Genomic DNA, 144179 nt, shown 5'->3' on the forward strand with positions numbered 1-144179 from the left:
TTTTGGTTTTATAGGCTTCACTTTGTAAGTCACAGAAAAGACGAAGAGATCGACGTCAGATAGTCGCTTTATGGACTGGACATATTATTTCTTCCTGCGTCAACTGTGCCCGTTAGCAGCGGCTAGAGAGCAGAGGCCACAGACCAGATGAGTGAGCCGCGGCGATAGCGAGGGATGCGCTGGGTGGGCGTCGCCGCTATCTGGAGGCGCGACGCCCGCCGGAGCGCAGCTGCCGGCCAGTTCCGCAGCAGGCAGACATGGGGCCGCCCACGGCGCCCGTGTTCGCCGCTCTGGTCGCTCTGGTACTCGCATCGGCTGCACCACCGTCTACTACACAGCGCACCACTGTAGGTGAGATCACCAAAACAACAACGTGTGGAGTATCCACCTTCTAACGCCTACAGTGCAATCCAAAGTAGTTTCCGAAACTGATTCGCTGATTGCGAATTCGTTGACAGCAGCTGTATAAGGTACAGATTGACTACCCAATAGTGGTACGAAAATTTGTGCCCGAATTTAAAGCTTATAGCGAGCCGTCACCTTAAACAATATATTTTTTTAGTTTTTTATCAGGAAAAATATCATTACCAATCTGACATGACAAAAATTACATGCAAATTACAACTGCACTCTTACATTATTTTTGTTGGGTACTTTTTTATTTATTTAGTTTGTTTCATTAAGGAATAGGAGGTCATAACAAGTGGTATTATTAGCCTATCGCGTAAGTTCCAAGCGTTTTTGCTTTGCATGATTTTTTTTTTATTCCGATGCCTATGGGATTATTTACTGACTGTCATTTTTTATTTGTAGTTCACTATTGCTATTTGAGTTTACATATTGTCTTTTTGACATTTTGGGATAGCAGAGTGACGCTAGGAAATGGAGTACGAAGTGGAGAAACTGGAACTTTTCCAAAAATTTTTCTTTTTGATTTCATTGGGAGGGGCAGGGGGGGGGGTAACAGAAGCGGAGGCAGTCAGAAACATTTGCGCCGTGTGTTGGGATAACGCTACTGCATGCCGGCCTGGTGTGGCCGAGCGGTTCTAGGCGCTTCAGTCTGGAACCGTGCGACCTCTACGGCCGCAGGCTCGAATCCTGCCTCGGGCATGGATGTGTGTGATGTCCTTAGGTTAGTTAGGTTTAAGTAGTTCTAAGTTCTAGGGGATTGATGACCTCAGATGTTAAGTCCCATACTGCTCAGAGCCATCTGAACATTTGAACGCTACTGGACAGAGCACTGTAAAAGAATATTTTGTATTTTTAAGGAGGGTTAGTTTGACATTAGTGACTCTCCACGTTCAGGAAGACCTTCAGCGTCTGATGAAGATCGTTTCAACACATTAATCCACAGTGATCCTCGTCAGTGTCCTCGAGGAGTGGCAAACGTAATGAACTGTAATGGTGCCATTATTGTGCGACATGTGAAAGCAATGGGGAAGGTTCAAAAATCTGGTGTATGGGGAACACATTCGCTGATCCAAGATCACAAATATCAGTGGTTTGCCACATGTGTGTTCCTGCTTGCATCTCAAAATAATGTTCAAATGTGTGTGAGATCTTATGGGTCTTAACTGCAATGGTCATCAGTCCCTAAGCTTACACACTACTTAACCTAAATTATCCTAACGACAAATACACACACCCATGCCCGGATGAGGAATCGCACTTCCGCCTTGCATGTCATCAGTTGCCTTGTGAACAACACCGATCATTCCTTTCCTGTATCGTAACTGGTGACGACAAATGGTGTCTTTTATACTAACATAAGGGAAAAATGCAGCAACTCCACGGAAAAAAACCTGCCCGCATTCACAAAAGATTATCTTATGCATCTGGTGGAACAGTGATGTTGTGATGTACTACTAAATGCATCCTCGAGATGTAATCGTCACTGCTGACATTTATTACACTACTGGCCATTAAAATTGTTGCACCACGAAGATGACGTGCTACAGACGCGAAATTTAGCCGTCATGAAGAAGAGGCTATGATACGTAAATGATTAGCTTTTCAGAGCATTCACACAAGGCTGGCGCCAGTGGCGACACCTAGAAAGTGCTGACATGAGGAAAGTTTCCAACCGATTTCTCATACACATACAGCAGTTGACCGGCGTTGCCTGGAGAACGTTGTTGTGATGCTTCGTGTAAGGAGGAGAAATGCGTACCATCACGTTACCGACTTTGATAAATGTCGGATTGTAGCCTATCGCGATTGCGGTATATCGCATCACGACATTGCTGCTCACGTTGCTCGAGATCCAACGACTGTTAGCAGAATATGGAATCGGTGGGTTCAGGAGGGTAATACGGAACGCCGTGCTGGATCCCAATGGCCTCGTATCACTAGCTGTCGAGATGACAAGCATCTTATCCGCATGGCTGTAACGGATCGTGCAGACACGTCTCGATCCCTGGGTGAACAGATGGGGACCTTTACAAGACAACAACCATCTGCACGAACGGTTCGACGACCTTTGCAGTAGCATGGACTATCAGCTCGGAGACCATGGCTGCGGTTACCCTTGACGCTGCATCACAGACAGGAGTGCCTGAGATGGTGTACTCAACGACGAACCTGGGTGTACGAATGGAAAACGTCATTTTTTCAGATGAATCCAGGTTCTGTTTACAGCATCATGATGGTCGCATCCGTGTTTAGCGACATCGCGGTGAAGGCACATTGGAAGCGTGTATTCGTTATCGCCATACTGGCGTATCACTCTGCGTGATGGTATGGGGTGCCATTGGTTACACGTCTCGGTCACCTCTTGTTCGCACTGACGGCACTTTGAACAGTGGACGTTACATTTCAGATGTGTAACGACCCGTGGCTCTACCCTTCGTTCGATCCCTGCTCCACCCTATATTTCAGCAGAATAATGTACGACCGCATGTTGCAGGTCCACTACGGGCCTTTCTGGATACAGAAAATGTTCGACTGCTGCACTGGCCAGCACATTCTCCAGATCTCTCGCCAATTGAAAACGTCTAGTCAATGGTGGCCGAGCAACTGGCTCGTCGCAATACGACAATCTCTACTCTTGATGAACTGTGGTATCGCGTTGAAGCTGCATGGGCAGCTGTACCTGCACACGCCATCCAAGCTTTGTTTGACTCAATGCCCATGCGTATCAAGGCCGTTATTACGGCGAGAGGTCGGGTACTGATTTCTCAGGATCTATGCACCCAAACTGGGTGAATATGTAATCACATGTCAGTTCTAGTATAATACATTTGTCCAATGAATACCCGTTTATCATCTGCAGTTCTTCTTGTTGTAGCAATTTCAATGGCCAGTAGTGTATCAACAACTGAGACGTCTTGTAGATGCAGTCCAATAACAACGACCCGGAAGATTGCATGAAGCGATGGTAGTCCACGATAACGCCTGCCCTCATTCTACTAGGGAAAAAAAAAAAACGAAAACGCTATGCAGGAGTAGGGTTGGGAAGTCATTCTGCACCCTGCCTATTAACCTGATCTTCCGCTCTCGGATTTTCACCTTTTCCACTTTCAATCCAAGAATGTAAAATGAACTTCCTTTCCTGGTGAAAATGCGCTCCAAAAATAGCTAGAGGAATTGTTCCCCTCAAAACCATGTGACTTTTTTAGTCGCGGAACCGAAAAGTTATCCTAGCGTTGGCAGATTTGTAAGAAGCTGAATGTATTATTGATGCCTGAAGTCTGTTATATGTATCTGTTGTGTGTATTAAACTTGTCGAAAAACGCTACGAACTTATGCACCAACCCACTGTACAAATAGGGTGTAACAAATAATGGATATAAACTATTTCTACAAACAAGAACGGACTGCATCGCTCTCCGTGGGCTCATTCCTCGCCGATCCCCTTGTACCTTGTGTTGGAGCCGGGCACGTCTATGCGTGTGATGGCGGATCCTCTATACTGTCCTGGTACTTCCTTGTTCGGAAGCTTCAAATGGCCCTAAGCACATGGGACTTAACATCTGAGGTCATCAGTCCCCTAGACTTAGAACTACTTAAACCTAACTAACTTAAGGACATCACACACATCCAGGATTCGAATCTGCGACCGTAGCAGCCGCGCGATTCCGGACTGAAGCGCCTAGAACCTCTCGGCCACAGCGGCCAGCTGTTCGGAAGCGTCTAATGAAATAAATAAAGTACATTCTCTTACCAGCTGCACGTCTACAGTAAAAAGGATCAATCAAGGCACCGACTAAAAATTTTCGCAATATGTAAGATATCTCGCACTCTGCAAAAAGAATGAGTGCAGTTCTTCTATTAACAATCAAAAGGTCAGCGTACTCTTACTGCTCCCCCCCCCCTCCCCCCAAAAAAGGTAAAGTAGAGCCAAACCCCGAATCCAAGTCAGTGCGCTGGTCTTCCTTTGGGGGAAGTATGTCGTGTCCGGCACAAGTAGAATCCGTGGATCAGTTGCTTGCGTCCCCACTGGAAAGAAGAAGGTGACTCTTTTTCCAATCAGACACCACACTGCCGCATAAGGCCCGCATGGCAGACGATGTTCATCTGCGTCCATAACATTGCACTAGGGGCACAGTGGCGTATCCGTCATGTGAATTCTTAGTAACCTGCAAGGAGTCCAATTATGACCTTATATCACAGTGTTCGCGTCTCCGTATCAAGGTGTACGTAGTGCACTATACGCCATACAGCAGGCCATGTCACTGCTGCCTGCCGCCGCTCTACGGCATTCCTCGGCCATCATCGAGACGATACGCGATATACAGGGTGGTCCATTGATAGTGATCGAGCCAAATATCTCACGAAATAAGCATCAAACGAAAAAACTACAAAGAACGAAACACGTCTAGCTTGAAGGGGGAAACCAGATGGCGCTATGGTTGGCCTGCTAGATGGCACTGCCATAGATCAAACGCATATCAACTGCGATTTTTTAAATAGGGACCCCCATTTTTATTACATATTCGTGTAGTACGTAAAGAAATATGAATGTTTTAGTTGGACCACTTTTTTTCGCTTTGTGATGTATGGCGCTGTAGGTACGTGGTATCACGTAACATTCCGCCAGTGCGGACGGTATTTGCTTCGTGATACATTACCGATGTTAAAACGGACCATTTACCAATTGCGAAAAGGTCGAAGTCGTGTTGATTTATGGCTACTGTGGTCAAAATGCCCAAAGGGAGTGTGCAATGTATGCTTCTCGGTATCCTGGACGACATAATCAAAGTGTCCGGACCGTTCACCAGTTACGTTATTTAAGGAAACAGGAAGTATTCAGCCACATGTGAAACGTCAACCAGGACCTGCAACAAATGATGATGCCCAAGTAGGTGTTTTAGCTGCTGGCGCAGCTAATCCGCACATCAGTAGCAGACAAATTGCGCGAGAATCGGGAATCTCAAAAACGTCGGTGTTGAGAATGCTACATCAACATCTATTGCACCTGTACCATACTTCTATGCACTAGGAATTGCATGGCGACGACTTGGAATGTCTTGTACAGATCTGTCACTGGGCACAAGAGAAATTACGGGACGATGACAGACTTTTTGTACGCGTTCTATATAGCGACGAGGCGTCATTCACCAACAGCGGTAACGTAAACCGGCATAATATGCACTATTTGGCCACGGAAAATCCACGATGGCAACAACAAGTAGAGCATCAGCGACCTTGGCGACTTAATATATGGTGCGGCATTATGGGAGGAAAGATAATTAGCCCCCATTTTATCGATGGCAATCTAAATGGTGCAATGTATGTTGATATCCTACGTAATGTTCTACCGATGTTACTTCAAGATGTTTCACTGCATGACAGAATGGCGATGTACTTCCAACATGATGGATGTCCGGCACATAGCTCGCGTGCGGTTGAAGCGGTATTGAATAGCTTATTTCATGAAAGGTGGATTGGTCGTCGAAGCGCCATACCGTGGCCCACACGTTCACCGGATCTGACATCCCCGAATTTCTTTCTGTGGGGAAAGTTGAAGGATATTTGCTATCGTGATCCACCGACAACGCCTGACAACATGCGTCAGCGCATTGTCAATGCATGTGCGAACATTACGGAAGACGAACTACTCGCTGTTGAGAAGAATTTCGTTACACGTATTGCCAAATGCATTGAGGTTGACGGACATCATTTTGAGCATTTATTGCATTAATGTGGTATTTACAGGTAATCACGCTGTAACAGCGTGCGTTCTCAGAAATGATAAATTCACAAAGGTACATGTATCACGTTGGAACAACCGAAATAAAATGTTCAAACGTACCTACGTTCTGCATTTTAATTTAAAAGACCTACCTGTTACCCACGGTTCGTCTAAAATTGTGAACCATATGTTTGTGAATATTACAGCGCCATCTATCACAAAGCGAAAAAGGTGGTCCAACTAAAACATTCACGAATATGTAATAAGAAAAGAAAACTAAGGGTGTGTTACATGACGATCAATTTGGTTTTACGAAAGGTAAAGGCACCAGAGAGGCAGTTCTGACGTTGAGGTTGATAACGGAAGCAAGACAAAAGAAAAATCAACACATTATCATAGGATCCGTTGACCAGGAAAGAGCGTTCGACAGTTCAAAATAATGCAAGGTGTCCGAAATCCTCGAAAAACAGGGGTAAGCTATAGGAACGTACAAGAGCCAAGAGGGAGTAATAAGTTCTCGGATTAAAAAGGGTATAAGACAGCGATGTAGTCTTTCGCCCCTACTGTTCAATCTGTACAACGAGGAAGCATGATGGAAATAAAAGGAAGATTCAGGAGTGGGATTAAATTTCAAGGAGAATCATTGATACGATTCGCTGAAGACATTGCTATCCTGAGTGCAAGTGAAGTAGAAGTACGTGATCTGCTGAATGGAATGAACAGTCTAATGAGTGCAGAATATGGATTGAGAGTAAATCGAAGAAGTACGGAAGTAGTGAGAAAGCAGAAATGAGAACAGCAATAAACGTTACATCAGGATTAATGGTTACGAAGTAGATGAAATAGAAATGCTGCTATCTAGGTAGCAAAGTAACAAATGGCGGACGGAGCAAGGAGGACACTAAAAGCAGAATAGCACTGGCAAAAACGATATTCCTGGCCAAGAGAATTCTACTACTACCAAACATAGGTGTTAATTGGGGAAGCATTTGAGATGTGGTGCTACAGACTAATGTTGAAAATTAGGTGGACTGTTAAGGAATGAGGGTGTTCTGCGCAGAAACGGAGAGGAAAGGAACATGTGGAAAAAACTGAAAATAAGTGACAGGATGATAGGACCTGTTAAGGCATCAGGGATTGACTTCCATTGTACTAGAAGGAGCTCTAGAGGGTAAAAAGTATAGAGCAAGACTGAGATTGGAATACATCTAGCAAATAGTTGTGGACACAGGTTGCAAGTGCTACTATGACATGAAGAGGTTGGAACGGGAGAGGAATTAGTGGAGGGCAGCATCAAACCAGTCAGAAGAATGATGACTCAAGAAAAGAAAATGTTCCAGAAATTTGCGTGAAGATGGGATTTTTAAGAGCGTCATGTCTCGGCTCCTACTGACCAAGGGTCTGAGATAGCCCTTGGCCTAGCAGCAATATGTGCACCTATTGGAGGAACGTGCATACTGTAGCTATCCTCTAGTACAGGGTAAAAATTTAAATATTACACACTTCTCACAGACCAGAGCAAATCAGCCTTTTTTTTCATTAGTTGTGGTCTACAGTGGATCTCAGGCAATTTATAAAGGTAAAATTTGCAGGTGGGCGGTTCCTGAGAAAATCTAGAGAAACCATGGCGTTTTTGTATGAAAGGTATCAAATATGGGGACTGCCACTTCAGTCTACACACTCGTATATAAAGAAGAGGATTTGTTTGTTTGTAGTTCACTCAAATTTACAGTTTTATTGCGATATCGATGTACATTTTACTTCTCCTCACTGTTCATAATTCCGAAATCGATTGCAATCCATCGAGTTGTTCCAAATCGATTGCCTTAGGAGGAAACTACATTGTTCGTCGAAACATAACAACGAATATTGGTGCTGATGTGGTATTACAGATACTTTCTTCAACTATACAAAACTTTTCATATTGATATTTTACTTATATTTACTTTATTAGCTGTCGCCATTCAAAAATTTCCGTTTTTTACTATCATTTTCGAAATTATCTCCAGCTTTGCTAACGTTTACTGGTAATCAAAACCATTTCTTATTCACAGAGCCATAATAGGTTTCCTGGTGTATGGCTTCCAATAACTGACCCTGTAAAGCGTGATACGAGAAGAGTGCTGAGTTTAATATTGAGATATCCGTAGAAAAGACGTTTGTAGCAGCTGATGTAGTTCTATCGAAGCACGTGGTCAAAATATCTCGCTTCTGAAATCGTTTATAATTTGTAATTTTATTCCAAAACTTGTCTTCCTCTACAGTTTTTATCCTCTAACATCTCTCTCTAGTACCACGGAAGTTATCCCCTGATTCTTTAACTGCCATTCTTTTTCTTCTTCCTGCCAGTGTTTTTCATGGGTTGCTTACACAGTCCATTCTGCGGAGAACGTCCTCACTTCTTACCTGATCAGTCTATCTAGTTTTCATCGTTCTGCTGGCATGCTATTTCTCAAAGCCTTCGATTCTCTTCTATTCTCGTTTTACCATAGTGCATGTTTCACTACCGTACAATGCCGTGCTCCAAATTCACATTCAAAGCAAATTCTCCCGTTTATTGACGATGTTGAATTTATATGTGAAATAACGAAAAGAGTCGAATAAATATGGTTTCATTCTTTTATAGAAAAAAGCTGTTTTTGTGTCAAGCTCTCTCTCTCTCTCTCTCTCTCTCTTACATACAAGTATCTTCCACAAGACTAGTCACTTTCAACAACGTATTGTGTGTGTGTGTGTGTGTTTATTTATCATTCCATAAAGTTCCAACTGTTAGAAACACACAACCACGACGATAGTAAAAAAGCGGTAATAGTTCCAACGGATTTTCAGTTTGAGAACGTTCAGAGTTACTGTCTAAATAAATTCTGGTGCACGTAGCAATACAAGCAAGAAAGCACTGAGAGTTTTTCGTTCGACAGCTAGCTGCCACTAAATATGTACGTATTGGTACACGGGAGCAAGTCGTTTCCATAGAACTGTACTAGAAGAAGACCAATAGAGGATTTTTGTGTGTTGTGGTTCTATAAGCGTTTACGTGCACTGCTTTAGACCACCATGCATTCTCTATTTACATGTTAATGTATTAACTGACATTAACGATAGCTACAGGTCACAAGATCAACTGCTTTCACATCACGAGACAGATGCGGTTTTTCTCACTGACAAGATGTGGAAGATGGAAACTCGATGGGTTTGGATCGTTCCAGAAGAAAATGAGCTTCGTATTTAATCGCACTTTCCGGTTTGGAGTGGACATTTGACCCCTTATAATAGTTTGGTGACTCGATGCAGCCTCCGATGTCACAGTTTAGATGTCTCCAGAAATACTAATGCTGCCCACACAAGAGGATGCTAGTCTTCCACCAGAATCGGTTCGCTGTGACGAGGAAAGCGACGTTCTTCGCTTTGATGTAGTGAGTGAGTTAGGACCAGCATCAAAATGGTTCAAATGGCTCTGAGTACTATGGGACTTAACTTCTGAGGTCATCAGTCCCCTAGAACTTAGAACTACTTAAATCTAACTAACCTAAGGACATCACACACATTCATGCCCGAGGCAGGATTCGAACCTGCGACAGTAGCGGTTCCAGACTGTAGAGCCTAGAACCGCTCGGCCACTCCGGCCGGCGGACCAGCATCAGTTAGCACGAGGAGAGAAGGGAACACACCGCAGGAAGTTCACGGTGTTATGCACAAACAGTCACCGCTACATATCTTTGCGCAGTGAGATTATTCTGAATGATGTTATGTGTTTAGGTGATGGATTTGTGTCTACAGATCGCTGAGGTGTTGCTCACACACTGGAAAACGATTTTTTAGCGTAAGGAACGGTCTTCATGTTCATAGGATGCCGGAAGGAAGCGTCTCTGACAACAGGACACGCTTCCCGAGTTGTGCGCAAAACGCTCGATGTTGCATGGTGTATCAGATCAACTATGAGGGGTAGTAGAAAAGACGCAGTTCGCTAATAACAAAAAAAGCGGAACCTTGATTAGTTTCCGACAGTGTGAAGTGCTTCGCCTCACGGGGCACGGCACTATTCCCCAGCTTATTTTAACGGCATATTCAAACCGCCAGCTTACAATGCACATGGAGGGCTATGCGATAGTTAGTAAACACAATATTTATCGAGCGTAAAGTATGATGCCATTCCGACCTTTCAGTCGGATGTTATGAAATAAAAGAGACAGTGGCGCAACGTTTCCACACACAATTTCGTTTACTATAGTGCGCCTTTATAAAGGCTATAATTTCCGGAAAAGGCCGCATTTTTATTGTGTGTGTGTTTGCCTGTATTTACGCTACATACCGACAAGCTCCTTGACGGGGCTTCGTAATTAAATCCATGTTTCCATAGAGAATTATATAGTTTTGGCGGCACTTCCAACCTTGTTACGAAACAATACATGTTTTCCTACCACCTTTTCGTTTACTATAATGCTATGTCATAAGCGTTTTAGGGACGCGTCATAATGTTGGCAAAAGACTGTATTTTAGCCAAGTGTTGATATTTGCCCTAAATACTGATGTATATTTCAGGGTGCTTGGACGGATGTAAGAATTGTTGAGGGGTGCTTCATGACACTTGTTAGCTAACTTCCAGTAACGCTAAAAGTTTGGCGCCATGTACACATGGTTGTGACCTCACTGTGCACTCCTCATGTGACATAGGTAGTGGTCGCAGCAGCCTGGCGCTCACTGCATCTACATCTACATCTACATCCATACTCCGCAAGCCACCTGACGGTGTGTGGCGGAGGGTACCTTCAGTACCTATATCGGTTCTCCCTTCTATTCCAGTCTCGTATTGTTCGTGGAAAGAAGGATTGTCGGTATGCCTCTGTGAGGGCTTTAATCTCTCTGATTTTATCCTCATGGTCTCTTCGCGAGATATACGTAGGAGGGAGCAATATACTGCTTGACTCTTCGGTGAAGGTATGTTCTCGAAACTTTGACAAAAGCCCGTACCGAGTTACTGAGCGTCTCTCCTGCAGAGTCTTCCACTGGAGTTTATCTATCCTCTCCGTAACGCTTTCGCGATTACTAAATGATCCTGTAACGAAGCGCGCTGCTCTCCGTTGGATCTTCTCTATGTCTTGCATCAACCCTATCTGGTACGGATCCCACACTGCTGAGCAGTATTCAAGCAGTGGGCGAACAAGCGTACTGTAACCTACTTCCTTTGTTTTCGGATTGCATTTCCTTAGGGTTTTTCCAATGAATCTCAGCCTGGCATCTGCTTTACCGACGATCAACATTATATGATCATTCCATTTTAAATCACTCCTAATGCGTACTCCAAGATAATTTATGGTATTAACTGCTTCCAGTTGCTGACCTGCTATTTTGTAGCTAAATGATAAAGGATCTATCTTTCTGTGTATTCGCAGCACATTACACTTGTCTACATTGAGATTCAATTGCCATTCCCTGCACAATGCGTCAATTCGCTGCAGATCCTCCTGCATTTCAGTACAACTTTCCATTGTTACAACCTCTCGATACACCACAGCATCATCTGCAAAAAGCCTCAGTGAACTTCCGATGTCATCCACCAGGTCATTTATGTATATTGTGAATAGCAACGGTCCTATGACACTCCCCTGCGGCACTCCTGAAATCACTCTTACTTCGGAAGACTTCTCTCCATTGAGAATAACATGCTGCGTCCTGTTATCTAGGAACTCCTCAATCCAATCACACAATTGGTCTGATAGTCCATATGCTCTTACTTTGTTCATTAAACAAATGCGATGTGCATGCTAGCTGTCACCCCAGCGCAAGGGTTATCGCACACCGATGTCCGTGTGGGAGGGGACAACGCCAGAGAGGAGCCACTTGTCCACCCAGCACAGCCATGTGTCCTCATCTTCTTGTGCGAATCATATTAATTAAATATGAGGACAAGGGAGTATTGTCAAATCGGTATTGAATTTTCAAGTGTGTTATTGTTTATCGAAATTACCGTGTTTCAGGAATTCTGTATTTCGACCATCCATGGACGTGCTGGAGTTCCACAAACCGGATGCCCTGGAACAAAACCGTTGTCAGCAGCTCAAGAGAAATCTTGTTCTGACTGGTCTGCGCGTGCAGAATCCTGCTGGTATCTTTGCTCCTTCCATCAGCGGTTTCTGAGGACCGGAAAATATTATATCACTTCAGACAACCCTCTACATCACAGCAAAACTACCACCTCTTAGTTACCGCCAGCAACAAGTTAAAACATGCAAGAAGACAGACTGAAGAACGCAGCGCGAGGGCTACGGAGGACGGGAGGAGGATAGGAGGACCCTCCAGGGTAGCCGAGAGCGCTAACGCGCTGCTTCCTGGACTCGGGTAGGCGCGCCGGCCCCGGATCGAATCCATCCGGCGGATTAACGACGAGGGCCAATGTGCCGGCCAGCCTGGATGTGGTTTTTAGGCGGTTTTCCACATCCGCTAGGTGAATACCGGGCTGGCCTCGTGATCCCCCTCAGTTACATGGCTCGCAGACATCTGAACACTTTCTCATTATTCCATGGATGACACTCGACGCAGGCAGTTGGGGTACAATAATTCCGTCCTGGGGGGTATGGGGTGGCGGCAGAAAGGGCATCCGGCCACCCCTTAACCATTAACATGCCAAATCCGATTAACGATTGCTGGCCCTGCGTAACTGCGGGACAAGGCTCAAGCGATAGAAAATAGAAATAGGAGGAGGATGGGAGGCTGCGTCTCGCAACGCACTGGAATTGTGAACTTAGTTGGTTGGTCTTCTGACACCTAGCTGAACACTTGCAGCTGCCTCCAGCGCTCTCTACCTGCAGAATTGTGAATTTGCTTGGTTGGTCCTCTGACAGATAGGTGAACACTTGTAGCTGCCTCCAGCGCCGTGTACTGGGCAAATTGGGAACTTACTTCACTGGCCCTCTGACAATTAGGTGAACACTTGCAGCTGCCTCCAGCCTCCTCTACCTGTCGAATTGTGAATTTACTTGGCTGGTCCTCTGACACCTAGGTGAACAGGTGCAGCTGCCTCCTCTTTCCCCGCTGACGATTTTTATTAGAGCGAATTTTCGATTTCAGGTATTAGCACTGAGTGTAATGAACTGAAAGTTGTGAGGAGGGGGGGGGGGGGGGGGGCTGGTGTTTCATGATAATGAGGAGGACTGGTGATGGTTTCTGGAGATTAGTTAGAGTAGTAGGTGTTTTAGGAGGTCTTCTTGATCCGTTTTCTGTCTCTTGCTTGCCAGTTCAGTTATAAGATCTGAAATTTTAGAGCTTTTCCCAGTGGACGAGGCTGTTTTGTAAGCTACTTCTTCACGAGCCCCCTGGGACAGTGGAATACGACGATGTCGCCTCAAATGATTGTCCAGACAACCAGGGCTGCACAGTGCCTGGTTGAATAGGTGGGCGGTGTTTGCGAAGTTTTTATCTCGAGATTTGCGGTACGAGGACGAGGTTTTTTATAACAGGTATTGGGGAAGGCCTAACGGCGAGCTCGCGCACCATAAGTGCCTGTATGGATAGGCAGCTGCAGGCGTCACTTACCTAGCAGGTGGGGCCTAGCTCACCGGCCGTCGCCGCTGAATCGGGTCTGGCGCCTCACTCGCGTTTGCTGTAGCTTTGCGCAGAGTCTGCAAGCGCATTTAGGGAGAATGTTTGAGTGAACTCCGTTGTCAAATTAATGTGGACTAGGCAATACAGCAACTCAGCTTTCCCGTCAATATTTCGATATCAGGGTTGTGGACATCTTCATTTTATACCGAGTCCAACGAACGAGAGGCCATAAAAGTTTCTGGCAGATGTAGACATGATGGTATCATCAGTGAAGTAACAGTCGTTTAACGCGTAATACTAAATGGGACGAACGAGAATACGCACAGGAGATCATATTTCAGTGCTTAGAACTTTCAGGAGGCTACAGGTATAAGGGTCGAATATAGGCATCAGCAGTGAGAAGCATCAAAGAGTAGCCTTGACAAGTCTAATGTTTTTACTACATGAGAGTGATTTTACTTAGCCAAGAACCACTTTCGGACAGTGCTGACACGTCAAGAACGTTTGAAAGGACACCGCTCTTGACCATTCAGTTCTTCATTCATGGCGACTAGTTAGTTATTTCGCTATTGTCCGGAGGGCCAATCTTTCTGAGACATATGTTGGAGGAATATGAAGGGCAGGAAGGGAGGAGGAGAGGTATAAAGGGGGGTTATAATGATTCTGAGATGCTTAGTTTGTATCAGTTGAACACATATGCAACTGTCGAGATCTTTTGGGATCGGCCTTTGTGGTGGATGTGTCATTACAATGATTTTTCTCAATTTATAGTGAGTGTACTGCATTATGATCAGTTTAGTACGAATGTTTTTTTTCTTATAAGAAGATGTGTAATTAGAGTAGAGAAGAGTTTTCCATCAATTGTGGTAGCATGTATTGGCCTTCCTACACCTCAATGATAGTTTTCTGCCCTATCCTTTATTACCATGTATGTATGTGCTTGTGTATGTAAGTTCCTCAGCAGCTATACACTTGGATATCGCTAGGAGACAACTCTTCCTACACTCGGTGATAGTTTATTCTCCGATCCCTTCTTACCATGTATCTGTGTACAAGTTCCTCAGCAGCTGTTTTACTTGTAGGTCGGTAGGAGGCAACTCTTATTACACTTCAATAACAGATTGCTTGTCCTATCCCTTGTTACTATGTAACTGTGCACAAGTTACTGAGCAGGTATACACTTGTAGATCGGTAGGAGGTATTGCTTCCAGCAGCGACTGCAGGACTGTTCCCTACCAGTTTCGAGTGGTATTATGGACTAGGTCACATAACAAGGTGAACACTTAGACACACGCGATCGGAAAGGGGAACAAAACTCTTTCCAACCGTCCTCAGTCGAGCCCCACACACCATGGCTACACCTCTGGTTCATTAAGTGTGGGGTAGTGGAAGAGGGAAAACATTAGACTAGTCAAAGCTACTCTTTGATGCTTCTCACTGCTGATGCCTATATTCGACCCTTATACCTGTAGCCTCCGGAAACATTTAAGCACTGTAATATGGTCTCCTGTGCGTATTCTCGTTCGTCCGATTTAGTATTACGCTTTAAACGACTGTTATTTCTAGGACAATTTCTCTGAACCGTGTTATATCGCTTAAGCTATTTTGTTAGACTCGCCAAAGCTTCTACACTGTGGATGGGCCGGCTATTTCAAAATAAACAAACAGCTCTATGAGTTGGGAAATTCACCCTTCGTCCATCCTACTGTATCACCATTATCTGCTTTATTCCCCCTGTGCTAATTAATTATCTCATCTTTCCAACCATCATGTTTGAAGTTATGGACAAGTCCTCAGCTATATGCTTACAGGTAATACATTTCGTAAACTCCTCTCTATCCAACACCCACATCTTGTCAACTGAACACATTTCCCAGCAATTTAGTTAGTTAAATTAATGCATAAATAAATAAGCTACATATTGCTCAAATGTACGTCCATTTCATGTCACGAAATCTGTTTCTTCAAGAGAGCGTTTTGCTATTGTCCCTCCAATTTTAAGCAGTTGTGTTCATTTGAATTTTAAGCAGCTCTGCTGTAGGGTAATTGTCAGTTCGGTTTCCATGTCAAAATTTAGGAAATTCTTGTAGCAGGATAATAAACATATAAATAAGTGAACACAATTCCCAAGACAGTACCTTCACCTCCAGCAACAGATTACAGTCTGACTCTTTCTCCAAGTTGGGGAGGGTTAGTGGGGAGGGGAAATGGGAAAACAGGGGAAGGGCAGTGGGGGAGGGGGAGGAGTGGTGATGTTGACTTCAAAAATGTGATGTTGTCACATCCACTCCCAGCGAGAGATAGTGGGGGGGGGGCACGATAAATAGCCACCACCTTGAGTAATTTTGGCAATGCTGCAGACTGTGTTGACTCTCTCTTTGTTTCTTTACTTAAGTATCCCACACAGCACAGCAATATTCTACCAGTGGACTAACAAGTGTAGCGTAGGTAGTCTCTTTAGTAGACCTGTGGCATCTTCGAAGTGTTTTACTACTAAAACGTAATCTTTGGTTTGCCTTCCCCACAACATTTCCTTAGGGATCATTCGAGTTTAAATCATTCGTAATGATAGTTCCTAGATATTTAGTCGAAATGGAAGCCTTTAAATTTGTGTGGCTTTTCGAGTAACCGCAACTTAACGCATTTCTCTTTCTACTCATGTTGATGACTTCACACTTCTTCTTTTTGAGAGGCGATTTCAACTTTCCACGCCATACAAATAACGCGTCCATGTCATTTTGCAATTGATTTTGACCTTCTGCTGACTTAAGTACACTGTAAATAACAGCTTCATCTGCAGAAAATCGGAGGTCTACTCAGATTGTCTCCTAAGTCGTTTCATTAGATTAGGGATACCATAGGGCCTACAACGCTTCATTGCAGAACGCTCTATGTCAGTTTCGTTTTACTCAATGAATTTCCGTCAGTTACTGCGTACTGTACCCTTCTGACAGCTAATCACGAATCTAGTTGTTCAGCTGAAGTGTTACTCCATAGACATTAAATTTCTTTAGCTTCTGTGAGGTACAGTGTCAGAAGCCATCTGGAAACCAATAAATACTGAATCAATTTCAAACAGCACTCATTACTTCGCGAGAGCTATGAACTAGTTGCTTTTCACAAGAATGATAATTTTCTGTATCTGTAATGACTATGTGTCAACAGACCGTTATTTTCCAGGTAAGACATAAAATACTAGAGTGATATTAGGTATTACAATAATTTGTAACGAATTACAATGTTTTATGTAGCGAAAATGTCATTGTAAGGTATACCTTGTTTGAGTTCAGTTGTTCTCACCCGAATAGCCCTGCGTATTACTGCATCATCTTTGTACACACGGTCAGGGGCCCAGACCTGGTTCAAATCCACCCGATATATTAACGGTGAGGCCGTTGGTGTCGACGAGCCTAGATGTTGGTTTTAATCGGTTCCCAGATCCCACTAGGTGAATACAAGCCGGTACCCACGTCCCACCTCACATATACACTACGTAAACTTTTAGGATACTTCCTCACACATGCACATAAATTTACGCTAGATCCAGACCGTTGGGATACATTGATTCCCTCCTGGGAGGTGAAGAGATCTCAGTAACCTTAGATGTTTAGTCTCTTAAAACCCATAATCAGAAGCAGCACCAATAATCAATGGTGTATGTAACGATATGTATCATCTTTTGAGATGTGTAATTCCATTGAGCATTCGTTCCATTATGTGACAATTTATAGGTTTAACTTTCATTTGATTATTTATGATACTGTATAAAGCAGATTGTATTGTATGCAATCTTATTGATTTGAACTTTCAAGCTGTAAAATGAGCTTAATACGGTGTCGGTGAAGATAGTGAGGCCACATCGATACCACAGACATTAATGATGCCACGCTGCCATCCTCAACGACGAATGGGAGAGGCTGAAGAAGACACACCCACTCTCTCAGTACAGAAGCATCCTCACACAGAGGTCAACATGGAAATCCTCGGTGCAGGTAGTGACCTCAGCTGAAGCAGCCAATATTACTGGGTAGGACTAAAAAGTATTTCAAGTAACATATGGAAACATACTTTTGCAAATGTTGAACATTGTACTTAAAGAGAAGAATTAGTGATTCGATGCATCAAGGGACGCTTTAATAGTCAATGACACTTGCTAATATGAAAAAACTTCTGTGGTAAAGAATTGTATCAAGGTAAGTTAATCTTCTTATGCACTAATGTAATAAAGTGGACTAATCAATATATGTTAAAAAGTAAGTGTACAATGTACGTGACGCTAAAACTCAGAGACCAGTCTCGATATGATCAACGGAATAATATGATGTGGTAGCACTCGATCCCCTACCCATGTTTGCGTTTTTAAATGAAGGGTGTACTTTCGATGATACAAGGGCTGGGAAGTTTCGGCCTATGAAATTTCTAGAACATTCCACAACAATCCAGAATGTTTCGGAACGCCCCACAATGACCCGGAACGTTGTGGAACGCTCGGGAATAGTCTGGAACATTTGGGAAGATTCCAGAATGTTCGGGAACAACCCAGATCGTTTGTTTGGCGACATCGCGGTGAACGCGTGTATTCGTGATAGCCATACTGGCGTATCACCCGGCGAGATGGTATGGGGTGCCATTGGTTACACGTCTCGGTCACCTCTTGTACGTATTGACGGCACTTTGAACAGTGGGCGTCACATTTCAGATGTGTTACGACCCGTGGCTCTACCCTTCATTCGATCCCTGCGAAACCCTCCCTTTCAGCAGGATAATGCACGACAACATGCTGCAGATCCTGTACGGGCCTTTCTGGATACAGAAAATGTTCGACTGCTGCCCTGGCCAGCACATTCTCCAGATCATTCTCCAACTGAAAACGTCTGGTCAATGGTGGCCGAGCAACTGGCTCATCACTATACGCCAGTCACTACTCTTGTACCTACTGTTGTACCTGTACACGCCAACCAAGCTCTGTTTGAATCAATGCCCAGGCGTATTAAGGCCTTTATTACGGCCACAGGTGGTTGTTCTGGATACTGATTTCTCAGGATCTATGCACCCAAATTGCGTGAAAATGTAATCACATGTCAGTTCTAGTATAATATATTTGTCCAATGAATACCCGTTTATCATCTGCATTTGTTATTGGTGTAGCAATTTTAATGGCCAGTAGAGTAAAACCTGAAGAGCATCTGGACAGAATGAACTTCTAAAGCAAACTAAAATTATCTCCTTGGACGAATGCACAACACCACATAAAAAAATCACTCGAAGCCATGGACAGAACATTACAAGACTTGCGAGGAAACTCTGAAGCAATGGGAGGAGCTCTACTCATATTCTCAGGAGATTTTCGGCAAACACTTCCAGTTATCCCCAAGTCGACACCAGCAGACGAGATCCAAACCTGCTTAAAAAAATCACATCTCTGGACACACATACAAATACTGCGACTGCCAAAACATATGAGAGCTGAACCGTCGAAAGACGACAAAACAGCACATTTTGCTCAACAACTTCTACAAAAGGTGAAGACACAAATCCTACAGACCAGACGACTGAAAATGAAAATGTAACCAAACATCGTTCACAACCATACCGATCCGGAATGTCCGCTTGAAATGCCAACTTTGGCAACTAAAAAGAATACTGTCGAAACTATCAACACTAATATTCAAAATAAAATTCCCGGTGAAGAGAGAATATTCAAATCGATCGACACGATGGTAAACGTTGGAGAAATTGTGAACATCGACCTCACAGACTCCTGCTTCTCTCACGGTCAACTATAAGTAGTTTTCTCTCAAGTAGGAAATTCGAAAAAATTGTACATGTATACTGGGGATGACAAAATGAATAATGTTGTTTATAAACAAGTACTGTTAATAGTTATAATACATTTCCAATAATTTGATTGTACTTCTTAAACTTTAACAAGTATCGTAAATAGAATATGCTTTCACAGGAAATTTTTACGTCTTATAATTTAAAGTTTATCCTTTCGTCCCAATTACCACATGGTCTCCTACCAACTCCCTGAGCGAAGCTGGGTAACCCAGCTAGTATTATATATGTTGTAGTCCCAGTAAAATATCTCCCAGAGCAATAAGAGAATCCAGAGGTATGACTGGACGATTACAGTTTCGTTTGGACATTACAGTTAACACTTTCTGGTACGTTAAAAATTACATGTACTCCTACACATTCAGTTTTCGACATATAACGTACCTGACATCGCAGGTTTCATCATTGTTATTGTCTGACGTCGACTTTGATTTTTATGGCTACTTTTCACAATGACCAAGACAAGGTACACGTTATTTTACTCTTCCTTGCAATACTTTTTTGTTAGCTTTCTAGGTATAGAAGTTCTTTTTGTCATCAGTCATCTGACTGGTTTGATGCGACCCGCCCCACGAATTCCTCTCCTGTGTAACCCCTTCACCTCAGAGTAGCACTTGCAACCTACGTCCTCAATTATTTGAGGGATGTATTCCAATATCTGTCTTTCTCTACAGTTTCTGCCCTCTATAGCTCCCTCTAGTACTATGGAAGTCATTCCCTCATGTCTTAACAGATGGTCTATCATCCTGTCCCTTCTCTTCCTTTAATCGATCAATTGAAATATTTTCTTCTGTTACCCATCGTTTCTTCGCAGTTACCTTCTCTGTGCCTACGTTTTCCTTCCCAACTTCTGTAATGGCTATTTTTAGAGAGAGTCCATTCCTCATCAACTGTACTGCCTACTGAGTTCTTATTTATCGGTGTATCTATAGCCTTAGTGAACTTCAACCGTATCTCGTCATTCCTTAGCACTTCCGTATGCCACTTCCTTGCGTATGATTCTTCCTGACTAATGTCTTAAACTTCAGCCTACTCTTCATCACTACTATATTGTGATCTGAGTCTACATTTGCTGCTGGGTACGCCTTACAATACAGTATGTGATTTCGGAATATCTGTCTGACCATGACGTAATCTTATTGAAATCTTCCGTATCACCCGACCTTATTCAAGAATACCTCCTCCGCTTGTGATTCTTGACCAGAGTATTCGCTATTACTAGCTGAAACTTGTTCCAGAACTCAATTTTTCTTTCTTCTCTCTCATTTCTTGTCCCAAGCCCATATTATCCTGTAACCTTTTCTTCTATTCCTTCCTCTACAACTGCATTCCAGTCTCCCATGACTACTAGATTTTCATCCCCCTTTACATACTGTATCATTCTGACAATGTCCTCATACACTTTCTCTATCTCGTCATTTTCAACTTGCGACGTCGGTTCTGATAAGAACAACCTTATCACTGAACTGTTCACAGTAACACCCTCTCTGCCCTACCTTCCTATTCATAACGAATCCTACTCCAGTTACATCATTTTCTGCTGCTCCTCATCTGACCAAAAATCCTTATCTTCTTTCCACTTCACTGACCCCTACTATATCTAGATTGAGCTTCTGCATTTCCCTTTTCAGATTTTCTAGTAAGTTATCCTTTCGTTGGTTATTCACTCTTTTTTTCATGGTAACCTACTCCTTTTCAGTCCCTTCCCGAGAGATCCGAATGGGAGACTATTCCGGAATTTTTTTCCAATGGAAGGATCAGCATGACACTTCTTCAATCACAGGTCACATGTCTTGTGGATATACGTTACGCGTCTATAATGCAGTGGTTTCCATTGCCTTCTGCATCCTCATGCCGTTGATCATTGCTGATTCTTCCGCCTTTAGGGGCAGTTTCCCACCCCTAGGACAAGAGAGTGCCCCGTACCTCTGTCCACTCCTCCGCCCTCTTTGACAAGGCTGTTGGAAGAATGAGGGCGACTTCTTACGCCGGATGTCTTCGGCCGCCAATGCTGATTTTTAATCAAAATTCAAGCAGTGGCGAGATTCGAACCCAAGACTAAAGACGTTTTACATTATGAATCAAAGATTCTGCCCCTAAACCACGAGTGCATTGCAAAAGAAGCCCTGATATTGTATTATGCCTCATAATCGACCGCTCATTGTACCATCTTCAGTGTCGTTAATAACTGCGAATATTACGATGAATGCAGGTGGCATTGTTCGTGCTTTCTGAAACATACTGTAAGAAGGTAGTCTCCTTTGTTCTGCGTGCTGCTATATTATACACCGTATTTTGGGTTATATTAACTGTAGTATAAATATACATTTTGTCAAGAACTAGCCTAGGCTAGCTAAAAACATAGTTTCATCTGCATCACCCACGTATTACGCGTTTCTCTATAAGTGAATGCTTACCTTAGATGTCATGCTTACACATTTACAACTTTACCATATGTTTCTGTAACCATGGCGGCCAATTAATACCTGTGTAATTGCTTACTGTGTGTCTTCACACTCCCTACGACTTGTGTACGCATTAATCCAATTTTAATTTTCAAATGCCTGTGAATTCCTAAGCGACCAAACTGCTGAGGTCATCGGTCCCCACACTTACACACTTCTTAAACTAACTTATGCTAATAACAACACACATACCCATGCCCGAGGGAGGACTCGAACCTCCGGTGGGCGGGGCCGCCAATTTTAATTTTTATTTCGAACTCAGATACCCGATTACAGTCAAACATTAAGACGAAAAATTTCTGTAATCTGGAGCTAAATAGGTTCTGAATTTTTCCGGGTACAAGTAAATCTTAGCATGACCTGACAGCTGGAAACTTTGATACAGTTTCTATACCAAATTACAGGAAGGGTTAATTGAAATGTGGTATTTGTTATTTTGAGAGTAAATTGTTAATTAAAAGTTGGTAAAATTTGCAGAACACTTTGAAAAATCTTCTAGTAGTGTCTCCCTGTTGACAGTATTACCGGATTATACTATGGTTGGACCTCTGGTAGAAATAATTTCTAGAGTGTTTGCTAAATACGTAATTGTTAAGACACTGCTCGCTATAAGCGGAAAATCTTAGTTAGAGTTAAGTTCTGCCACTAATACTTACTTCTCTCCAAGTGTTTAGTGCACTTGTCTCTTACTCGTCGATATATTCATTTCATTCCAGTGAATTTTAACCATTCATCTATTGTTGCAATTGCTGCGCATGAACACGTAGCACATCTACAGTCTGTCGCACCGTGACCCCTTGGCAAACATAAAACAAACTGAAGGCATCCCTATCATTTTCTGCCCTAGCGACAAGCGATCGCTACGTTCTGGATTTATCGATAGTATACATGTAAGATTCTCTTGAATGTCTCTACACATGTCAGACTAAAGTAAAAGGTGACATGAGTTCATCTACGTCTACATAATTACTCTGAAATTCACAATTAAGTGCCTGGCAGAGGGTTTGTCGAACTACTTCCAAGTTATTTCCCTACTCTTCCACTCTCAAAGATTTTTCGGCGGGACCTCTGATTTTTATTATTTTTTCGTGATGATCATTTCTCCCCATATAGGTAGGCGCCAATGCCAACAGAATGTTTTCGCAATCGTGGAGGAAGTTGGTGATTGAAATTTCACGGAACGATCCTGCCCCAACAAAAAACTCTTGTTTTATGACTAACACTCCAAATCACACATCGTGTCCGTAGCACTCTCTTCCCTGTTTCGTGATTCGATGTTCTCCGCGGACCTATCTGATGAGGATCCCACACCGCACAGCAATATTCCAGAAGAGTATGGACAAGAGTGGTATAAGCAGTTTATCACACAGACTTATTGAATTTTCTGCGTGTTCTATCATTAAATCGCAATTGTTGGTTTGCTTTCCCTACACTATTATCTGTGTGATCATTCCAACTTAAGTTGTTCGATATCGTAATCCGTAAGTATTTTGTAAAATTTGCAGCCTTTTAGATTTGTGTGGTTCCTCGTGTAACCGAAATTTAGCGAACTTTAGTATTCATGTGGATGACTTTACACTTTTCACTATTTAGAGTCAGTTGCCACTTTTCGCAACATACAGATATCTTGTATAAATGATTTTGCAATTGGTTTTGAACATTTCATGACCTTAAAAGAGCATCATCAACAAACATTTTAAAATAGTTGCTCAGACTGCCTCCTTCTGGAAATTATAAAAAATCTGTTAGACGTCTGCTGTCAGTACAACTCGTTGCTTCGCGAGAATAAAGTGCTAGTTGTGTTTTACAAGAATGAAATTTTCGGATCCGTGTTGACTGTTTGTCAATAATTCGTTTTCTTCGAGGTAAGGCTCGTGAAAGAGACCATGTGCTACCTCATAATGCGATGAGATAGTACTCTGGACAAGTGGAAGAAATAGTTTTCGCATCACATTACTTTACACATAATTAAGAGAGGTCTATCATTGTCATAGTCAATCTGAGAGAACTGCTAAATAACAAAACACTAGGAGTGTGCTATTCTCTGGTTGTGATAAAACTGCCAGCTTAGTCGTTATCCGTTTACAGTACATATGAATGATCTAGCAGATAAGGTCGGAAACTCGATGACGCTGTTTTGCAGACGATGCTTATGTCTAACTCCCGAAGACAGCAGCGAAATGGAGATAGATCTGTGCAGAATCGATGATTAGCGCAGGAACCTTCAACATCAGTAAATTTAACATACTGCGAGTTAATAGACTAAGAAGTTACGCTACTAGTGAAAACTCACTGAAGACAGTAACAATCGTAAAACACCTAGGAGCAATTGTATGGAGGGAGCCACAATTAATTGTAGGAAAAGCAGACGCCAGGCTGATATTGGCTGGCTGAATCTGAAGGAAACATAATTCATAAAACTAAACTTATGTTTGGCAATAATACCACGTCTAGAAAATCAGAGACGTGAATGTACCTAAATCATTACTCGCCTTTTTTGTTTCAGGAACTACGGAGCGACCATGGAACAGAGGAAAGACATTCATGAATCAGCTAGCACGGCTGCTAGACGCCAGAGTGAAAGACTATGGAATCTTCCGGATGCCTCTTCACGACTACACCCAAGAGCTGAAGTGAGACCTCATTTATCAGCATTGCTATAGTCTACAAGTCATTGTCATTTTCGTGTACGTATAAGTTAATTGTGATATTGCCATGAACTTATTTTGTAATCTGGTTATCAGGTATTGAACGAAAATATTGTCATCTAGTAGGCATAAAAATAGCAAAGCGACAAAAATGCGTGCTCTTTAAAATAACTCATCAAAAGGGCCTGTGTCCAAGCAATTATTTTACAAATACGATACTGGGCTTCATTTTAACACTGCCACGTAACAAAAGAATGACAAATGGAATCATGGAGGGCAGCGGAAATCTTCAGGTGCTATTTAAAATATTATCACTCGTTAGCCGATATGAACAAAGGTCTACATGTGCGCCAAATGAAGGAAAGGTAATGTGTGCTTCCCCATGCCTCACAAACTGCCATTGCAGCTGCACAAATCCCTGGCAGTCTTAATCTGCAACAAGTAAGTCAAAGGTCCCTCGTTGTAAATGAACGTTTTCCAGATAGCATGTAGTTTCACAATGTCAGCTAACCAAATACTCGATGCTCATTACTTAAAGAAGAGGCTCTCTGTTGAAAGATCTGTAGTGCATGTCATCAGATTGACCTCTCATCTAGTTGAGTTGCACTTCCACAAATCTGCATGTCTGTAGGTGTTATTATCATGTTTCATCCACGTAATGGCCTGCAGCCGTCGTAATTAAAATAATTATATCTGTTGATGTGAAGCAAGAGTTTATCGTTACTGACACAAAAATTCTGTATATTCTTCATAGCATTGAATGTAGGAACATGTTACATTGTTAACCCTAGCACTGCTAAGCTCGGATCCGTCACATGGATGTCTCGGGGAGGGGAGGTGGGGACAAAAATTGCTCTCACATTCTTTTCACTTTCTAAGATTTTGTTTTTTTGGTTTTTTTATTATTATTTAATGACCTAGGAATTTCTTTACTAGGTTGCAACACACTTACCATAATTATGAGGAACATTATAACATATACCAACACAATAAATGATGTAATGAATATGAGAAGTATTATTACATTTTAATCACGAAACTCTTTAATATACATCAGACTTATATTAAAAAAATCAGGAAAAAACGAACAATAGCACACCACAAATAAGAAAACAGAAGACCAAAGTCAGAAATTACAATTGAGTTTTTCCTTCCTACTCATTTTCTCTTTCAATTTCAGAACCTTTGCATGTGATTGTTTTTTCCGAATGAGTGGAACACACACACTTGGAACACCTGCAACAAACTGTAGATACTTTTGTCATCTTGTCTTTTTCCTTTTTAGAGTTTTTACTCCTCAAACAGATGAGACATCTTATCCTTGACTAAAATTCAACAGCTTGAAGACTTGCAGTAATTTTGGGCAGCGTTTTCCTAGAACACTTTCCATTGCAGAGATGGTAGGCTTTTGTAAACCCATGATATTTTCTGCTCTCTCTTCCACAGCTGGCCTAACGAGCTGTTGACCTAATTCTACCAGCTACAGCCTTCTTACAGTATGCTTCTTTTTATTCCGGTTTGGGTTGTTTATCTTAAAAATTGTTGCAGTATTGAGATAAGCAATATCTATCAAGGTGAAAAAGAAAGATAATGTCCACCTTCTCGTCCATCGTTTTACTGAGTGGTGTCGCGTCATTTGATCATTCCTGTCTATGGCTCCTTTGGTTTCACTGTATTAGAGATTGATGTTTGTCCTTTTTTTCTTTGTCGATTCATCCACCTTGTTATGATTGTGTTGAGTGAAGAAGTAAGAGAATCTTAATAGGCTTCAGTATGGAGATGCACGAAACTAAGGCAACTGGTGCGTTCCTTGTTTTCGGATTTGTGGTTCAAATGGATCAAATGGCTCTGAGCACTATGGGACCGAACAGCTATGGTGATCAGTCCCCTAGAACTTAGAACTACTTAAACCTAACTAACCTACATCTACATCTACATCTACATTTATACTCCGCAAGCCACCCAACGGTGTGTGGCGGAGGGCATTTTACGTGCCACTGTCATTACCTCCCTTTCCTGTTCCAGTCGCGTATGGTTCGCGGGAAGAACGACTGTCTGAAAGCCTCCGTGCGCGCTCTAATCTCTCTAATTTTACATTCCTAATCTCCTCGGGAGGTATAAGTAGGGTGAAGCAATATATTCGATACCTCATCCAGAAACGCACCCTCTCTAAACCTGGCGAGCAAGCTACACCGCGATACAGAGCGCCTCTCTTGCAGAGTCTGCCACTTGAGTTTGTTAAACATCACCGTAACGCTATCACGATTACCAAATAATCCTGTGACGAAACGCGCCGCTCTTCTTTGGATCTTCTCTATCTCCTCCGTCAACCCGATCTGGTACGGATCCCACACTGACGCGCAATACTCAAGTATAGGTCGAACGAGTGTTTCGTAAGCCACCTCCTTTGTTGATGGACTACATTATCTAAGGACTCTCCCAATGAATCTCAACCTGGTACCCGCCTTACCAACAATTAATTTTATATGATCATTCCACTTCAAATCGTTCCGCACGCATACTCCCAGATATTTTACACAAGTAACTGCTACCAGTGTTTGTTCCGCTATCATATAATCATACAATAAAGGATCCTTCTTTCTATGTATTCGCAATACATTACATTTGTCTATGTTAAGGGTCAGTTGCCACTCCCTGCACCAAGTGCCTATCCGCTGCAGATCTTCCTGCATTTCGCTACAATTTCTAATGCTGCAATTTCTCTGTATACTACAGCATCATCCGCGAAAAGCCGCATGGAACTTCCGACACTATCTACTGGGTCATTTATATATATTGTGAAAAGCAATGGTCCCATAACACTCCCCTGTGGCACGCCAGAGGTTACCTTAACGTCTGTAGACGTCTCTCCATTGATAACAACACGCTGTGTTCTGTTTGCTAAAAACTCTTCAATCCAGCCACACAGCTGGTCTGATATTCCGTAGGCTCTTACTTTGTTTATCAGGCGACAGTGCGGAACTGTATCGAATGCCTTCCGGAAGTCAAGAAAAATAGCATTTACCTGGGAGCCTGTATCTAATATTTTCTGGGTCTCATGAACAAATAAAGCGAGTTGGGTCTCACACGATCGCTGTTTCCGGAATCCATGTTGATTCCTACATAGTAGATTCTGAGTTTCCAAAAACGACATGACACTCGAGCAAAAAACATGTTCTAAAATTCTACAACATATCGACGTCAGAGATATAGGTCTATAGTTTTGCACATCTGCTCGACGACCCTTCTTGAAGACTGGGACTACCTGTGCTCTTTTCCAATCATTTGGAACCTTCCGTTCCTCTAGAGACTTGCGGTACACGGCTGTTAGAAGGGGGGCAAGTTCTTTCGCGTACTCTGTGTAGAATCGAATTGGTATCCCGTCAGGTCCAGTGGACTTTCCCCTGTTGAGTGATTCCAGTTGCTTTTCTATTCCTTGGACACTTATTTCGATGTCAGGATATCACACTACACCCAGTCATCACGAGGCAGAGAAAATCCCTGACCCCGCCGTTAATCCAACCCGGGAACCCGGGCGTGTGAAGCGAGAACGCTACCGCACGACCACAAGCTGGGGACTCGGATTTGTGAATAAGAACTTGGAGGAATATAGCTCTCGATCCTGCGGCTTCTTTAGCTGTTCTGGTAAGTGTTTTCTGTTACTCTTTAATGTTCCAGCCAGAGTTAACTTATCATTGTGATGCTCCTCGGCTAGGTCTACGGATGTATAATAACGATCTGTTTTATATTTCTGCCACTTCCTGTCAGCGGATTCACTAGGTGTCTAACAACTGCCTTTGCACTCCGTACCTCGGCAGGTCGTTGATCCATCCCTGCATAGACCTCCATTTTTAGAACATACCGTTTGTGTGCATCTGATAACATCCTAATCAACATGCCATACTTCCCAATCTCGTCTATCCTAAACACCTTAAAGGGACATCTCCCTCGAAATAGGGTGAGCATTTCATCGATCGTTAGATCTGCACTTGGTATGTAGTACTTCACAAACATTTCGTCAATTTTGTCGAAAACTTCAGGAAGGGGGCAAAATTTATCCTGTTTACGTCTTTCGGTTCTTGTTTCTTGATTATAAAATCTAATCAGGGACAGAAATTCTCCACATCGAATACGACTCATTGTAGCTATGTAGATATTCTTTCCCAGTACTTTCCCCCATAAGTCCTCAAGAGGCAGTCTAGCGTCATTATTTGTGCCCATGAGTATCAAAATACCAATGAAGGCGTACATTTCTTCTACAGTTGTAACTTTTAAGTTCTTATTACGAGCTTCTTGGTTTGTACAGTCCACGATAATCTTCATTATTTCAGGAGTTATAAAATGTTTGAAAGATTCTGACACACTAGAGGTCAGGCCTTCATGAGTCAAACCTTCACGAAAATTCACTAAATTTTGTACTGATCTGCGTATTTGCCTTGGAGGCGCAGTAGTACATTCCTTACCGCTTTTTGCTGTAAGAATGATGCTGGAAGCTGCTGCATGCTGATCATCAGGGGATGAACTCCGCGGACTTGACTCATTTTCAATTGCTCTGTCACTAACGTATGTCGCAGTGCGAGTAATGTACAACTGGTGGAACAAGAGAGGAGATTTATTTCAAAACAACAGTGGCAACACAATACAGCGGTACCAAGAGCCAAAAACTGCATTTCTTTCTGCCATATTGAGAAATATTATAATAAGAAAAGTGGTCTCACCGATGTCTAAATGGGGTGGGGGAGGGGGAGGCAAAAACTGCTCCCACTTAAATTAAATATGATAATAATATTATAATAATTGACAAAATCCATGACAGCACATACTCTAGATATTTTTCTACAACTACCTAAATTCTTGCTTCTTCACTCCTACAAATAGATGTGTTAAACAAATAAAACAAATACTGCGGGCAGTTTTTGCCCCCCCCCCCTTCCCACCTCCCTTATTGGTGCTTGAGTTAAGTTACATGAAAATATCTTTACCTGTAGTTGACGTGCAACAGATACACACCATAAGTAGAAACAGCTCAAACTATATTCGTTTCACCACGAACGTAAATTGTCTTTGGTGAGAATTATACCCATAAACAAATTATCGTTTCTTCCTCCGTATCCGTGCAGCCTTCAGTCCCCACATTACCAACACAATGAGAACTGTTATGATTACCATATAAACAAACTCCTTCGACAATCATATCTCGGCGTTGTCAGTTTATAGTTCCTTTAACTGCTTGTGATATGCAAATGATTAGCTTTTCAGAGCATTCACACAAGATTGGCGCCGCTGGCGACACCTACAACGTGCTGACATGAGGAAAGTTTCCAACCGATTTCTCATACACAAACAGCAGTTGACCGGCATTGCCTGGTGAAACGTTGTTGTGATGCCTCGTGTAAGGAGGATAAATGCGTACCATCACGTTTCCGACTTTGATAAAGGTCGGATTGTACCCTATCGGGATTGCGGTTTATCGTATCGCGACATTGCTGCTCTCGTTGGTCGAGATACAATGACTGTTAGCAGAATATGGAATCGATGGGTTCCGGAGAATAATACGGAACGCCGTGATGGATCCCAACGACCTCGTGTCACCAGCAGTCGAGATGACAAGGTCGTGCAGCCACGTCTCGATTCCTGAGTCAACAGATCGGGACGTTTGCAAGACGACAACCAGCTGCACGAACAGTTCGACAACGTTTGCAGCAGCATGGACTATCAGCTCGGAGACCATGGCTGCGGTTACCCTTGACGCTGCATCACAGACAGGAGCGCCTGCGATGGTGTACTCAAGGACAAACCTGGATGCACGAATGGGAAAACGTCATTTTTTCGGATGAATCCAGGTTCTGTTTACAGCATCATGATGGTCGCATCCGTGTTTGGCGACATCGCGGTGAACGCACATTGGAAGCGTGTATTCGTCATCGCCACACTGACGTATCACCCGCCGTGATGATATGGGGTGCCATTGGTTACACGTCTCGGTCACCTCTTGTTCGCATTGACGGCACTTTGAACAGTGGACGTTACATTTCAGATGTGTTACGGCCCTTGACTCTACCCTTCATTCGATCCCTGCGAAACCCTACATTTCAGCAGGATAATGCTCGACCGGATGCTGCAGGTCCCGTACGGGCCTTTCTGGATACAGAAAATGTTCGACTGCTGCCCTGGCCAGCATATTCTCCAGATCTCTCACCAATCGAACACGTCTGGTCAATGGTGGCCTAGCAACTGGCTCGTCACAATACGCCAGTCACTACTCTTGATGAATTGTGGTATCGTGTTCAAGCTGCATGGGCAGCTGTACCTGTACACACCATCCAAGCTCTGTTTGACTCAATGCCCAGGCATATCAAGGCCGTTATTATGGCCAGAGGTGGTTGTTCCGGGTACTGATTTCTCAGGATCTATGCACCCAAATCGCGTGAAAATGTAATCACATGTCGGTTCTACTATACTACATTTGTCCAATGAATACCTGTTTATCATCTGCATTTCTTCTTGGTGTAGCAATTTTATTGGCCAGTAGTGTAGTACATGCAGGGGGTCGCTTTTTAAATGAATCCACTTCAAATATAAATTCGGTGCCTTACAGCAAATAACAGACTGAAGCATTAAATAAAGAAACAAAAAATCGGAAAAGTACCGAACTGAACAGTAAACGATTCGTACAGGAAATGGCAGTTATACCTGTGGTTACTGTCAATGCTCAGCTGACTCGCATCCGACATACCAAATCGGAAGCTCACCAGACACATCCGTACTACGATCCAGGAAGAACAACGGGGAGCCGACACAGCGGCGGTCCATCTCTAGGAGCGGTCGGTCGCTGAAGTATATAACACGCTCCTTCCCATGATATGCGCTCCACACGTTCAAAGGTTTGCAGCCGGCCGTAACCGAGGTAATACTGGTTCGCATCCCAGGAACCACATGAGTGTGTCTTCCATGTATCGCTGCTACACTCAGAGCCTTTGACTGTTAACTGCCGAACTTGTACCGGCCACCAACTGCTGGCACACTACTCGCCTCGCCGCCAGGCTCGAACTTGGCCACCTCACGCCGAGCGAAACGTTTCAGCTTCCCGGTCATACAGTCACTGCCCTCACCTCCAACATTCTCGCGAACCACGGTCTCCTAAGGCAAAGATGTGATGTTCTACAAGAAAACATGGCGCGATCTATTGATCCTACAACGATTCACCAATTATCTCCTGACCTATTAACAAGCGATCGTTAGAATACTCAGGATCTGTTGATAGTTTACGTGTAAGATTCTTTTGAATGTCTCTGCACAGGCCAAACTAGCAGCATGATGAGGGCGACATGCTCAAATGGATTGCAAATGCGCGTCTTGTGTTTGAGTCCATTACCTTAGCGAGACATACCCGTGAAAAAAGCCGGTAGTAAGTATACAGATGACCGTGGTGGCTACGGAGTCCGTCCATCTCGTCCAGTCCACCTATCTGGAAACTTGAAGTCAAGTTTCAAGTGTTCCAATTCTTATATCTTGTCCAGGTAAATATCACTGTTGACGGTTGGATAGCTGGAAAAGAGTGCACCAACGATGCAATTTCTTACGGAAATCTGATCACACGTTTACCTTAAGACGCCGCTCTCCATTTCACAGCCAAATCGCCATAAAGGAACATTACGAAAGCACAGTTTCCGGGACACTTGAAAAATTGACTCTTCAGCGAAAGAAATATTTTCCGAAAGGTAATTGTTTGCGTAAACCTTGGTTAGCACTGCATACTGTTCGCGCTGATTTTTGCCCTTCGATTTAAGTACCTGAAGCAGCTGCACCTTGTAGACATAAAGACGTAACCTCTTATGCAAGATTTTGTGACACTCCTTGCCGAAGTCCGTCGTTCGTTGTTCCTGCTGGCGTCTGAAACTGATGACCGTCCCGCTCCTGTTAATGGAGAAGACTGCTGTTCCTATAAATGACGTGTTCTAAACTCGAATACATACTCTGGAGGGTGGTGCACTACAACACTTAAAAAAAGTATCATTGTGGCAGGAAATCGAGCTTTGGCTCTACTAACCAGATTACAAACTAAGATTTCTCATACGTCGCGCCTATTTTTCGTCGAATCTGCATAACGTGGGAAAAAGGTACGGAAAGTGTGTGTTACCTTTCAACGTGATGTAAATACACTACTGGCTATTAAAGTTTCTACACAAAGAAGAAATACAGATGATAAACGGATATTCATTGGACAAACATATTATACTACAACTGACATGTGATTACATTTTCACGAAATTTGGTTCCATAGATCCTGAGAAATCAGTACTCAGAACAACCACCTCTGGCCGGAATAACAACGGCCTTGATACGCCTGGGCACTGAGTCAAACAAACTGATTTCTCAGGATCTATGGAACCAAATTTCGTGAAAATGTAATCACATGTCAGTTCTAGTATAATATGTTTGTGGTTATCAGTCACTGGGGTTTTATAGATGCTGTATCTAAACTACTACATGCAGCAATCCCCCGTACATAGACTTGCACGCATCCCCAAAATATAATGTTACGCATCTCATGGAACAGCGACTGTGGGGTGTACTACAAATTGCTTCGCCGAGGGTAACCATCACTGCTGGCATTTATTGTCAACAATTGAGTCGTCTTGTAGACGCAGTTCAAGAAAACCGACCAGCAAGAGTACGTAAAGTGATGCTACTCCCTGATAACGCCCGCCCGCATTCTGCTAGGCTGACAAAAACCACTAGAGGAGTTGGGAAGTCATTCTGCTCACATCTTATTCATCTGATCTTGCACACTCAGATTTCCAACTTTTCCACACTCCATCTAACAGCCTTCTAGGGGATTTCGCATGAAAATGCGCTGCGAACATAGCTAGACGAGTTCTTCGCCTGAAGACCACGTAACTTCTACAGTCGCGAAATCGAAAATTTTCCCTAGAGTTGGCGGACATGTTATTAATGGCCAAAGTCTCTGTTATGTGTTCACTGTTTTTTGTGAACTTCTGGATAAATGCTACTAACTTATGCACCAATCCATTATATTGCTGAATTCTGTCTTTCTCTCAAAATGTTTCGTCGATAAATTGAATTCTTCTGGAACCCACGCATTCTTGGCAGTTAGCTCTTCGTACCAGTTACTTCCTTGCATCGAAAGCTCAGTGATTTCCCTTTTTTAGAGATGTCCTTTCTTTTTCAATTGAACTACTTACTCTCGTATTGTTATAGCTTCTTCTACAACCTTAATGAAATTCAAACGTACATCATCGTTCTCAGTACTTCAGTATCCTACTTCTCTCCACATTAATTTTGCCGGATGATTCTCTTAAACTTTAGAGTAATCGTTATTACTAAACCGTGATCTGAGTCAATATTTGCTACTAGGTACGTTTTACAATCCAGTCCCTGGTTTCGGGATCTTTGTCTGATCATGACATAATCGAGTTGGGATCGTCTCTAGTCTCCACACCTTTCTTGCGATTTTTTCTCACTGCATTCGCTATTACCAGATGAAATTTGTTGCAGAGATATACTAGTCTTTCTCGTCTCTCATTCCTAATAACAAGAGCGTATTCTCTCACAACTCTGTTTTATACATCTTCTACGAAACTTCCAAACTTCGATAGTTAGATTTCCAGATCCCTTTACGTGCTGAATCTACATCTACAGCCACATCATACTCAGGAAGCCACCTAATGGTGTGTGCCAGAGGGTACATTCTGTACCACTAACTGAGCCCTCCAATCCTATTCAACAGACGAACAGCGCGTGGGAAGAATTATTGTTGACAAGCGTCTGTGTTAGCTCTTATTTCTCGAATTCTCTCCTTATGGTCATTACGCGAGATGTGTGTGGGGGAAAATAATATGTTGTTCGACTCTTTCCGGAAAGTGCTCTCTCAAAACGTCAATAGCAAATCTCTCCGTGACGCACAGAGCCTCTCTTGTGACGTCAGCCAATGGAGTTTGTTGAGCATCTCTGTAATACTTTCATGCCGGCTAAACGATCCAGTGGCGAAACGCGCCGCTCTTCGTTGGATCTTCTCTATCTCTTCTGTCCTCTCTGGTCGCAATCTCAGATAAATGAACAATATTCAAGGATCGGTCGAACAAACGCCTTATAAGCCATTTACTTCATGGATGAGATACATTTCCTTAGGATTCTTCCTATGATAAAGTCTGGCATCCGCTTTCCTACTGTTGGTTTTATGTCATCATTCAACTTAAGGTCACTCAGGATAGTTACTCTTAGATATTTTACGGCAGATACTGATTCCAGGGGTTTGTCATCAACAGTGTAGCTATAGAGTAGTGGATTTCTTTACCTATGTATGCGCAATATGTTACATTTGTCAACGTTCAGAATAGAATCATTAGAATAGAATTTTGATGTTCACAAAAAGTGGAATGTAAGCTGTAATGAAGCCTTTAATCTATAGCAAATACATTTTATTGGGCTACGTTGTATTTTAAGAGAAGTAAATATTTCGTTTGCACATTGTTTTTGCAAAACTCTCAGGATTAAAAAAACATTTCGATATTTCATGACTCATATTTTATCTTTTCAGTCGAACGGTCTACGGTATTAAGCTCGAAGGCAAAATGATGTTCCGCTATGGCTTCATAATGAGTCTTGATAGGATTGCATTTGAGCCAAGAGAATATCAACTCAACGAAATGCATGGCACCATCTACATCAGGGGGTCATTCAAGCTACAAAACTTAACCATCTTCTACGATCTGTCAGCTCGCCTGAAAGACCAAGGACCTATCATCGGTACAGCCAAACACGTATTCGAAACTTGTGGCATCGAGGTCAGGGTAAGTCAGTAACGACATAGTGATGACGCTTCTTTCTGATTATATTATTAAAACACACACATTTCATTCGTGTGCCAACAAACAACACTGACTGTCGTATGGTTTTTAAGCGCTAATTTAAATGTGAGATGGAAGACGGTAGCTGTGTGTACTCACGCTTTGTATTATACTATTATTGGCGATAAAGATTGTTATTTCTCCAGAAAAGAGGGTTTAAAGCTTAATTCGTCAGAGTTAGTATGAAGTGGATACCGAAAGTAATTACATTATCTATTTAAATCAACGTTATTAATTTTATCTATACAGTGTGTTTCAGAAAGAGCATCAAATATTTTAGGAGTTTATATTACAGACTAATTCGAATAGAACAATCCTTATTATATGTGTGCAATTTTTATTGCTTACAAAGATACAGCTAGCACGTAATGGGGCCCCTTAGGGATATGACAGCAAGGGAGGGGAAGAAAACCAAAGTGCACTCCGTGTGCATACCGGCGGGAGTCATTCCAGATGTGGAAAGGGTCCTTCCGGATGCCATGAAGGGTACAGGGTGCACCCATCTGCAGGTGGTCGCTCATGTCGGCACCAATGATGTGTGTCGCTATGGATCGGAGGAAATCCTCTCTGGCTTCCGGCGGCTATCTGATTTGGTGAAGACTGCCAGTCTCGCTAGCGGGATGAAAGCAGAGCTCACCATCTGCAGCATCGTCGACAGGACTGACTGCGGACCTTTGGTACAGAGCCGAGTGGAGGGTCTGAATCAGAGGCTGAGACGGTTCTGCGACCGTGTGGGCTGCAGATTCCTCGACTTGCGCCAATAGGGTGGTGGGGTTTCGGGTTCCGCTGGATAGGTCAGGAGTCCACTACACGCAACAAGCGGCTACACGGGTAGCAGGAGTTGTGTGGCGTGGGCTGGGCGGTTTTTTACGTTAGATGGCCTCCGGCAAGTACAGAAAGGGCAACAGCCTCAACGGGTGCGGGGCAAAATCAGGACATGCGGGGACCAAGCAGCAATCGGTATTGTAATTGTAAACTGTCGAAGCTGCGTTGGTAAAGTACCGGAACTTCAAGCGCTGATAGAAAGCACCGAAGCTGAAATCGTTATAGGTACAGAAAGCTGGCTGAAGCCAGAGATAAATTCTGCCGAAATTTTTACAAAGGTACAGACGGTGTTTAGAAGGGATAGATTGCATGCAACCGGTGGTGGAGTGTTCGTCGCTGTTAGTAGTAGCTTATCCTGTAGTGAAGTAGAAATGGATAGTTCCTGTGAATTATTATGGGTGGAGGTTACACTCAACAACCGAGCTAGGTTAATAATTGGCTCCTTTTACCGACCCCCCGACTCAGCAGCATTAGTGGCAGAACAACTGAGAGAAAATTTGGAATACATTTCACATAAATTTTCTCAGCATGTTATAGTCTTAGGTGGAGATTTCAATTTACCAGATATAGACTGGGACACTCAGATGTTTAGGACGGGTGGTAGGGACAGAGCATCGAGTGACATTATACTGAGTGCACTATCCGAAAATTACCTCGAGCAATTAAACAGATAACCGACTCGTGGAGATAACATCTTGGACCTACTGATAACAAACAGACCCGAACCTTTCGACTCTGTAAGTGCAGAACAGGGAATCAGTGATCATAAGGCCGTTGCAGCATCCCTGAATATGGAAGTTAATAGGAATATAAAAAAAGGGAGGAAGGTTTATCTGTTTAGCAAGAGTAATAGAAGGCAGATTTCAGACTACCTAACACATCAAAACGAAAATTTCTGTTCCAACACTTACAATGTTGAGTGTTTATGGAAAAAGTTCAAGGCCATCGTAAAACGCGTTTTAGGCAGGTACGTGAGGGACGGGACGGGAAATACCCACCGTGGTACAACAACAAAGTTAGGAAACTACTGCGAAAGCAAAGAGAGCTTCACTCCAAGTTTAAACGCAGCCAAAACCTCTCAGACAAACAGAAGCTAAATGATGTCAAAGTTAGCGTAAGGAGGGCTATGCGTGAAGCGTTCAGTGAATTCGAAAGTAAAAACTAGATACCGACTTGACAGAAAATTCTAGGAAGTTCTGGTCTTACGTTAAATCAGTAAGTGGCTCGAAACAGCATGTCCAGACACTCCGGGCTGATGATGGCATTGAAACAGAGGATGACAAGCGTAAAGCTGAACCTATTTGAATGTGATACTCTGCAATTGGGATATTGTATACCGATCCTCTATAAGTAGCAAAAGCGTCTCCATTACAAAACCCTTGCACAAATACCGCATCGGCATACTCCGCATTTGAAAATACCCGTTTCATGCATTAACGTTACATTAGAATTAGTTAACAAATCACAGTAACAATAACAAAATGGTTCAAATGGCTCCGAGCACTATGGGACGTAACTTCTGAAGTCATCAGTCCCCTAGAACGTAGAACTACTTAAACCTAACTAACCTAAGGACATCACACACATCCATGCTTGAGGCAGGATTCGAACCTACGACCGTGGCGGTCGCGCGGCTCCAGACTGTAGCACCTAGAACCGCTCGGTCACCCGTGCAGCCTAGCAGTAACAATTGAAAAAACACCATAATATGAAATTCAAACAAATATGACAAAAGCTGAACAAACCTATTGTAGCTGGAGTACCAGTATGTAAAATGAAAACTCATTTGTGTAACTACATCTTCATTTACATTTATACTCCGCAAGCCACCCAACGGTGTGCTTCACAGAGGAAGACCGCACTGCAGTTCCTTCTCTAAACCCTCGCACAAACGAAAAAATGGCTGAAATCGAAATAAGTGTCCAAGGAATAGAAAAGCAACTGGATCACTCAACAGAGGAAAGTCCACTGGATCTGACGGGATACCAATTCGATTCTACACAGAGTACGCGAAAGAACTTGCCCCCCTTCTAACAGCCGTGTACCGCAAGTCTCTAGAGGAACGGAAGGTTCCAAATGATTGGAAAAGAGCACAGGTAGTCCCAGTCTTCAAGAAGGGTCGTCGAGCAGATGCGCAAAACTGTAGACCTATATCTCTGACGTCGATCTGTTGTACAATTTTAGAACATGTTTTTTGCTCGAGTATCATGTCGTTTTTGGAAACTCAGAATCTACTATGTAGGAATCAACATGGATTCCGGAAACAGCTATCGTGTGAGACCCAACTCGCTTTATTTGTTCATGAGACCCAGAAAATATTAGATACAGGCTCCCAGGTAGATGCTATTTTTCTTGACTTCCGGAAGGCATTCGACACAGTTCCGCACTGTCGCCTGATAAACAAAGTAAGAGCCTACGGAATATCAGACCAGCTGTGTGGCTGGATTGAAGAGTTTTTAGCAAACAGAACACAGCACGTTGTTATCAACGGATAGACGTCTACAGACGTTAAAGTAACTTCTGGCGTGCCACAGGGGAGTGTTATGGGACCATTGCTTTTCACAATATATATATAAATGACCTCGTAGATAGTGTCGGAAGTTCCATGCGTCTTTTCGCGGATGATGCTGTAGTATACAGAGAAGTTGCAGCATTAGAAAATAGTAGCGAAATGCAGGAAGATCTGCAGCGGATAGGCACTCGGTGCAGGGAGTGGCAACTGACCCTTAACATAGACAAATGTAATGTATTCCGAATACATAGAAAGAAGGATCCTTTATTGTATGATTATATGATAGCGGAACAAACACTGGTAGCAGTTACTTGTGTAAAATATCTGGGAGTATGCGTGCGGAACGATTTGAAGTGGAATGATCATGTAAAATTAACTGTTGGTAAGGCGGGTACCAGGTTGAGATTCATTGGGAGAGTCCTTAGAAAATGTAGTCCATCAACAAAGGAGGTGGCTTACAAAACACTCGGTCGACCTATGCTTGAGTATTGCGCATCAGTGTGGGATCCGTACCAGATCGGTTTGACGGAGGAGATAGAGAAGATTCAAAGAAGAGCGGCGCGTTTCGTCACAGGGATATTTGGTAACCGTGATAGCGTTACGGAGATGTTTAACAAACTCAAGTGGCAGACTCTGCAAGAGAGGCGCTCTGCATCGCGGTGTAGCTTGCTCGCCAGGTTTCGATAGGGTGCGTTTCTGGATGAGGTATCGAATATATTGCTTCCCCCTACTTATAACTCCCGAGGAGATCACGAATGTAAAATTAGAGAGATTAGAGCGCGCACGGAGTCTTTCAGGCAGTCGTTCTTCCCGCGAACCATACGCGACTGGAACAGGAAAGGGAGGTAATTACAGTGGCACGTAAAGTGCTCTCCGCCACACACCGTTGGGTGGCTTGCGGAGTATAAATGTAAATGTAGAGGTAGATGTAGTTACACGAATGAGTTTTCATTTTACATACTGGTACTCCAGCTACTATAGGTTTGTTCAGCTTTTGTCATATTTGTTTGAATTTCATATTATGGTGTTTTTTCAATTGTTATTGCTAGGCGGCCGTGGTGACCGAGCGGTTCTAGGTGCTACAGTCTGGAACCGCGCGACCGCCACGGTCGTAGGTTCGAATCCTGCCTCAGGCATGGATGTGTGTGATGTCCTTAGGTTAGTTAGGTTTAAGTAGTTCTACGTTCTAGGGGACTGATGACTTCAGAAGTTACGTCCCATAGTGCTCGGAGCCATTTGAACCATTTTGTTATTGTTACTGTGATTTGTTAACTAATTCTAATGTAACGTTAATGCATGATATGGGTATTTTCTAATGCGGAGTATGCCGATGCGGTATTTGTGCAAGGGTTTTGTAATGGAGACGCTTTTGCTACTTATAGAAGATCTGTATACAATATCCCAATTGCAGAGTATCACATTCAAATAGGTTTACTCTTGTTTTCCTCAAACTGTACGAGACTGGTGCAGTGACCATCAGTCATATTCTGAACGTTCAGATGGAACGCTCGTGGAAGAAGCAGAAGACGTATTATTCCATCAACAGGCATACTCATAACTTTTACTCTTATCAACTGTTCCACGTACAACCACATGACAGACGTTAAGTACGCACAGTATCTCTTCTTCCAGTATCTATTTGGTTCAACACCTTCGAATTGGGATTGAAGGAAGACAATTTGACTTTTTCCTTTGGTTAATGACAACCACCGAGTAATATCACTAATACTGTTTAATAACGAAGCCAACTTGCATTCGAGAGAGTTGTAACTCACATTGGTGGTCCAACGAAAACTCACGTGCTTTTATCGGGATACAGTTTCAAGAACGCTTCTCTGTGAACGTGTGGCGTGATATGATATTAGTAGGTTTGGCACACAGTATTGTTTGATGTTATCGTATCGTTTTGCATGGTTCCGTTATCTAGAATGTCTTGAAATTGAGCTTCCAGCATTATTGGAAGAGATTCCTTTTGCTACAATGGTGGATATTTTCTTCCAGCGTTACCGGGGCCACTGCACATTACAGAGAGAAAATTAATGAAACCGACAAAGTGCACGGATTCCTGACTGAAAATGGAGGAAAAAATTCTATTAACATGTTCCCGGAAATGGACGGTATGTGTGCAACGACAACAGATGGTGCTGGAACACAGTACAGAACTGCACGCGTCCACATCACAACGTATGTTCAGAGTGGCCTCTAAGGGATTGCAGGTGATAGGGATAGTAGCGATGGTCAAATAGGATACATACAATTATACTTCGGCTTACACCATGTAGGCGTGCCTGGAGTTTGTATTTGGGTTTGTCTCAATGTCGTGTAGAACCCAGTCCTTGAAATCTGATGTACGCACAGTCCGCCGCGTCCCTACACGTTCGTCTGTCTGAAAGGATACTCGACCGTACAAACGCCCAAAAATTACTTGGAATATTTTGTGATGTGGTTGGTGTCAGTGAGGGAACTTGTTTTGGTATAGCTGTACTACCTATCTACCGTTTCCATCTGTTTGGCCGTACACAAACACCATTTCGGTTTGTTCCCGACATGAATACCAGACCATTTTGCTGCTTACAGTACCCTGCTTCAATCACACAGCCTGCAACATACAAGTAACACACGGCACGTGGTCAGAGGAACTGTCATTCGTCATCGTCATCTACTGCGGCAACGATGCATTTCAGGACGTATGTCAATAGGACATTTTTTCCTCCATTTGCACTCAGAAATCTGCCTCTACAGTTTATATTTATTAATGGTCAACCTATATTATCGTGAGATGATATATCATCAAAAACTAACATTATCCGGAACGTGAGTTGGCAGAAACGGACACGTTTCTTTCCCACCAAGATCCTCGGATGTTATTCATTTAGATTTCTACCTGTGAGGAAGGCTGAAAGACAAAATCTACAAAGAAAAGGTAAACACCGCACAGCGACTAATCATTTGGATTGTGATTAGTGCTGCCCATATAAAACACCGCCTAGACAACATCTGGAAAGCTAAGATGGTTTTATCAACACGACTGAAAAATATGTTGAATTAGGAGAGAGGATTTTAGGAAAATCGTCTCTCAATTTAACCTTGCAAGAAACAATAAATTGCAAATTCCTATCCTATCTCGTTTTGCCACAAAGCCCTCCGAATCACACAGGCATCGTTGTGGTGTCCCCAATCTGGCGTTTGGCTAATTATGGCAGAGATTAGCTGACAGAATCTCAATGGCAGGCCCCGGAATAATATTCTCGTTATGATTGTCACCACTCTCATTATCGAAACGGTCATCATTGCCATAAGTATTCCGAGCTTCATTCGGTCCACTCCCGTCACACACCTGTACTTCCCTGCTTTCCTATTCCGATCATCGCCACCATGATGGTGCCAGTTGTTTCGGTACGGCTGGTGTTGGTCGTCAATGATGATTATAGCAGACTTTCATTCTATTTGTGCACCGTCCGCTATTGTTAGCACGGGATGTGCGCTGTAATGCGTTTGTGTGACCTGCCCTCCGTTCGATGGGCATTCATCTGCGATATACTACATACAGTTCATGCAGTACGATTATACACTACTGGCCATTAAATTTGATACACCACGAAGATGACGTGCTACAGACGTGAAAATTAACCGACAGGAGGAAGATGATGTGATATGCAAATGATTAGCTTTTCAGATCATTCACACAAGGTAGGCGCCGGTGGGGACACCTATAACGTGCTGACATGTGGAATGTTTCCAACCGATTTCTCATAAACAGCAGCTGAGCGGTGTTGCCTGGTGAAACGTTGTTGTGATGCCTTCTGTAAGGAGGAGAAATGCGTACCATCACTTTTCCGACTTTGATAAAGGTCGGTTGTAGCCTAACGCGATTGCGGTATATCGCATCACGACATTGCTGCTCACGTCGCACGAGAGCCAATGCCTGTTAGCAGAATATGGAATGGTGGGTTCAGGAGGGTAATACGGAACGCCGTGCTCGATCCCAACGGCCTCGTATCACTAGAAGCGGAGATGACAGGCATCTTATCCGCATGGCTGTGACGGATCGTGCAACCACGTCTCGATCCCTAAGTCAACAGATGGGGATGTTTGCAAGACAACAACCATCTGCACGAACAGTTCGACGACGTTTGCAGCGGCTTGGACTGTCAGCTCGAAGACCATGGCTGCGGTTACCCTTGACGCTGCATCACAGACAGGAGCGCCAGCGATGTTGTACTCAACGACGAACCTGGGTGCACGAATGGCAGAACGTAATTTTTTCGGATGAATCCAGGTTTTGTTTACAGCATCGTGATGGTCGCATCCGTGTTTGACGACATCGCGGTGAACGCACACTGGAAGCGTGTATTCGTCATCGCCATACTGGCGTATCACCCGATGTGATGGTATGGGATGCCATTGGTTACACGTCTCGGTCACCTCTTGTTCGCATTGACAGCACTTTGAACAGTGGACGTTACATTTCAGATGTGTTACGACCCGTGGCTCTACCCATCATTCGATCCCTGCGAATCCCTACATTTCAGCAAGTATAATGCATAACCGCATGTTGCAGGTTCTGTACGGGTCTTTCTGGATACAGAAAATGTTCGACTGCTGCCATGGCCATCACTTTCTCCAGGTCTCTCACCAACTGAAAACGTCTGGTCAATGGTGGCCGAGCAACTGGCTCGTCACAATACGCCAGTAACTACTCTTGATGAACTGTGGTATCGCCTTGAAGCTGCAGGGGCAGCTCTAACTGTACACACCATCCAAGCTCTGTTTGACTCAATGCCCAGGCATATCAAGGTCGTTTTTACGGCCAGAGGTGGTGGTTCTGGGTACTGATTTCTCAGGATCTATGCACCCAAATTGCGTGAAAATGTAATCACATGTCAGTTCTAGTATAATATATTTGTCCAATGAAAACCCGTTTATCATCTGCATTTCTTCATGGTGTAGCAATTTTAATGGCCAGTAGTGTAAATGTTTACGTCGTCATGGCACCTAATGGCTGGAAGTATGTGCCGAATTTGCATCAGCAGCTTCGCAATACATATTCGGATAAATTATGCTGGTGTATTCTGATTGCATAAGGACTGTTTGTGCAGAACCATGCGTTTAAACAGGCACGCTGGACTCGAAAAACTGGACTGATTTTGGTTTGATAACATTGTATTCCCACCAATAAGCGAGCAACTGACTTCATTCGTAGCAGAGGTTCTCCCTTTAGATATCCAGTGACAAATACAGTTTTTTGTGAGATGGTCCATATGGGAGGCAAAGAAAAGTGAAATGAGACCACCAACGACCGGTGTTGAATTCGGTACATATTATATCTTAATCGTCTCACTGAGAGGAAATGCTTATAATGAAAGTTGCGCGCCCCCCTTTCGGAGAACGCCAACAAGAATTCCCACGTTTTCCTCGCTCGCACGCATTACCAATCTCAAGCCTGAGGTCAAATTCGTCCTCAAGCCCCGAGTCACTTTCATCATTAGTTCGACTAGTATTTTTGTAATAAATATCCATTTCTTCATTACTACTGAACCTATGCTCAAACTTATATATGAGCTCTTGTAAATCTGCCGTAACCTCTTTTGCTGATCTCGTACTGCCCTTGTTGAGATTTCAACAAGGACCGCACTTCCTTCCATTTCCTGCTGCGGGCGAGGTTCGTTCACTACTCGCAGATGCATTAAAATCATTCATGCTACCCGCAAGCTTAGCGACATACAGCTTAACTTTCAAATTTTCCTCCTCACAATCTAGTTTTGGCTGTTAAAAACGCTTTTCAAGTGAACGATATGAAGCACTGTTGCCTCTGATCTTTGCACTCGCGAACGTATTGCCCTCTGCCATAGAGCTCTCAACCAAGGCTAACATCCCCTTGTGCACATGCTCACACGTGTCCCTAAGTGGCTGGAAATCCTGTTCGAGATGGTCGCTTCTTGTTCACGTGTACCTGAGTAGCCTCTGTTATGTAAAGCCGCTGCTCTATACGCTCAAACCTTGTTCGTAATCATTAGTTCCTCAAATCTTGACATAAACTGTGCCCTATCTGGTAAACAGTGTTCCTGGTTCGTTACAATGCTGTTATCAGTTGCTGCAAGAATTTTGCTTCCACTCTGAGAACTCTGTGTATCCTCGTTCCTCAAAACCTAGCGGTTGAAACTTCCAAACGTAGCACCACTAAAAATCCAGAACATTGAACAATTCGTTCGATTCGAGATCTGTCTAAGAAACAGAAACATTGCTTCTTACAATCTCCATACTTTCTGATTCTCTATTCGCCACTTTCTGTGATGGCGCACTATTCTCGGCTTTGTTCCATCTATAATTACCTTTATAAAGGCTGTACGTATCCATATTTTACTAAATAATATGTCTACAAAGGAATAATTCTGCATGCACCACAAGAACACTGCTTGACATAAGCAAGGTCCACACACAAAACTAACACAAATATTGCAGTACCTTACACACAGATTACAACAAACTTAAGCGATCAAGCACATATACATTAATTTCTCAACATACAAATTATAATGAAAATTAATTATGATACACATACATGAAATTATCTACATGCAAATTGCCACAAAGTCATAAGATTGTGCTACTGGATCCTAAATAAACAAAAATACATTCACATACAAAATAAAAAAACGAGAGAAACAATGCCGAAACCACAGAAACCTTGTTTCCACACAGGTCATTGCTTAAAACCATGTAGAAGTTATCCTAGCACTAAGGACAAATATTAAGTAATTAATACATTTATGCAGCCTTTGAAAACCTAACTCCTTTCCAGAAAATTCTCTGGGAAGAGCATAATCCTGCAGGGTCGCCATATAAAAATTTGCCCTGATATGTGTAGATGGCTGCAGTATTAAATAAGGTTGTGGCTGCAGCTTGAATAGTCTTGGTTCTGGTTTGGGAGTTAATGCCACGCATTTAATAACATAAGACCCAACCAATCGAGTCTTGAGCTAATGTAAATATTTCAGAATTGATGAGAAACAATGGCCTGTATTCAGTAATTGTTTAAGGAAGTGCTATGAGTTGCACCCTGGGTCTGATGTGGACATATCTCAAGTTTCCTGTTTGATAAATCTTAAACCTTGGTTCTCAGTCCGCTACTAAATTCGTAGTTTCTGGAGCCTAAACATCAAATCATGGATTAACCATACAAGCACAAAATACCCGAATTCAGTTGATGAGGTTTGCACAAAGGCCTTCAAATATGAGCAAACCTGGGTAGTAAAGAGACGCCAGTCCGTCGATTTTAATACACGGAATGAATACAGAAATTTACCGTTGAAATATACGAACGAAGATCAAAACATGAGCTACTAATCACATTTAATTTAAATGCACACTGTAAGAAGAAGATTATGGAAGCTACAGGACAAAAGGCTCTTAATCCAGAGGACGAGCACGTGGTGGTAACGAAAGGAAAGCAAGTATTGAACAGATAGGAATTTCAGGACGAACGGATTAAAACTGCATTGAATTTATCGGAAAAAGATAACAAGATGTGAAAGCTGAAGGATCCTGAGCCTGGGCGCTAACATAGTGGTATTGAACAAACAAGTGCAAACAAGTGCCGAAAAATAAAAAGAATGGAATAAAACGGATTGAAAAATCAGTGGCAAAATCAAAGCGGTATCGTATAATGCACACGCACTCGCAATTAATAAAATTAGGAATTGACTAAACTCAGTCGTTACCCATTCAACACACTTCCATTAGTTGAATCAAGGAACAGCCTATGAAATCACTTCAACTTTTAAGTATTCGACACTCGCGATGTAAAATTAAAACTCGTCACAAGCGAATAGACGATAAAGTTGTAAGAGAAAAGAGTTACGGTTTCAGCTAGACTTAAAACTTACACAAATTCAAATTCAGTATCTTCTGTAAAATTTTCCGTAGATAAAATAGTCCCCCAGTCGGATCTCCGGGTGGGGACTGCAAAAGATACAGACAACGTGAAGGAAAAGAATCTCAGTTTTAACATCGCCACTTGGAATGTGAGAACACTGCTTCAGTGTAGCAAGCTAGAAAATGTAAAACTTGAAATGGAACGAATGGAAATCGATATCCTAGGCATATCGGAGATGAGATGGCCCAGACCAGGTGATTTCTGGTCTGGAGAATACAGAGTCATTCACACCGGCACTGACCAAGGTAGACCCGGAATGGGAGGAGTTGGAATAATTCTGAGGAAAAACTACGGCTCATGTGTCAAGGGATATGTGCAATATAGCTCTCGAATAATACTAGTCAAACTTGAAACTAAACCAAAGGACACTGTGATAATACAAATATACATGCCGACATCCAAAGGAGAAGATGGAGTCATTGACGAAATATACGAAGAAATAAGTAATGCAATGAGAAATGTTAAGGGAGATGGAAACATGATTGCCATGGTGGACTGGAACGCGATTGTGGGTGAAGAACCAGAGGAAGGAACAGCTGGCAAATATGGACTTGGAAGAAGAAATAAAGAGGAGATCCACTTATCGAGTTCTGCTCGAGGAACCAATTAGTTGTTGCAAACACACCTTTCGAACATCACAAACGAAGAAGACACACATGGAAGGCTCCTTGAGACCTGAAGAGACAACAGATTGATTACATGCAAGTGAAAGCACGTTTTAGGAACCAGATAAAAGATTGCAGGACCTATCCATCTGCAGACATAGGCAGTGATCATAACCTGGTCCTGATGAAAAGTTCACTGAGATTCAAACGTTTGAGGGCGAAGCCAGTAAAACTTAAATGGGAACCAGAAAAACTGAAAACAAACGGACTGGCACAAGCGCTATAGTCATGAAACAGACAACCTAGTTAAGAATTTTCAACATGGTGGAGTAAATGAAGACTGGGATCAAATTAAATCTGGTATGTACAAAGCAGCAGAAAAGATAGTTGGAAGAACTGAACGCAAAAACAAGAGAAAATGGATTACCGCAGATATTATTGAGCTTAAAGAAAACAGGAGATTATACAAAAAGGCAACTGATGAACAAGGAAGAGCTGAATACAAAAGACTAAGCAATTTAGTTAACAGATTTTATAGGAAAGCAAAATAAAATTTTCTTGGAGAAATATGCAGCGAAGTGGAAGACAATATGCAAAACGGAAGAACTGATTTAGCCTACAGAACAGCAAATCAATTTTTAACAAACGTAAAACAACACTCTCAGGCACAATAGAAAATAAAGATGGGAAAATGCTGTTTGGTGAAGACATGGTGAAGAGATGGAGTTGCATGCCGGAACACCTCTTCCGGAGGAAGTAATAGGAAGAGAAGAGCAAGTAGACGAAGATGACACGGGAGATAAGATTCTACAAGAAGAATTTGACAGAGCTCTAAAAGAACTACGGGACAACAAAGTAACGGATATTGATGACATTCCTGCAGAACTAAGAAAGAATGCTGGTGACAGCATGAAAATGATGCTGCTTAAACTTGTTAGGTCCATCTATAACACAGGAGAGATACCGACAGACTTCCAGAAATGTATCATTGTTCCTATACCAAAGAAGGCAGCAGCTACAAAATGCGAACAGTACCGAACTCTAAGCCTAATATCACATGCATCAAAAATTCTCATTAAGATAGTTCTGAAGAGAACTGAAGAGAAGGTGGAGGATATGCTGAGTGAAGATCAGTTTGGTTTCAGAAGGGGATTGGGAACAAGAGAGGCGATTCTGGCACTGAGACTCGTTATCGAAAAGCAATTACAGAAAAATAAACCAACTTATATTGCCTTTGTAGACATTGAAAATGCATTTGATAACGTTATCTGGCAAGATATGCTGAGGAAAAGTGGAATAAAGTACAAGGACATCCGTGTGATGGTTTCTGTAAGAATGAGGTGGCAGTGATTAGGAACTGTCACCATGAACAAGAAGCAAATATTAGAAAAGTGGTAAGGCAGGGATGTGCTCTCTCTCCTCTTATATTCAATGCTTACATCCAGGAAGCTATAGACCAAGTTCGAGAAACTACTGAGGTGGGGATCAAAATTGTCCGCCGCTCGTGGTCTCGCGGTAGCGTTCTCGCTTCCCGAGCACGGGGTCCCGGGTTCGATTCCCGGCGGGGTCAGGGATTTTCACCTGCCTCGAGATGACTGGGTGTTTGTGTTGTCCTCATCATTTCATCATCATCCAGGAAAGTGGCGAAATTGGACTGAGCAAAGATTGGATAGTTGTACGGGCGCTGATAACCACGCAGTTGAGCGCCCCACAAACCAAACATCATCATCATCATCGGGATCAAAATTAATGGGCAGAAGATAGACATGCTACGTTATGCAGATGATATTGCTATAGTCACAGAGACAAAAGAAGATCTAGAGGAAGTCCTCAGAACAATGGAAAAAATTCTATGCAATCAGTATGGAATGAGAATAAACAAGAAAAAGACTAAAGTGGTGGTATGCAGTACAGGAACATAATATGAACTTCTGAGAATAAGAATTGGAAGAGAGGAGCTCGAAGCGATAGAGGAATTTACTTACCTGGGGAGCGAAATCACAAGACATCGTAGAAGCCGGAAAGAAATTGTGACCAGAATACAAAAAGCCAAAATTGCATTAAATCGGAGAAGGAACTTACTCACCAGCAATAACATCAGTCTGAAAATAAGGAAACGTATCATGAAGGGTTTCGTTTGGAGTGTGGCCCTATACGGATGTGAAATTTCGGCAATTGGAAGAGAAGAGAGAAGACGGCTAGAGGCCCTGGAGATGTGGTGCTATAGAAGGATGATGAAGATCAGCTGGAGAGACAAAGTAACGAATGAAGAGGTGCTTAGGAGAGTACAGGAAACCAGATCTTTGTGGAGGCACATCCAAACAAAAAGAGACAAACTTGTAGGGCACATCCTACGACACAACAACATCATTGGAACAATAGCAGAATGAGCTATTGAGGGAAGGAATCGGCGGGGGCTACCAAGGATATCATACATGCAACAGATCATGAATGACGTTCGATGTAACACATACGTGGAAATGAAGAGGAAGGCAGACAGAAGAGAGGAATGGCGCTCTGCTGCAAACCATTCTCAGGGTTGAACACTAAAAGATAGAGGATAGGCTCTTATAAGCAACTAAACTTACCAAACTCCCAGCAAACTGAGAAGAGCAGCCCTAAAGATACTGGGGTTTATCCCTACAACGGAAGTGACCACACAGATGGTCCGACCAAGGCAAACAGATAATCTTATTTAATCACCAACTATCTATTAAAGTCGGCCAAACTGTCACAGTCGCAGATTACTCACTCAGTTATGCGCACATAGTTTGTAGCTGCACACACACACACACATCCATTCGTTTTATAGTTCCAGGACGAAGAAGAAAGGATGGGTGCAGTGGAATATGGGACTGAGGCATTGTAAACATGAGTGCACACACACATCCATTCGTTTTATAGTTCCAGGACGAAGAAGTAAGGATCGGTGCAGTGGAATATGGGACTGAGGCATTGTAAACATGAGTGCGGAACTGAGAGATGTTGCAGAACATAATAGAATATGCAGAAGTGCTTCTGAATTAGACCAGACAAGTTTAGTATAACACATGAAGAAATATATAACTTGTGGCTGATATGAATGCATTCAGCTGGTGATTCTCCTTATACCGAAAGAAATTTACTAACTTCACTGTAAATTTATGAGGTTACTTTGAATAAAATCTCATGAAAATGAAAATTGTCACGTAGAAACCCTTTTCTTTTTTAATAGCAGGTATTAGTTAAACATTTCAAATATTAAACGGAAATGAATTTGTAATTGGAATAAAACAGTTCTCTACTCCGTTCATTATTACTTTAGGATTGACACCTCGGCAGGAACACATGGAAGCGCGGAGATCAATTGCCACCTCCAGCACGGAACGCACTCGTAATCATACGTTTTATTCAGCTCGCTCAAACTCGCCAACTATTCATTGCACAAAGGCAGTGTTGACAAATCTGTGTCCTCGAAGAGCTGCTCTGTTTCATGATTTAAGTATTATTTACGGGAACAAATTATGAAGACAGTATACTAAACGTTTACGAAAATACAATTCCTCACAGTTTTATCGAATTTTCGATAAGCGGGAAACGATTTTGTTATTGAAGATCAGTGAACACATAAATCATAGTTTCACTTGAATCACACAGGGACTCTGTCATCGATTCCAAAGACGATACAATTTCTTTAAATATGACGCATAATTTTCCACCTCTTCTGTAAAAGAATAAGCGGTTGTCCGTTTGCTTTCATTACAAGGACAGATCGGAATCTTTGTGAGTAACCTGTTATTCTCTGATCAGCAACACATCTACATTTTTCCCTCTCAAGCCCAAAAAAATGTCCATAGTCGTAGTTCAGGTTGTACAGAATTGTAAACAACTATGTGTGACAGCTCTGAAAAAGGAACTGGTCTGTTTTGAAAGTGAGCATTCATTTGCTGAGTGTGAGGTATTCCTTTCTACGATCTTCGTGATCCGGTTATCCATAAAATACCTCTTTCCACGAGAAAATCCAGCTTCTTCTTCCCTTGCTAATGTTCACAATAGGTTTTCGTTTACACTCAGAGGTGCTATTGTTCCTTTGCTCACCTCCCTACCCACGAGGAGGAGGACTCCGTTACGTTTTTATCTTTCTCGAAGTAGGCACGTACTGTGTAAACCATTCCTAACGACCACTCTCGGATAGCCATCCCCTAGCCTAGAGAGCGCTGTCGGGTGTTTCCCCTCATAACATTTGACGAATTTAATTGTGACATTATTAAATATCACACAATATACAGCAAACAACAGTAACAACAAATAGAATAAATAGCTTCTGCAAAGGTAAGGTACGAAAACAGACAGTATCACAGCGCTCAAATAAGATTACTAATACCAGGCAACGTTAAATTGAGCCCTAGCGCAAGAGGGAAGGGTTCTAGCGGTGGCTTTGAAGGTCTGGCAACGGCAGGTGCTTGCTTGGACAACAGGTGTCACGGCACTGTGTGACTGACAAGGGAATGGTCCAGTCCAACAAGTCGAAACCCACCATGAAGTTTTTCACGCGGGAAGAATACACCGAAAGAAATGCACTGTCAAAATTTTAGGTGTTAAGGGTCACTGTAAGTATTTTTCTTTTAATCTTAGAGCTACTCTCTTTTGCCACACGACGAACACCTTATAACAGCGGTTTGTACAGCACTAGCGCGCGAATCAGTGGATAAGCAGACGCAGCCGAGACAAGAGGACGTACAGGTAGTGCCGCTTATCACGAACTCCAAAGTGGACACACGTGAATTTTAAGCACTTAAACCATACCGAAAATATCTCATATCATTTTTTTAAGTAATTTGCAGTCCATATCGACAGCTAAACTGCTGTAGATGCAATTCTCGTGCAAATGACTAGCAGAGGAAAGAAAATAAAGGCAGTGCATAATGTTACATAAAAGACGACATCCAACAGTGTGGATTTTAATTTCTTGACGTTAAATACACTCCTGGAAATGGAAAAAAGAACACATTGACACCGGTGTATCAGACCCACCATACTTGCTCCGGACACTGCGAGAGGGCTGTACAAGCAATGATCACACGCACGGCACAGCGGACACACCAGGAACCGCGGTGTTGGCCGTCGAATGGCGCTAGCTGCGCAGCATTTGTGCACCGCCGCCGTCAGTGTCAGCCAGTTTGCCGTGGCATACGGAGCTCCATCGCAGTCTTTAACACTGGTAGCGTGCCGCGACAGCGTGGACGTGAACCGTATGTGCAGTTGACGGACTTTGAGCGAGGGCGTATAGTGGGCATGCGGGAGGACGGGTGGACGTACCGCCGAATTGCTCAACACGTGGGGCGTGAGGTCTCCACAGTACATCGACGTTGTCGCCAGTGGTCGGCGGAAGGTGCACGTACCCGTCGACCTGGGACCGGACCGCAGCGACGCACGGATGCACGCCAAGACCGTAGGATCCTACGCAGTGCCGTAGGGGACCGCACCGCCACTTCCCAGCAAATTAGGGACACTGTTGCTCCTGGGGTATCGGCGAGGACCATTCGCAACCGTCTCCATGAAGCTGGGCTACGGTCCCGCACACCGTTAGGCCGTCTTCCGCTCACGCCCCAACATCGTGCAGCCCGCCTCCAGTGGTGTCGCGACAGGCGTGAATGGAGGGACGAATGGAGACGTGTCGTCTTCAGCGATGAGAGTCGCTTCTGCCTTGGTGCCAATGATGGTCGTATGCGTGTTTGGCGCCGTGCAGGTGAGCGCCACAATCAGGACTGCATACGACCGAGGCACACAGGGCCAACACCCGGCATCATGGTGTGGGGAGCGATCTCCTACACTGGCCGTACACAACTGGTGATCGTCGAGGGGACACTGAATAGTGCACGGGACATCCAAACCGTCATCGAACCCATCGTTCTACCATTCCTAGACCGGCAAGAGAACTTGCTGTTCCAACAGGACAATGCACGTCCGCATGTATCCCGTGCCACCCAACGTGCTCTAGAAGGTGTAAGTCAACTACCCTGGCCAGCAAGATCTCCGGATCTGTCCCCCATTGAGCATGTTTGGGACTGGATGAAGCGTCGTCTCACGCGGTCTGTACGTCCAGCACGAACGCTGGTCCAACTGAGGCGCCAGGTGGAAATGGCATGGCAAGCCGTTCCACAGGACTACATCCAGCATCTCTACGATCGTCTCCATGGGAGAATAGCAGCCTGCATTGCTGCGAAAGGTGGATATACACTGTACTAGTGCCGACATTGTGCATGCTCTGTTGCCTGTGTCTATGTGCCTATGGTTCTGTCAGTGTGATCATGTGATGTATCTGACCCCAGGAATGTGCCAATAAAGTTTCCCCTTCCTGGGACAATGAATTCACGGTGTTCTTATTTCAATTTCCAGGGGTGTATTTTATAACATTTACTGTAGAACATTTTTTATGATAATTCCGGAATAATGTACAATTTACTGACAGTTAAATAGTTCCTTTTTCCCTGTATTCGTTACGAAAACACGGATGTCTATTGGAAGAAGAAAACAAGCATACTCCTTACGCTAGGCACAGCCGATTTTAAACAAATTAATGCATTCAGGTGATTCACAGAAGTTACTAGTTTTATTTACACAGAACTGGAATGGAGTAAGAAACGGTCGTGGGGACTGATCTGCATATCGTACTGCACACCAAGCATACTTAGTCAAATTCATAAAATGTGGTCATACAAACTGACAGTGCAGAAATCACTGGAGTTTAACAGCACTGTCCTGCTGATAAATCTGAAATGTGAAAGAGCTGTCGGAAATTTTACTGTCCAAACATTTTCCGTAAAATACTTTACAGTTTTCAAAATTTTTTATTGAGAGGCTGAATCACACTATTAGTTTCGGGTGCAATCCGAATTATATTAACAGTCGTTATTTCTGGGCCAAGAGTCATATAAAAGCAATGAATTATTTTGTGCAAATGGTAAGAAGGGTTTCGATTGTAACATTGAAAATTACTCCCACCCACTTTTCCACACTGTGCCACGTCGATTACAAAACTTTTGCAAGTTAACAGTCCTTCTTCTCAATTTTTTTGTTCTATTAACTATTATGTTCCTGAAGACAGAGTTAAAACTGCGAAAACAGTAATCCACCGACAAGAATCTCTAGCATTGTTGTACACGAATGTGCATTCACCGACTGCACAAGCGACTGTCTTTTTCACTCGGAATGGTAAAGTATTGTTTCCATGAAACCTGACTGATTGGCTTTATACACACTTTTTATAGGATGACAAATAGCTTTGCCTTCGCGTCAGCTGCGAATTTCTCTATATTGTTACCTAGTAATGACATCTTCTCTACACGTTTACTTGAGGTAAACTTAGCAATTTTGCGACTACCTTTTCCGTATAATTTCCGAAATCAGTGTAACCAGGGCATAGAAGCCTGGAAATCAATGATATTCATCTCCCTTTTATTTCACTCGCGCCCAGTCTTGTGGATCTCTCCCTCGGTAATGGTGCACTGATTCTCGCGAGCAGCTCTCAATCTTCCGAATAGTTTTCTTTCCACATTTTTGCGAGTCTCATTTAGTGCAAATTTCGTACTTAGTGGAAACCTTTCTTCCATGTATACAATTCTTCTTTAGAATTTACTAAACAAAACCCGCTTTGCATACTGCTCAAGTTTAGGCATTTTCTCTCTCCTTCGTTGAGCCAAATTATTTACAGCCTTTCCTATGTCACTGAAAGCTCCAACTGTACCTCTTTACTTTGGGCTTGGAAGGAACTCTGTTTTTGTTGAGGACTTTAATTATCACCACAATCACAGTTGGAACAGCTGTTCACGGAACCGTCCGAATTATTTCCTGTTTCTTCTAATGTTTATGTAATTTCTGACGAAATGTCGACATCATTGGAATTAATGTCCAAAAGATTGACTGATAAATAAAACATATGTAGGTCTTAAGGAGACGTAAGTGATTCTGAGTGCATATCACATTCTTCATATTTCCTCTTTGCATAGCTGAAAACATTAACTGAATTCCACATTTCAGACTAACTCTGGAACCTGACATATGCTATTACTAAGCTCATATCAAGAAATTAATTCTGTTTTATCTCCATTGTTAACATGTAACTGTTCTGCAAAGGTAATTGGTAATTATTACGAATATTAAACGAGATGTAGATTCGAGCGAATACTAACTACAAACAACTGCCTCAGAGAAACTGTCATTGGAAACTGAAATTCGCTTTACAAATTACGATAGCATTGTGCCATCTTAACTACTTATCGATGTGCTGTGAACCAAGGAGATGTGCCCGCCGTGTTGCAAATGCACTGTCTGCTACAGTTACGGCAGGGTGTATATTTCGCCTCCACCTGGTGAGAAACTAATTTGGCAAATTATAACATTTTTAAGTACTTGCATTGTGTCTTAGCAGCTAAAATTTTGAGATTGTGTTTTTCCCTTCGTATTATTCCTGCACAAAAAATTTCAGGGCAGTTTTTGACATTTCAGATTCGACAGTTTGTTTGTGAGTGGAAACTCACACGCATTACTTCATCCGCACCATTTCTTGGAAGAGTTTTGAACATAATGCCAGTAGTATTTGTATCCACAGCCTTTTCCTGCACGTAAACTGCAACAACCCACTAATAAAAAAAATAAAAACAAAAACCAGTAAACAATAGGCCCACTTATAGGAAATTCTGAATCATTCTGATGATGATAGTTAAATGTATTAGCAGCAGGTCAGGAACATGATCCGTATTTACCCTATGTCTGCCATACATGTGTACGTTTTGTATGTGCTGTCTTCGGTGTCGAGCGTTCTGGATCCGCTGTCTTGGTACTGTGTCCTTGTCGCAGGTATGGAAACCACCGTCGGAGCGACCACGCTACGCTCTCAACGTGAAGGCTGTCCAGTCTGCGAGGTACACGGAGTACTTACCAGACACACCTGTTACCAGGGCAATGGCCAGAGTGGTGAGTACTGAATTCCTATCAAATCTCGGAAACTACGAAGGTTGCCCAAAAAGTACTGCACCGCACTTTTTTCCCAGCCGAAAATAATTCTACTAATGCGAAACATTACGTTTGTGTTATTTGGAGTCTTTTGAGTGAGCACGCCAAGTTTCCGTCACTTCCGATTGATTGCAGGACAGTTTCAAAATGGCGTCTGTAGGTGATGTACGTTACAAGCAACGTGCTGTCATGGAATTTCTCACTGAAGAAAAAGGAACTATGGGGAACACTCATAAACGCTTGTGCGAAGTCAGTGGATCATCTGCTGCCGACATAAGTACAGCTAGTCGCTGGGCACGGGAGATGAGGTCATCAGAAGGCGGTTCGGCTGAAGTGTACGATTTGCAGCGGTCGGGGAGGCAATCGACAGATGTCACACCTGACATATTGCAACGAGCTTCCCCTTGTTTGGGCCATTAAAGTATGTCATTCGTGGAAGACATTTTAAGGATGATGAGGAGGTGATTTACACAGTGAAGCACTTCCTCCGCCACAAGGACAAGGACTGATACCGACAGGGCATACACGCCCTTGTATCGCGCTGGAGGAAGGCTGCAGAACGGGATCGAGATTACGTGGAAAAATAGGATGTGTACATAAAACACCATTCGTTCGAGTGTGTAATTCTCATGTTCAATAAAGGATTGTTGAAGAAAAAAGTGCATTGCATTACTTTCTGGGCAACCATAGTAATTATCCTGACCGTAAAACTATATAAGCACCTATCTAGTTTCTCATTTCCTGCCTTACTTCCTTTTTACGCGGTGTCAGGACTACATCACAAGATTCTTAGTTAGTTGTGTGCTCCATATATCACATTCACTATTAAGGTTATGATGTGGAGCGTGCCAGCTGAACAAACGCAGAACACATATTTAAAAGGTGTGAAATATTTGGTGGCTATATGCTGTACATTTACGTACTTTCCTCTATCAGTGACTAACTATTTCCGTTCTTGAATTCCTCTACATCACAGAAGGAGTTTCTGATTATAAATGACATTTGAAAACCCTTCTAGTGTCTGTCAGACATTTTATTCCCATTGATAGCCAAATACTTCTGGAAGTGAATATTTTACCTATTTCTGGGCCAGAATCACTTAAGCATGATGCATAACATTTCTCCTTCTAGCGTTCTGCTTACAAATATTTCAGTTACTGCAAAACTTAGATGGATATTTCCGTTACTGCAAAGCTTACATCATTAACATAAGGCAATAATAGTAGTGCGCCTATGACAGAACAACGTGGGATTTCAACTGCAATTTCTCCCCGTGCAGATGATGTGGCTTACTTTTTTCTATTTCTCGAAAAGCCTAGAGTAGCTCGATTCACTTCGTTTTATAAATTAGTATGAAACTATGGATGTGCTGAACTGTTATTTCCATTAACACTTAACTTCCCTAAACGGATATTATGATTGACACAGTCACAATGTTAATGTTCCAGTTTCTATCAGTTATCATGAACTGTCACCTCAGTGTGGCTGATGAGACTACTAAATCTTTCTCGAAACTCACTGACAAATTAAAGTTCTTTACTGTACCGGGATTCGAATCTAAAGTCTGAATATCGTAGGTAATGCTCTTACCTTCCGATCTCTCCAGGGAGAATACTCGCCTCCATAGCATCAATTTTCCCTGTACCTCTTTACCATTTTTCGAATTTTGTGCCACTGTAGAGTACTGTCCTCAAAAAAATGTTCCCGAGTTTGAGACCAAGTTTGGCAAAGGGATTTTTTCAGTCTGTCATGTAGTATTAAAGTACATCAAACTGCGTATTAGAAGATTAATTAAAATCAGTTTCAGTTACTCAGCGAATGAGCTGTGTGCTTGAATTTTTTTGTAATCACAGTGGTTTGATGTTTCTTTCTATGAACTTCTATTCCGTACCAGTTTCTCCATATGAGAGTAGCCTTTATACTCAACGTTCCCCGTTATTTGTTAGAAGTATCCGAGTCTCTGTTTTCAACTACATGCCCTCTAAGTCTCCCTCTCGTACCACGGAGGCTGTTCCCTGATTTTAAATATCCTTTCTGTGCTCCTTCTAATCGGCAGTTTCCAAATACTCCTTTGCGGAGAACCTCCTCAATTCTTGCCTTATCAGTTTAACTAGTTTTTAACGTGCTTCTTAGCACTATATATCAATAGCTTCGATTCGCTTCTTCTCCGGTCTTCCCACAGTCCGCAGTTCACTTTCATACGAAGCTGTGCTCCAGACGTACATTGTCAGAAATTTCTTCCTCAATATTTGGTCCATGTATGATGTTAGTAAACTTCTTTTAGCAAGCATTTCCCTATTTGTCTGTGCTAGTCTGTTTCTTATATTCTCCTTGCCTCGTCCATTATGAATTATTTTCCTTCCAAGGGATCAGTATTCCTATTCTTCTTCTACTACTAATCTGACGTCTACTGTCTAGCTTAATTTTCATACTTCTCGTTACATTCTTCATTCTTAAGATTACTCTCAGCCCGTAGTCTGTCTACTTATCACTTCTGCATTGTTCTTAATCCTTTTAGATCCACTGGCTACAATTGTGCACATTAAATTTTACTGTCTTTTAGTTGGAACAGAAATACTGTATTTTCCCCCAGAGGAAACTTCATGTACACATTGTTGAATGCTCAACCTTTTTATAAAATAAAACTTCTCCCAATTATTGGGCTTCGGTACAAAAATACCAACAAGTCAACATAGCAGTGCACAGCAGCTTGTGACCGCAGAATACACGGAACATGTACGATGTAAGGTCCGCCAGGTATGCAAAACATCGTTTCTTCCAAGTACCCAAACATGTTTCAGCATCACTGTGCCATCATCAGTGGGTTTACGTTTTATTCAATCAGTAATGTGAACATTTTTACTGAATGATTACAAAAGTATGTGGATATTTAGTTCAAACAATAATTCGTTTCTTCACTTACCACTTCCGGCCTGAGATGCCGTGGTCCATACATAAGACTCTCTCCCCTGACGTTTCGCCTTCGAGTGCGGAAGGCATCCTCCGAGGACAATCAGCGAACTGCCTGCATTCCATGATCAATAATTCGCTTCTTTTTGTTTTTACCTTTACTCTTGGTGTGCATGATTTTTCAGGACCATTTGTGTATTATTTATTACAGGTAGCTTGTCATCTGCAGCCAATCGAAAATCATGCACACCAAGTGTAAAGGTATTAACAAAAAGAAGCGAATTATTGTTTGAACTAAATATCCACAAAAGTTTGTGATCATTTAGTAAAAATGTTCACATTACAGGTCAAATAAAACGGAAACCTACTGATGAGGGAACAGTGGTGCTGAAACATGTTTGGATATTTGGAAGAAACGGTGTTTTTCATAACTGGCGGACCTTACATCCTATATTTTTAACTGCAAACACGGTAAACACAAGGAGCTGCAAGGCTAAATGGTGAATATACACGGAAATGGTTGGTTTTTTGTATTCCACTGAATAAAAAAATTTTATTATTGTTGTTATACTGCTTGGTACTTATTGAATGATCAGTTTATTTATTACAACAGTGAATATTTCAAGATAAGTTATATTAGTCCATATTTTGAAGACAGGTATATAGTTTTGTATAACTCTTGCATCTAAAATCATTTTAGATCACCTGCAATCAACACAAAGAAAAATTTTCCTTCCTTCCCCCCACCCCCGAAGTAATTCAGGTGCTTAACGGTTAAAGCTTCAATCAAGAAAAGTAACATATTCAAAAGGGAATATTAAGGATAAGTATAAATGAAGTATACATATCCTTTTTTTTTTGCACAATGTATCCACGGTGAAACAGGAGACTGAAAAGTCATAGATAATCAGAGGGTAGTCTAGTTCTGGAGAACAATACTGACTCACATCGATCACTCCCAAACGTCACGTATGAAAGAATTGCTGGAAATATGAGTTATGAGCAAAAGTATTAGATTATTCAAGTCTGTGGCCTGTCTGCACCAGAAATTCCCGCCATTATCTCAGTCGCCAACGACTGACTAGTTGCATCACAATCTGACACAGAAGGCTTTATGAAATTCTTTCAAGCAGTCTGCATTGATCACATACACTACTGGCCATTAAAATGGCTACACCAATAAGAAATGCATTTGATAAACGGGTATTCATTGGACAAATATATTATACTAGAACTGACATGTGATTACATTTTCACGCAATTTGGGTGCATAGATCCTGAGAAATCAGTACCCGGAACAACCACCTCTGGCCGTAATAACGGCCTTGATACCCCTGGGCATTGAGTCAAACAGAGTTTGGATGGCGTGTACACGTACAGCTGTCCCTGCAGCTTTAACACGATACCACAGTTCATCAAGAGTAGTGACTAGCGTAGTGTGACGAGCCAGTTGCTCGGCCACCATTGACCAGACGTTTTCAATTGGCGAGAGATCTGGAGAGTGTGCTGGGCAGGGCAGCAGTCGAACATCTTCTGTATCCAGAAAGGCCCGTGCAGGACCTGCAACATGCGGTCGTGCATTATCCTACTGAAATGTAGGGTTTCGCAGGGATCGAATGAAGGGTAGAGCCACGGGTCGTAACACATCTGAAATGTAACGCAAACTGTTCAAAGTACCGTCAACGCGAACAAGAGGTGACCGAGACGTGTGACCAGTGGCACTCCATACCATCACGCCGGCTGATACGCCAGTATGGCGATGACGAATGCACGCTTCCAATGTGCGTTCACCGCGATGTCGCCAAACACGGATGCGACCATCATGATGCTGTAAACAGAACCTGGATTCATCCGAAAAACTGACGTTTTGCCATTCGTGTACCCAGGTTCGTCGTTGAGTACTCCATCGCAGGCGCTCCTGTCTGTGATGCAGCGTCAAGGGTAACCGCAGCCACAGTCTCCGAGCCGATAGTCCATGCTGCTGCAGACGTCGTCGAACTGTTCGTGCAGATGGTTGTTGTCTTGCAAACGTCCCCTTCTGTTGACTCAGGGATCGAGGCGTGGCTGCACGATCCGTTACAGCCATGCGGATAAGATGCCTGTCATGTCGACTGCTAGTGATACGAGCACGGCGTTCCGTATTACCCTCCTGAACCCACCGATTCAATATTCTGCTAACAGTCATTGGATCTCGACCAACGCGAGCAGCAATGTCGCGATACGATAAACCGCAATCGCGATAGGCTACAATCCGGTCTTTATCAAAGTCGGAAACGTGATGGTACGCATTTCTCCTCCTTACACGAGACATCACAACAACGTTTCACCAGGCAACGCCGGTCAACTGCTGTTTGTGTATGAGAAATCGGTTGGAAACTTTTCTCATGTCAGCACGTTGTAGGTGTCACCACCGGTCTTTAACCTGGTGTGAATCTTCTGAAAAGCTAATCATTTGCATATCACAGCATCTTCTTCCTGTCTGTTAAATTTCGCGTCTGTAGCACTTCATCTTGATAGTGTAGCAAGTTTAATGGCCAATAGTGTAAATCGACAGCAGACGCCATTGGCTGATGGACCTGGTCTTGAGGGTAATCCACCGACCCAATTATCTACGTGTGCTTAAGTGACTCACGGTTGACCACAATATCGCACAAAAACGTAATTTTCGCGCGAGGGAATTAGATCGATATAATAGTATATTTTAATTCAGTATGAAACGTAATCTGTAAGAATAGCGTCTATAAGATGTCTACAATGCAGAAATTGGGAAAATGAACTGTTGATACTACCGTAAACTTATGAATATTACTTCATACTCATATTCAGAAGACTGGATTAGTTTTGCAAGTGAACTTCGTTTGAGTTTGTTATGAATAATATACGTGAATTATTGATGGTGGGTGGCAGGGGAGGGGGGGGGGGGAGGGGAGTGGGTGGTGGAGAGTTGAGATAGGCTTGCTATTATTATTATAGCACAAGGGAAGCAGTCTAGCAGATTCCACAGATCGATATTAGAGCTGCCACCTATAGTGCCAATATATGAAAGACAGGATCAGTATGTTTCTGCTAAGGTCAGCTTTCTCCCCCCAAACTCTCACGAATTACATTTTCTCCTAGCTTCATACATTGAACCGTAATTACGTATCTTAGGAACTTTGTTAATAAGATATATAATTAAGTGCCATCAACCATTATGTATAAGCCAAGGTGAACAGGCTCAAACGGATCTTACTTTAACTATTCCGTTGCAGAGGAACAATGTGTTGCACACGTGGACTAGCGGTAGCGGCACGGTAGCTCATCGTGGGCGTTCAGAAAAAAATTGAGTGTATCGGTCGGCGACAAACTTGAAACGCTGTCATGGGGCGCCAGCCTCGAATAAACGAAACGAACAATGACGAGATAATCCAAAAGAGGGTAGCGTTATTGATTAGTAATCAAAAGGTTCTTAGTCACGTGTTTGAACCCCGCTACTGCTTAAATTTTAAATAAAAACCATCAGCATTGGCGGCCGAATACTTGCGGCGGAAAGAGTCACCCTCATTCTGCTAATGCAGTGGTCAAAAATAGCGGAGGAGCGGACAGAGGTTTAGCATGCTCACCTACCATTGGAATGGGAAGCTGCCCACACGTGGAAGAATCAGAAATGATCAACGGCCTGGGGATGCAGAAGAAAATGAAACCATTGTATTAAAGACACATAACTTGTATCCTCTGGATATGAGGCCTTTAACTGGAAAAGTTTCAAGATAATCTCTCCATTGGCAATAGATTCCGCAATAGTCCCCCATTCGGATCTCCGGGAGGAGAAAGTGACCATGAGACAAAGACTGAATAACCGACGAAAGGATAACTTTCTCTAGTTGGGGGGTGGAATTTCAGAAGTTTGAACGTGGAGCTAGAAAATCTGAAAACGGAAACGCCAATGGTATGCAAGGTGAAATGGTAAGAATAAAAGGTTTTCTGGTCAGATGAGTGTAGGGTAATATCAACAGCAGCAGAAAATCGCACAACGAGAGTGGGATTCGTTATGAATAATAATGTAGATCAGAGAGTGAGTTACTGTGAACAATTCATTGATAGGATTGTTCTCTTCAGAATCGACAGCAAACCAACACCGAGTACGATAGTTCAGGTACACATCCCGACATCGCAAACTGATGATGAAGAGACAGAGAAAGTAAGGCCTATGTGAGAATACTGAATAGGCACTTTAGTCCATAAAGAGAAATGAAAATCTAATAATCGTGCGCGATCGGAATTCGGTTGTAGGGAAAGGAGTAGCAGAACTGGTAGTAGAAATGAGAGACGAGAAGTAATAATTGAGTTCTGTAATACACTTCAGCTAGTGGTAGCGTATGCTCTGTTCAAGAATCACAAGAGGAGGAAGTATACTCGCAAAATGCCGGGAGATAAGGGAAGATTTCAGTTAGATTACTTCTTGGTCAGGCAGAGATTCCGAAATCAGATACTGGATTGTAAGGTGTACCAAGGAGCAGATATAAACTCACATGACAATTTAGTAGTGACAAAGAAGGGGCTGAAATTTAAGGAACTAGACTGGAACAATCAATACCCAAGGAAGTGGGACACAGAAGTACTAAGGAATTAAGAGATACGCTTGTAGTTTTCTGAAGCTATAGATACCGCAACAATGCTTAGCAGGCAGTTCAGTTGAGGAGAAATGGACATCTCTAAATACGACAGTCACAGAATTTGGAAAGAAAAACATGAGTGCAAAGAAGGTAATTGCGAAGAAGCTACAGGGTGTTTCAAAAATGACCGGTATATTTGAAACGGCAATAAAAACTAAACGAGCAGCGATAGAAATACACCGTTTGTTGCAATATGCTTGGGACAACAGTACATTTTCAGGCAGACAAACTTTCGAAATTACAGTAGTTACAATTTTCAACAACAGATGGCGCTGCGGTCTGGGAAACTCTATAGTACGATATTTTCCACATATCCACCATGCGTAGCAATAATATGGCGTAGTCTCTGAATAAAATTACCCGAAACCTTTGACAACGTGTCTGGCGGAATGGCTTCACATGCAGATGAGATGTACTGCTTCAGCTGTTCAATTGTTTCTGGATTCTGGCGGTACACCTGGTCTTTCAAGTGTCCCCACAGAAAGAAGTCACAGGGGTTCATGTCTGGCGAATAGGGAGGCAAATCCACGCTGCCTCCTGTATGTTTCGGATAGCCCAAAGCAATCACACGATCATCGAAATATTCATTCAGGAAATTAAAGACGTCGGCCGTGCGATGTGGCCGGGCACCATCTTGCATAAACCACGAGGTGTTCGCTGTGTCGTCTAAGGCAGTTTGTACCGCCACAAATTCACGAAGAATGTCCAGATAGCGTGATGCAGTAATCGTTTCGGATCTGAAAAATGGGCCAATGATTCCTTTGGAAGAAATGGCGGCCCAGACCAGTACTTTTTGAGGATGCAGGGACGATGGGACTGCAACATAGGGCTTTTCGGTTCCCCATATGCGCCAGTTCTGTTTATTGACGAAGCCGTCCAGGTAAAAATAAGCTTCGTCAATAAACCAAATGCTGCCCACATGCATATCGCCGTCATCAATCCTGTGCACTATATCGTTAGCGAATGTCTCTCGTGCAGCAATGGTAGCGGCGCTGAGGGGTTGCCGCATTTGAATTTTGTATGGATAGAGGTGTAAACTCTAGCGCATGAGACGATACGTGGACGTTGGCGTCATTTGGACCGCAGCTGCAACACGGCGAACGGAAACCCGAGGCCGCTGTTGGATCACCTGCTGCACTAGCTGCGCGTTGCCCTCTGTGGTTGCTGTACGTGGTCGCCCTACCTTTCCAGCACGTTCATCCGTCACGTTCCCAGTCCGTTGAAATTTTTCAAACAGATCCTTTATTGTATCGCTTTTCGGTCCTTTGGTTACATTAAACCTCCGTTGAAAACTTCGTCTTGTTGCTACAACACTGTGTTCTAGGCGGTGGAATTCCAACACCAGAAAAATCCTCTGTTCTAAGGAATAAACCATGTTGTCTACAGCACACTTGCACGTTGTGAACAGCACACGCTTACAGCAGAAAGACGACGTACGGAATGGGGCACCCACAGACTGCGTTGTCTTCTATATCTTTCACATCACTTGCAGCGCCATCTGTTGTTGAAAATTGTAACTACTGTAATTTCGAAAGTTTGTCCGCCTGAAAATGTACTGTTGTCCCAAGCATATTGCAACAAACGGTGTATTTCTAACGCTGCTCCTTTAGTTTTTATTGCCGTTTCAAATATACCGGTCATTTTTGAAACACCCTGTATGTGTAACTAAAGAAATTCTTCAGTTGATCGATGAAAGAAGGAAGTAGAAAAACGTTAAGAAAAATTCAGTAATACAGTCGCTGAGGAATTTAATAAATAGGAAGTGCAAGAAAGCTATGGCAAAATTGCTGCATGAAATGTGAAGAAACCGAAAAAGATTGTCCAAAGGACTAACTGAGTCTTTAGAAAAGACAAACCAACTTCCAGTGAAATTAAAAGCAGGGGGTGCAATGGTAATACCACTGTTAAATTCAAAGGAGAGAGCGGATAATTTGTAAAGAGTACACAGAAGTCTCCTATAGGGGGAAGCCTTGCTTGTGACAGAAGAAGAAACGGGAATCGATGTAGAAGAGATAGGGGTTGCAGTAATAGAATCATGATTTCAAAGACCTTTGAAAGACTTAAGATCAAATAAGGTAGAGGGAATAGATAACATTCTATCAGAATTTCTGAAATAATTGAGGCAAGTACCAAAGAAATGAATATTCATGTTTCTGTGTAGATGTATGAGTCTGGCGATATACCATCTGAGTTTTGGAAAAAAATCATCTACACAACTGCGAAAATTTCAAGAGCCATCACGAACTGTGTCGTAACGTTATCAAACGCTATCTAGAGTTTCTTTTCACGTTCCCGCTTTTATATAACAACTACGTTTAGGAATAATTCGGCAGTTTATTTTATACGTGTAAGATACGAAGTGCAAAAATCTGAATACAAATGGTTGAGTGTAACCAAGACGTATAACGAAGCGCTTTTACGGTCTGTACAATTAGCTACAGAGGAGGCTAATATTTTTGACACTACTTTACTTTTGTTTGGGATATTTGTCGCTATATTTCGTTAAAAATTCTCGCATTTTTACTTCTCTTATTTTTATAGTTACTTATTTATTTATTTGTTTCAGTCGAGGCTGACGAGCTCAACATACCTGTGGAATGACATTGAAAACTGGAATGACGGTGTATTCAACGTCCTCCTGGGAGAAATATTGCATCACATAACATATCCATTCTAGAACATGACTTTAAATTTTTAATAAAAACACGTAAAAATACCTCCATAATTTTATTTTTCAAATACACGTAAATTAACAGTATGTTAGTACGTTGAACAATAGATATACGATATCACTTCGAGTACTGTGAAATTATCTCTTAATATGATGAAATAAATGTGAGCTGTACAAAAAAATTTCCGGGGAATTATTTCTCTTCTGTCCCGATAATTCAAGAGATAAGTAACAGCACCGATTCGATGGTACGTACCACTATATTCTTAGTGCCGGAAAATACGGAATGAGATAACTCGTCAAGATTCTGTCTGTCTTAGTTGCCCAAACGTCCTTGGCTGTATACTCCATCATTCTGACAGATGACAGCTAAGTAACTACGTCACATAGAGTTTCGTCGTTTGCTTCTCTCAATCTTTTCAATCTACTTATTGTGAAAAGTAAAAGAATTCCGTTCGGCCTAACAGCAGTCTGAAGAGAAAAAATTTTGTAATTTTTTGTCACCATGTAACCTAATCATGTCGCTGCGGTAGCCAGATAGCTCATTGTCCCGGAAGATGCGACGGTCATCAGTACACATGCCCTTACTGAAAAGTGATGGTGGATCGATTAGTAATGTGTCTCACGGCATTACATATTAAATTTTGACTACATTCCTCCGCCTTTTTTCTCATTTACGATATAAATTTTAAGATAAACTATTTTGTTCATAGAATCACAGATAGTCATTTCCCAGCCGAGTATCAGAGCCCAGTGTACCTGTGCAATGAAATTCCGTTTAATATTCTTAACGCTGTGGCTCTACGACGCACAGCTTTCTATTGACTTGCGGAGTACCAGGAACTGCACAAGATTAGAAAAAGACGTTGTGCCAGACATGTATGGAGCTAAAAGAAAGTTATAAGCTGCAGTCAAACCAGAACGAGACAGTAGGGAAAAAATAAGTAAACTGCTTATTATTTCAAAAGTAATGGAAAAAAGTGTTAATACATTTACCCCACTGTGAGACAAGACGCTCAATGTCTTCATGGAAAAATGTTTGCGATTGACTGCTGAACCACGATTGTACCCAGATGCGCTAATCTTCATCGGAAGCAAATCGACGGCTACGAATGTATTTCTTCAGGGCTCCAAAAAGATGGAAATCACATGGGGAGAGATTGGAACTGAATAGAGAATGTGTAAAGGCTTTCTAGCGAAAATTATGAATCGTAACCGATACAACGTTGACAACATGTGGACAGAACACTTAGAAGGTACAACAACTCTACTAAACTGCAAGTACTAACCGCATGTACTAAGCTTGTTCTTCCTCTTCTGGAATATTGTTGTGTAATATGAGATTCTTACAGGATAATATTGATGGAGCACGTCCAAAAAATTCGAAGAAAGTCATGTGGTATTAACAACAAAAAGGGGGAGAGAGTGTCTGAGGGTGGCAGCAAACATTTTTCACTCTGGCGAGATCTTTTCACGAAATTTAATTGAACAACTTTCACCTCCCAATGCCCTAATATGAAACCCAACCCCAGGCTTAAACAATGCTTAAACTAACTTAAGCTAAGGACAACACACACACCCATGTCCGGGGGAGGACTCGAACCGCGGACGGGGGGGCGGGGGGGGGAGTTAAAATAAGGGATATCAGAGCTTGCACGTAAGTATTTAGTGTTGATGTTTCTCGCGTGATAATCAAAGAAAGGACGATGAAAAAAAGTCTAGTCTGAAAGTGGGTCTATGAACCGCGTCTCTAATATTTCCACGTGAATTGTAGAGTAGTGGTGCATGCGCCGATATTATGTGCGTCCTATGCCTGTAGGATGCTGTATAGTGTATTATTTAATAAAAATAATAATCAAACTTCCTGGCAAATTAACACTGTGTGCCGGACCGAGACTTGAACTCGGGATCTTTGCCTTTCGCGGGCAAGTGCTCTATCATCTGAGCTACCCAAGCACGACTCACGCCCCGTCCTCACAGCTTTACTTCTGCCAGTACCTCGTCTCCTACCTTCCAAACTTCACAGAAGCTCTCCTGAGAACCTTGCAGAACTAGCACTCCTGAAAGAAAGGATATTGCGGAGACATGGCTTAGCCACAGCCTGGGGGATATTTCCAGAATGAGATTTCCACTCCGCAGCGGAGTGTGCCCTTATATGAAACTTCCTGGCAGATTAAATCTGTGTGCCGGACCGAGAGTCGAACTCGGGACCTTTGCCTTTCACGGGAAAGTGCTCTACCATCTGAGCTACCCGAGTACGACTCATTCTGGAAACATCCTCCAGGCTGTGGCTAAGCCATGTCTCCACAATATCGTTTCTTTCAGGAATGCTAGTTCTGTAAGGTTCGCAGGAGAGCTTCTGTGAAGTTTGGAAGGTAGGACACGAGGTACTGGCAGAAGTAAAGCTGTGATGCGGGGGCGTCAGTCGTGCATGGGTACCTCAGATGGTAGAGCACTTGCCCGCGAAAGGTAAAGTTCCCGAGTTCGAGTCTCGGTCCGGCACATAGTTTTAATCTGCCGTGAAGTTTCATATCAGCGCACCCTCCGCTGCAGAGTAAAAATCTCATTCTGGAAAAATAATAATGTTGTTCTTTCATTTATAGCTACTATTACCGCTGCTGTAGCATGTGCCTCCAGTCCTTCATATTTTGCGAGTATGTGTGTTATTACAGAGCGTTCCACGCGTTTGTCTTATGAGTTAATAGTTTCCTCCGACGGGAACAATGTTAAAGTGAAACAGGGTTGGCCGTTGATGAGCAGAGAACAGTTAACCAGCATTCGATTCGACTGGCTCGCGTTCTGGAATGCTTTGCTGCGCGTCTATTAGTGAGATTCACGTTAAGTTTAAGACACGAACTGGGGCGACAAAAGTCATAGGATGCCTCCTAATGTCCTGTCGGACCTCCTTTTGTGCCACGTAGTGCAGCCACTCGACTTGACATGGACCCATCAAGCAGTTGGAATTCACCACTCACCAGCAGATATTGAGCCATATTGCCTTAACATCCATCCATAATAGCGAAGTGTTGCCCGTACAGAATTCTGCGCATGAAGTGACTTCTCGATTATCTCTCATAATTGTTCGACTGAGTTAATGTCGTGCAATCTGGTTGGCCCAATCATTCGCTCGAACTGTCCAGAATGTTCTTCAAACCAGTCACGAATAACTAAAGTCCGGTGACAAGGCCCACTGTCGTCCATAAAAAATTCCATCGTTGTCTGAGAACATGAAGGCAATTAAAGGCTCCAAATGGTCTCCAAGTAGTCGAACATAACCATTTCCAGTCAATGATCGATTCATTTGGACCGGAGGACCCAGTCCATTACATGTAAACACAGCCGTCACCAAAATAGAGGCAACACGTGCTTGCACTGTGGCTTGTTGACAACTTGGGTCCATGGTTTCGTGGGGTCTGCATCACATTCGAATCCGAACATCAATTATTACCACGAGAAATCGGGACTCAACTGACCACGCCAAGGTTTTCCTGTCGTCTGGGGTCCAACCGCTGTGGTCACGGGCCCAGGAGAGGCGCTGCAGGCGATGTCGTGCTGTTTTCAAAGGCGCTCGCGTCAGTCATCATCTTCCATAACCTATTGACGACAAATTTCGCCGCACTCTAATAACAGATAAGTTCGTCGCAATTCCCACACTGATATCTGCGGTTATTTCACACGGTTGTCTGTTAGCGGTGACAACTCGGCGCCAGCACCGCTTCTCACGGTCTTTAAGTGAAGACCATCAGCCGCTGTGTTGTCCATGGTGAGAGGTAATGCCTGAAATTTGGTGTTATCGGCACGCTCTTGATACTTTGGATTTACCTAATGATTTCCTAAATGGGATGTCCCATGCGTCTACCTGCAAATACCACTCCGCGTTCAAAGTCTGTAAGGTACCCGTCGTGCGGCCTTAATCACTTCGGAAATCTTTTCACATGGACCACCTGAGTACTAATGACAGCTCCGCCAATGCACTGCCCTTTAATACATTGTGTGCGCGGTACTACTGGCATCTGTATATACGCATATCGCAACACCATTAGTTTCATCGCCTCAGTGTAGATTACAGTTAACTTGGCTGGAGAACAGTAATTTGTGTTAAGTCAGAATTAATTTTCTTTTTTTTCTACTGACAAGGAATACTGCAACAGAAATGTGTTCTGTTATAATTTTTATGAAAAGTTGTCAACAACTAAGGCGATTGTTTAAACGATTTCAAATGATGACACCATCCTTATCTGCATCCATGCCCTAATCACCGATAAACCTTAAGAACAACAATGATAGTGATAATAAACGTTCAGTTAGAAGATTCCTTCAGTAACTTTTGGAGGATTAAAACTCCCACATAAAGATGTCCTCTCTGCTTTTATTTGCACTGAACTCTTCAGCGACAAGCATTGATGCTTCTCTCGTATATTTTATAACCTTCCATCAGGCTATCATTTCGGTCTTTTCTTATTACGATGAATCATATCAGTATATTATACTGAATACAAACTATGAACATCAGAGTAAATAATACCACATATTTCACAATCATTTTACACTTTGTTTACTTGCTGCAAATTTAACAGTTTTGTCAACTCTTTTTCTCATCAAACTTAGCCTCTTTGAAATTCGATTGCTCCTTTTAAACTGAAGTCAACAAAGTAACTAACTGCTGAACAGGGATACAAATGCCTCTTCTGTTAGTACAGAGAATTCCTGGCAATATTAAAAAAGTTTTCCCAGCCGTTTCCCGTAACAGCGTGGACTAATGAGATAATTCATCTTGCAAGGTTACTGAGAGCCTCTTACTGTCAATGGTGCGTAGCACCTTCTTTGTATTCATGTTTCATTGAAATGTCGGAATCCCTTTAATACTTGGTTGAGGTTCGCAATCAAACATCGTCGGAATTTAGTTCTGACAAGGCTGCTTAACGCTTTAAACACTTGGCCAGTTTATGTCACTAATCTATTGCCACACCGCAATATTACACACATTAACAGACAAGTCAGGAAGTTCCTAGCTATGGTCGTTGATAAAGCCTTAACAAGTGTTTGATTAAAAGAGAAACTCCTGATTTCTACGGTGACTATGGCAGTCCACCACCTCAAAATAAACACGAAAATGTGGAAGAAGGATTCGCAATCGCACCGTATGATATCAGCCATCTGGAGTGCTTTTGAGAGAGGGCAGTGGGTATGAAAAAAATATTACTGATAGTTTATCGTGCGATACGACTGATTCGGTGACATTGGCGACAGGAGGTCAAACCAAAAATTGGAAGCACCTACCGCACTCTGAAGAAAGAATGAATAAAAATAAACTTCCATAGGAAACATTGGGTGCCTGTATTTATAGTTCATTCTTCATCTTATTGTTTGGATGCAGAATGCCTTTCCCGTTTCTTGGCAACTTACATATGTGTGCAGTTCGCAGGGAAAATGCGAACAAATCAACGTGTTTCGTGAGTGCGATAACAATGAAAATTCGTATATCTTAGTACGGTGTGTATAGGCTAAGAAAAGCGTTAACAACGAAGTACTACGGAAACAAGGACTGTGTTCGAACAAAATTATAATAATGTACAAAAAAGAACTATCATGAACTTTAACGAATTATCTAGAATCACCTCACACTTACAGAAACTGACCGAACGAAATGCGAGGAACTTTCAAAATGGGCGAAAAAAAAATACGAATAATGTCGTTTACATGTTAACAGTCGGTGGTTATTGTGACCACGGTGGATTTTCTCAGAACCGTTTTTTGTCTGTCCTCGCTTTTCTAGCACCTGTCACTCTCCGTTGTTGCACAGAAATTCTTAATTTATGAGAGCATATAAGACGTTAACGGTCATTAGATGAAAACTTTAAGCCGCATATTGCATTAGCTTTATAATAAGCAGCCTAATGAACGTATGCGACTGAAGTGGCGGCATATCAATTGACATGACTTTTGGGAACAAACTGTAAGCGTACGAAAGAAACAGGGGGAATTCGAAATACTATATGTTGACTGGTGGTTTTAAGAATATATCGACATGAAAAACGAAAAAGAATACCATTAAACTGTTTGATACAAAGATTGACAGTGCACTCCTGTCGTCATAATTGAAGCATGCACTATGACCAGATTCACTTGAATCTGAATCCCATAAAACAGTGCACGTGGTAATAGCTGACGCTTCTCGAATGCTGGATTTTCAGAATGTCTGTAATACTTACGTTTAGAATCTCATTTACAGTTCACTGAGAGTGTCCGTGACTAAAATAAAATACGATGAATCATGCAACTATTAAGTCAGTTTTCTCTTTTTGTGTTTTCTTTTATGTAAAGATTGCAGACAAAGGAATATTACTCTAGATCATGTAAGATTTTGTTTTGAAAAATTGCCTTTTTATATTTTCTTTCAAGGAGTCTACGAGTTAGTACCGGGTACAGTGGTGTCACCTGCTTTTCTGACATTCAGAGCTAGATGGTCGTTCGTCTTTGACAACTGTGGGCGGAAAATCCGAAACGTAGCTCATGATCCTTCTGTGGTAGCTCGTAATACTATTGCATAGTACTAACGTTAGTAATTATTATTGCGAGGTTATAGTTACTACCCTGCTGACCACATTTCGGGTAGAGTAGATAAACTTGTACGAAGCAGGCCAGCTGTTGTAACAAAACAGGAGTGTCATGAGTTCCGCCTGTCAGTGCATGAAGTAAGAAAACTTGGTGAAGACTGGAGAGTAATAGACGTGAAATCTCTACCTAAATGTCACATAAGTCTCTCTCTCTCTCCCTCTCTCCCTCTCTCTCTCTCTCTTTCTCTCTCTCTCTCTCGCGCATGTTGCAACTGGCCACCAGGTGCAAGTCGATTTATGGGACGCTATTTAGTCGACTTTCTCGTCGATGATTATGAAATTATGATAAGGACAATATAACAGCCAGCGCCCGAGCAGAGAAAGTCTGCGATCTGGCTGCGAATGGAACCCAAACTCCTTCAGTCACAATGCCCCCGCAGCTGATGTAAGTGAAATGAAACCAATTCTCATATACAACTACGAAACTATAGGAAACACTCTATTCTACAGGCCCCAGAAACATGTATAAGAGCAGAAGTCTTTTCCAAAACGCAGATGGACAATTAAGAAACTCATTCCTTAACCATGATTTGAAATACTTCCCAGCCAACCAATCTCAGACGATAAGCAGAAAGATGTTGATGGTTTACTGTAAATTATTTTCGCAGAAAACTGGTGACATCTTGAGGACATCGTATACACCTATCACTGACGATGTACCTATATTGTTCAACACAGGGGTAGAGTAAATTGCTTGTGATTGTTTAGAAGAAGATTCTAGTTATATCTTTAAGTGTAACAGTTACCTCAAGGAGTAGGTAACTGCACTGTTACATCGTTGTGGTCTGTCATGATGATTTTGAATATTTTAAATAATTGTGAAGCAATAAAAAACAATCGGAACTTTCGGTAAAACGGTGAAAAGAAATAACAGTCTTACAGCTGCCAATTTACACTTTTTTCTAGGATATCAAATGCTAAGTTGCTACAAATACGTAATATGATACAGTATTGCGAGCATTATACAATAAGATGTAAGTTATTTTGAAAAAAAAAGATATCTGCTTTTGGAAATCATTCAAAACGGAGTATGTCCAAACGGTTCATGCAAATGAGCACATGTTCATATTTAAGTGTACTTTTTAATGAAATATTTTCATTGTAGATTTTATTTGCAGATATGAACTGCCTTTTGGCACAAAAGTGAAGGCGTTTGTGTTGCAACATATTATTTTCGTTTCTCTCTGCATGTCTCCTCAACTGCGGTTGGGGAGTGGTAGTGCAGCAGTCTCTCGGCAACAAATTTTCAACGGGAGCGAGATCTGCTGAAAGTGACGGCCATGGTTATAGCCGAATATCTTTTGTACCGAGGTATATGAGGGCAGTATGGGCAACAACAACGGCTGGTTATCAAGTCGTACTCAGATGACAGGCACAGATACGTTACTTCATACTGTTTTAACTCTGTGCCGTAATTCGTCAGTCGTAGTAGCTGATGAGTGGTGTCGTTCCTGTATCCCTGCAAATCGTATCCAGATGCTTCCGGTGGGTGAAGCAGTGGAGAAAGTGCTTGTCCGGACAACAGTCTAAGGCACTCTCATCTGGGTACGTCAGGACACCACTGAAATTATGCATTCCTGCTTTATCTTGTTGAAAGTTAGCGTCACGAGGACGTCAAAGATAGGGGACAGCGCCGAAGTTCACACCTATGAAACGTAGTAGCTGCTGTTTCAATTTGCAGCTGTGTGAAACAGCTCTGCCTGTGTTTTGTTCTGAGCGCCACTCCATACCACCACGCCACATGCTACTGCCATATGACGATGTCGAATACAATCTGGCAACGTACATTCGTCTTTGAGACTTGATACATAAGAAAGCCGTGATATCCTGTGCTGAACCGCGACAAGGAGCCACTCAAGTGATGTCAATTTAGCACTACTATTGGCGCTCCCCTATTGTTGCTTCAATGGAAGCGACAATAACAGTAGCTTTGCTGACACCCCTTATCGCTCTGTACTGTGTGGCACTGACCATGTGAATATTTGTTTTCTGTAAACGAAATAACTTCGTGAGTCGAGGTATGTGAAATGAATGCAAGGTACTGTATGTCCGAACAAATATCTCGGCCCTCTCGGGCACTAGTCGCACAGGGCCACTGAAATCCTGAGTGACGTCCTGTATGATTCTACTGAATCCATCGATTCCATTAAATAAATTAGAAGCATTAGGGGTAGCTAATGACTGGTTTCGATCATAACTAACACATAGGGTACAAAGAGAAGAGATAACACATACCTCAAATAGATCTAAACATTTGGTAAAACAGTTATCAGAACCAAAATACATTATTATAGGGGTTCCGCAAGGTAGCATATTAGGACCAATACTGTTCCTGATATACACCAATGACTTTCCCAGTAGAGTTACTCATGGTGAAAAAATTCTCTTCGCTGATGACAGCAGTATTATAGTTACTGAAAAAACAAGAGAACTCCTTGCCAAGAAAGCAAATGAAACTCCCAAGGAAGTTTATGATTGGTCAAAAGGTAATAAAGTGACATTGAACATAAAGAAAACTAGTGCCATGAATTTCAGTTTGAAGAGGAAAAATGACAATGTTAAATTAAATGCAGATAACACCTATATAGACTGTGTAACAAACGCTAAATTTCTAGGAATGAGTATTGATTCTCAGTTGAAGTGGTGTGAACACACTACGGTACTTGCAAATAGAATGTCATCAACATGTTATGCCCTTATAATCCTATCATCAGTGTGTAACATGCAGTGTCTTTTAGTTACATATTATTCATATGTACACTCAGTTCTTAGCTATGGCATTCTTTTTTGAGGAACAAATGCACTAAACATGAACAGTTTTCAAACTCCAGAAAAGAGCCATAAGAATAATAGCCAAACATACTAGTCGAGCTCATTGTAATGATATGTTCAGAACACTGGGGATTTTAACTGCTCCATGTGAATACATTTACCAGTCATTTATACACATTAAAAATAAAGTTGGTAATTCCTGCACAAACAGCTGCTTCCATGGCCATTCAACAAGAGATAGACTCAACTTACATTTACCAAGAAAAAATAAACATAAAACTCAAAACAGCATTTTGTACCAAGGAATAAAACTGTACAATAAATTTCCAAAAGAATTAAAGAAATTGCAAAATTACACTTATTTAAAAAGGCAGTTAAAAAGTACCTGTTACGCAATGCATTTTATACCTTGAAGGATTACTTAGCTAAAACAGAGTAGTGGTTTGATAAAAAATGTTATACAAATAAATAATAATAATAATGATTATAAAATATCCAACATTCCACATAACATCTTCACTTTATATTTTTTCCTTCTTCTTTTCCTCTCTAGAAGTAATTACCACCAAGCTATGCATAGCACAATAATAACACCTCTTCTTCTTTCTGAGCTCAACTTCTCACTCATTATGGAGGGATGCTGACTCAGTTTTTCAGGATACCAAATGGGAAGTTGTAGTACAGAAAATGGCCCAGAGATGGCCAGTGTGTGTGTGTGTGTGTGTGTGTGTGTGTGTGTGTGTGTGTGTAATGAGTAAAGTGTTACGAAACAATGTGTGTATAGTGTGTGCCGTGACTGATAGTGAGATATGTGTGAACAATGTGGAATTGCATTATTTAATAAGTTATTTGTAAAAAAAGTACTGTATACCAGGAGTAAATCTAATGATTGTCTCTAACTAGAAGTCTGTAAATATATGTGTATACCAATTAGTTTATTTTAAATTGGTCTAAATTTGTAAATACTTTGTCATGTCCTATATCCTTGTGAAAAGAGATCTACGGATGCATAAAACTACTACTACTACTACTACTACAACTACATATTCGCACGACATTCGAGGAACACGAACCAATAACTGTGGTCTCGATAAGCCATCATCCAACCACATACGAATTCTGTCTTAAGGTGATAGATGTTTTTCGTTTTTACACGAGGCATAATGACCGCACAAGAAACAAACATTCAAATATAATTTCTGAGTGAGACAGCTGCTGTTTAATCTCTAATTAAACAGGCTGTCATGGGTATAAGTGCAGATATTTTTATATGTGGTACCTTAATGTGTATATATATATCGATGTATTGGTTGTTCTTCTCTGTGTCGAACAGTCTTTCTGCAAATACGTCACATAATTTACAACCCAATATTTTCAGCATGGTTGCAACTGCACCACCATGTGGATTACGCCTGTCAATATAGACGAACCTTTAGCGGCCACGAGTCAACATTTCAACACCTGTTGTCCAGGGGAAAGTAAGCATTAATGGTTTGCTTTTGCCACTTGTACTTGGAGGCGTTACCCAACCCAAAACATACGACTTGTAACAGCCATAATTAATAGTCAGAAAATGACATAATACTCACGTAATATTGTTTGGTACACTATCCTGTGTCACCAGTGGAAATTTCTGCACTTATGGCTGTTGCGCTCTGTATATATATTGTAGAAGATGTCACAGTAACACGCTTTGTGCGATTCTGTTTAAAATGACAATCATTTGCATTTCCAGGTTATTAGGTCACATCATGGCAATTCCGCGTTTGTGCAAATCATTTTCATGACCAAAAGTATAGTTCATATTGTGACTATTTTTCTTAAGCTTTGTGCTGGAGATACTGATTATAGTCATGAGAGCGCAATTTATTTTTCCAATAAAACAATACTAATCGCCGTTATTTAGGTTTCATTTTTAGGCCTAAAATACAACACTACTCGCCGTTATTTATGTTTTATTTTTAGGCCTACAAATAAAACTTAAATAACGGCGATTGGTATTGTTTTATTTATTATTTAGGTTTTATTTTTAGGAGTAAAAATAAAACCTAAACAGCGGCGATTGGTATTGTTTTATTGGATATTCACCAGCCATATTCCCATACTCCAGACAGAAGATCGAGTCACACTCAATTTATTTTTATTTTCCTATTAATGTTTGATTTTTTTTCCTTTTTTAAAATACGTTCAGTGTTCTTTTCTCATCCCAGCTTGTGTTCTGTTTTTAGTGACACCGTCGCAGACGGAACGTTAAACACAAATTTTTCATCCTTTCTTTCTTCATGTGAGTCTGCAGGTAACTATCCGGTCCCTTCGAAGTAACGTCCACCACGTTGGGCATGAGACAGCAGGTAGGTATCCTCGTAGACGATGGCAGCTCAAGGAATTCGCGCATTCTCCTCACCCTGTTTACAGGCGGTACAACTCGACCTCGATATTACTGCACTTCGCCTTCCATGCGGAAACGCGAAGAGACGATTCAGTAAACAAGTACAGTGGTAAGGAACACGGATCACACTGTGAATAATTTATGAAGTGATTCAGCTTCTACTCATGAAATATCATGACAAAAGCTCATGATAAGCCGGCAGAAGCGCCCTGTCTCCCAGCTGAAATAACATTTTGGTTGACTGATAGCTGCATGCGGTCATAGTTGGACAGCTGCACAACATGAGCAGCCACTGGTACTGGCAAGCATTCACATCACAAATTCGGTACGATATAAGAAGAAGAATGTCACTTTGGGACATCAGGGGAAACCTACTATTGAGAACTGGTCTTGTATGGTGTCAGCTTACACAATCTATACACAGCATTAGTTTTGATATTAATGAATATATTATTTTTTTAGTGTTACTCATGCACTCATTCAAATTAAACGCGGTTGTTTATTAATTGCAACCTGTATCTTATATAATAAATGACCTATTTTTAGCAAGCATGAATTGGTACATCTACCGCTTTTACGTAAATTTAATACATATTATTAAATGTACAAATTGTGATATACTTTAGAAAGGTAGAAAACGTATCTCTTTTAGAGCCTCTAATATACATTATGATCTTTAATATAGATATTTATACAGAATTTCTTGAAACATTTTTCTGCCAGTTGACTGTTAATTGTTCATTTATTTTACGCAGTCATGATTTCGGCTTTGTAGCCATTCTCAATGCATGATGAAATGTTTAAAAATGTCTGACCTGTCATGACATGTCATCGTCGAAAAAACGTGTATCTGGTCCTATAAACCAGTTTTGTATTACAGGATATGAATACATATTCAAAGTACATAATATGGCTGACATTGTGCACAATGAGAAACGGTTAACATACAGAGTGGCGCATTTAACAGGAAATGTATTCCTGTTACCTGCATTCATCAGGGAAAAACATATCGAGGTTTCCCTCTCACGTCCGTACATGAAGCGAAAGTCATTTTCTTCCTACGCTTCCTGCGCTTCCTTGAGAACGAATTACAACTGAGTACTTACTGTAGACTTTCGGAAATGCGTTATTTAAAGAGTAAAGAATGGATCTCAACAACATTGCTTTTCTTTTTACAAAATTTATACGTATAATTTGTATGTATACTTGATTCACTCTCGTAGATTGTATGGGATGCATAGATTTCTTTTTCTTTTTTTTATCGAATTTTTATATTGTTCTCAAACTGCAACGCTTTTTAAAGTTTGCGCGTTAATTAAGAGTATAGAAGCGTGCACTTCTGACCACAAAGTGATTTTGTTAGCTAGAGTCCAATGTTTTTGCCAGTCATGCATTTTGCTTCCTTGCGGCTCTATTTCCATAGAAACTTTCAACGTCTAGCACAGATTTCTTTGTGTCTAATGGAGGCGTGAGATACCAGTTTTCATAGATATGGATTTAAATTTTTTTAGTATAAACAAACATTTTCTTATAAATTTGCATCCCATATTTCAGTTCCTTAGGAGTTCAACTTCGAAAAACAGTGAAACACATATATTTTTATTTTTGACGGAAATTTCAATTACTAATTTTCGTATACTTAGCTTTAAAAATGCTTTATAGTTCTTTAATAACGATTTACTTTCAAAAACACTTTCGCCCGCTTTTTACCCCCATCAGTGGCTGAATTTCAGAAAATGCTGAAACACGTGTGATTTATTTCTGATGGAGAAACCAAATACAAATTTTCGTAGTTTTAGCTTGCCTTAGTAGTGAGATATTTTCAAAAATCATTTTATCCCGTATTTTAGCCCCTTAGGTGTGGAATTTAGAATTATCTCTTCTTGATTGATGCATACAGTATAACATCCATTCCATCTCCAAATTTCAAGTTTCTATTCTTAGCGGTTTGGACTTCGTGTGATGCGTTAATGAATCAGTCTGGCCCTATTTCACCACCATAGGTGTTGAATGTCCACAAACAGTGAAACAATTTTTTTTCGTTTCTAACCAAGAAGTACCATACAGATTTTCAAAGATATAGATTTAAAAATGCGTTCACAACGAAATATCGTGATAAGACGCTTTACCCTTTATTTGACCCCTTTAGGTACCGAATTTCCAAAAACAATGAAATATGTATTTTTAATTCTTAGCAGAGAAGCGAAATTGAAGTTTTCTTAGATTTAATTTTAAGGATACTTTCATAATGAAATATTTTCATCAAACGTAAATACCAGTTTTTATAGATGTGGCTATAAAAGTACTTTGGTAGATCTTTAATAATTATTTTAAAAAATAAATTGAAAAAAACTTTCTCCCACTATTTCTCACCCATAAGGGTTAAATTTCCAAAAATACTCAAACACGTACTTCTTTATTTTAATCCAAAACCCAAACACAAACATCGAAAGGTCTAGCTTCAAAATTGCCTTTATAGCGACATATTTTCAAAAATAACCATTCGATTCCTATTTCATCCCCTTAGGAACGTTATTTCGAAAAATGAAGTCTACAGTATAAGATCAAGTTTTTATCCTCTGTGGTTGGGGCTGGGAGATTATTCAGTCTGTCTGACATTGCCTTATACATATATACAAAAAATGAAATCGGTTGCGAGAATTACATGTATAGGCCCACTTGCACAAATGGTGTTACAGCCATGAGAGGCAAAACCAAGGTAGCTGTGTCACATATGTTGCAGGTAACCACAAGAGTCAGCTGCAGTCATTGTATTTTGCATAGGCAAGAACTAGAAACAAAAAAAAATGCCTACTGATTTAAAACATGTAATGGATGAAGCGGTCAGACTGAGAAATCACGTAAAATCTCGACCACTGGAATCTAACAATTTAAAGTACTTCTACTACATGCAGAAGTGATATCGCTATCCACAGGCAAGGCGCTATTGAAGCTTTATCAATTTCGTAATGGTTTATTGGTCTTCGTTAATGCGAAAAGTAATTCAGTGCTTTTTTTTTTAATTTTTGAGGAATTCTTTATCGCAGGTAAGCCTCGCATATTAGGCACACATTTTTACAAAGTGTAAAGAAGTTGAATTTTCATTGCAAGGAAAGAATTTTTAATTCAAGAGACAAAATTGCACCACTGAGAGAACATTGTAATTTTGGATTCCTTCATTTCAAGTAAACAATTTTAATTACAGTGCCACTTCACATGAATATTTGACTGAAAACAATTTTTAAACAGATGAAGGAGTTTCTAAGCTATTTATAGAGCACTTATATGACTTGGAGAGAACTCTTCTGTAATATTTATAGTAATAAGATGAGTACGTGTAATTCCTGGGTTCGAAACCTATATTTCGTAACAGTTGAGCCAGCAGACAAGTGCAAGGGACTATGACATACTAACTGACGTTATAAGTGACTATGATTTAAAACAAGACCATACAGATCAGCCGTTATGTACTATCTGAATGAATTTTTCAAAACAACAAGCTATTATTGTTATTCCATACGATTGCTTTACATCGGTTTACCACTACGTATGTACTTGAAGCCGGGTTTCATTATTATCCCACAACGAAACCGAAGTTCAGGTACAGGCCTGACGCTGCACCAGATATTACAATTCGACTTTGTATTATATAAACAAGATTTGAGATTTAAGGAACCAAAACCAGCGAAGCCATTAACAACTTTACACCACTGTTCTGTTATGTATTAAGGGAGAAAATAAATAACTACTAAATAATATTGAATTAAATAATTTATTCTTATTTTTGAAAGATTTTATTATGATGTGTGTTATGAGTTGTGATTTAAAGCTGAGGTAATCGGAAAACGAAATGTGGGAATTTTTTATAATTTTATTAATTTTATTAAGCTTTAAAATAAACAAAGTGTTCTATCAAAGTAATAGGATTTTCGAAGACTTTCGTCAGAGGGAAAGTTTGGAAATACCAGGCCCAATCCAACGTGATCCTCAAGGCACTGGTCAAGTTCCCTGGGGTGAATAAGTACTGCGCCGGATCTGTATTGGCCATGGGTGGCATACTTAAGGAGCGGGCCTAGTGCCGTTTTTTCACTGACAACATTCCGTGATCGATCGCGACAGTAAGTCAAAATACTATGCCTAAATCATATGTGACGAATCTAAGATCATACCTACGAACAGTTCTATGACTTTATTACTGTTACAACAAGCTATAAAAATATACACATTTCTGTCTAAGACAGTCTGTCCTTAGGTGTACAGTTCCGTTTCATGGTAGTATACAATGTGTGGATGCAACCTCATCTATGTGAGATCGTAGTTTTCTTATTATTTTCTTTTCTTTTTCCATTTTCGCAAGTGTTCTTTGTACAAAGAGACATATCGAACTATTGAAGGTATGTTAGTAAAAGAAGATTCCTCATGCAATCAACTTGTCTTCAGGTAAAAGTAAAGAAGAGATAGGGACAGTTTTTCGAACACGTCCAATATTAGGTCCCATAATTTAATCTGAAGCATGTTTGGCCTATTTAGCAGCTACTGTTGAAAGTAATTAAAAAATACAACTACGAGAGATCTCTTGAAACTCTCCTTCGGGACTCGTAGATCTTTTATCAATGTCTAAAATGTTCCCTTAGGTTATGGATAAGTAGTGTTCAGGCCTATTGCTAAACCGATCAGATTATTTTATAAGAGTACTAGGAAACACACAATATTTTAAGAACATGGACGATCCCAGATCTTAGTTCAGGATTGGAAATATTGCGACTGATTACCGTTAAAGATTTATCTTTTTCAATTTTTTTTTATTCTTTAAAAATCAATATAGTTACCGCTTTCAGTACCTCTTTTCCTTTGTGAGACCCTAAAATAATAACAATCTGACTCTTATGGCTTGCCGTGCAGGTACATTTTAATTTCAGCCCCACCGCAGATGTGATGAACATCTAGTTGCATTACAGTATTACTGCATTTTTAATTGGATGTATATCCTCTTTCAGAACTTCAGAACATGCTCTAGAGTCAAGACTAGGAAACTAGCCATGCTTTAGGGCCATAGGATCTTAGCATCAATTTGTGTGTTAAAAAAACACGGTTTTCTGGCCATGAAACAAATCTGTGCAGATGCATTAAATGAGTGTCAGCAGTGAAGAATCGCAATATATTCTCACCCGCAAGTATTTTCAAATGCTCACACTTCATTAACCAATGGAGGGACATATGGTGTATGTCATTCTTGATTTCAAACTCCATACGTTTCTCTATGCCAACGGCCTTTCCGCAGTGGTAACACCGGTTCCAGTCAGATTACTGAAGTTAAGTGCTGTCGGGGTGAGAATCCGGTCTGCCGAGCGTGTGTGGAAAGCGGGGTACACTCAGCACTTGTGAGGCAAACTGAAGAGCTACTTGATTGAGAAGTAGCAGCTCCGGTCTCGTAAACTGACATACGGCTGGCAGGGCAGTGTGCTGACCACACGCCCTCCATAACCGCATCCAGTAACCACTGTGGGCTTAGGATGACACGGCGGCCGGTCGGTGCCTTTGGGCCTTCATGGCCTGTTCGGGCGGCGTTTAGTTTTATTTACATACGTTTCTCCATAGATCAGTTACAAAACGTATCCAGATGCCACAGAAGAAGCTATATTCACCCAGCATGTTGCATATCAATGGGCATCGTAATGACGACAAAGGCCATGTTTGTAGTAGGGTAATGGGTTCAAAAACTTTATGTCATAGTAACCTCAAAAAATATTAACTTTTTGAAAAGTACTAATACGTCGGTCTGATGTACAGTTTGTTTGTTATGATATAACACCCTTCTAGGTGTATTATTGCCTCATTTTGTAAATCTGAGCCGTCCGGCTCGCTTTTCCCAAATTCCTTTGCGATGGTATTGCTGCGCCATCTAACGTCTTGGATAAATCGATTGTTCTCTCGAAATTTTTCCCTCTGAGGGTTTCTTCTGCAGCGAGTGGGAGACTATTTGGGCTCGTGCACGTTGCATGAATTCTGGCTTCGGGAGGAGCCCTTCGCGAGGGTCCGTGAGTGAGTCGGACTGTGATGACAGGTGCCGGGGCAGTCGACTGTGGTGCGTCTAAGGTGGACTGTTACTTGTATAGAAGCATGGTCCGGCTTGCCATTGCTAGAGTGTTCTCGAGTGGCTCTATTTGCATCCTGTAGAGCAGATCGGGTTTCTGTGGGGCGAGCTCCTGTGAAGTCTGCAATGAATCGGTGACATTGTGGCAGACTACTTTGAGAGTCATGCCCGTTATTTTTATTCTAGTATCCTGTCGCCACCGCATTAACTCTAACTGGTCTAGAGAGCTAAGCAATATGCCGGTGGTTTCCTTCTGCCGAGTCCTCCAGAACCCAGTGATACTTTTTATACTACTTATACTGTTCCCGCATCTTGGTTATATCTGTAAGCCGAGTTACGTTTATTGCCATGTCAACATCTGAACAGTGCTGTGACCTCAAGTTGGCCGTGGTCTGTTACCATCCAAATCAACAGCTTTTGCACGTAACAAGTTTGTAAGTGGCATGCCCTATGTTTTAGTTACGTTGGTTGCTTGTGGTAACAAATCGGTTTCAGGTATTTCCGCTCAAATGCTCTTCTTTTTTAATGCATTTTAAAGGCCACTTTGACAGATGTTTCGTCAAAAAACGAGGAAGAAGCTATTTCACAGTTGGGCTTGTACCTGTGTGTTATCATTTGGAGCGAGGCTTAAGTTAAGTAATCTGGATTTTAATCTGTCGTGTTGTAACTTAGTCAATGTTTTTCTTGGAACTACCACTATTTCTAATGAGATGTGTCAGCTCCTGTAGATAGATGCTGTTCGAAAAGGATATGTGACTAAGACTTACCTTCTCTAGTATTTGTGTACTTAATCTTAAATTTTAAAGTGTTAACTAGCTAAAGTTATGTAATTACCTTTACTCCTTTTAAAATCTGTTCACTACACTGAACTTTCCTACAAATCTTTTTACAAGTTTTAATAATTTATGTGGTAAATGCAAGTTCATTCTTCTGAGATTAAATTAAGTGGAAATTCGCGAATGCGCAGCTAAGGTTTCGCAAGTTTTAGCTTGTACAGTTGTTACATAAGCTCTGTAGGTTTATGAGAGTTTTAGAATCTTCTTTCTTTGAGCTATAGTTAATACGAAAAATTTATTGTTTCAGTTTGGTTTCATGTGAATTACTATCACCCTGTCAAACTGTTATTTCTTGCAGCACGATGTCATCATCAGTTTTAATATGAAATACATAGCATGTATTATTCATTCTGTGAAAATTCAAACAGGGGTTTTCGGTTTTGATATTAAATTCGAAATTTCTATGTAATAAATTATTTTAAAGAAAATGTGTAATGTAGTTTCGGCCCATCTCCTTGGCACTCCCTTTCCACTCGTACCGACGCAAAAGCACTTAAAACGCTAACATGCCGAATAAAGAGACGTTTTGACTATTTTTCAGCGATCTTCCTTAGGACACAGGTCTCCTCAACACAGAAATTACTGAATTTGAACCCCTAAAGATTTATCACTGAACTAATTCCGCAGTCCCTTAGGATCATGACGCAGTTCAAAAGCAAAATCTGCACATTCTAAATCGGAGATCAGTACCATCTTTTCCACAACCTACCTCACTATTATGCGAAGAAACACACTGCATAGTATCCCACAGCAGTCTCCATTCTGGAATAGCGTCAAAAAACTTACCTTCTGCACCTGTAAATTATTTACACAGAATAGGATATTTACTATTAATGAACCAAAATAGCTGTGTTTCATTGAAGTATTTGATTATTCGTAGACTGACTTAGCACTGATGAGACAAAGATTTTACTAATAAGTGTGGGCTAGATGTCGGCGCGCCACCATGTTGCTACCTTGTGTTTCAGACTAAAAGAATGTCTCAGGAAGAGCAAAATAATTGAAAGGAGTGCTGAGTATAGCCCTGATATTTCACTCAAATTGTGCAGACTGCTAACAAAAACCACGTGGCTTCTCAGTGCATGTAACATGAATTAAAATTCTGGTAAAAGCAATTAAACCATATATTCTGCACGTACGTCTTTCCGAAAGATAACCAACTGTTCAGCAGTGGATGATAAGGTTGAATGCATAACACAACGTATTGAGTAGATGTCACTGGCTCCCATAAATCGGGTCCCAGCTTACAAAAACGAGTTACCAGTAAGCTTTTCTGATGCTACGTGCATGAATACCATTTTACGTTACAACTCACTGCCAAATTCTGTATGTGGAATCATTATAAAGTAAACGTGCGAATATTTGAATGACAGGACTGAAATGAACATTAGGTTGCTGGTAACTACCACGTCAAACCAGCTGGTAAGATCTCATCCAGCATTGCAGAACTCTGAAACACCTATCGTCCACTTCAGAACCCCTAGTAATGCAATCCCCATTCGCATCTACACGGTCTTGCGGCTCACACAACCGGCACCATTCCTAATTGGTTGAATGACCGAGGTTCGTACCAAAGATGCAAGCGCACTTCAGTAGTACTACGAAGAGATAACTCAAAGAGTATACACGACTGATCGAATGCTGAATATTGAAAGGATTATTTCGTGATTTTACAAAGTAAAAAGAAAGAAAAAAGCAATGGGCAACAATGAAAGTGAAATTTAACATGCGACTTTCAGTGTAATTTTTGGAAACAGTGTGCATTTCCACACACACCTGCTATCTTCTAACTACTGAATCGAGAAATTAAACGATTTGAAACGGATTGGTTGATGGAGACCTTACGTCAGTCATAGGTATAGGCAACATTAGCTCAAAAGCTATAGATGCTACTCTTGACGTCTACTCGACTCACCAGCTACAACTTTCTTGGGGGGCCCATCAAGAGCACTGCAGAAATCACGAAGTGTCTATAAGATAAGCTGCGCCGCTGGACGCTACGCAGATACGAGTGTGAAGGCAGCCGAGAACCGCCGCACAAGGTCAGATAAGAGTCTGCGAAGTCGTCCAGGCTGGTCGACGTCTGGGAGCTTCTTGGCAGTTTGTGAGTCAGCAACAAAGACTGAACTTTGGGCGTAGAGCGGCAGGGAACTTTCTAGTCGTCCTCTTATCAATAACGAAGAGAACAACGTTTCTCGAAAGCTCTTGCTGGGCTTCGTCACCCTGGCGGCACTGTTCATAGGAGTGATATCTTCTCTGTGTCACATCGCGCTTGGAACTCTGTCTCACGTACTAAAGGACACGAAACTATGCTTACTGCCAGTGAACATTTAGTAATGTAACACCAAAAGCTGCATAATATCGGTCCGTAAATTTTCATCTAATATTATGAGAAATTATCACTTACGTCGGTATATAATGTCAAATTTAAGCAATAAGGTAAAATTCATTGATGCCATACTTGTAAATTTCATATGTTCTATTGATAGAAAATTTGTGATATTTTATGACAATGTTCCATGATTATATGGGCGTGGAGATTTTCTAAATAATACGCCCTCACTTTGTCAATAACTACGTAATCACACAAACAGACGAGTTTTGGATTCCTATCTTACATTGTGACAACTGTATCGTTCCTAAGGTTAGAAGAATCAGCATGCATTTGATCTGCATGTATTTGTAGTTTGGGGTACAGGAACCAATTACATTAACGACGCTCCAAAGAATCAAAAGTAAAGTCGTAATGGCTATTTATTTTGTAGAAAGCAACTGAAGTGCATCATTCCGCCATTCGTATCTTTGAGCGAATGCTCGAGGGAAAATCATGAGAAGACAGTTGATTTTGAATAACGTTTTACGATATGATGTAGAGAATGTTAATACTTCGAGAGCCGTGAAGAAAATGGAAAACGGGAAGAAAGTCAAGCTACATCAACTTTGGAGAACTTAAAAAAAAAGACAAGTCTTCTGAGGTGACATTTTGGTCGAATATTGTACCAGAAGTATGCAGTCATTGTAATATCTTCAGCCGCTCTTTCCGTTGGACCTCCTTTACAGACAGATGCCTCACAAAGCTAATGTAATGGGAAGAAGTCTACAGGTACCCTGCTGCCTGAAACGTTTACATTTCCGCCGCACATTATTCTAACAGCTAAGCTGAAAGCTGCCAGTTACCCACTATGAATATAAGAAGTTCGTAAGATCAGACCCCATACTATCGGTTTCCAGATAAACATTCATTTATGCACTCATTTATATAGAGGAAGAAACAATAACCCTGTTAATAATAATATACAAGAACCGCTTGCATTATTTCGCATACGCCAATAGTCGACCAGCCTCTACTGGATAATGGTACTGTACCATTAGGAACAGTTTTTTTTTTTTCACCGTAGAGCATTCCCGTGGACTAGGGGTAGCGTCTTTGCCCAGTAATCGAAACATCCTGGGTGCTGGATTCGAAACAACCACTGCTTAAATTTTGACTAAAAATCATCAGCAATGGGGACTGAAGACTTCCGGCATATCACCTTCGCTCTGCTAGCGGCCGCTTCAAGAGGGCCGAGAAGTGGACAGAATTTCAAGGCGCTCCCTAGCCCTTGGAATCGAAACTGCGCCAAAACGGCGGAAAAATCAGCAATGGCTACCGGAATGAGGAAGCAGAAGGCAACCGAAACCACTGCATTAAAGATACATAATGTGTATTCACAGAACACATGAACTGTAGTGGAAGAACTGTCGTGATGATTCTCCATCCAACTGCGGATTCGGCGGTTAGAATAGGCCTGAGATATTCCTGTCTGTCGTAAGAGGCCACTATAGGGAGTCTCCAAACTTTTGGCTGACTGAGTTTTGGTCCCCCTTTTAGGGTTTGAATTCACACTTTTAGAATTCTACAGACGTGCAAGCCATTTAGGGAACGACACGTTACGTGGTGCACCAGATATCCACAGTCAGATGAGATCTTCTCCTCTTATTGTCATGGCTCTGCAACACGACAGACAATTTAGCTATTACAGCGAAGACACCTTCCGAGATAAGCCATCTTTTTCCATTGCCCACTGTCCTCTTTCGCACCCAGGACAATATTGGATTTCTCTGTGCCGAATATCCAGCATGTTAGTCAGTCCGCCGTGGTGGGACCGTCATGTACCCATTTGGTGGTAGCCCCATGACAACACAGGGGTTGCACTGCTGATACCTGAGCTGCAAACTCCCTACGTACGCCAAGGAGTAGTTGCCCATCTTCTAGGGACATCATGACTCCCGGCAACGGCCATCGCGCCAGGTGGCCTTTCCTGTGGCTGGATGGCGCCCATGAGGAGAGCCCCTGATCGGAGTGGCTGGCATCAGGGCGGATGACCCACAATGAAGAAAACCAAATCATCTCTTGCTGGTGACCGCATGGCGACAGCGGTCTCTAAGAAGGGTAGGTATACTATGACGCAGAGAAGTATGACCCTAAATCTTTCGCATTCCTCGATACACCATGGGAGGAACGTAGGGCTACGGAAAAGAGAGACCTTATTCGCAAGATATTTACTCTGCAGCAGACCAGAGGGGCACTTCTTTCTAGGTACGAAGCCTCTATTATTCGTTGAACTCTTGGAGAATAAGTTTGGGAAAGTGACAGCGCTGTCCAAAATGCACAGTGGGTCAATCCTGCTTCAGACAGCATCTCTAGCCCAATTCCGTGCGACACTCTCCTGTGACAAACTGAATGATATTCCCATTTCTATCACTTCCCATAAAAGACTCAACGGGTCCACGGAATTATTTTTTATCACGACCTCCTCTTCCAGACCGACGACGACCCGCGCACCAATTAAGACGGATGTGGCGTTCACTTCGTCCGGCGCGTCTGCAGGGGACCAAAAGAAAATAGGGTTGCTACCGGAGCCTTCATCTTGGCCTTTGAGGTGATTCTTTACCTGAAAAGGTCGTGGTGAAGGTATACCGATGTGACGTAAAACCATACGTCCCTGTCCTTACGTGGTGCTTCAAGTGCTGGAAACTTGGGCACATATCTTCCCACTGCAATTCCAGCGCACTTGTAGAGATTTCGGACGTCAGTTGCATCCAGCTACTCCATAAAAACCTCTTCCCACTTGTGACAACTGTGGAGAGCACCACTCCCCTTGCTCGCTGGGGCTGTACAGTAGTCCCAAAGGAGCGTAAAATTACGGAGTACAGGATCCTGGACCGAACGACTTAACAAGAGGCTAAACGGAAAGATGAACAGTGAAACCTACAATTATGAATAAAGGGATGTAAGGCAACGGATTAGAGCCCATGGACCACCATGTTCCTGTTACTACCTTATTGACATAAATACCTGTGAAACAGGTAGGCCTTAGGCAATGACAATTTCAGTTAATTACAACACAAATTGAGAGCAGATATCAATAATATGGCAATAGAAACGGGTAGACCTTGATTAATATTTGTTTGAGCTAATACAAATTATCAAATAGCTCTTAATTTAATTAAAAGGGAACAGCTAGACCTTCAATAATAAAAGCTTAAATTAAGTAAAATTACTAAACAGAAAACGGGCTGGCCTTCTTTAATAATAGCTTCAGTCAAATTAAATCATGAAATAGAAAACAGGCAGGCCTTATTTAATGACAGTTTCATATAAATACAATTACCCAAGAGAAAACAGTCAGGCATTCTTCAATAACACCTTCAGTTAAACAAAATTACCAAATGGGAAACAGGCAGCCCTGCAACAGTAACAGTTTCACTTATGTAAAATTGTCAAATAGAAAACATGCATGCCTTCTTTAATAATAGCTTCTGGTAAGTAAAATTACGAAACAGAAAACAAAACTTAACTGAAGTTCACGAAACGCAGCTGAAGCTTGCCGGTTCCAAACGGTGCCCAGGATTCAGCGCAGCTGAACTGGCTTCAACTCTCTCATCCCATACACCTGCGCACCGGCACGAGCAAAAGGCTATCTTGTCTCTAGGCGACCACCTAAAAGAGAAGCTGCGGCTCGCAAGGTCGAAAATTAATCCGGTTTTATGAATAAAATTGCACCCGAGCAATAAATAGAGCGTTAAATCTTAAACAAGCAAGAGCGTAACGGGCAATGATAAATTACAAATGGACAAACTACTACGCACCTCGCCGACCAGAGGCTACTCTTGCCCATTGGTCACATGACGTCTCTAAGCGCAGGAGTGCACGGAAGATAATTTACGCGAATGCCCAAACTCTAAAGACCAATTACAATTCAACAAGGACACTGAGCTACTAGAATCCAACAGCGCGCACAAGCATTCTTGTCCTAGAAGGGAACAGATAAAAGGGAGGGAAGAGCCAGAGGGAGCTTCAATACGTGTGCACCATGACGCACGCCTCCGACGGAATCAATCCTACCCACCCATCTTCACCTGGCACCATTTGCGGGCCTAGGACCTCGTGCTACGGGCAACTCGGGTACCAAGTGATCGCGGGCGCCGTATCGAAAACAACCTTTCCCAGAAAGGAGGAGCCCTATTAATTCGTGAAGTGGGCGGAGGAGTTTCCAAGTCCTCCTCACGCCTCCGCTCCTCATCGGCATATGAAAAGCATTCAGTCGAATCAACCAGTGCTTCCCGAAAGTTAGCGGGCGGGAAAAAAAGGCGAAGTGCGACCTATCCTCGGGACTAATGCCCTCCTTACTGTTGGATACAGCATACATTCAAGAGCCAAGGTGGCTAGGCGCGCTCGCTCGACATACTGGCTCAGCGGTTCAAGCTCGTTCCGCATGCTCGGCGAGAGCTTCGTATTGACAGTCTGTGCCCTTTTTTTGTGGGTCATCAGTCTTCTGAGTGGTTCGATGCGGCCCGTCAACATCTTCATCTCAGAGTAGCCCTTGCAACCTACGTCTTCAATTATTTGCGGGATGTATTCCAAGCTCTGTCTTCCTATGCAGTTTTTGCCCTCTACAGGCCCCTCTACTACCACGGAAGCCATTCTCTCATGTCTTAACAGATGTCCTATCGTCCTGTCCCTTCTCGTTATCAGTGTTTTCCACATATTCCTTTTCTCTCCGATTCTGAGCAAAACCTCTTCATTCCTTATCTTATCAGTCCACCTAATTTTCAACATTCGTCTGTAGCACCACATCTCAAATTCATCGATTCTCTTCTGCTCTGGTTTTCCCAAAGTCCATGTTTCACTACCGTACAATGCTGCACTTCAGACGTACGTTCTCAGAAATTTCTTCCTCGAATTAAGGCCTTTATTTGATACTGGTAGACTTCTCTTGGCTAGGGATGCCCTTTTTGCCAGTGCTAATCTGCTTTTGATGTCCTCCTTGCTCCGTCCGTCATTAGTCATTTTACTGCCTAGGTAGATAAAGTCCTTAACTTCATCTACTTCGTGACCATCAATCCTGTTATTAAGTTTCTCGCAGTTCTCATTTCTACTTCTTCTCATTACTTTCGTCTTTCTTCGATTTACTCTCGGTTCATAATATGTACTAATTAGATTGTCCATTACGTTCAGCAGATCATGTAATTATCCTTCACTTTCACTCAGGATAGCAATGTCATCAGCGAATCGTATCATTGATATCATTTCACCTTGAAGTTTAATTCCACTCCTGAAACTTTCTTTTATTCCCATCAATGTTTCTTCGATGTACAGCTGTCCTATTGAGCCCTCCCGTTCAAGAATTCAGACATAAAATCACTCAGATTACCTTTCGCCACGGGATTAGAATAATGCTAATATCACATGGTGAGGCGTCCCCACGGCATCCACATGAAATTCAAATCGCACCAACACCACCAAAACTGCTGAAAACGGCGCTCTGAAATATCGCTGACTAGGCATATAACTGGGTTGCGTAGTCCAGTGAAATCATTATCTGGAGGGCTACTGAAAACTTGGGCCCCAAACGCCTGGTCAAAGAACTAATTTGAAGTTAAAATCTTCTGGGTTATTAGGCCGCGTCATGTTTCTTCTAAAGAACCCAGAAGATTTAAACTTCAGTGACAACGGCCACGAAAGCCTGCAGACTTACATAAAAAACAAATTTGTTGGGACAGCTGCTGGACTTGCTCCAGCTTCCTGACTTTAAAATCTTAAGGACTTTACTAGGACCTGCAAATCCCTCGCTCGACCACTCAAATTCCCCAACTTGGTAACTTTAGGTTGACTAAATTGCAAGGAGGTAATGTCCCCCAAACGATTCCCCAAACGTGCTACGTGGGCCTGAATTCTATCAATTTGTCTAACAGTAGGTTGACTGTCCTGCAGAAAGCACAGGTTCTGCTGCATTTCATCCTTCTCCGCGGAAATATTATCGAGAAAACACCTACCACCCCAATGGTCATCGCCGAAACGCAAAGCTGAGTGCCCAACACAGCGCGCAACTTGCCCGCCAGCTCTGAAACACTACCCTCGGTGTTAAGCTCCATAATTCTAAGCTCATACTGCAAGTGCTCTTTCTGTAGATGCAGCCCTGTGGATACATAGAAAGCTAGCTCCCTACGAACAACAGAAGAAATTAATACAATGCTCGATGGACAGTGCAGACCGTAACAGATCCTGAAACATCCCCTTAGAAAAATTAAGAGTGACTGTGCTGGTAAAACTTTTCGTTATTTGATTTTCAAACAGCTGAGCAAAACTGAACGTACTCAGCCATTTCTCTCTTTACTTATTCTGATCAACACTAAACTGACACACAATATTTTTAGCACAACGCAATCTGATTTCTAATAATCCCCACAAAAGAATGGCCCTGACTAACAATAACCTATACCTTACATGAATCACTTACCTCACAAAAGTCTTCGTTATTCAAACTACTGCAATACAGCGAGCGCCAGTACTGCCAGTTAAATAAAAGATTCTAACTACTGAAGGCACTAATTACTGGCAGGCATAGTTAGCAAATGAAAGAGTTTGATGGAGAACAAACACTGTATTTACCTTAATAGTGTTCAACACTCAGAATATATATATATATATATATATATATAAAAATCAGTTCATCCAGTCTTACACATTTCCTGACGGACACACGTCCAGATCGTCCGCTCTCAAAACTCTGCCATCTCTCTCCCCACATCCACCACTGCTGGCGGCTCACCCCCAACTGCACAACGCTGCACACTGTTCACATCCAACTGCCCAACAATAGCGAATATTCCAACAATGCCAACCAGCCACAGATTGCACACAGCACAGTCAGTGATTTTCTTACAGAGCGCTACGTGGCGTTACCAACATAAAAACCTAAACAGCCTACTAATAATCCTTACGCACTAAGAAATGATCACAGAAAATGACAAATGACCAGAAAAATGGTAGACAATTCTAAACCCCGCCCCTGCCAACAAAACGCAATCACACTCAGTGAATACCAGTTGAAACCTCCAGTTATGGATAAATGGGTGTAAAGCGACCTGTTTGACTGTGGAAAAAGGGGCTGATGACCATGTTGTTTGGTCGCCATTCGGATCTCCCAGAGGGGTTACAAATGGGGAGATGACCATGAGGATAGGATGGTATAAGCGTCGATGGGATAACATTCTACGAGTTTGAGCATCGAATATCGGGAATGTGGACATAGCAGAAAACCTAGGAGGTTTGAAAAAATCAATTCAAGGCTCAATTTAGATCATATATTGACGGCCAGTAATATGAAATGGAAAGAAGATAAGCATTTCTGATCAGGTGAACAAAGAGTAATATCAATTTCAGTAGAAAATCAGTAAAATTCAGATGCTAATAGCGAATACTCTGTTGAATAATGCTTCGAAAAGACCTGGAAACACCGGAAGATACCGCCTAGATTGCATTGTAGTCAGGCAGAGCATTCGAAACCAGATGCCCAGGAGCAGATGTAGAGTCAGATCATGATCTACTAATGATGAGAAACAGACTGAAGTTTGAGAGAATCGTACGGAAGAACCGAGGTGGGATGAAACGCGTTTGAATTTCGCTAGAGATGTGGACATTGCGAAAAGAAATACCACAGTACGCAGTTCATCTGAAGAGGAGTGAACGTCTTTCAAAATGGCAGTCACACATGTAGGACGGTCAGACATAAGTAGAAGAAATCTGGTAACAGAACATACATTACAACTGATTGACGAAAGGAGGTAGTACAAAAATATTTAGGGAAAGACAGGAATACATCAATATAAGTCACTTATAAATGAAATAAACAGGAAGTGCAGGCAACCAAGGCTACAAAGCTACAGGAAAAAGGTGAAGAAATCGAAAACGAAATGATCGTCGGAGTGACTAGCTCGTCATATAGTCCGACCAACAATCGGTAAAATTAAAAGCAAGGGTGGTAACATTAAGAGTGCAATGGGAATGACGGGTATTATACAATATGTGCAAGAATCAAGGCGGTACAATAAGGCTGGAAGTTCAAGAACGATTTGCACCGAGTAAAAAGGGTGTAAGTCAGGGATGCAGTCGTTCGCACCTACTGTTGAGTTTATTCATCGAAGGAGCAATGATGGAATTAAGAGAAAGGCTCGTGAGTGGGGTTAAAGTTCAGGCTGAAGGGATACCAATGATAAGATTCATCCGATGAAACTGCTGTTTTCAGTAAATTGAAGAAGAAGTGCAGGAATGGAATGAACATAGTAATTAGTACAGAAAGAAGTTTGACCGCAAACCGGAAAAAGACAGAAATAATGAAAAGTAGGAAATACGAGAATAACGAGAAACTTAACATCCAAATCGGCGGCCACAAAGCAGACGCTGTTAAGGAATTCTGCTATCTTGGAAGCCAAATAACCCATGACGGACGAAATTAGGAGCACAGGAAAAGCAGATACGCACAGACAAAGAGAGCACTCCTAGCCAAGAGAAGTTCACTGGTATTAAACATAAGACTTAATTTGACTAAGAAATTTTTGAGAATGTATGTCTGGAGCATAGCATTGTAAGATAGTGAATCATGGACAATTCCGACGGCCGGAACAGAATATAATCGAAGCGTCTGAGATGTACTGCCACACAAGATTGTTGAAAGGCCGGTCGACTGACAGGGCGAATCGGCATAATCGGCGAAGAAAGGAACATATGGGAAACATTGACAACAAGAAGGGACAGTACGATAACACATCTGTTAAAACATAAAATCTCTTTGGTACGAGAGATAAGCATTGAGGGTAAAAATTGTAGCGGAAGACAGAGATTGGAAGACATTCAGCAAAATAATCGAGCGCGTAAGGTGCCAATCCTAATCTGATACGAAGAAGCTGGCACGGGAGCGGAGTTCGTTGCAGGCAGCTAATAACCCAATACAAAACGAACGAAAAAAAAAGTTCCTGGCTACTGATTTCTTACAAAAAGTTACGGGCATCATCCTGACAATATGTAACGAAGTATGGAGTGCTCTTGAAGAAGCGTATGTGCTCACATAAAAACACACTTTCGACTACCGGTGTTTCATTTCTACGACAGCTGTTGGCGTTAAAGGAGTTTCAGAAGCACCATCGCACGTTTGAGCTTCAGTTACCACTACTTCAAGTAACTTACTACGGCCATTGTGTGAGTATGTTAAAGAGGAGCACAAGACATTGTAATATCGGTTACCAGTAGAATAGCACTGACTGAAACGAATTATTTCAAATGCCAGGCGCTATTATTATTATCTCTTTTTTATTTCCCAGAAGATTGGCCAAGTCCGCTGAAGACCTACGATCTACTTAGGGAGACCCGCCGCAACTTTGCAGTGGGGAAGGGTATCCTCATTTAGAAAAGTTTGGAAGGGTATTTACAGTTACTGATTTTGGTGTCAAGGAATACCTCCTGAAAACAAGATAGGAGCTGTTTAATTGTTCCTGTGACAACAATGTCCCAGTTAATATTGTAACAGCCCGCGGTGAGTGCGTGCAAGTGGTTCATGTGCGTCAAAGTGTGAAGCAGACAAGTTGTCCTATTTGAACTGAAGTGTACTTGCTTGGGGAAGCGATCGGTGAAATCGCGCAGTGCAAAATGTCATGCGATATTAGCTTCAGTTGATGCAATTGGTGTACTTGTTCCGAAACGTCGTAGTCCACAGACTGGACCAATTGGAGCCAATCTTTGCTTCTTGCGAGTGCTAATTTACACCACCAGCTCGCTTGCTCAGTCACTATATTTCGATTTCCGTCTGTCTTCTGATAATGAAATGTACTAACAAACTTAAACAGAAGCCATATGTCAATATTTTCAGTTTCTATAAAAGTTGAAAACATTTAAACCTGCGGAAAGCGGTACTGAGATTATAAATAAAACATGAAATGATTTTTTAACTACTCTGCTGTGAAGAAAATTTAACTTCTTAAATATAGTAAAAGTTGTGTGTCCAGTATCGTGATGGCTTAAAACGAGTAACCATAATGGAAATCTGTTGCAGCTTAAAGTTGAACGTTACCGGCAAATCAAAGTAATTTTATTTATTAGTAAGGCTAGGGCCCCCCGTCGGGGAGACCGTTCGCCGGGTGCCGGTCTTTCAACTTGACGCCACTTCTGCGACCTGCAGTCGATGAGGATGATAGGATGATGATGAGGACAGCACAACAGCCAGTCCCTGGGTGGAGAAAATTCCCCGACTCAGCCGGGAATCGAAACCGGGCCCAGAGGATTGACAATCCGTCACTCTGACCATTCAGGTACCGCGGGTGGACATCAAAGTAATAATAACATATCTTCATTCCTTTCCTGCTGCTACTGCATGTCACCCATCATATCACCTCTTTATATACTGTATAATTGTACACATTGAGATACAAATATTTAATTAGCTATTAATTAATCTGTGATATGAATATATATTGTTTACCACAGAGAACCACAAAATCCATCTATCCGATATTTCTGACCATTAGTTTATACAGCATGTGATCTACTCTTTCGAAAAGGGGGCTTTTGGCACTATTCGTCAGGATTAACAACCTGTGGCGACGACGATTCATCGTCTTCAACGGGCTCTGAAGCCTTATGCTGCACTGACAGCAGTCATCATGTTAGAAGTAACCATAGTTCTCATAGCTGAACAGTGGGAACTGTCAAGAGCAACAACTGCCTCAGTAAGGAAAGTCATATTCAGATTCCTAGCACTTCATGCTAACAAGACAACGCCCGATAACATGTTGCTCGTGATAAACAAAGCTTCATTCTATGACACGTAACTCTTGTTTCCTATACACACCCCTTTTCCATGTATTTCAATTAAGTCTTGATATGCCTAACTGTAACGGTTACCTTATACTACTACACGGAATAGATTTCACTGATTCTCAATGGAAACGCATTACTCTTTTATCAGCATTTTATGTGTATATTGTTATTTAATGAAAACAGTCTGAGTTATCGAAACAACATTATACTATACTAGAAGGCAGGTACTTTCTGTGTGATTAACACCGACAGCAAATTGCCTGGAAAATATTTGATACTGTGTGAATACAACCAGTTAGAAAATAGTTGGATAAAGTGGTAAAACTCAAACGGATATCTGTTGTCAAACGCCGGTTCAAACTCTTCAAACTGCAGTTAGTCGGTAGTCTTAGTACTCGTTTCAAGAGCGTAGATTGTCCACGCTTGTGAAATGTTTCGCACCAAGTGTCGATTCAGTACACACTTTCAACAGAGAAATTAACGATGCAGAAGAAAATAAACTTCGATACTTTAAAAAAAGAGAAGGAAAATAAAAGCTGTAGGTACTTCATTATCATTCTTTCTCGGGGCCTTTATCCCACTGTAATGCGGAGTCGGCCTTGATACTATTGATTTGGCAGTGTTAGTTACAGAGGGTGGCTGGATGCCCTTCCTGCTGCCACCCCAAATGCCCCAGGGCCGATTAGTGTACCCCAGCTGTCTGCATCAAGTGTTAGTCATGGAACAGTGCGAACGTTTTCAAATGTCTGAGAGTCGTGTAACTGAGGCGGAACGCGGGGACCAGCCCGCTATTCACCTAGCGGGATGTGGAAAACCACCTGAAAACCACATCCAGACTGGCCAGCATACCAGCCCTCGTCAGTCCGCCAGGCGGATTTGATCCGGGGCCGGCACGCCTAACCAAGTCCAGGAAGCTTCACATTAGCGCCCTCGGCTGTCCTGGCGGGTAGGTACTTCCTTATCTATATAGATAAAAATGCTATTCTACCTTCTGCGTAAAATTAGTCCTCAGGGAGCTTATTTTGATTAAATAGAATAGTTCGTAAAACGAGGGTGCCCACGTTACAGTCATATGGTAGAGGCAAATGAAAGACTTCTCCAGACGACTCAGAAAAAATAAAATAGTTTTGATAAGTGGTCGCAACAAATGTTAACTACTGTACGTAATATAACGTGTAGTCTAGCTGACAGTTGAGAGGTGAATTGCTTTCATTTTGGAACCAACTTCGGTCTTTCAGGTCATCTGTAAGTACAGAAATATCACGTCAGCGTAGACAAGGCTACAAGTTTTCGAACATGTCTGTCTAGGTAATGTGTATCAGAAGTTCCTTAAAATTCCATTCTGAGAAAAACTTCAAACGTCACCTCTTTCATAGGTCACACGAAATGCTCACATATAGTTCACAATATCATTGCAGTCGATCTTGATAACATACATTTGTCGAAAAACCCACTCGATCTAGCTTGCTGTTGTGGGTAAACACTGCCCTAACACAAATGGTACACACTACTCCTCATGAATGTTCCACATTCTACTGCAATGATTTATCGCCTCTCAGGAATGTTGTACACTCAACTGCAAATGCCTTATCACTCCTCATTAACGTTCTACAGTCTGTTGCAATGTTCTACCACCCTTCAGCAGCATACTGTGTTCTATTGGAGTTTTCTGTCACCTACATTTTACTGCAGTGTGTTGTCATTCACGATGAGCGTTTCTACATTCTACATTAAATGTCTTAATACTCCTCATGAACATTATACATTCCACAACAATGTTTCATGGCTACTGACAAACATTGTACATTATACTGCATTGATATATCACGCCTCTAGAACCGTCTACATCCTACTACAACGTAGAATCGCTGCTCGTATGTGTTCTACAGTCTACTGCAATGGGTAGTCAGTTTTGTAAACATTGTACTCTCTTCCGCAATGTTGTGTCACACTTCAGAAACATTTTACAACCTGAAACACTGTTTCATCACTCCTCATGAACCATGTACACTCTAATAAAAGTTCTGCATTCTATTTCAATGTTCTACAGCTCCCCGAGAACATCCTACAGTCTCCTATAATGTTTCATCGATGCTCATGGACATTCTACATTCTCCTTGAATGTGTGAAAACTCTAAACGTTATACACTCTATTGCAGTGATCTATCACTCCTGATGAATGTTTTACACCTCTACAAAAGTGTTATCAGTGCATAATAACGTTATACAATCTGCTGCATGTTACAGTGTTCTAACACCCTCATGAGCATTATACAGTATACTGCGATTTTTTTTTCTTTGAGTCGTCGTTCTTCTGACTGATTTGATGCAACCTATCACGAACTCCTCTTCTGCGCCAACCTCTTCATCTCAGAGTAGCACTTGCGTCCTACGTCCTCATTTACGTGTTGCATGTGTTCCAATCTCCATATTTTGCGACACTTTCGTTGCCACTGCTGTTACCCTCTACAGCTCGCTCTAGCACCATAGAAGTTATTAAGTGATCTCTTAACACGTGTTCCATCATCCTGTCCCTTCTTCTTCGCAGCGTTTTCCATGTTTCCTTTCTTCGCCATTTCTGCGGAGAACACTCTTATTCCTTATCTTATCAGCCTGCCCTACTTTCCACATTCTTATGTAGCATCACACCTCAAACTCTTCGATTCTCCTACCTTTCAATTTTCCCACTGTCAATGTTTCACTGCTGCATGATCGTCAGTTTTGAAGTTAAGCTTCTAGCTATTCTCGTTTCTGCGACTCCACATTAATTTTGTCTTTTTCCATACTCATTAGGCAGTTCATTCCACTCCAAAGATCCTGTAATTCTTCTTTACATTTATTTAGGATAGCAATGTCATCAGCGAATCTTATCATCGACTTGCTTTCATTCTCAATTTTAATCACTCTCTTGAGTCTTTCTTTTATTACCGTCATTCCTTCTTTGTTGTATGGATTGATCATTAGGGGTGAAAGACTGGATCTCTGTCTTACATCCTTTTTAATCCGAGCACTTTGTCCTTGTTCTTCCAGCAGTTTTATTGTTCCCTCTAGGTTCGTGTACATTTTGTATATTACCTGTCTTTACAAATGGGTTTCTTCTGCTACGTTATATCACTCCTTCTGAATCCATATTCTACTACAATGTGCTGTCAATCTTAATGAAGGACCTACACACTATAACAAATTACTTGTCCCTGGTCATAGACTTTCTACAATCTTCTGCAGCCTCCTGTTAGTCCCCTTTGGACGTATTATACAGGGTGATTCAAAAAGAATACAGCTTTAAAAATGTGTGTTTAATGAAAGAAACATAATATAACCTTCTGTTGTACATCATTACAAAGAGTATTTAAAAAGGTATTTTTCACTCAAAAACAAATTCAGAGATGTTCAATATGGCCCCCTCCAGACACTCGAGCAATATCAACCCGATACTCCAACTCGTTCCACACTCTCTGTAGCATAACAGGCGTAACAATTTAGATAGCTGCTGTTATTTCTCGTTTCAAATCATCAATGGTGGCTGGGAGAGGTGGCCGAAACACCATATTCTTAACATACCCCCATAAGAAAAAATCGCAGGGGGTAAGATCAGGGCTTCTTGGAGGCCAGTGATGAAGTGCTCTGTCACGGGCTGCCTGGCGGCCGATCCATCGCCTCGGGTAATTGACGTTCAGGTTTCATAACTAACCTTTTTCGTAGGACTCTCCATACAGTTGATTGTGGAATTTGCAGCTCTCTGCTAGCTCTGCGAGTCGATTTTCCTGGGCTGCGAACAAATGCTTGCTGGATGCGTGCTACATTTTCATCACTCGTTCTCGGCCGTCCAGAACTTTTCCCTTTGCACAAACACCCATTCTCTGTAAACTGTTTATACCAACGTTTAATACACCACCTATCAGGAGGTTTAACACCATACTTCGTTCGAAATGCACGCTGAACAACTGTCGTCGAATCACTTCTGCAGTACTCAATAACACGAAAAGCTTTCTGTTGAGCGGTCGCCATCTTAGCATCAACTGACGCTGACGCCTAGTCAACAGCGCCTCAAGCGAACAAATGTACAACTAAATGAAACTTTATAGCTCCCTTAATTCGCCGACAGATAGTGCTTAGCTCTGCCTTTTGTCGTTGCAGAGTTTTAAATTCCTAAAGTTGTGGTTATCTTTTTGAATCACCCTGTATTATACTGCGATGTTGTATCATTTTTTTATGTTTCTTCTGTGATCTATTGTAAATGCCTTAGAACTTCCCTTAAACGTTCTACAATCAACTGTAGTGTTCAATCACGCCTGCGAATATTGTACAGTCTATTATAACGATTCGTCGCTCCCCATATTCATTCTGCTGCGATATGCGATCGCTCTTCATGAACTCTATACACTGCACTTCAACTTACTATCACTCCTGAACATTCAACATACTAGTGCCACGTTCTATCGCTCCTCGTGAATATACCACATCCTGTTGGAATGTTGTATCATTCCTCATAGACATTCTACATTTTAATTAATTTTTCATCATTACTGACAGTCCTATTACATCTACACCTAATATCACGACGGGCCTCCTTTTTTCGTCGCAATGCAACACAACTCGTGACACGCACCCTTCAAGTCGTTGTAAGTCCCCTGCGGAAATATTGAACCATGCAGCCTCTATAGCCGTCCAAAATTGCGGAAGTATTGCCTCTGCTGGATTTTGTGCACGAACTTACCTCTCAATGATGTCCCATAATTGTAAGATGGAATACTGCCGGCCGCGGTGGTCTAGCGGTTCTAGGCGCTCAGTCCGGAACCGCGCGACTGCTACGGTCGCAGGTTCGAATCCTGCCTCGGGCATGGATGTGTGTGATGTCCTTAGGTTAGTTAGGTTTTAGTAGTTCTAAGTTCTAGGGGACTGATGACCACAGATGTTAAGTCCCATAGTGCTCAGAGCCATTTGAACCATTTAAGATGGGATATATGTCGGGCTACCTGTGCGGCGAACTCATTCTATCGAATTGTCCAGAGTGTTATTTAAACCAATCGCGAACAATACTGACGCGTGGTGACATGGCGCACTGTCATCCAAAAAAATTCCATCATTGTTTGGAAACATGAAGTCTACGAATGTCTTCAAATGGTTTCCAGGTAGCCACATATAACCATTTTCCGTCAATGATCGGTTCAGTGGGACCAGAGAACCCCGTGATTTCAATGTAAACACAGCCCACACCAATATAGAGTTACCACCAGCTTGTATAGTGCCTTGTTAACAACCTAGGTCCATGGCTTCATGGGGTCTGCGACACACACGAACACTACCATCACACCTTACCAACTAAAATCGGGACTCATCTGCCCAGACCACGGTTTTCCAATCGTCTAGGATCCAACCGATACGGTCACGTGCCCAGGAGAAGCGCTGCAGGTGATGTGCCGATAGCAAAGGCACTCGTTTCGGTCGTCTTCTGCCATAGCCCCTTGACGCCAAATTTCGCCATATTGTCCTAACGGACACGTTCGGCGTGCATCCCACATTGATGTCTGCGGTTATTTCACAGTGAGTTGTTTGTCTGTTATCACTGACAACTGTACGAAAATGCCGCCGCTCTCCGTCGTTAAACGAAGGCCGTCGATCCCTACGGTGCCCGTGGTAACAGGTAGTGCCTGAAATTTGGTATTCTCTGTACATTCTTGACACTGTGGAGATCACAGTATTTAATTCCCTAACGATTTCCGAAATGGAATTCCCCATGCGTCCAATTCCAACTACCAATTGGTGTTTAAAGTCTTTTCACATGACTCACCAGAATACAAATGACCGCTCCGTAAATACACTGCTCATCTTGTGTTAGCGATACTATGGCCGTTGGTGTATTTGCGTAATGGTATGCCATGACTTTTCTCACTTCAGAGTAATATGAAGTTTCTTATACTGCTGTGAGGATTCTGTACTTAACAGTGATGTGCTAAACCCAAGGTGGTAACAAAATAAAAGCAATTTATTTTTCACCTCAAGTGTGTTTAGACATTATGCAGTTTGTGACAGTCTTGTCTGCAAAGAAACACCAAAGGGCAGGCAGCTGTAGGCTTCGTACCGCACAGTGCTGAGCAACTGGGCCTGGAACGTGCCGCGCCGTCCAGCCTCCAGAGCCGCCAGCAGGGCGGACTCCTGCTGCAACGTGAGACGGGGTTTCCGGTAGCTTACCGCCGCCGCCGCCGCTGCCGCCACCCTTGCCCCTCGCGAAGCTCATTAACAGACGCTCCATTCCACGCCACAGACTCCGAATGGCTAGCCTTAACGCCAAGGCGGTATTTAAGACCCAAGTTCGTCCCTTCTCTTAGCGTGCAACGTAGCAAAAGCGGATCAATAATCCGACCCCTCTGCAGAGATTTCGGCGGGATACAGTCGCTGTATTTTGCTTAAGGGGGTTCCCTCTCTGCTTGGAGCACAGTTACCAGCTATCTGCGTGAAACCGCTTGTTGCACATTCACAGCCAGAGAAATCAGTACTCTGAAAATGGACATTTCCTAATCATCGTATTTGTTCAGTGATACAACACACGGCAGAGGAACGTTAACACACGACACACTTCTAGATTCTCCCCATCGTCTGGGCGCACACGTTTAAACCATCAGTCTTAGGTACTTGGAAGTGCAATGTAGAAAAAAAAAAAAAGTCCCTCGGACAAAAAGCCCTGCTGGTGAACTTCTTCCCCCACCCAGTACAATACTACATTCTCAATAGATTGCTTCTTCATATTCAGACGTTCCTTGTTAATGCAGCACTAGGTTTTTAGTACAGTGGCTAGTTCAATTGAACACTGAAAGTATTGGATGAACACACCAAGGTGCCAACTCTTCCGTCCTCTTCTAAAGATAGCAACAAGTCTTAATGCTGAAGAATATATTTATGTTAGTTATCTGCGAATGTCTTTTTTGCGATTAATGTTTATACTAGAGTCAGAATAGTTCTGTGGAGCTGGTAAGTAATCTGGTTGAACACTGGGCATGTTATAAAATATATTCTTGCGAATTGCTGTTTCGTATACTTATTTTCCTTCTTGTCTACGTGCAAAGCCAGGAAATCCACTTCAGTTCCTCTTAGCCGGTGGTGTTGTGTACAGCTCTGTACACAACGGTAAAGAGAGGTGTAGCAAATGTTGTCGTCGGGAAGCTGGACAGTAACAGAAATGATTATCAAAAAGTTAACACAGTAAATCGAATATTTACTTAACGTGTATTTCTGTAAGCCTACATTTACATTTACATCTACGTGATTACTCTGCTGTTCACAATAAAGTGCCTGGCAGAGGGTTCAATGAACCACCTTCATGCTGTCTCTCTACCGTTCCACTCTCGATCGGCACGCGGGAAAAACGAGCACTTAAATCCTTCCGTGCGAGCCCTGATTTCTCTTATTTTATCGTGACGATCATTTCTCCCTATGTAGGTGGGTGCCAACGGAATGTTGTCGCAATCGGAGGAGAAAACTGGTGATTGAAATTTCATGAGAAGATCCCGTCGCAACGAAAAACGCCTTTGTTTTAATGATTGTCGCTACAATTCACGTATCATGTCTGTGACACTAGCTCCCCTATTTTGCGATAATACAAAACGAGCTGCCCTTCTTTGTACTTTTTCGATGTCATCCGTCAGTCCCACCTGATGCGGATCCCACACCGCACAGCAATACTCCAGAATAGGGCGGACCAGCGCAGTGTAAGCAGTCTCTTTGCACCTTCTAAGTGTTCCGGCAATGAATCTCAGTCTTTGGTTTGCTCTACCCACAATATTATCTATGTGATCGTTCCAATTTAGGTTATTTTGTAATTGTAATTCCTAAGTATTTAGTTGAATTTACAGCCCTCAGATTTGTGTGACTTATCGCGTAATCGAAATTTAGCTGATTTCTTTTAGTACTCATGTGAATAACTTCGCACTTTTCTTTATTCAGATCAATTGCCACTTTTCGCAACATGCAGATATATTACCTAAAGCATTTTGCAAGTCGTTTTGATCATCTGATGACTTTACAAGACGGTAAATCACAGCATCATCTGCATACAATCTAAGACGGCTACTCAGATTGGCTCCTCTGTCGTTAATATAGATCAGAAACAATAGAGTGCCTATAACACTTCTTTGGGGAACGCCGGATATTACTTCTGTTTTACTCGATGACTTTCCGTCTATTACTACGAACTGTGACCTTTCTGACAGGAAATCACGAAACCAGTCGCACACCTGAAGCGATACTCCGTAGGCAGGCAGTTTGATTAGAAGACGCTTGTGAGAAACGGTGTCGAAAGCATTCTGGAAATCTAAAAATATGGAATCAATTTGACATCCCCTGTCGGTAGCACTTGTTACTTCATGAGTATAAAGAGCTAGTTGTGTTTCACAAGAACGATATTTTCTGAATCCGTGCTGACTATATGTCAATAAATCGTTTACCTACACAGACTCATTACAAATAATGCAGCAAGAAACATAGTCCAGCTCAAACAACAGCTATAACGATGAGACTCTCTGTACTAAAGCACGATCGATGGCGCCGAAGCTGCAACTAGCAGCGTAGTGCCATGTGGGGAAGGGGCTCCAAGTGCGAGTGGGCTGTCTGACTGCCGCGGGCCGTCACACATTGGGGCGGATGTGGACGCTCATGATACGGAGCCACTGGAGGTGCAGATGAGAGGCCGCACAGCACTGGGTCTACCAGATCCTACGAGCCCTCTATCGCTGTCTGATGGATACTTGCGGTTCCATTGCCGACTTTTCGATGCCCGTGGACTGGCGTCGATACGTGATACCACAAGTGGCCACCGCGCACCAAAATATAGTCATCTGCAAAGGCGTCACGTTTTTTCCTTATAAGAACACGACCTCCAGACTTCGTAATGATCTCGGTTCGTTGAATAGCGGATTTCAAAGTTTCCACAGCATGCCACATGCTCTCAGAGCCGCTCATTGGTGACTATAGCCAACAAAACTATTAAATCGCTTATACGTTCATTGCTATGCTTCATCCCCATTCTTTATGGAATTAAGATCAGATGATTTAGAAAGGCAACTGAGGGGCGACAGCGTGATGTTGGAAGACAGGAATGTCCACAATATTGTTATCATTGTAATGTAGAAGAAAGGGCAACAACTACTTTCTCAGAATGTTGAGATAAACTGAAAGGTATGTGCTGAGATTCGATCAGGATAGAGCCAGTGAAAAATGTCGATAGTTCCCAACCGCAAAGTTGGACGAGTAGTACATCTTCGAGTAGTAAGATCTTTGACAGCTAACAGAGCTAGGTGCACGCAGTAAAAGTTTTAGTAGTGGTGAGGAGATGGGCAGAGACAGCAGACGTGTTTCGAGTCGGAGCTAGATGCCTGCAGGAGGCAGCCGGGTCGTGAGAGCATCAAAGTAAGAATTGGCGCTACGCACATAATAACCTATATTGAGCGAAACTCGGCACATACCTGGCGAAACTAGAAAGAATAATTAATACAATAGGTTTTCTTTGGTTAAATAATGTCTAAAAGGTACATAGAAATCCCATTGTTGATGCAATAAGAGTTTTGTGAAACTTTCTCGTAAATCCATGCTATAGAATCTTTTTTTTTTTTTAGTTTTTCACGTGTACCTTAAAAGTTTGAACAACAAACATTTTTTAGATAAAATTAGAGTTTCATCTCACACCTTATGTCGTTCTCCGCATCCTGCGCTTGCATTGAGCCAAAAGGTACATTAAACTAAAGTTCCCATGACTAAAGCTAATAATTTCATTTATCAGTGTAAAATAATTTATATGCCATTGCACAGTTGGCAAATTATTCAGATCAGGCCAGAATTTTTATCAAGTAACAAACAGGGACAAAATGAGTAAAGTTACCTAGAGTTATAATTTTATGCCACTGCATTATAGCTGATTTGAATATATGTTTTATTATCGGGTAAACGGGAAGGGCCGGCCGGAGTGGTCGAGCGGTTCTAGGCGCTACGGTCTGGAACCGCGCGACCGCTACGGTCGCAGGTTCGAATCCTGCCTCGGGCATGGATGTGTGTGATTGGCCTTAGGTTAGTTGGGTTTAAGTAGTTCTAAGTTCTAGGGGATTGATGACCACAGCAGTTAAGTCCCATAGTGCTCAGAGCCATTTGAACCACTTTTTTTTGAAACGGGAAGGATAGCACGAGCTAAGTCCACAGACGCAGTCAGATGCGGGTTGGTGACTTTCATTTATTTTTACCACTAAACATTCATGCAGTCAGATGTGTATTTTGAGTATTAATTTTCCAACAATATTTTCATGCAGTCAGATAAAGTTCAGTTCAGTTAAATACGCAGTCAGATGCAAGTTTTATTAAAGACTAGAGCAGTCACATGCAGTTCAGTCTAGCTTAAATAGAGAATTTTTATTAACAACACTTTCACTTGGCGACATCCTCTGTGGTGACGTTCCTGGACATATTTTTTCCGTAACTGTGGACTTTGTTTTCGATCATTCTTTTTTGCCACCATCGTTTCAGATGTGCGCTGCCTTGCTAGTTGCGTGATATTGCTTTGGCGGCTATGCTTGTGTGCTACAATTGCTAGTTGCGTAATATTGTGTTTGCTGCTACGCTTGTGAACATTCATTTCTGCTTGCTTTCTGCATTTTTTACAGATTTTGTGTGTCCATCCTAAATAATTTTTCTTCTTTTTGTCTGTAAAATATCGTCTTGTGACTTACGTCCATATTAAAATTGTTGTTAGCCATATTGTCTCTTTCAAGATGTCTGTAACAAATAGACAGGGCGATAAAGTAAAACTACGCAGTTCCTCAAAATCTCGTAAGCTACAACAACCGGACAATGACCCAGTTTTGCCCCTTAATCTTCATACGTCACAAGCTGATCAGGAAGTTGCGAATAAAACTGCAGCTAGTAATGATGCAACAGAATCACAAATATCCGAATCGGTTCCTCTTCTGCGTTCGGATTTTCAGAACACAGTAAACCATGTAGAAACAATTTCCCATGATTCGTTTTTGCTTAATCAACCTGCACAAAGCAATGTAGTTGGCTCCAACAATCAATTTCTCTAGCAAAATCCTTCTGTAGATAGAGAAATTGTTTCATCTGAGAGTTTTCAAACAGTCCTTAGTAACCCTAGCCAGCAATATCGGTTGCCACACTCAAATCCTGAGGTGACGCCCCCAGTAACAAATGAAGATAAATTTGACCGTTATTTTCGACTAATTTGCCGGATATAGACTGGGAGACTCAGACGTTCATAACGGGTGGCAGGGACAAAGAATCCAGTGAAATTTTTTTTAAGTGCTTTATCTGAAAACTACCTTGAGCAGTTAAACAGAGAACCGACTCGTGGCGATAACATATTAGACCTTCTGGTGACAAACAGACCCGAACTGTTTGAAAAAGTTAACGCAGAACAGGGAATCAGCGATCATAAAGCGGTTAAAGCATCGATGATTTCAGCCGTAAATAGGAATATTAAAAAGGGTAGGAAGATTTTTCTGTTTAGAAAAAGTGACAAAAATCAGATTTCAGAGTACCTGTTGGCTCAAAACAAAAGTTTTGTCTCAAGTACAGATAGTGTTGAGGATCAGTGGACAAAGTTCAAAACCGTCGTACATTATGCGTTAGATGAGTATGTGCCAAGCAAGATCGTAATAGATGGAAAAGAGCCACCTTGGTACAACAACCGAGTTAGAAAACTGCTGTGCAAGCAAAGGGAACTTCACAGCAAACATAAACATAGCCAAAGACTTGCTGACAAACAAAAATTACGCGAAGCGAAATGTAGTGTGAGGAGGGCTATGCGAGAGGCGTTCAATGAATTCGAAAGTAAAGTTCTATGTACTGACTTGGCAGAAAATCCTAAGAAATTTTGGTCTTATGTCAAAGCGGTAGGTGGATCAAAACAAAATGTCCAGACACTCTGTGACCAAAATGGTACTGAAACAGAGGATGACAGACTAAAGGCCGAAATGCTAAATGTCTTTTTCCAAAGTTGTTTCACAGAGGAAGATTGCACTGTAGTTCCTTCTCTAGATTGTCGCACAGATGACAAAATGGTAGATATCAAAATAGACGACAGAGGGATAGAGAAACAATTAAAATCGCTCAAAAGAGGAGAGGCCTCTGGACCTGATGGGATACCAGTTCAATTTTACACAGAGTACGCGAAGGAACTTGCCCCCCTTCTTGCAGCTGTGTACCGTAGGTCTCTAGAAGGGCGTAGCGTTCCAAAGGATTGGAAAAGGGCACAGGTCATCCCCGTTTTCAAGAAGGGACGTCGAACAGATGTGCAGAACTATAGATCTATATCTCTAACGTCGTAGAATTTTGGAACACGTATTGTGTTCGAGTATAATGACATTTCTGGAGACTAGAAATCTACTCTGTAGGAATCAGCATGGGTTTCGAAAAAGACGGTCATGTGAAACCCAGCTCACGCTATTCGTCCACGAGACTCAGAGGGCCATAGACACGGGTTCACAGGTAGATGCCGTGTTTCTTGACTTCCGCAAGGCGTTCGATACAGTTCCCCACAGTCGTTTAATGAACAAAGTAAGAGCATATGGACTATCAGACCAATTATGTGATTGGATTGAGGAGTTCCTAGACAACAGGACGCAGCATGTTATTCTCAATGGAGAGAAGTCTTCCGAAGTAAGAGTGATTTCAGGTGTGCCGCAGGGGAGTGTAATAGGACCGTTGCTATTCACAATATACATAAATGACCTGGTGGATGACATCGGAAGTTCACTGAGGCTTTTTGCAGATGATGCTGTGGTGTATCGAGAGGTTGTAACAATGGAAAACTGTACTGAAATGCAGGAGGATCTGCAGCGAATTGACGCTTGGTGCAGGGAATGGCAATTGAATCTCAATGTAGACAAGTGTAATGTGCTGAGAATACACAGGAAGATAGATCCTTTATCATTTAGCTACAAAATAGCAGGTCAGCAACTGGAAGCAGTTAATACCACAAATTATCTGGGAGTACGCATTAGGAGTGATTTAAAATGGAATGATCATATAATGTTGATCGTCGGTAAAGCAGATGCCAGACTGAGATTCATTGGAAGAATCCTAAGGAAATGCAATCCGAAAACAAAGGAAGTAGGTTACAGTAAGCTTGTTCGCCCACTGCTCGAATACTGCTCAGCAGTGTGGGATCCGTATCAGATAGGGTTGATAGAAGATATAGAGAAGATCCAACGGAGAGTAGCGCGCTTCGTTACAGGATCACTTAGTAATCGCGAAAGCGTTACGGAGATGATAGATGAACTTCAGTGGAAGACTCTGCAGGAGAGACGCTCAGTATCTCGGTACGGGCTTTTGTCAAAGTTTCGAGAACGTATCTTCACCGAAGAATCAAGCAGTATATTGCTCCCTCCTACGTATATCCGCGAAGAGACCATGAGGATAAAATCAGAGAGATTAGAGCCCACACAGAGGCATACCGACAATCCTTCTTTCCACGAACAATACGAGACTGGAATAGAAGGGAGAACCGATAGAAGTACTCAAGGTACCCTGCGCCACACACCGTCAGGTGGCTTGCGGAGTATGGATGTAGATGTAGATGTAGAACGTGACGCTAAGAGTGAAGAACAGAACGCAAAGCGTGACAAACAACTTGCGCAATTCCGTGCAGATATTGCGGAACATAACAAAACATTAACGGGACGATTAGACGCCTTGTGTGCTGACAGTGCTAAACGTGCTCAGTAATTGACACACACTGTTGAAACGTACCAGGAAGCAAATGACAGGAAATTACAGGATATCATTTAAACACATAACCGTGACATTACTGACCTTACGAACAGAATCAATGCAGTACTTCCAACAGAGGTTATTGACAAGTTGCAAAAAACTTCTGCTACTCTTTCAGAGCAAATACAGGTCTTACAATCATGAACAGAATCCCTGACATCCCTGACGTCACTCAACTTGAAACTAAGGTCAGTGAACAGGGTGAACAATTCCAATCACAGTTAGAAAACATAACCGAAAGAATAGCTGCTTTGGAAACGCACGCAGACAATGAATCTGAACATACAACCCCAGTTCATTTTTCAGAAACAACTGAATACCAAGCCCTGGCCAAATTTAAGAGCAAACAAGTCACTATTAACGAACAGCAAAAAAGGGAACTCAACTCAATTCGGAATACACTTTCTGATATTCAGCAACAATTGCAGGACGACAGTGCGCCTCGTAATTTTGTCCCAGAACACCAGGGATATAATGGTGCTTATCTACAACAACAGCCCCCCTTTATCTTTACAGGCTCCATTCTCACAGGATTACCCTCAACAAGGTAGTACCTTCCCAGGCAGTTTTTCCCTACCCCATGATGTTTCTTCTTTCCCCGTCAGGACAATGTCAATTATAAACACTTCCTTTCAGTTAAGAAATTTAAAACGTTCCGGAATAACCCGAACGATTTACATCCGCTTGATTGGATTCAGCAATTTACTTTTGCGTTTCCTTCGAATTGGACAGTCGCACATCAGTTAGAACTTGTTTGTAGTTTCTTGGAGGGTGAACCTGCAACGAGAATGCGACACGTTGCACGACAATGCTTGTCTTTCCAAACATTCCAACAACAATTTTTGGGTGCTTACTGGAATCCCACTTCACAGCGTGCTGTAAAAGATCAATTGTTAAATATGCCACCTTTCCGTAACTCACAATTCTGCACCTTGACGCAATATTTTGATTACATGATCCAACAAAACCAACATCTCACAGAACCTTACAGTCCGTCTGGTCTCATTCAGCTCTGTATCTCCTAATTACCAAGATCATTGCGAGTTCCGTTACTGATAGGGAGTCGCACGGAAAACTTGAACACTTTCCGTGACGTCCTACAGCTTCTTGAACTAGACGAAATTCATAATTCACGATCTAGTCAACACTCTTTCGCGAAAACGCAACAGAATAGAGACAATCGTTTCCGTAATACCGGTAGGCATTTTCCGAATAACAGACCCCAATATGGAAATGCAAGACAGTTTCTTCCACAATTCCAGTATCAGCAGAATGATGTGAATGCCTATTCATCATGGAATCAAAATTATCACACCTCTCCCTCAATGTCATTCCGCAATGATACCCCACAAGATAATCGGCGGTACGGTAATGGTCAGAGAGCCTGGAATAATCAGCGGAATAATTCCAACTCTGCTTTCGTACAAAGAAACCAAATGTGGCACCAGAACCGACACCAACCGTACGGAAACAGTAATGACTACCAACGACGACAAACCCTTAACCATCCACCCACTCATCAGCACAGTCAACAGAATTTTCCAAATCGTAATTATAATTATGCAAATCAGGACCGGATACAAACCAGTGACAGCCGACAGAATTACGGCAATGACGGACGTGTACCATTTCATCAACCAAATTCCCGGTTTCACCCCAGACCAGATATCAACAATTCATCCAGTCGAACAGCACAGTTAGTAGAGGTTCGTCCACCAAACCCACGTAATAATGCAGATACGCAGCGTGAGACAGAATACCAACAATAGCAATTAACTGCTCCACCTACTGAATGCTCTCCGCAGAGCGGGCGGTGCCATGATTCTTCAATTTAACGTCACACGTTGTCCGTTGTGATGATATACGAGAGGATCTTCTGCTGGAAAAACCGAATTGCGACCTATTGTTCATCATCCGGTCATTCATATTTCGATTGGCACACAAAAATTCTCTGCTGTACTTGATTCGGGTTCTCCCGTTTCTGTTATCAGTGAAGCTGCCTTTCAAAAATGCGCTGCTATTTCTACCATTCCAACACTTCCGCTTACGCATACCAAGATCAGTGGTGCTGTTCCTGGCAAGAGTATAGGTATCAGACAACAATGTTATCTGGAATTTCAAGTTGACACACACCTTCTTTATGCAACATTTTTAATAGTTCCGCTCCTCACTACAGACGTCATTTTGGGGATCGAGTTTTTGAACAAATATAGAGCCATTTTAGATTTTGAAGATAATTTCATTCGTCTCTGTGATGATGGAGTTTGCTTCTTTATGGACTTTAACAAACAGTTGTCGAAAGCAGAACAAGATATTAACAAAATCAACTTCATTCAGTCTCAGCTCCCGTCGGACGTAACACTGATGTCATTCTTTGTTCCTTATCCACATACGGACAATAAAGACACGACTCCAGAGATTAGCCACACTATTGAGGATAAAATCAAGGTCGTCAATTCAGCCTCAGTTCAGGAAAAGGAAGGTTTACATGCCATCTCAACTGAATTTTCCCATGTTTTCGCCACAGCTCCAGGCACAATCAAAGATTTTGTATATGAATTTAGAGTAAAACCCCACACCCCTTTTGCTGTTCCTCCTTATCCGATACCGTTAGTTCACCGTGACAAAGTCAAATAGGAAATCCAATCTATGTTAGCTTACAATATTATAGAACCTGCTACCAGTCCATACAATTCTCCAATACATGTTGTGCCTAAACGGGATGGTTCAATTCGTCTTGTCTTGGATTCAAGGCAAATCAATACGATCATCATACCAGAAACGGATAGGAATGACAAACTTTTTTCGCAGGTTCATTAACAGCAAAGCGTTAGATACGCCTACCTTGTGCAAATTAACTGGAAAAAATTCTATATGGCTTTGGAATAATTCTGCTCAGAAGCAATTTGAGACATTAAAACAGTTGCTTATAGAGGCACCCCTGTTATCTCACCCTGATCTTACGACTGACTTTTGCATTTCAACAGATTCTTCAAACACAGCCCTTGGAGTTCGTCTCTTCCAAGAGTTTATGGAAGGTGAAACTAAAGTACAAAGAAACATCGCCTTTGCTAGTCGAGTATTAACTTCTTCCGAAAGAAACTGTTCCATCACGGAATTAGAAGCTTTGGCTGTTGTATGGGCATTTTCCAAGTTCAGACCTTTTCTTTTCGGTAGACACACCACAGTATACACAGACCATAGAACACTAGAATTTTTGATGTCAGCTAAACTATCCCATGGTCGTTTAGCGAGATGGGCTCTCTAGCTAAAGGAATTCTCCTTTTCAATTGTGTATGTACCAGGACCTCAAAACGTCGTTGCTGACGCTTTGTCACGCACTTTAGAAACCGACAACAACGATCCAACCAACACCTTCTGCCATAACAATTTCAGTTTGCTGTATATGCGCCAGGTCGCATTTCAGAATTTTGTTTCCGATGCCCTACACAACATTGCGTCAGAACAAAATAAAGATTCCATCTGGAAGCACGTGAAACAACAATTGCGCGATGTTAATAATACCTCTCTACGACAGTATTACCTTATACACAACAATATTCTGTTCCGCCGTATCAAACCAGAGACGACAACGTGGCTAGTTTGTATCCCTGAAGACTTAATTAACAATCTGATTTGGTATGTTCACCTTAGCTATGTGCATAACGGACCGCGCAAATGTTATAAGGTGCTTAGACAAACGTCTTACTTTTTCAATATGGAAAAACGTATTCGCCAAACCCTTGCAAAGTGCAGACTTTGTCAAAAAGCTAAACCACCTACAGTATCCTTTGCTGCTCAGACATTCCCCATCATACCTTTACGTCTTCATCAACTGGCGACTGTTGATTTATTTGGCCCGATTCCTACTACAAATAGAGGTTATGCCTATGTTTTTGTCTGTGTGGAATTAACTTCTAAATTCGTCACTTTCACCCCATTACGTAAAGCTACGACCTGCACTGTTTCATGTGCTTTTACTAAACATTTCTTGAAAGAAGGGGGTCATGTAGCATCCGTAATATCCGACAATGGGCCGCAGTTCCGATCGCGCACATGGCAACGTACTCTTCAGAATCACAAAATTTCCCCCATTTTCATTTCCAGATACCACGCATCTTCCAAGCCAGCAGAAAGGTTAATGAAGGAGTTGGTGAAATTATTTAAGATCTTTTGTCATGCAAAACACAATGACTGGTATAAATACCTCCACATGTTTCAGGATGAAATAAATTCGTTACCAAATTATTCCACACAATTGTCTCCACATCTGGTTTTAAAGAACCAACATCCACCTGACAAGATTACAGAACTCATACGTATCCCACAGTCTCGCTGCCTAAGGCATCATGAGATTATTCAAATTGCGTTGCAGAATATTAAACGAGCTGCTGACCAACGGCTGCGCCAATTGAAGTCAACAAAGAGAAATGTTTCTTTTCAAGTAGGAGGTAAAGTTCTGGTCCGCTCCCACAGGCTATCCAATAAAGCCCGCAATGTCAGTCAGAAATTCTTTCTGTTATATAAGGGTCCATATCGTGTCGTCCGTATAGCACATCCTAATGCAATTGAAGTACAAACTCTATGTACAAAGAAATCACGTGGTGTACATCACATCACAAACTGCAAACATTTTATTGAATAGACAAAACTGCTTTCTTTGGGAACTTTCTAAATCTTATTACTTACATTTACTTCTGTAATCCCAGCTATATACGTCCAGCTAGTTTGTTCACATTATTTCTCCCTGGCCCGAGTACAGTTAGCGAGCACGTAGTAGCGCGTCGGTGCAACCGTTGCCTGGGAACCACATTAGAGACAATTGGTCAGCCACTTGGTTTTTTTTTCTCGAGCCCCAGTCAGCTACCTCAGGAGGGTAGAACTTTGTTCTTTCTCACGTCCATCGGCCTGCGTCGTGCGCTTTTCTTTTACAGAGCGCGAACATTCTGACCCTATACAAACTTCAAATAACACCACCTCTGTGTTCTGGCAATATGATAAAGACAAGAGTTCGGAGACATCTTTTTCTGGAGACACCTTTTTAATGTTACCTGTTTTCTTCCCTGGGATTTTCAGATTTCTTACGTATTGTATTAAACTGAGATTTTTTCTGTACATTACTAATAAACTACGTTATTGTTGTCTGTAGGACTCATTTCATGCTGGCGTTCGAAGTTGACGTTACAGTGGAGTATTCTGGTCATCATTCACCAATTTGATGTTGATACTTACTTCGTGATAATTTTGCTCTTATTTATTTTTTTTCGTTGCTCTCTCACCACTGTTACTTTGCGATGATTACATGGAATTATTACGTAATGACACTGCTTGTATGAAGATTTTGTCGTAACGAAGGCTACTTTGTATGTTGATGTTGAGCTAGTGGTAACAATCTTCCTGAAGTTTACGTAGGGTCTTAGTGCTTAAGGTTGTATTGCGTGTATTGAATATGAGTATTGACTATGAGGATATGAAGATGAGACTAATGTTCTCGATGAATTTTATGTATTTGAAGAAAATGAGGATTTATAAGACTTTTTAAGATGATATTGGAAGTTTATGTAAAGAATGGGGTATTGTTAGATTGAAGTTGCATTTTTTTTTTTTTTTTTTTTTTGAGACTTTGGGATCTTGGACGCTACAAGTGATGATTAGCAAATACTGTGTGCTGAAGTTACGACGACAGAAATATGAAGTGTGAGCAATGTGGTTTTGCATTTACTAGGAATGTCAAAAATGGTTATATCACGAGTTTCAGGTTTCACTTTCATATTAGTTAACAGTTAATTCCTTTTTACAGCTTTTATGAACAAGTATCAACGATTTTATGATGTATCAAGTTTACCAGAATTTACCTCTGTCAGAATATTTTCATTTCCCGTTGCCAGTACTGATGGTGTATTAATGTTCTCGTTGCCATGGGCAATCGAATATTCACGTATTTTCATGATGAGTACAATACGAGTAATATGTTCACACATGGTTTATGCTATTATCCAGTTTCTCTTTACTGCAGTAATTTTTATTTTAACCCTTGTCTTCGAGAATAAGACCATTCGCGTTTCTGAAAACTTAACATTTTGTGTCTCCAATTTTAAACTGCTTATTAATGCTCAACTATTTTTCAGATGCCATTAATGCAATAATGTGATAACTTGGGATTACTAGAGGCCAATTGGAATTGTTTTTGGACTCGTTATTGAGGATCTACTGAGGACTTAAGTTATGCCACGCTGCAGCATTTTTTTTTTTTTGATTAATCCCTTTTTTAATACCTACAGCACCAAAAGTATTACACTTATTGCCTTTTACGATGTCTCTGTACTACCTTATATGTTGCTTCTTCTCTTATCATGTGTTTTTCACGCCAAGTTATAAACAGCTGTTTCTATCTCATTGCTTATCATGTGTGTTATGTGTGACTTTCTGTGTTTCTGCACTTTTGACTTTTTTTGTAAGCTTACCTATTTCAGGATTAGAGTAATGTTATGTCTTATGCTTTCTGCTGAAATCTGGTTATGTGTTGGCCTGCTAATATTGCCTTATGCTTTCTACTGAAATTTTGTTATGTGTTGGCCTGCTAACTTTGCCTTATGCCTTCTGCTGCAATTTTGTTCCGTGTTGGCCTGATATTTTTGCTTTATTATCTGCAATATGCTTTCTGCTGAAATTTTGTTCTGTGTTGGCATGCTAATTTGCTTTATTATCTGACGTTAACTTCTTGCATTTCATTACAGCTATCTTCATACTTTGTCTACATATTTATTATTCGTATTTGTGCTACACTGCTTATGGATCTTTTAATCAATGCTTTTGCCATTGTACTTTGTGATGTTGATTATGTGGCCACATACTATGCATATAAGCTTCTATTTATGCACACTTCTGTTTTGTCACACTGCTACTTGCTGACACATGACAGTACCTCTCCTTGACTGAGCTCAGTGTGTTGTCTATTCCTAATGCCTGTTCTAAGTGTGTTATTTTCATGCTATATCAATATAAGATTACTGTGTTTTTATTTCCATGATACTCATTTCTTTTGGTGCACCATAACTACCATTATTTTCAGCTACAGTAATTAGTAAGCTCTTTATTGTCTCTGTGTGTTATTTATATAACTAACTTTGCTTTTTTTTCTCACACATGATTTCCATGATTGACATGATTTTAACATTAACATGTGTTAACACATTACCCATTTGTTCTACACAACAGGACTAAATGGGGTAGAGGGTCGGTTGTTCTTAAACTTACACACCATGTGGCGTTGGTGCCCCATATCCTTGAGCTCTGTAGAACTCATTCTTCCTTTCTGATTTCTCAGTCTACTCTTCTTTCTGTACTAAATACTTTTTCTGTTGTTTTTGTCGGATATCTGTGTACCAGTTCTCTCTTAAGTAAAATCACTATTTGTAATGCCCCATTTCATTGTACTAAGGATTTAATATGCAAGGTTTTGAGAATTACTTTTATGTTAAAAAGGAAAGGAAGCTTTTCAATACTAATTTGTAGGATCGAATTGATGTTTCCTAATGTGGGACGTTTGGGAGTGTTTGCTCTGTGAATATTTTATTGAAATACTTATGTGAAGATTATTTAATAATGTACGTTCATGATAAAAAGAAAGGAAGCTTTTGAATACAAATTTTTGTGATAGAATTGATCTTACTGTTTCATAACGAGAGGCTTATATTGTATGATGTAAATGGAAGGTTTAATTTATCTGATGTGACTATGAAGTCAAATTACTGAGTTGGACATTACCTAAACTTGTACTGTTGAATCTTGTAAGGAATTCCTTCATGAACATTGATTACTGCTGCAATTGAGCAGCATGACTTTTCTAAATTGGACATAACTAGTATGTAAGGAGATTGTATGAAATTTGTTAATCATTGCCGCAATAAAGCAGCATGAACTTCTTACAGTTCAATTGACATTGTATGTAAGAAGATTAGGTATAATTTATTCCCACTATATTTGTGCAGGATCACTTTACTGCACTTTATTAAAAAATAGTATGCAAGCATGTTTTACTACCTTTTAAGGGAATTTTTTTGTACATAGATTTTATTCAACCCAAGACTATTCTTGCTAGGGAGTTGGTGGCATTGGTGTTATCTTATAGATATGTAACACATTTTTATGCAGTAAATGCACTGCAGACAATTATTGTAAATTACTTTAAATATTAATTTCTTGTTACCTTAAAGATATATAATACATTCTTTATGCAGCAAAGGTCCACTGCATACAGTACTTCTATATTACTTTAAATATTAATTTCTTGTTGACTTAAATGTAGATAACAGTTTTTGCAGTAAATGTCCACTGCCTATTGTATATTGCTTTTAATATTATAACAGAGACTGAATTGTCAACTGAAAGACTACTAGATGTAAGTTTAAGAGAATGTGACAAAAGCCAGTGTGGGCTACCTGTTCATGTCAAATGTCTACTATAAGTAACTGAAGTTAACGATGTTAAGAGTACGTCAGTGTGGACTGCCACCTGACATAACGTGCCTTCTATGACTGATAATTGTAACTGAATGTCAGTAAGTGTTGTCATCTGACTTGACATATATTTCACACTCAATACTACCATGGCTCAGGGTTTGTAATCACCTGAGAGTAATCACCTGAGACCTCTGTTACAGGGTGAGTTATCCCCTGATGTAACAGGCAATCGGTTGCTCAGTGTGTCCCATCACCTGATGCCTTTTATTCTTCACGTTTCTTGTACTACAGCTCACTATCGGGGTCAGTGTGTTCCATCACCTGACGTGACATGCTGTGTACATCGACATCATCGGCAGCTCAGTGTGTCCCATCGTCTGATGCCCACTGTTCTTCACATTTCTTGTACTACAGATCACTATTGGGGTCAGTGTGTTCTATCACCTGACATGACAAGATAGTACAATGTACATTAGTAGTGGTTCAGTGTGTCCCATCAGCTGAATTCTTCTCATTTCTTATACTACAACTCAGTATTGGGGTCAGTGTGTTCCATCACCTGACGTGACATGCTGTGTACATGGACCTAATCGGTTGCTCAGTGTGTACCATCGCCTGAGGCCACATATTTCTATTTTCTTGCACTACAGCTAAATAATAAGTCAGTGTGGTCTCCCACCTGATGTGACCTGTCCTGTACAATTGACCTAATTTAGGGCTCAGGGTGTCTGATCTCCTGAGGCCGTTTATTCACTAATATCAAAGACAGTTGACATGTATCTGAGGTTTACTCCAAGATAATGATGGTAACTGAAAGTCAGTTTATGCTGTCATGTAACATGACAAAGATGTAATAGTTAAGCCTACTATTAATTAAAGTATCTTATTGCATATTTTATGTATTTTTTCTCATATTCTATATAACTATCAGATAAATTTGGATATGATTTGAGGTATTTTTTCCTCATGTTTCTATACATCTATGTGGTAACATTCAAGTTCATATGATGTAACTATTAGGTAAACTTTGATATTTTCGAGGTATTTTTCCTTATATTTCTATGTTTCCATTTTGTAACACATAGTATTGTGTGATATTGATGATTCACTTGTATTTCGCTATTTTACGTATTTTTTCTCACATTCTACTTAACTGTTAGGTAGAGTCTCATGTTATGTGAGGTATGTTCCCTCATATTTCTCTGCTTGTATTTGGTAACATTTGGTATTATGTAACAGGTATTTCAGTTTTGTACATTTCGATGTTCTTTGAGACACTGTGACTTGCAACCCTGGACTGTTGGTAAAGTTTGATTTGATACACCTCACTTAATACCCTATATGTCTGATGTTTTTCTCCTATATAGAGATGTTTTGGTTTTGCACATTTTGATGTTCTTTGTTTCACTGTGAATAGCAAATCTCATGGTATTATACATTTTACTTAACATCCTAGGTTTATTGATCAATTTCATTGCTCTGTAATACTCTTTCCATGATAATACTATGTATATTTTATATTGTATCTTCCACTGTAATTATTTTTAAGAATTTCGTGGGGAAATCTGTGCTAACTGCACAGATCCCCCCACAAAATTCTGGTCCATCAGATCAGAGGGTTGTGAAAGGTATATGCTGAGATTCTTTCAGGATAGAGCCAGTGAAAAATGTCGATAGTTCCCAACCGCAAAGTTGGACGAGTAGTACATCTTCGAGTAGTAAGATCTTTGACAGCTAACAGAGCTAGGTGCACGCGGTAAAAGTTTGAGAAGTGGTGAGGAGATGCACAGAGACAGCAGACGTGTTTCGAGTCGGAGCTAGATGTCTGCAGGAGACAGCTGGGTCGTGACAGCATCAAAGTAAGAATTGGCGCTACGCACATAATAAGCTATATATTGAGCGAAACTCGTCACATACCGGGGGAAAATAGAAAGAATAATTAATACAATAGGTTTTCTTTGGTTAAATAATGTCTAAAAGGTAGATAGAAATCCCATTGTTGATGCAATAAGCGTTTTGTGAAACTTTCTCGTAAATCCATGCTATAGAAGATTTTTTTTTTAGTTTTTCACATGTGCCTTGAAACTTTGAACAATAAACATTTTTTAGATAAAATTAGGGTTTCATCTCAAACCTTATGTCGTTCTCCGCATCCTGTGCTTGCATTGAACCAAAAGGTACATTAAACTAAAGTTCCCATGAGTAAAGCTAATAATTTCATGTATCAGAGTAAAATAATCTATATGCCATTGCACAGTTGGCAAATTATTCAGATCAGGGCAGAATTTTTATTAAGTAACAAACAGGGGCAAAATGAGTAAAGTTATCTAGAGTGACTATGTCACTATGGCTGAGTTGAATATATGTTTTATTATCGGCTAAACGGGAAGGAGTGCATGAGCTAAGTCCACAGACGTAGTCAGATGCAGGTTGGTAACTTTCATTTATTTTTACCACTAAACTTTCATGCAGTCAGATGTGTATTTTGAGTATTAATTTTCCAACAATATTTTCATGCAGTCAGATAAAGTTCAGTTCAGTTCAGTTAAATACGCAGTCAGGTGCAAGTGTTATTAAAGACTAAAGCAGTCACATGCAGTTCAGTCTAGTTTGAATAGAGAATTTTTATTAACAACACTTTCAAAACGTTCTGTTTCATGATCACAGTAAGTCGGCCCAAGTCGTGAAGCGGAAAGCAAATCGAGTGGTAGGTACGTCCAAGCACAACAACTCGTTTCTGCCATTCTGTTACCTGTCCACGTCGACCCATATCACTGCGCTGATTCCACTCAACACACTGCAATACACAACCACTCACTGTCATCACTCAACGCCAGCGGTGGAGGCTCACATTACCGCTGGTACCAGTTCTGCACTGTTTACTGTGCTGCAAAGCGACCAGCGTGCTCTACTAAAAATAATATTTCGTCCAATGAGCTTTTGTTCTTTCCTTCTGGTGCTTGTCTTATCCCTGTCTTTCGGTATACCTCGCGTTAGACGATACTTCTATAAACTCCCTTTTGCCACAATGAGATTTTCACTCTGCAGCGGAGTGTGCGCTGATATGAAACTTCCTGGCAGATTAAAACTGTGTGCCCGACCGAGACTCGAACTCGGGACCTTTGCCTTTCGCGGGCGAGTGCTCTACCATCTGAGCTACCGAAGCACGACTCACGCCCGGTACTCACAGCTTTACTTCGCCCAGGTTCGCAGGAGAGCTTCTGTAAAGTTTGGAATGTAGGAGACGAGATACTGGCCGAAGGAAAGCTGTGAGTACCGGGCGTCAGTCGTGCTTCGGTAGCTCAGATGGTAGAGCACTTGCCCACGAAAGGCAAAGGTCCCGAGTTCGAGTCTCTGTCGGGCACACAGTTTTAATCTGCCAGGAAGTTTCAACTCCCACTTGGTTCAACTTACTCTTCGTACTTTCGTCCTCAAGCCTTAAACTACACTCCCCAAAAGAATTAGGGGAACATGTCTTTGGGCTTCTGTCGTACTTAATGGAGCAGTAGTTGAGAACTAGGTATGTCACGAAGTTATACCTCTATCGTTCACAAATTAAGTACACAACCACATCCTCCTTCACTTACATAACAAGAACCGAAAGTCCGACAGATGGGGATAACAAAGTGCAAACCATCATTCACCCAGTCACCCTAGTACATTCCTTTGGACCTAGGGAGCTTCAGCAACGTGCATTCCCTCTGCACGTGTTTATTAACGTCTGACGCTTAGGTGACACTCTCAGTATAAGTCTATGGAGGTCGCCCTATACGAGGTGCATTCAAGTTCTAAGGCCTCCAATTTTTTTTCTAATTAACTACTCACCCGAAATCGATGAAACTGGCGTTACTTCTCGACGTAATCGCCCTGCAGACGTACACATTTTTCACAACGCTGACGCCATGATTCCATGGCAGCGGCGGAGGCTTCTTTTGGAGTCTGTTTTGACCACTGGAAAATCGCTGAGGCAATAGCAGCATGGCTGGTGAATGTGCAGCCATGGAGAGTGTCTTTCATTGTTGGAAAAAGCCAAAAGTCACTAGGAGCCAGGTCAGGTGAGTAGGGAGCATGAGGAATCACTTCAAAGTTATCACGAAGAAACTGTTGCGTAACGTTAGCTCGATGTGCGGGTGCGTTGTCTTGGTGAAACAGCACATGCGCAGCCATTCCCGGACGTTTTTGTTGCCGTGCAGGAAGGAATTTGTTCTTCAAAACATTTTTGTAGGCTGCACCTGTTACCGTAGTGCCCTTTGGAACGCAATGAGTAAGGATTACGCCCTCGCTGTCCCAGAACATGGACACCATCATTTTTTCAGCACTGGCGGTTACCCGAAATTTTTGGTGGCATTGAATCTGTGTGCTTCCATTGAGCTGACTGGTGCTTTGTTTCTTGATTGAAAAATGGCATCCACATCTCATCCATTGTCACAACCGACGAAAAGAAAGTCCCATTCATGCTGTTGTTGCGCGTCAACATTGCTTGGCAACATGCCACACGGGCAGCCATGTGGTCGTCCGTCAGCATTCGTGGCACCCACCTGGATGACACTTTTCGCATTTTCAGGTCGTCATGCGGGATTGTGTGCACAGAACCCACAGAAATGCCAATTCTGGAGGCGATCTGTTCAACAGTCATTCGGTGATCGCCCAAAACAATTCTCTCCACTTTCTCGATCATGTCGTCAGACCGGCTTGTGCGAGCCCGAGGTTGTTTCGGTTTGTTGTCACACGATGTTCTGCCTTCATTAAACTATCGCACCCACGAACGCACTTTCGACACATCCATAACTCCATCACCACATGCCTCCTTCAACTGTCGATGAATTTCAATTGGTTTCACACCACTCAAATTCAGAAAACGAATGATTGCACGCTGTTCAAGTAAGGAAAACGTCGCCATTTTAAGTATTTAAAACAGTTCTCATTCTCGCCGCTGGCGGTAAAATTCCATCTGCCGTACGGTGCTGCCATCTCTGGGATGTATTGACAATGAATGCGGCCTCATTTTAAAACAATGCGCATGTTTCTATTTCTTTCCAGTCCGGAGAAAAAAATCGGAGGCCTTAGAACTTGAATGCACCTCGTAGTACCCGTTCCCCAATGAGAGCGTCTGTTAGTTCTGGAGAGTCAGTAGTGAAACACGACGAGAAAGAACATGTCTGTTAAGCAATATGCCACACATGATGCCCGATGGCGTTTGGATCGGGACTCACCGCTGACCATTCCATTATTTCAATGTCCAGGCACTGAAAGACATCCCTCGTGACACCAACTCTCGGAGCCTCGACGTTAGTGTATATGAAAAGCGGTAAGATCAGTATAGCTGTTAACATTCATGCCTCCCCAAACCATCGCAGAAACTTGGCCAAATCTGTCGATTTCCTGGGCGATATTTGGCAGGTGAATAACATGTTTCGCCAGTGACCAAGCTGGCGATCGACATGGAAACGGTTCTTTCTGGTAACCTGCTTCCTAAAGTCCGATAGGACACAGCGGCTCCACTGTCCCTTCTGAGATCGTCTTGCAGTGCTTTGGCCGTAGCCGTACAGCGCGGCAACACAGAGGTGGTCAGATATCAGTCTTGTTGTGGGGTCACAATGTGTCAGTGACCTTGGCCAGCTCGCCTTGTGTGCTGATCTATCTCCCTGTAGCGCGTCCACAACCTGTGGATGATAGGTGCAGAGACTCTGGCATTTGCAACAAGGTGACACGAAGTCTAGCCTTCTTGGATCAAGCAGACAGCTCTGAAACTTTTGTTGCATTAATATGTCACACTGCATATGCTTTGTTGAATACAACGTCCGCAACTGACAACTGATGTTTTTGTACCTCAGTAGAGAACACTGGGACGCTGGAAATCACTTATTTTTGAATGGTCACATTATACTGTTGTGGATAACACAGCCGATAGATGGCGAATGACTTTCGTTGTTGCATACTTTGAAAGCGAAGTTCTGAAGTCATGCAAGAAGACCACAGGGGAACCATTCTAAGGACAAACACACACACCGACGCTCGAGGGAGGACTCGAACCTCCGCACCGAGCGGGGTGGCGCAGTGGCTAGACACTGGACTCGCATTCGGGTGGACAACGGTTCAATCCCGCGTCCGGCCATCCTGATTTAGGTTTTCCGTGATTTCCCCAAATCACTCCAGGCAAATGCCGGGATGGTTCCTCTGAAAGGGCACGGCCGACTTCCTTCCCAATCCTTCCCTAATCCGATGAGACCGATGACTGCGCTGTCTGGTCTCCTTCCCCAAACCAACCAACCAACCAGAACCTCCACCATGACCAGCCGCACAGTCCATGACTGCAGCGCCCTAGACCGCTCGGCTAATCCCGCGTGGCTAGAAGTTGTTACACCTTTATTAAGTCATATCTGTTAAGGCAGTCCAAAGCAAGTAAACAAGGCTAACACATAGCTTCAACACATAACTGTCAAAGAATGTAGTTCTTTCACATTAAATTTTAAAGTCATGTCTAAGTCTTGTTTTATTGCTTTGGAATGCAAGATGTGACTTAATAATGGTCTAACAACTTTTAGCACTGTACTTGATGATGACATAAAAACCTAAATCTAGATAACACAGAGGATACATATAGTAATATACAGTCAAATGGCTGTTTACTCTTTTAAAAACACCATCAAAAAATGTCTTGAAGTTATTTCCACTCTCCTTCTGTTAACCTTAACTGGTCGGATTTTTCTTCCCTACTCTCCTTGTGCTAAAACAACACACGTTTCAGAACTTCCATTCACCTCTATCTGTCCACTACACCCATCGTCACATCCGTTGCCCTGTGCACAAACTTCTTTCTAGGTTACTTGGTGGTATGAAACGTTTGGAATCACAATAACCATTGTAGTGGGCTTTCTGAAGACTTTAAAGGCTTGAAAATTATCGTTGCTTGTTATACCTTGGTCTAAAATTTCAGTTCAGATATTGACTTCCCATTATACAGTGAAGTCCATTTTCTCATTCAGTACATCAGCTATACTGTCGAGTATATCAATACCATCTGCTAACACATCTACATACAATAATACCCACTTTCGTGCAAATATACAGTTGTATTCATTAAGAATCTATCATATTTGAAAGAGCTTCTCTTCTAAATTGTGAATAGAAGTATCCGCAGTTGTGGCTGAAGCACCTGATCTCAATGCCAATCCATTGGTCTGGATGTAAAATATATTGTTAAACGAGAAATAATTAAAAATCCGTGACCAGCTGCAACTACTTGACAGGCTCACTCGTCTCCTTTTCTAAAGTTTCTTATGCTTCAACAGATTTTTTAAAGCCCAGTCGTCTCGCCTACCGGAACATTAGCATTTAATTCCATAACGTCCAGGGATACTAATCAGCATCAGCTGGCAAGTGGCTTACCTTTAAGTTCATTCGTCAAAGACAATGATACACACGGAGTGGTTGGTACAAACCGGGTATTTTCCTCGAAGCAGCTAACTGAACAGCATTGTTAACTTCTGAGATGTACTACTTCCTTCATTAATTTGTGCCGTGCCTACTCGAAACGAACGGAAGGAGAGGCAGATGGTACAAAGGCCGATGACTGGGACACCGAATTAACTGTTACACCACTAAAACGCTAGAATTTTCTAAGAGATTGTAATTACCTTAACATCTAAAAAAATAAATGTAGAACAAAACTGGATACATAAAAATAATCCGCAAAGGAAATTTTGTTGCAAAACAATGATACAAGGAAATAAATACCTAGCTTCCTTTGGACTAAATAAAACACAAAGGAACATGGATAATAATGACGTTTCATATTAACAGTATCGTTAATGATGATGGAAGCTGCAGTTTAGAGCGTCGAAGTGACGCAAATGATATGCGACTAATGCAGTTGGTACATACCAGCAGTATACTACATAGTTAACCAATCTTCCTACTCCAGTTTAGACAAAATTGGACGTTAGTGGATCAGGAGGAGATCTCAGTTCTGACATTACGACATCAAAATAGAGAAACAAGGACAGTCAGAATCAATAGCCACGGTTACCCGAAGTAACCAACATTAACAAGGATCCTGTAACACATCTCTAACATCAGGGCAACAACAGTAACGGATGAAACGAACCAATTAAAAAAGTAAGGAAAAATTATCATAAATGTTATTTATAGAAGAAGATGACATTCATATTTTCTTTACATATAATAAAACTAAATTTAGCGTTCCCTTTAAATTGTTATGTAAATGCAGTATTTGTTATTAATTATATATATATTATTAAAATGGAACAAACGTTTAAACAAAGAAACGGATAAAAACAGCTCAGAGAAACCAGCAGCCAGCATGGTCTCCTTCGAATCTCTGCTTTTATAACGTTTCTTTAAGTATATCCGTTTAAAAGAATATCGATATGACTCTTGTAATGACTAAGGTGGCATGTGAAAAATCATTTTATATTTATGTGTTAATGAATTCAAAAAGCAAAAAACCGTTATTGTTTCAAGAGGTGAGACCCTGTATCATATATCGAAGTGTAGGAAAGACAAGATTTCCACACTACATGTGCCAAGCAACATAAGACCAAACACATTGGTATAGACTGCGCTTCCTCCTATTTTAGTACAGCTGCACTGTATATAAAGGGCATTCAGATGAAAACCGCCACAACGGGACCGTAAATGGTAAAATGAACAGAAATAGTATCCCTCTGTCGCAAAAAGGAGTCTTTTGACCCAGGTTTCGGCACTGCTATGAGTGCCTTCATCAGAAATAAAACTCTCAAATTGGCCTATAACAGAATTACAAAATTACAGGAAGGAAAAAATTTTTTAAGTGTAAGTGCTGGCTAGTAGTACAAAAAAGAAGCAGTGCTTACATGTCATGTATTAAATTGAAAATCAACCAAAAAGCTTCAATCCGGAATTTGTAAAACAGAATACATAAAAGGCAAGTCACTGTGTGCTGCTCACACACTTCGAGCTCCGGTAGCATCAGACTGAGGCGCCCGCGTTAGCACTTGCCGGCAGCTGAACATTACACCAAGAGTGTAGCCGCAAATACAAACAGGCTACCTAACATTCAAAATGTAGACAGGCGAAAGTTGCGATGAACATTATTTTGTTCACGAAGTAAAAGAAAACGAATTTATCTGATAGCAGCAGACACGGTAACAAATTGTCTACGTAAGAGCTCATTTTGGAAATACAAAGGTAGCTGAATAACTCACCGAGCAGAAAAGAATGATATAACATTAAATACAGTTAATACAGGGTGAGTCAGGAGAAAATGTACGTGTTTTGACGGGTGACGCATTAATGATTCTGAACAAAAGACTTAATGTCAATAGGCCCTATTCCGCATGGTTTCCGAGGGAGAACACTTTTAATGTACATTTCAATTGATTTTCTGTTTTATTCATTGTCATTGTTTACAACATAGCACAGTAATATAGAGGTAGTTCAGACGAACATTTTGATAGGGGACACTTGTGGTCTATCAAGTCGAAAAACTACCTCGAACTGGCCTACAAAATGCACCTAAGCTACAGCTCACGCGCGTCCCGCGAGATTTTCATTTTTCTCTCGATCTCTCCGCTCAAACTCTTAGTACTAGACAAAAAATAAATAGGACCTTTTTTGTAGCAAATTTAATTTTGTAGAATTGTGTACTGAGACATGTTTCCGTTGGAGTGTGCGTTTTCCGAGTGATTAAAGAAAAACGTACAAAAGTGATATTGAACGTGTTCTATCTCGGAAAACATTCGCAACGGGGCATATGTCCACTTGAAGTTTTTTGCTCACAATCATTAATACTATCGCATTCAAAGCGTGTACCTTTCCTTCAGACTCACCCTGTATAAGCTTTTAAATAAAAAAAATTATCAGTCGACTTAGATACAAAAAATATTTCGGTAACTACACGACGGCACACGAAATCAAATATCAAGTAACGGCTTTATACCACTGAAGAAGCTTTTATTACGTAATTATTGCTGCTCATTAAGAATAAATCATTATGAGAAAGAAGTTTAAAAATTTCTAACTCTCCGAGAACACCTAATCTACAGCCTTTCTTCTCAGTGTGTAAAATGATGATATCGTGAACAGTTTTTGGTGCGTGACCTGTAACTAGAAGGTCACCGGCAAAAGACGAATTCTGGGTGGTAGTGTCATTTTTTCTTAAAAGATGTTCTTTGTATCTGACTGTCAAGGGACGTCCTGTTTGTTCTATGCAGTAAGAAGAGCAAGTGTCGCAAAAATAGACACCAGTGTTCTTAGAAGTGGAACAGGTCGATTTTAAATTGTGAATAAAACTTTATTCAAACTATTATTGGTTGAAAGGGTGACATTACAGTTGCATTTATTACGAAGAAGGCGTTGAATCTGATAGCATATGGGCCCCAGAAAGGAACAGAAAATAACTTTATGTTTTGGTTGGAATCAATAGTTAAGATGTAGTAACTCTTTTAACAGTTTTCTTTTAAGGGTGTCGTGAACTATGGCACGTTCGTATTCGTTATTAATTGCTATACTTCTGATCAAATTAATTTCTTCCCCGAATTTTTCTTTCGAGAGTGGAATAGAAGCAGCTCTGCGAATAGCAGAATGAAAGAAAGTGGTTTTGTGAGACAAAGTGCATGGAAGATGCAGGTACGATCTGTCGCTATATGTTTCTTTACAAAAAACGTTAAAAGACATTTTATTTTCTTCTACCGTTAGCTTAGAGTCAGGAAAGATCAGCTGGCGGACCTCGTTTTAGAGTTCACCGGTGAAGGATATTTTCTCGTGAAGTTCATTAAAGAGATTGAAAATACGGTTAATACCATCAACAGGTCCCATGTAGATGACTAACGTATCATCAACGTATCTGAAATAGGAGAGAATGCACAGCGCTGTAGCTGAGAAACAGTTGAAGAACTTTTCTTCCAGAAAGTTAATGAAAATATCAGCAAGGCCACCAATCAACGGATTTCCCATAGCGAGACCAGTGGATTGCTGGTATAATTGTTCACTACATTTAAAGTAGTTGTATTTGACTAAGACTGTGATTTAATTAATAAACTTAGTGATTTGTTCACCTGAAAGATCTTTTTTGAAATGTCCAGTGAAGGCAAAAAGGAATACAAACATCTCGAAAATGAGATCGACAGGAAGTTCAAAATGGCTAAGCAGGGACGGCTAGAGGACAAATGTAAGGATGTAGAGGCATATCACACTAGCAGTAAGATATATGCTGCCTACAGGAAAATTAAAGAGACCTTTGGAGAAAAGAGAACCACTTGAATGAAAATCAAGAACTCAGGTGGAAACCCAGTTCTAAGCAAGGAAGGGAAAGCAAACAGATGGAAGGAGTATGTAGAGGGTCTATACAAGGGCGATGCATTTGAGGACAATATTATGAAAATGGAAGAGGATGTAGATGAAGATGGTTCAAATGGTTCAAATGGCTCAGAGCAGTATGGGACTTAACATCTATGGTCATCAGTCCCCTATAACTTAGAACTACTTAAACCTAACTAACCTAAGGACATCACACAACACCCAGTCATCACGAGACAGAGAAAATCCCTAACCCCGCCGGGAATCGACCCGGGTGCGGGAAGCGAGAACGCTACCGCACGACCACGAGCTGCGGACAGATGAAGATGAATTGGGAGATACGATACTGCGTGAACAGTTTGGCAGAGCACTGAAGACCAAAGTCGAAACAAGGCCCCGGGAGTAGACAACATTCCATTAGAATTACTGAAAGCCTTGGGAAATCCAGCCCCGACAAAAATCTACCATCTGGTGAGCAAGCTGCATGAGACAGGTGTAGTACCCTCAGACTTCAAGAAAAACATAATAATTCCAATCCCAAAGAAAGAAAGCCCTGACAGATGTGAAAATTATCGAACTATCAGTTTAATAAGTCATGGTTGCAAAATACTAACGCGAATTCTTTACAGACGAATGGAAAAACTGGTAGAAGCAGACCTCGGGGAAGATGAGTTTGGATTCCGTAGAAATGTTCGAACACGTGAGGCAATACTGACCCTACGACTTATCTTAGAAGATAGATTAAGGAAAGGCAAACCTTTGTTTCTAGCATTTGTGGACTTCGAGAAAGTTTTTGTCAAGGTTGACGGGAATACTCTCTTTCAAATTATGAAGGTGGCAGGGGTAAAATACAGGGAGTAAAGGGTTATTTACAATTTGTACATAAACCAGATTGCAGTTATAAGGGTCGACGGGGCATGAAGCAGTGGTTGGGAAGGGAGTGAGACAGGGTTGTAGCCTATCACCGATGTTATTCAACCTGTACATTGAGCAAGCAGTAAAGGAAACAAAAGAAAAATTCGAAGTAGTAATTAAAATAAATGGAGAAGAAATAAAAACTTTGAGGTTCACCGATGACATTGTAATGACAGCAAAGGACCTGGAAGAGCAGCTGAACGGAATGGACAGTGTCTTGAAAGTAGGATATAAGATGAAGATCAACAAAACCAAAACGAGGATAATGGAATGCAGTCGAATTAACTCGGGTGATGCTGAGGGAAGTAGATTAGGTAACGAGACACTTAAAGTAGTAAATGAGTATTGTTATTTGGGGTGCAAAATGACTGATGATGGTCGAAGTAGAGTGGATATAAAATGTAGACTGGCAATGACAAGGAAAGCTTTTCTGAAGATGAGAAGGTTGTTAACTTCGAGTATAGATTTAAGTGTCAGGAAGTCGTTTCTGAAAGTATTTGTACGGAGTGTAGCCATGTATAGAAGTGGAACATGAACGGTAAATAGTTTCGACAGGAAGAGAATAGAAGCTTTCGAAAAGTGGTGTTACGTTAGAATGCTGAAGATTAGATGGGTAGATCACATAACTAATGAGGAGGTATTGAATAGAATTGGGAAGAAGAAAAATTTGTGGCACAACTTGACCAGAAGAAGGGATCAGTTGGTAGGACATGTTCTGAGGCATCAAGGAATCACCAGTTTAGTATTGGAGGGCAGCCTGGAGAGTAAAAATCGTAGAGGGAGACCAAGAGATGAATACACAAGCAGATTCATAAGAATGTACGTTGCAGTAGGTACTGGGTAAAAAGAAGCTTGCACAGGAGAGAGTAACATGGAGAGCTGCATCAAACCATTCTTCTGACTGAAGACCACAACAGTGAAAGCAACTAGGTGTCTGGGCTGCATTCTGAATCTTTTATTGTATTAACTAAGGCGCGACCTATTGGGGATGGAATAATTGTTCTGGAAGACGAAGGATTTTTTCAGAGTTTGATGCAGAAATTTGGCTAAGCCATTGTAGTCACTGTTCATACTACTAGAAATCGGATGAATCGGGTGGTTAGGCTTGTGAACTTTGAATTGAGAACGAAGTTTTGGGGGCTGAGGGTTCATGTTGTTAAATATTTTCTTATGAAAAGGTTTGAATAAATATTTTGCGTCACTGATAGCTGACTTAACTTCCTTCTGTAATTCCGGAGTCGGATTCTCATGCAGTCCCGAAATATTATTTTCATAAAAAAATCCAAGGCTTTAGAAATATATTTAGAATTGTAGGCAATAACCAAAGAGCAACCTTTGTCAGACTTATTTATCAAAGCATCAGCTTCTTTATTATGAATAGATTGAACCAAGTTCCTATCGTTTGCGAAAATTTTGAAAATAGGCTGTGTTCTTACTGAAAATGTTACCTGCGTCAAAGGCAATTCTGGTTGGACATGAATTAACCATTTTTTACAGTCAAGAGCAATTTTTAAGTGGTCGACAAGCATCTTTTCTGTTACACTTTTGTCTAACAGGTTGGGCACGACATTGTATTTCAGGCCTTTTTCAAGTAAGGCAGTTTCATTCTGCGAAAAATTAATGTTAGTCTTTTTTAAAATTCTTTTATAAAATACATGACTGCTATTCTTAAAAGAACTTTGAGGACATTTTTCAGCAGGAAACAGTCAAAAAAGTTTACTAAGCTTCTTTTCGTGCCTGCGCAAATGCCTTGTGTAAATTTTTAAATGTAAGTGAATCTGTATCCAGAAATTGTCAACGTTAAAACTATAATTGATACGGAAGATTTTTGTGAGCTCAAAATATAGCTAATATGCCTCTTCATTGAGAACATCTTTTTTAGCATGTAACCTTTTAACATGATTAAAAATCAGATTTTTAACTACAGGTCTAAAAAACTTGTGATCTTTCTTACAATTTTCGAAGTTAATATAGGCTTTCACATAGCTTCTTAAACTGGATGGCCATACCTGTATATACAGTTTTTTCTTTAAATCCTTATATTTAGATTCAGCCTCAAAGAATCAGAAATTTTTAAACGTTTTTCTCGTAATGATGTCCTCATTCTCAATGAGCAGCTATAATTACGTTCTAAAAGCTTTTTCAATAGTCTAAAGCCTTTACTTGATATTTGATTTCGTGTTCCATCGTGTAGTTACCGAAATATTCTTTCTGTTTAAGTCGACTCATAGTTTTTTGTTTTTAAAACTGCACTTCATGTTATATCATTCTTTTACGCTCGCTAAGTTATTCAGCTCCCCTTGTATTTCTAAAATGGCGTTTTCAGACTTTAAACTGCATTTATAAGCTGTTATATACACTCCTGGAAATTGAAATAAGAACACCGTGAATTCATTGTCCCAGGAAGGGGAAACTTTATTGACACATTCCTGGGGACAGATACATCACATGATCACACTGACAGAACCACAGGCACATAGACACAGGCAACAGAGCATGCACAATGTCGGCACTAGTACAGTGTATATCCACCTTTCGCAGCAATGCAGGCTGCTATTCTCCCATGGAGACGATCGTAGAGATGCTGGATGTAGTCCTGTGGAACGGCTTGCCATGCCATTTCCACCTGGCGCCTCAGTTGGACCAGCGTTCGTGCTGGACGTGCAGACGGCGTGAGACGACGCTTCATCCAGTCCCAAACATGCTCAATGGGGGACAGATCCGGAGATCTTGCTGGCCAGGGTAGTTGACTTACACCTTCTAGAGCACGTTGGGTGGCACGGGGTACATGCGGACGTGCATTGTCCTGTTGGAACAGCAAGTTCCCTTGCCGGTCTAGGAATGGTAGAACGATGGGTTCGATGACGGTTTGGATGTACCGTGCACTATTCAGTGTCCCCTCGACGATCACCAGTGGTGTACGGCCAGTGTAGGAGTTCGCTCCCCACACCATGATGCCGGGTGTTGGCCCTGTGTGCCTCGGTCGTATGCAGTCCTGATTGTGGCGCTCACCTGCACGGCGCCAAACACGCATACGACCATCATTGGCACCGAGGCAGAAGCGACTCTCATCGCTGAAGACGACACCTCTCCATTCGTCCCTCCATTCACGCCTGTCGCGACACCACTGGAGGCGGGCTGCACGATGTTGGGGCGTGAGCGGAAGACGGCCTAACGGTGTGCGGGACCGTAGCCCAGCTTCATGGAGACGGTTGCGAATGGTCCTCGCCGATACCCCAGGAGCAACAGTGTCCCTAATTTGCTGGGAAGTGGCGGTGCGGTCCCCTACGGCACTGCGTAGGATCCTACGGTCTTGGCGTGCATCCGTGCGTCGCTGCGGTCCGGTCCCAGGTCGACGGGCACGTGCACCTTCCGCCGACCACTGGCGACAACATCGATGTACTGTGGAGACCTCACGCCCCACGTGTTGAGCAATTCGGCGGTACGTCCACCCGGCCTCCCGCATGCCCACTATACGCCCTCGCTCAAAGTCCGTCAACTGCACATACGGTTCACGTCCACGCTGTCGCGGCATGCTAGCAGTGTTAAAGACTGCGATGGAGCTCCGTATGCCACGGCAAACTGGCTGACACTGACGGCGGCGGTGCACAAATGCTGCGCAGCTAGCGCCATTCGACGGCCAACACCGCGGTTCCTGGTGTGTCCGCTGTGCCGTGCGTGTGATCATTGCTTGTACAGCCCTCTCGCAGTGTCCGGAGCAAGTATGGTGGGTCTGACACACCGGTGTCAATGTTTTCTTTTTTCCATTTCCAGGAGTGTAGATAATTTACTACCGTGTCTGCGACTGCCAGATGAAATCATTGCTTTTTACTTCAGGTACAAAATAATGTTCATCGTAACATACGTCTGTCTACATTTTGAATGTTAAGTAGCCTGTTTGTAATTGCGACAAGTAGATGGCACTTTTGGTGTATTGTTCACCTGCCCGCAATTGCTAACGCGGGCGCCTCAGTCTGAAACTACCGTAGCTCGAAGCGCGTGAGCAGCCCGTAGTGGATTGCCTTTGATGTATTCCGTTTTACAAATTTATGACTAAAGCTTTATTGGTTGATTTTTAGTTTAATACGTGGCATGTTAGTACTGTTTCCTTTTTGTGCTACTAGCCAGTACTTATACTTAATTTTTTTTTCTTGCCCGCGATTTTGTAATTTTGTTATAGGCCAATTTGAGAGTTTTACTTCTGATGAAGGCAATCATAGCAGTGCCGAAACCTGGGACAAAAGACTCCTTTTTGCGAGCGAGGGCAGCTGTTGCTGTTAATTTTAGTTTGTTAACGATCGCTGACCGCACAGCCATGTTCAAAACTTTACCGTAAAATGGTTCCATTCAGAAGAAATTACCACACACTATAAGACATTTTATCCAGCAGAACGACTAGACGATTAATTCCTGTTTCGTAGAACGAAGTCCGCCGGTGGGGGAACCACCGCTGCACTCACTCTTTCCCCTCCTCGTCCGACTGAAAGCGGCGTCCACGCATGCCTTTCTTCAGTTCGCCAAATACATGAAAATCACACGGTGAAATATCCGGGCTGTTCTGAAGATGTTCCAGTGTTTTCTAACGAAATCGCTGTATCTTAACTTTTGTCCTATTGGTAGCGCGGTGTCGGCCGATTTCGAGCAACAGGAATACTCTCATCGAAAGCTTTCCGACAGCCCGAGGGCAACCTGCAAAGCCATCAGTGTAAACTTCCCATAACTTGCTCGCCAAAGAAATCCAAAGCCGTTCACGCATGTTCCGGTAAGTTCATGATGACTTTCATCTTCGACTGCAGGAGCCGTCTGCTTGTCAAATTCCTCGAGCGTGGAACCACAATCAATTCGTAGCACTGTGAATATACTTTGCGAAATACTGCGGTGCTCCATAAGGTCAAAACGCCTAGGAATGCTGTCGGACGGAATCACCCTGTTGCACGAAAACACTACGCTCCAGCACAGATAATTCACCATGTGATTTTCATATCTCTGGTAACCTGAAGGAAGAGACGTGTGGAGTCAGTTTCAGACGGATGTGGAAGTGCAAAGGTATGTGCGGTTTTGGATCCGTCAGCGGCAGACCACGTTCTATCACGCAGGAACCGATCGCCTTGTCTCCCAGTGGGATAAATGTCGAAATGCGCGTAATGATTACTTTTGAATGGAACCATTCCATGGTCCCGTTTGAGATAGCGGTTATCGCTGAAACAACCGATTTTCGATTACACAAGTTCTTTCCGTCTCCAATTTAAGGTGACTGTTTAATCCATTGAAAAGAACGGTTTTAGAAATAAAAATTGTTGTGGATTGGCAAGAGAGCCAACCCTGTATAAGAGGAAGCCGAAAGGCATGCGTTTTAGCTCACGCAGGCTGGCGTGAGGTCTAGAAAGGTCAAGGAAATTAGACTAGCAAAAAAGGACGTAGCTGTGGAATACTTAACTTTAATACATAAATGGTGAACATCGCTCTTGACGGTACATGTTTTACAGCATCAATAGTAACTGGTAATGGCGCCTTGCTAGGTCGTAGCAAATGACGTAGCTGAAGGCTATGCTAACTATCGTCTCGGCAAATGAGAGCGTATTTTGTCAGTGGACCATCGCTAGCAAAGTCGGCTGTACACTGGACGAGTGCTAGGAAGTCTCTCTAGACCTGCCGTGTGGCGGCGCTCAGTCTGCAATCACTGATAGTGGCGACACGCAGGTCCGACGTATACTAACGGACCGCGGCCGATTTAAAGGCTACCACCTAGCAAGTGTGGTGTCTGGCGGTGACACCACAAAAAATTTTCGCTTTTTCATTTCTGTTACTTCCAGTAATAAATCTAGACTTCGAACAAAGATTAAAAATTCTAATGAAAAAAATGGCTCTGAGCACTATGGGACTTAACATCTATGGTCATCAGTCCTCTAGAACTTAGAACTACTTAAACCTAACTAACCTAAGGACCCAGAATGAGATTTTCACTCTGCAGCGGAGTGTGCGCTGGCATGAAACTTCCTGGCAGATTAAAACTGTGTGCCCGACCGAGACTCGAACTCGGAACCTTTGCTTTTCGCGGGCAAGTGCTCTACCAACTGAGTTACCGAAGCACGACTCACGCCCGGTACTCACAGCTTTACTTCTGCCAGTACCTCGTCTCCTACCTTCCAAACTTTACAGAAGCTCTCCTGCGAACCTTGCAGAACTAGCACTCCTGAAAGAAATGATATTGCGGAGACATGGCTTAGCCACAGCCCGGGGGATGTTTCCAGAATGACATCACACACATCCATGCCCGAGGCAGGATTCGAACCTGCGACCGTAGCAGTCGCGCGGCTCCGGACTGAGCGCCTAGAACCGCTAGACCACCGCGGCCGGCATTCTTATGAAGGTGAAGGAGCAGGAGAGCACTAATGACGTAAGTTTGAGGCAGCAGCAGAAATAAATCTCATTGTCTCCGGCAATGACGGCGAAAACGAAGGAGACGGAAGCGATGACAGCGTGAGTGAAAGGGCACATGTCGATGACATCCCAACATCGTCAGTTTTGAAGGATACCTATCCTTCGCCATGAAGCAAGTAAAAAACGAACGTTTCAATCAGTATCCCAAGTGAAACTTACTGGCAGATTAACACTGTGTGCCGAACCGAGACCCGAACTCGGGACCTTTGCCTTTCACGGGCATGTGTTCTACCCCGCCCGTTAAAGGCGGTCCGGCAAACAGTTTTAATCTGCCAGGAAGTTTCACATCAGCGCACACTCCGCTGCAGAGTGAAAATCTCGTTCTAGTACCCCAAGTTTATGTAAGCTCAATAAGATTATAGCTATATCAGTCAAATTACCTTCTCTTCCAACTAAAATTGTGGATGTTTTCTCCCTGAATGACGTTACCAGTTTTCTGTGTTTCCTCCCGTTTTTAATATTTTAAAGCAAATGGAGCATTGAAATTCGTTGCTAGCGCACTTCACAAACTACTTCCAAACTAGAGTTCGTGCCATTACGCACTACAACTGATGTCCGAGTACGACAGCGAGAAACTATCCGTATAGACCAGGTGGGGACAATTAGTCTTGCGCACTGCAGATACACTGATGAGCCAAAACATTGTGACCACCTGTTTAATAGCGTGTTGTTCCACGGAGATTCTGCTTGGCATGGATTCTAGAACTCCTTGACAGTTTTCCACAATTGTACCAGATGTCTAAGCACAGGTCAAGAAATTCCCTCAAATTACGGGATGGTGGTTTACGGGCACGCCGCTGGCGCCCGATATGTGTTCGAATGGGTACAGATCAGGCACATTTGGTAGCCAATGTGAGTTCACTATATGCCCCTCAAACCACTGCAGCACGATTCTGGCCTCGCAACACGGACACTTATCCTGCTGGAGAGAGAGACCTGAAACGTGAAACGATGCAGATGGTCTGCAATAATGTTCACTGCTGTCGTGATGCCTCCGATTATCACCACAGACCCCATGAAAGCCCGACTCGTTGTACCCCACAGCTTAGTTCTGCCCTCACCGGCTTGCGTCTGTGGCGCGGTGCATGTTTCACGCAGGCATTCGCCTGGGTGACGGCGTGTAAGGACCAAACCATCGACCTTGTGTAACAACAATTACGATTCACTCGACAGGCCACACGTTGCTATTAACCCACGGTGTAAACTCCCGTAATGCTGTGCCCACTGCCATCTTCACTGACAATGTCGATGGGTCAACACAGGAACAGGCAGGGGGCTTGTGATGTGGAGCTCCATGTTCAATAACGGCCTTTGAACGGTGTGCTCCGAAACACTTGTGCCTTGCAACAGCATTGTGCTCTGTCGTCAGATCTACCACTGATCGCTACCTATCCTGAATTAGGCTTACACAGTGCAGGATCCATCGACCTCTACGTTTTGTGATGAGACATGATCATCCAACACCATACGGCCTACTCCTTATTTCACCATCCTTCAACCACATACCCAGGATAGTAGTAAGCCAACAGGACATCAGCTTCGCTGTTCCAAAGATTCTCGTTTCCAGCTGCAGAGCCATAATAGTGCGCCCTTTGCCAAACACCGCTTATATAAGTGTATTTACGAATTTGCGGCCGGTATCTTCGCTATAATCACTGCCCACTTGCCTCTCCTCCCCTTATATTCTTTGCTTACTGCATCACGTGTCCGCAACACGACCAGGAGGCGTTCAACCTCGAGATGGGCAGTGGTTATATTGTTTTGGCTGATCAGTGTACACACGTACCACCGAATAGTCCACGCCACACGCCAATAGGTACATTATTGTCTCTGCAGAGCTATACCATCCTTATGACATGTTTCATAAGCTGCAACATAGTCGCGTATATGAATAGTGGTCCAATACTGTCAAATGTTTCTTTTCCAGTCTTTGATCACAATATCAATTAATTTGGACGACCACCAGTTTTGGTCAGTAATGACCATCCTACACCATATCCTCTTATGAGCCAGTTGCAAAAATGGCTGTGTGGACGATTTGGCCTATTCTACACTTTATTTTGTCCGCAGCTCGTGGTCGTGCTGTAGCGTTCTCGCTTCCCACGCCCTGGTTCGATTCCCGGCGGGGTCAGGGATTTTCTCTGCCTCGTGATGACTAGGTGTTGTCCTTAGGTTAGTTAGGTTTAAGTAGATCTAAGTTCTAGGGGACTGATGACCATAGATGTTAAGTCCCATAGTGCTCAGAGCCAGTCTACACTTTATTTTAGATCTATGAGACGATGCTGTACTGAGTGTATTTATATGTTTTGACGATGCCATTACGCCCTTATTACTTTAGAACATGGTGTAGAAAAGATCTGATGATCGTCATTACTGACTGAAACCGGCCATCGTCAAAAGAATTGATGTTGTGATCAAAGACTGGAATAAAAAACTTATGAAGTGTGTTTGTTGCTAGTTTATATCTGTAGCGTTGTTATGAAAATAGTGCTGATCCCTTTCAAAGCACTGGAAATTTTATGAATGAAGTCGTTAAAAAAATACCAAAAATCTTAGCGCTGCCACAACGGCAGATTGATACGCCGGACTTTTTTACCAGGTTCGTAGCAAACATGACAAAAACAGTTTTTCTCATCGATACCAAACAAATACTTAAAAATCCCTTGGTCTCGTTGTGGCGGGAAATCGGTTTTATTTTACTATCCCTCACATAGACTACACAGTGTACTGTGTAGTTGTACCGTCGTGGATCCGAAAGCGGGTCACGGTCCACTGAGATATCTCCCTTTTCACCACCTGCGTGGTAGGTTAGGTACTATAGATCAAGTCTTCCTTTCAAACTAAACCTCGGACACGAAAACCACTCACTTACGAAGACAAGCTAATGGTTTACAAATGGTTCAAATGGCTCTGAGCACTATGGGTCTCAACATCATAGGTCATAAGTTCACTAGAACTTAGAACTACTTAAACCTAACTAACCTAAGGACATCACACACATCCATGTCCGAGGCAGGATTCGAACCTGCGACCGTAGTAGTCCCGCGGTTCCGGACTGCAGCGCCAGAACCGCTAGACCACCGCGGCCGGCTACTAATGGTTTACAGGACCTATTTCCTTTGATTTATATTCCACTTTTTTTTTTTTTTTTTTTTTTTTTTTGCTGTAGACGAATTAGCCTTCCAACTCAGCACCCACAATTTTGGTTGTCTGTAAGAAGACGGAAGCTATATCGTGCAGTAAGGCAAATTTCTCTTCGCACCGTTTCGTAGACAGGAGTCTTGACGCAGTTGTCTTCTGTCTATTAATAATGAAATAAACTTGATATTCCAGTAGGACGTGGTCAGATATACCAGTTTTTCATAGTTGGATTCCTTTTTTCTCTGTATTCTACCTAAATAATCCAGGTAAGGACCATATCTTCTCAGATAGCGCACAAAAGCTGCGGCTGATTCAGCGTTAACCACTTGAAGCCTCTTTCTAACGTTTACAAAGAAGCAATATGCATGCTCTCCTTTGGTACAAGGGCCAGACCTTTCTCGCCCCAAGTCTACAATATGCTCTCTAACGAAGATGCAATTATCTTCATGAGTTTCAGGTATTTCATTCATGCAGTCTACTTATCTTCGTTCAGAAGGTGGCTGCTCCGTACCTGACACACACAGCAAAAGGCAGGATCCTTAACACAGCGTCAATTACTGATGTGCCAAATACATTCCTGGAACTCAGTTGAACTAGTTACTGCACGTGAACCTCAGTTCCTATGTCATCAAAAGAATGGCTCTAAGCACCATGAGACTTAACATTGACACTACGGATTTCCAAATATTTAATTCCGTAACGATTTCCAAAGCTAAATGCCCGCTGCGTCTAGCTCCAACTACTACCCGCATTCAAAGTCTGTTAACTCCCACCGTGCGACCATAATCACATCGAAAACTTTTTCACATGAAACAGCTGATTAAAAATGACAGCACCGCCACTGCACTGACCTTTTATACCTTGTGCATAAGATACTACCGCCATCTGTGTATGTGTACATCGCCGTCCCAAGACTTTGCCGCCTCAGTATATTTCTTCCTGGGTATATGACAATTTTTAACATTCGGAAAACCCTTGTTTTTCCAGAGTAGTTCTTCTACTTTACGAAAAATACTGCTGTACACTTGAAGTGAATCCTATCATCTTAAAATATAGTAAGAAAATATGTAAAACTTATTGGGCCAGCTGGAGGCGAAAATGTGAAAATTCTTCCAAGGCATGAGGGGGAGGGCTTGTCTGATGATGTGGTAGAAAAAGAAGTGGGAGTCAATATGAGAGACGTAGGAGATACGTTACTAATGTCAGAAAGGAATAACGAATAGATGACGCTCTTTCGAAATGTGTAAAGTCAGCTCATGCTGACAAGAATGGAATACCAAAGATTAGCAAAGAAACTATAGGATTAGTTAGATGACGGAAAGTTTGGCATTAGGAAGATAAGGACAACAGGGAGGTAGCTCTGACTTGCGTTTGGTAATGGAACCAAGCCTCAAGAAAAATCAAGGTAAGATCATAGAATATATGGGTAGAAGAAAAGCGTTCGTCAATGAAAATGATGAAAGATATTGGAAATACTCAGCAAAATGGACGTAAACTATAGGTAAAGGCGCATAATATGCATTACGTGCAAAACCAAGAAGGAACAATAGAAGTGGAAGATCAAACATGTAGGGCCCTTATTAAAAATTATGTAAGGCATGGATGCAGTCTTTCGTCCCTGCTGTTCAATCCATACATCGAAGAACCAATGAGGAAAATAAAAGAAAGAGTGAAACGTGGGTTTGAAATTCAGGGTGAAAGGATATCAGT

General features: G+C 41.9%; 1 protein-coding gene across 1 annotated transcript; it reads left to right on the plus strand.

Moving 5' to 3' along the window:
* The first annotated feature begins 233 nt into the window (after positions 1-233).
* On the plus strand, positions 234-66770 carry LOC126187715 (uncharacterized). Its single transcript, XM_049928958.1, has 5 exons — positions 234-351; positions 24482-24608; positions 35185-35437; positions 56211-56327; positions 66498-66770. Exons 1-5 carry the CDS (start codon positions 258-260, stop codon positions 66606-66608), a joined length of 702 nt encoding a protein of 233 aa, XP_049784915.1. The 5' UTR covers positions 234-257; the 3' UTR covers positions 66609-66770.
* The last annotated feature ends 77409 nt before the right edge of the window (positions 66771-144179 follow it).

This window comes from Schistocerca cancellata, chromosome 5 (assembly GCF_023864275.1).
Source record: "Schistocerca cancellata isolate TAMUIC-IGC-003103 chromosome 5, iqSchCanc2.1, whole genome shotgun sequence".
NCBI classification, from domain to species: domain Eukaryota; kingdom Metazoa; phylum Arthropoda; class Insecta; order Orthoptera; family Acrididae; genus Schistocerca; species Schistocerca cancellata.

What these genes read in the sequence shown, in the direction of transcription:
- LOC126187715 (XM_049928958.1), top strand. Translation starts at nt 258, where the DNA reads ATGGGGCCGCCCACGGCGCCCGTGTTCGCCGCTCTGGTCGCTCTGGTA. An exon ending in TACACAGCGCACCACTGTAG is followed by an intron (nt 352 to 24,481) that starts GTGAGATCACCA and finishes TTTTTGTTTCAG; the next exon opens with GAACTACGGAGCGACCATGG. An exon ending in CCAGGGCAATGGCCAGAGTG is followed by an intron (nt 56,328 to 66,497) that starts GTGAGTACTGAA and finishes TATTTGTTTCAG; the next exon opens with TCGAGGCTGACGAGCTCAAC.